Source organism: Podarcis pityusensis (genome assembly GCF_964106645.2).
Source record: "Podarcis pityusensis genome assembly, chromosome: 2".
NCBI lineage: Eukaryota > Metazoa > Chordata > Lepidosauria > Squamata > Lacertidae > Podarcis > Podarcis pityusensis.
In genome coordinates this window covers 118,843,736-118,972,206 of record NC_138029.1, presented here as the reverse complement: position 1 = coordinate 118,972,206, position 128,471 = coordinate 118,843,736, and the positions used below count along the sequence as shown (strand labels likewise).

At 48.1% G+C, this 128,471-nt stretch overlaps 5 protein-coding genes across 11 annotated transcripts; 2 read left to right on the top strand and 3 right to left on the bottom strand.

Moving 5' to 3' along the window:
• Window positions 1-70,486: 70,486 nt before the first annotated feature.
• On the bottom strand, window positions 70,487-79,812 carry LOC308470095 (zinc finger and SCAN domain-containing protein 21-like). 4 transcript variants are annotated; one of them, XM_080993368.1, is made up of 5 exons: window positions 79,667-79,811; window positions 78,501-78,906; window positions 77,154-77,289; window positions 76,208-76,299; window positions 70,637-70,721 (listed from the first exon to the last, which is right to left on the bottom strand). In XM_080993368.1, exons 1-4 carry the CDS (start codon window positions 79,702-79,704, stop codon window positions 76,253-76,255), a joined length of 627 nt encoding a protein of 208 aa, XP_080849494.1. In that variant the 5' UTR covers window positions 79,705-79,811; the 3' UTR covers window positions 70,637-70,721; window positions 76,208-76,252. The 4 variants fall into 4 exon arrangements, with proteins under 4 accessions (XP_080849496.1, XP_080849494.1, XP_080849495.1 ...); XM_080993369.1 differs by lacking the exon at window positions 70,637-70,721 and adding an exon at window positions 74,877-75,990; XM_080993370.1 differs by lacking the exon at window positions 76,208-76,299 and having other exon boundaries at window positions 70,487-70,721; window positions 79,667-79,810.
• LOC308469904 (uncharacterized protein) lies at window positions 79,267-99,172 on the bottom strand. 2 transcript variants are annotated; one of them, XR_013982153.1, is made up of 3 exons: window positions 98,649-99,172; window positions 93,500-95,178; window positions 79,267-79,428 (listed from the first exon to the last, which is right to left on the bottom strand). XR_013982153.1 is itself a non-coding variant. In XM_080992996.1 (2 exons), the coding sequence occupies exon 2, from the start codon at window positions 95,129-95,131 to the stop codon at window positions 93,911-93,913; it is 1,221 nt and encodes a 406-aa protein (XP_080849122.1). In that variant the 5' UTR covers window positions 95,132-95,178; window positions 98,649-99,172; the 3' UTR covers window positions 92,458-93,910. The 2 variants fall into 2 exon arrangements, 1 of the variants encoding a protein (XP_080849122.1); XM_080992996.1 differs by lacking the exon at window positions 79,267-79,428 and having other exon boundaries at window positions 92,458-95,178.
• On the top strand, window positions 80,062-89,532 carry LOC308469601 (uncharacterized protein). Its single transcript, XM_080992297.1, has 4 exons — window positions 80,062-80,184; window positions 83,053-83,880; window positions 85,666-85,795; window positions 87,722-89,532. The coding sequence occupies exons 2-4, from the start codon at window positions 83,302-83,304 to the stop codon at window positions 88,810-88,812; spliced, it is 1,800 nt and encodes a 599-aa protein (XP_080848423.1). The 5' UTR covers window positions 80,062-80,184; window positions 83,053-83,301; the 3' UTR covers window positions 88,813-89,532.
• A 3,409-nt stretch (window positions 99,173-102,581) lies between the features above and the next one.
• LOC308469476 (uncharacterized protein) lies at window positions 102,582-107,520 on the top strand. The gene is made up of 4 exons (XM_080991987.1): window positions 102,582-102,715; window positions 103,897-104,757; window positions 105,651-105,780; window positions 106,223-107,520. Exons 2-4 carry the CDS (start codon window positions 104,005-104,007, stop codon window positions 107,452-107,454), a joined length of 2,115 nt encoding a protein of 704 aa, XP_080848113.1. The 5' UTR covers window positions 102,582-102,715; window positions 103,897-104,004; the 3' UTR covers window positions 107,455-107,520.
• Window positions 107,521-108,680: 1,160 nt separating this feature from the next.
• On the bottom strand, window positions 108,681-126,230 carry LOC308469770 (zinc finger protein RFP-like). Of its 3 annotated transcripts, XM_080992696.1 has the most exons (8): window positions 125,738-126,230; window positions 125,153-125,248; window positions 118,433-118,663; window positions 117,377-117,399; window positions 116,291-116,409; window positions 114,407-114,439; window positions 111,583-111,612; window positions 108,681-109,854 (listed from the first exon to the last, which is right to left on the bottom strand). In XM_080992696.1, the coding sequence occupies exons 1-8, from the start codon at window positions 126,161-126,163 to the stop codon at window positions 109,337-109,339; spliced, it is 1,476 nt and encodes a 491-aa protein (XP_080848822.1). In that variant the 5' UTR covers window positions 126,164-126,230; the 3' UTR covers window positions 108,681-109,336. The 3 variants fall into 3 exon arrangements, with proteins under 3 accessions (XP_080848822.1, XP_080848823.1, XP_080848824.1); XM_080992697.1 differs by lacking the exon at window positions 111,583-111,612; XM_080992698.1 differs by lacking the exons at window positions 111,583-111,612; window positions 114,407-114,439.
• Window positions 126,231-128,471: the final 2,241 nt, after the last annotated feature.

Here is a 128,471-nt window from a genome sequence, read left to right as displayed (position 1 = left end):
GTGATGTATTGTCTAAGCGGAATATGTACGTGTCTTTATATTTTGTTTAGTTTTTTCTTTGCAAATATGCATGCGTAAAAAAAAATTTTTTTTTACTGTCCTTGTGGTTTAGGATGCTATGTTTATATGCCTGTATATAGTATATGCTTGTGCACTTATGTATGCCTTGACGGACTCCGTAGGTGTTAAATTGTCAACAATGCCATTCAGGTACCCATGATTTCTTCACCTGCGGCTATGCAACTCTGGAAAGTTCATTTGCAGCGCTCTCCATTCCACCACGCCCCTGACTTTGCCAAAGAACTCTTTGCCTTACTCTAGACTTTGCAACTTGTCTGCAAAAGTTACTTGTCCTCATCAGAGGAAGAAGGAATAAGCTGTCCAAGCAGGCTTGTGTTAGCCGCACAGTACCAATGGCCTAGATTGTGGGGGGTTTTTGGAGGGGAATCTCTTCTAATTTTACAAAAGCTTCCCAGTCTATTTGCCCCAGGCAAGTAGTTATTTCTTTATCCTTCCTTAGTTGACACCCTATTGAATTTTGCTCACGTACTTTGGACTATGAACTCTGTCTGGCTCGGAGGGGATTCTGCAGTCACTCCACCAGGAACCATTTTCTGGCGCCCAAAATATATTTATGTGCAATGCATGAATACCTCTGTAGATTTCCTGCATCTTTTGGCTGTGTGTGTGCTATTTTATTTTAGCAGCTGGTCCCGGTAAAGGATGCCCTTGTTTAATGGATATCCATCAACGCTTCTTTCCAGGAGAGAAAATTTGGACCTTTTCCTGTTCTTGCTTTGATATCAATGCTTTATTTTGCATTGCCTTCTTAACCAAACCGAAGCCATCGTGTTTGCACCAAGCGATTCCATTTTGAGGCCGCAAAGTTCTGTTTACAAAAGGAGGCCATCGATTTTAGAGAAGGGATCAGCTGTTGCTTCTCCAAGCCTTAAGTCATTTTCACTTTGATTTCCGGCGGGTCGAATCCTGGCAGAACAACGGCACAAGAGCTGCCACACACCTGTTGTCTGGCTGATCTTCCTTACCTTTATTTTTAATCCCACTTCCCCACCCCAAGAAAGAAAACTATATGCTTGATGTTATTCCAATTCTGCATGATTAATTAAGCCATTGAACTCACGGGAGGGGAGGGATTTTCTCGGGATTTTCTAAATGCCATGGGGGCTTTGATGCCACGTGGCCCCCAGCCACGGATGCTTTAGCTGAGAATCCTGCCTTGCAGCGGGTTGGACTAGATGTTCCTCGTGAGTCCCTTCCAACTCTACAATTCCGTGATTCTGTGATCGCAGGCACCTACCCAGCTGGAGTTTATTGACCTTAAGCGATGGTGTTTGGGATTCTTCATCTGGCTCTTACATGGCGGGACTTTGTCTGTGAAACGCATGCAATGTGGACAGCCCGTCTCTGCTTTCCGACTCGAGTGGTAAATTAGCACTCCAAAGATCCGATACCGTGCCATCTCTGGCTGGGAACAACCGAAGGCAGCGCTAGCTAGTGGTTTCAGTGTTGATGATTATCGTCTCGTCTGCCAGTTGTGTGTGCCTGATATGCTGTATTTCTTAAATAAATATTCTTTTGATTTAATAATGCTAGAGAGTTTTTGTCCCGGGTGTTCAGGGGCTCTGCCCCAGGTCTCTCTATAAGAAGAGTACTAGAGCCATCTGCTACATTACATTGATATCTCGCCTTTTCTCCAATGAGGTCCTCGCAGCAGCAGCAGCAACCCTGTGAGGTAGGTTAGGCTGAGAGTGAGTGAGAGGCCCAAGGTTACCCAGTGAGCTTCCTGACTGAGTGGGGATTCGAACCCTTATCTCCCAGGTCCTAGTCCTGCACTCTAACCACTGCACCACACTGGCTTTTTAATGCCGTATTTGTCCTAATTAACTTGCAAGCTTACGCAGTGGTGCTTTTTTCCTATAAGGTCATCGTTGCAGAAAAACAGTGCATTGGGGGTGGGTTTATACAGCACCATTTGCACATCGTTCCGTTTTATTGTGTTATTGGGCTATTGCCATCTGAAGGGGCCCTCTTGCGCCAGAAGCAACAGTGGAGTCTTATGGACCCTCCAAGTGTCCGTATTTTCCAGGGACAGACCTGGATTTACTGAAGCCGGCCCAGTTTTGGATTTGATCCCAGAATGTTCCGCTTTTCCTTGGGACGTCCCGCTTTTCGTCAGATAAATGTTGGAGGGTACGGAGCTTTGCAACCCCGGAGCCAAGGTGATAAGGTGATACAACCTTTAGAAGACATCTGAAGGCAGCCCTGTATAGGGAATTTTTTTAATGTTTAATGTTTTATTATGTTTTATATATGTTAGAAGCTGCTCAGAGTGGCTGGGGCATCCCAGTCAGATGAGCGGGGCATAAATATTATTATTATTATTATTATTATTATTATTATTATTATTATTATTAGAATAGGGCACCCCTATTTTCATCAGAGTAATGTTGGAGGGTATGCCACCCCCTCTGGCCCAGCCAGGTGTCCCTGTTTTATATCAGCCAAGGGGGCGAGGGTTCAGAGACATAAGCTGTTTAGGAAAGCTCAGTTGGTAGAGCATGAGATTCTTAAATCCCAGGGTCATGGGTTCTAATCCCGTTGCCTTGATGATCCTCGTGGTCCCTTCCAATTCTTATGCGTCTTTCTTTTCTTTTTTAACAAGTTCTGCTTCACAACGCAGAAAACCACTTTTAACAAGGGGCGCCTAGAATTCATGGGCCCTGAGCACCCGTTTAATATTAGCTGGGAATTAAAACAGTTAAAGACATTGTTCGGGTGCCTGATTATTGTCTTCCAAAGCAACTACTCTATTCCAAACTTTAAAATGGAAAGCGTAATGCTGGTGGTCAACAAAAGAGGTTTAAAGACTCACTCAAGGCAATTTTTAAAAAATGTAGTATAAACACCAACAATTGGGAAACACTGGTCTGCGAGCGCTCCAATTGGAGAACAGCCTTTACCAATGGTGTCACGGGCTTTGAAGACATTTGAACTCAGGACCCAAGGGAGAAACGCGCTAAGAGGAAGGCACATGATTAACTCCCGCCCGGAAACCAATGTCCCCATTGTGGAAGGACGTGTGGGTCCAGAAATGGCCTCCACAGTCACTTACAGCTTATTGTTAAAAACGTGTTTATGGAAGACAATCTTACTCAGCTACAAGTGATCGCCAAAGAAGGAGGAGGAGGAGGAAGGTCAGCACAGACTTAATAAAAATAATAATCATAATAATCATAATAATAATAATAAATATAATAATAATAATTTATTTATACCCCGCCACTCTGGGCAGCTTCCAACAAAGTATTAAAATACAATAATCCATCAAATATTAAAACTTCCCTAAACAGGGCTGCCTTCAGATGTCTCCTAAAAGTCTGGTACAGTGGTACCTCGGGTTAAGTACTTAATTCATTCTGGAGGTCCGTTCTTATCCTGAAGCACCACTTTAGCTAATGGGGCCTCCTGCTGCCGCCACACTGCCAGAGCACGATTTCTGTTCTTATCTTGAAGCAAAGTTCATAACCTGAGGTACTATTTCTGGGTTACCGGAGTCTGTAACCTGAAGCGTATGTAACCTGAAGCGAATGTAACCCGAGGTACCACTGTAGTTGTTTATTTTCTTGACTTCTGATGGGAGGGCGTTCCACAGGGTGGGCACCACTACCAAGAAGGCCCTCTGCCTGGTTCCCTGTAACCTCACTTCTCGCAGGGAGGGAGGCCCTCGGAGCTGGACCTCAGTGTCCGGGCAGAATGATGGGGGTGGAGATGCTCCTTCAGGTATAATGGACCGAAGCCGTTTAGGACTTAGACCTAGCCAATCTAGGTCTTTCAAGACGGGTGTTATGTGGTCTCGGTGGCCTTTCCCAGTCACCAGTCTAGCTGCCACTTTCTGACTTAGTTGTAGTTTCTGGGTCACCTTCACAGGTAGCCCCACATAGAGCACATTGCAGTAGTCCAAGCTGGAGATAACTAGAGCATACACCACTCTGCTGAGACAGTCCATGGGCAGGTAGAGTCTCAGCCTGCATACCAGATGGAGCTGGTAGACAGCTGCCCTGGACACAGAATTGACCTGTGCCTCCATGGACAGCTGTGAGTCCAGAATGACTCCCAGGCTGCACACCTTGTCCTTCAGGGGCACAGTTACCCCATTCAGGACCAGGGAGTCCCCCACACCCACCCACCCCCTGTCCCCCCAAAACAGTACTTCTGTCTTGTCAGGACTCAACCTCAATCTGTTATCCGCCATCCATCTTCCAACCTCCTCCAGGCACTCACACGCCTTCACTTTTTCTGATTTGAAAGAGAGGTAGAGCTGGGTGTCATCTGCATACTGATGAACACCCAGCCCAACCCCCCTGATGATCTCTCCCAGCGGCTTCATATAGATATTAAAAAGCATGGGGGAGAGGACGGAACTCTGAGGCACCCCACAAGTGAGGGCCCAGGGGTCTGAACACTCATCCCCCACCACCACTTTCTGAACACGGCCCAGGAGGAAGGAGCGGAACCACTGTATGACAGTGCCCCCAGCTCCCAGCCCCTCAAGACGGTCCAGAAGGATGTTATGGTCGATGGTATCAAACGCCGCTGAGAGATCCAGCAGAACTAGGAAACAGCTCTCACCTTTGTCCCTAGCCCGCCGGAGATCATCAACCAGTGCGACCAAGGCAGTTTCAGTCCCGTGATGAGACCTGAATCCCGACTGCAAGGGATCCAAATGGTCCGCTTCTTCCAAGCGTGCCTGGAGTTGTTCAGCAACCACTCGCTCAATCACCTTGCCCAAGAATGGAAGGTTTGAGACTGGGGTGAGTTGGCCCTATTGGCAGCATCTGAAGATATTTTTTTTCAAGAAGCGGTTTGATAACCGCCTCTTTCAGCAGGTCTGGGAAGGCTCCCTCACAGAGAGAAGCATTCACTGGTTTGAACATTTGACAGGTTTTCATTATTTTCTCCTTTTGCAAGACAGTGGGTACATTTTACACTTAAAAAGTTACATTTAGTTCAGAGATACAAAGTTACATTCAGTAGGGAGACAACATAAAAGTAACATTAAAGAAATAACATTAGTACAGAGACGGTGAACACAATTATAATATCTCACAGTGGCTGGAAAAGGAAGCAACACAGCAGACTATGCCGTGGTTTTGAGCATCACAGGGAGCAATGCAGGGGGGCAGACAAGGGGGGATCCTTTACTGATAGCAAATATTTATTCCCTTATTGATACAGAGGAAAAGAAACCTTGATTCAACTCAAAATTCTTATAACACAATCAAAAAGCATTCGCTGCTCCTTGAGAAAACATTCAGGAACTGCAAAGACCTGGAGACATTTTTTAAAAGGGGGGGGGGAGATCACGTGGTCACTGAGTCATTTCCAGGAAGGGAAACTCCCAGTGGCTGAAAACCGAGAAAACGAAACTTAACTCGGCTTTTGGCGGGAGGGAGCCATGGCTGCTTTTGAGGGTCACATCCAGCGTCTCCGTGATGAAGCCACTTGCTCCATCTGCCTGGATTACTTCAAGGATCCAGTGACCATCCCAGAGTGTGGGCACAACTTCTGCCGATCCTGCCTGATCCAGTGCTGGGGGGAATCGGAGGCAGAGGCTTCCTGCCCTCAGTGCAGAGAAAGAGTCCAGAGAAGGAGCCTCATCCCCAACCGGCAACTGGCAAACTTCGTAGAAATAGCCCAGAATCTCAGCCTTCAGGAGGGAAAGGAGGAAGGAGGGAAAGGAGGAGTCTGCGAGGATCACCAGGAGCCCCTGAAGCTCTTCTGCAAGGAGGATGAAGCCCCCATTTGTGTGGTTTGTGACAGATCCAAGGAGCACAAAAACCACGAGGTGATTCCTCTGAAGGAGGCTTTTGAGGAATACAAGGTAGGAGATCCCTGCATCTTGATGTAGAAAAATAGCTGTGGATTCTTCTTGGGAGGTTTTCTTTTTAATTCTCGGAAAAAGGTAAAAGGCGGATCTAGACGGATCCTCGTGAATTCATATGATTTTTTCATTCAAATTAAATAAAACCACCATGATACTGTAGACCATGTCTTACTCTGTAGACAGCATCAAAAAAATCATGCATCCACTATTTCGTGGGGCCGCAGGGGCGCAAAAACATGGTTAAAAAACACGGATCCTCATGGATCCTCATGATTTTTGCCCAAGACCAGCCCAAAGTCACCATCAGATCAAACATCATGGCCAGGGGCACAGCATCCACCACAAAAATCACGGATCCACGGCTTCCTGGACATACAGTGTCCCAAAAACGTGGTTTTGAAGCACGGATCCTCACGGATCCTCACGTTTTTTGCATTGGGCCACCCCAAATTAACTGTCAAATCACACATCATGTCCAGGGACACAGCCTACACCACAAAAAACTCGGATCCACGGCTTCCTGGCCATACCGTGGCCCAAAAACGTGGTTTTGAAGCACAGATCCTCATGGATCCTCATGCTTTTTGCATTGGGCCAACCCAAACTCACTGTCAAATCACATATCATGGCCAGGGGCACAGCATCCACCACAAAAATCACGGATCCACGGCTGCCTGGCCATACCGTGGCCCAAAAGCGTGGTTTTGAAGCACGGATCCTCATGGATCCTCACGCTTTTTGCATTGGGCCAACCCAAACTCACTGTCAAATCACATATCATGGCCAGGGGCACAGCATCCACCACAAAAATCATGGATCCACGGCTGCCTGGCCATACCGTGGCCCAAAAACGTGGTTTTGAAGCACGGATCCTCATGGATCCTCACGCTTTTTGCATTGGGCCAACCCAAACTCACTGTCAAATCACATATCATGGCCAGGGGCACAGCATCCACCACAAAAATCATGGATCCCCGGCTGCCTGGCCATACCGTGGCCCAAAAACGTGGTTTTGAAGCACGGATCCTCATGGATCCTCACGCTTTTTGCATTGGGCCAACCCAAACTCACTGTCAAATCACATATCATGGCCAGGGGCACAGCATCCAGCACAAAAATCATGGATCCACGGCTGCCTGGCCATACTGTGGCCCAAAAATGTGGTTTTGAAGCACGGATCCTCATGGATCCTCACGCTTTTTGCATTGGGCCAACCCAAACTCACTGTCAAATCACATATCATGGCCAGGGGCACAGCATCCAGCACAAAAATCATGGATCCCCGGCTGCCTGGCCATACCGTGGCCCAAAAACGTGGTTTTGAAGCACGGATCCTCATGGATCCTCACGCTTTTTGCATTGGGCCAACCCAAACTCACTGTCAAATCACACATCATGGCCAGGGGCACAGCATCCACCACAAAAATCATGGATCCCCGGCTGCCTGGCCATACCGTGGCCCAAAAATGTGGTTTTGAAGCACGGATCCTCATGGATCCTCACGCTTTTTGCACAAGATCAGCCCAAAGTAATCATCAGATCAAACATCATGGCCAGGGGCACAGCATGCAACACAAAAATCACGGATCCACGGCTTCCTGGTCATACCACAGCCCAATAACGTGGTTTTGAAGCACGGATCCTAACGGATCCTCACACTTTTTGCATTGGGCCACCCCAAACTCACTGTCAAATCACACATCATGTCCAGGGGCACAGCCTACACAACAAAAAACTCGGATCCACGGTTATCTGGCAACGCCATGGACCAAAAACGTGGTTTCGAAGCACGGATCCTCATGGATCCTCATGATTTTTGCACTAGATCAGCCCAAAGTCACCATCAGATCAAACATCATGGCCAGGGGCACAGCATCCACCACAAAAATCATGGATCCACGGCTTCCTGGCCATACCGTGGCCCAAAAACGTGGTTTTGAACCTTGGATCCTAACGAATCCTAATGCTTTTTACATTGGGCCAACCCAAATTCACTGTCAAATAACACATCATGTCCAGGGGCACAGCCTGCACCACAGAAAACTCAGATCCACGGTCATCTGGCAACGGCATGGCCCAAAAACGTGGTTTTCAAGGTCGGATCTGCACGGATCCTAATGCTTTTTGCATTAGGCCACCCCAAATTCACTGTCATATCAAACATCATGTCCAGGGGCACAGCCTGCAGCACAGAAAACTCAGGTCCACGTTTATCTGGCAACGGCATGGCCCAAAGACGTGGTTTTGAAGCACGGATCCTCATGGATCCTCACGCTTTTTGCACTAGATCAGCCCAAATTCACCATCAAATCACACATCATGGCCAGGGGCACAGCCCGGACCACAAAAAACAGAGATCCACGGCTTCCTGGCCATACCGTGGCCCAAAAACGTAGTTTTGAAGCACGGATCCTCATGGATCCTAACGCTTTTCGCATTGGGCCAGGCCAAACTCATCATAAAAGCTGTTTGACACCTAATCGTCTCCGCCTCTCATTGCGCGGGAGTCTCCTGCGCAGGGTGGGCGTGGGTAGCGGAGTGCCTGGGCTCTCTTCACTGACTTCCAGGGAAGAATCCCGGAGCCCTTCCACCTCCTCTTCCCATTGCTCTCCTGGACTCTTGGTGTAACGCGCATTTCCTTCCCCTTCCACCGAGCTGAGTCTCCCCCTTGTGCTAGGACCTTCACCTGCAGAATCTGAGACCCTCTCCTTCTCCCTTGTCTCTGATGTCAGTTCCCTGACAGCTGCCATTAGACCCTGGATTGCAAAAGAAATAATACAGTACTGTAGGAAAAACTATTTTGAAAGACAAGACAAATATTTTCAATTGATGCTGTTGATGGAAATTGATGCTGTTCCTCCCAAGAAGAGACAAATCTTGAACGAGAGTTATATTACTGTGTCTCGACCATGCCCAGAGGGATGGAAGGATACACTAACCTATTGCTCAGATATTTTACCTTCCTTGTTTGAAGGCTGCTGGCCACTATGTTTCTTGAAGGAAGGGTGCAGGAGGCCCAGCCCCATGATCCGTTGCCCAATGGGCTGAATTTCAGGGCTTTTGCATGCAAAGGGCAAGCTTGTTCTTTACTTGTTTAGATCTTTAAACTTGGGAACAGATATTTGGCTCCATGACCACAAGGACCAAAAGGGTCAGCTTCTAGAGGACTGGAAAGATCATGATTGTACTTCCCCTACCCTCAGCCCTAACTCCGTTGAGTATTTTTTGTTATGAGACTGAGTGTTTGGGGCTGATGCCGTGGCATTCTTGTCCGGCGGCTTGATGGAAAATCAGAAAAGTGACCCTCACCTAACTCTTCAATGCCCTTCAACAAGACTGCTGTAGGAAATATTGCTAAGCCCAAAGGGAGGCAATTTGCTTCAGCTCACCTTGTTAATGGCAGAGCAAAAGCTATGCGTGTGTCAGTCTCAACCAGTCTACTTTCAGGACTGATTTTAGAACCCTCTTATATCAGGCCACATGGTCACTGGGGTGGCTCCATCATGCAACCATGACTATCCACACAGGGACCATCTATTTTTGTTTTTTTCTGATACTGGATTTTAAGTTACAGTTACATCTTTTAAAACAGCTGTCAGTATATCACACTGTATTCCACTTCCCTTCCAAAGGAACACATGGCTCTCCCCACATAGCGGGTTAGGTTGAGACTGCTGATCCAAAGTGATCAGTAATTTTTACGGTAATTACAATCCTGCTTTCCCTTGTACCAGCTTACCTTGACTTTGGTAAGGCCTTTGAAAAGGTCCCCCATGATATTATTGCAAAACAACTAGTAAAATGTGGGCTAGACAAAGCTACCGTTAGGTAGATTTGTAATTGGTTGACGGGCTAAACCCAAAGAGTGCTCATCAGTGGCTCACCTTCATCCTGGAAAAAAATGACTATTGGGGTTCCACAAGGTTCTGTCCTGGGCCTGGTGCTATTCAATATTTTTATAAATGATTTGGATGATGGAATAGAGGGCGTGCTAATCAAATTTGCAAATGACTGCAAACTGGGAGGGGTTGTGTAGTGGTTTGGAGTTACTTGTGCGTAAACCGACCCCGTTTGGGTGCTTGGTTGCCTGGTTAAATCCTTCGGACTGCACAGCCCATCTCTGCTTGACTGCCTCAGTCACTGACAGAATCTGTCTGTGGGCATTTCTTAAACCTCTGCCAGCATAAAAGCTGTTTGACACCTTATTGTCTCCGCCTCTCATTGCGCGGGAGTCTCCTGCGCAGGGTTGGCGTGGGTAGCGGAGTGCCTGGGCTCTCTTCACTGACTTCCAGGGAAGAATCCCGGAGCCCTTCCGCCTCCTCTTCCCATTGCTCTCCTGGACTCTTGGTGTAACGCGTATTTTCTTCCCCTTCCACCAAGCTGAGTCTCCCCCTTGTGCTAGGACCTTCACCTGCAGAGTCTGAGACCCTCTCCTTCTCCCGTGTCTCTGATGTCAGTTCCCTGACAGGTTGCTAATACACCAGAGGGCAGGGTCAGAATTCAAAATGACCTGAATAGCCTAGAGAGCTGGGCCAAAACCAACAATATGGAGTTCAATAGGGAGAAATGTAAGGTACTACACCTGGATAGAAAAAATGAAATGCACAGGTGGGGGACACTTGGCTTGACAACAGTACCAGTGAAAGGGATCTGGGAGTCTTAGTTGACCACAAGCTGAATATGAGTCAACAGTGTGATGTGGCAGCTAAGAACGCCAATGCAATTCTGGGCTGCATCAATAGGAGTACAGTGTCTAGATCAAGTGAAGGAATGCTACCACACTATTCTGGTTGGTCAGACCACACCTGAAATACTGTGTCCAGTTGAAGAAGGATATTGTCAAGCTGGAACATGTCCAGAGGAGGGTGACCAAAATGTAAAAGGTCTGGAATCCAAGCCCTATGAGGAGAGACTTAGGGAGCTGGATTTGTTTAATCTAGAGAAGAGAAGATTAAGGAGTGACATGATAGCCATGTTTAAATATTTGAAGGGATGTCATGTTGAAGAGGGAGCAAGCTTGTTTTCTGCTGTTCTAGAGACTAGGATGCAGAATAATGGATTCAAACTATGGGAAAAGAGATTCCACCTGGGTGCGGTAATCCAGTCAGGGAAAAAGGGAGGCATACTATGTTTAGGGCACCATTTCCAGCCTCTTCTCCTTTTCGGGGTGAGCATAGTGGATCCTAAAAAGGGCTGCTCAGTCATGGATACAGCTGCTGAGCTGCTCAACTGCCTTATTCCTTGAGTCAGAACGACTGAACGCCCATGTGTCGGTTCATGACTAGGGGCTTCACATTCCTGCCCCTGTAGCCATTTAGTGATCGCCATGGGGGTTGGGTTTGGGGGGGTTGGGTTGGGTTTTTGGAAGATGCCTGTGCGTGAATTTGTTTTATGTGTGTAGATCAGTGCACAGCCTTCGCAGCAGGGCTCTGTTCTGATGGCATGAGTAGTCACGACGAACTGGTGGATCCTATCTCATGCAGCCTTCACCCGCCTTCACAGCCGTTGTAACACACTGCTTGTTATCACCCGCTTGTTCTGCCATTGAGGACTTCTTGGCTCATTCTTTGTCTAGCTCCTTCCCTGTTATGTACTAAGCTTGGATCCTAGAACAATAGGCAAGTAGGATCCTAGAATGCAAGAATTGATTGGCTTGCAGGAAAGACCAATCAGGCTCCAGGAGGGAAGCAGAATCAGCCATTCAGATGGGACTCATTGTGTAAATAATGTATATAAAAGCCTGAGGTTTTGGGGGAAATTCAGTCACTGTTTTACAAGCTGCAATAAAGAGCATGAAATCACTACAGGACTCTGAGCATATTTAATTTTCTTTGACCTTACCACCTTGGGTGACCCTGCTGGGAGTACGAGATTCCCAACGGCTTCACTCACAAGGGTCATAGGAATGTGCAAGCCCACTCACCATGACAAGTGAGAGAACTGAGATAGATTGCAGTGAGCCCTGGTCTCATTAGACAAAGTGTTCCACCAAAAAGGCTCTGGCTCTGGTTGAGGACAGCTGGATATGTTTTGGGCCAGGGACCACCAGTAGGTTGCTGTTAGATGAGCGTCACACTCATGGGGGTGTATTGGAAGATAATTCCCACAGATAAGAAAGGTCACAGACTGTTTAGGGCTTTAAAGATTAGCACCAAAACATTGAACCTGATTTGATACTCCACCTGGAGCCAATCCAGCTGATTAACAACCAACTGAATGTGGGCTCTCCACAAAGTCCAAGTAAGAACTCATGCATCTGCATTTTAGACCATTTGGAGTTTCTGGAGCAGTCTGAAGGGTAGCCCTGCATCTCTCTCTCTCTCTCTCTCTCTCTCTCTCTCTCTCTCTCTCACACACACACACACACACACACATTTAAACCCTGCACTCCCCGGCTCAGGTGTATAGCAACTTAAAGTAGTCTAGTACAGTGGTGCCTCGCAAGACAAAATTAATTCGTTCCACGAGTTTTGTCGTCTTGCAATTTTTTTCGTCTTGCGAAGCACGGTGTCGGAAAAGTTTTGGAAAAGCTTCAAAAATCACCAAAGTCTTCAAAAACCTCAAAAAAGGCTACCACACCACGTGCTATGAGTTGCTCCTCGAAGTCAAGTCGCAACTGTATTAACGGTGTTAAGAAAAAGGAAACAAACTTGCAAGACGTTTCTGTCTTGCGAAGCAAGCCCATAGGGAAAATCGTCTTGCGAAGCAGCTCAAAAAACCAAAAACCCTTTCGTCTTCCGAGTTTTCCGTCTTGCGAGGCATTCGTCTTGCGAGGTACCATTGTATGCAGGTGACTACTGCATGGATCACCATGGCTAGGTTGGAAAGGGACAGGTACAGTGCCGATTGCCTAACCTGACATAGATTCAAAAATTCCAGTTTGGCTACATTTGTGACCAATGCCTCCATAGAGACAGAAGCATCCAGGATCACACCAGGACTCCTGATGGCAGCTACAGGTGACTATTGCACCCCATGAAGAGCTGGGAGCTGGCAAACCAAACTGAAATTATTCTGGCCCAGCCATTGGATGCCCATCTTTAAAGGATAGAGATTCAGCTGGCACTGTTTCCTCCATCCCAGCACACCCACCTAAAATTGGCCAATATATCCAGGGTAGCATCTGGCCAGGGCCATGAAGCAGTAGATCCATGATGTTTGTGGTCAGATATGTGGTTATGTACAAGATATGTGAATAAAGGGTGAATTTGGGGTTCCCCAATGCAAAAAGTGTGATGATCCATGAGGATCCGTGCTTCAAAACCATGTTTTTGAGCCATGGAGTGGCCAGGAACCCCATAGATCCGTGATTTTTCTGGTGCGGGCTGTGCCCCTGGCCATGATGTGTGATTTGCCGTTGAGTTTTGGTTGGCTCAATGAAAAAAGCGTTAGGATCCATGAGGATCCGTGCTTCAAAACCACGTTTTTGGGCCATGGAGTGGCCAGGAAGCCGTGGATCCGTGATTTTTGTGGTGGATGCTTTGCCCCTGGCCATGATATGTGATTTGACAGTGAGTTTGGGTTGGCCCAATGCAAAAAGCGTGAGGATCCATGAGGATCCATGCTTCGAAACCACGTTTTTGGGCCATGCCCTTGCCAGATAACCGTGGATCTCAGTTTTTTGTGGTGGATGCTGTGCCCCTGGCCATGATGTGTGATTTGACAGTGAGTTTGGGTTTGCCCAATGCAAAAAGCGTGAGGATCCATGAGGATCCGTGCTTCAAAACCACGTTTTGGGGCCATGGAGTGGCCAGGAAGCCGTGGATCCGTGATTTTTGTGGTGGATGCTGTGCCCCTGGACATGATGTGTGATTTGACAGTGAGTTTGGGTTGGCCGAATGCAAAAATCGTGAGGACCCATGAGGATCCGTGCTTGTAAACCACGTTTTTGGGCCATGGAGTGGCCAGGAAGCCGTGGATCCGTGATTTTTGTGGTGGATGCTTTGCCCCTGGCCATGATATGTGATTTGACAGTGACTTTGGGTTGGCCCAATGCAAAAAGCGTGAGGATCCATGGGGATCCGTGCTTCAAAACCACGTTTTTGAGCCATGGAGTGGCCAGGAAGCCGTGGATCTGTAATTTTCGTGGTGCAGGTTGTGCCACTAGGAATGATGTGTGATTTGACGGTGAGTTTGGAGTGGCCCAATACAAAAAGTGTGAAGATCCATGAGGATCCGTGGTTTGGAACCAAGTTTTTGGGCCACGGTTTCGCCAGGAAGTTGTGGATCCGTGATTTTTGTGTTGCATGCTGTGCTGCTGGTCATGATGTTTGATCTGATGGTGACATTGGGCTGATCTAGTGCAAAAATCATGAGGATCCATGAGGATCCGTGCTTCGAAACCACGTTTTTGGTCCATGGCGTTGCCAGATAACCGTGGATCCGAGTTTTTTGTTGTGTAGGCTGTGCCCCGGGACATGATGTGTGATTTGACGGTGAATTTAGGGTAGCTCAATGCAAAAAGCATGAGGATCCATGAGGATCCGTCCTTCAAAACCACATTTTCGGGCCATGGATTTACCAGGAAGTCATGGATCCGTTATTTTTGTGGTGCAGGCTGTTCTCCTGTCTATGATGTGTGATTTGACAGTGAGTTTGGGGTGGTCCAATGAAAAAAGCGTGATGATCCATGAGGATCCATGGTCCGGAACCACGTTTTTGGGCCACGGTATGGCCAGGAAGCCGTGGATCCATGATTTTTGTGGTGGATGCTGTGCCCATGGCCATGATGTTTGATCTGATGATGACTTTGGGCTGATCTTGTGCAAAAATCATGAGGATCCATGAGGATCCATGCTTCGGAACCACGTTTTTGGGCCACGGTATGGCCAGGCAGGCGTGGATCCATGATTTTTGTGGTGGATGCTGTGCCCCTGGCCATGATATGTGATTTGACAGTGAGTTTGGGTTGGCCCAATGCAAAAAGCGTGAGGATCCATGAGGATCCGTGCTTCAAAACCACGTTTCTGGGCCATGGAGTGGGCAGGAGGCCGTGGATCCGAGTTTTTTGTGGTGTAAGCTGTGCCCCTGGACATGATGTGTGATTTGACAGTGAGTTTGGGTTGGCCCAATGCAAAAAGCGTGAGGATCCATGAGGATCCGTGCTTCGAAACCACGTTTTGGGGCCTTGGAGTGGCCAGGAAGCCGTGGATCTGAGTTTTTTGTGGTGCAGGCTGTGCCCCTGGCCATGATGTGTGATTTGACGGTGAGTTTGGATTGGCCCAATGCAAAAAGCGTGAGGATCCATGAGAATCCGTTCTTGAAAACCACGTTTTTGGGCCATGGTATGGCCAGGAAGCCATGGATCCGTGATTTCTGTGGTGGATGCTGTGCCCCTGGACATGATGTGTAATTTGACAGTGAGTTTGGGCTGATCTAGTGCAAAAATCATGAGGATTCATGAGGATCCGTGTTTTTTAACCATGTTTTTGCGCCATTGCGGCCACACGAAACAGTGGATGCGTGATTTTTTTGGTTCCTCCTACCGACTAAGATGTGGTCTACAGTAGCATGGTGTTTTTATTTTGTTTCAATATAAAAATCATATGAATTCATGAGGATCCGTGCCTCGGATCCATGTTTTTGTGGTGCTGCAGCGCGGCAAAGTGTTGGATCCACATTTTTTATAGTCCAGTTTGTAGGCGTGCCTTCTAGGTGTGATTTGACACTGCATTTGTTGGAATTATTTTTAAAAAAGTGGAGGATCCATGAGGATCCGTGTAGATCCGCCTTTTATGCAGACCCTTAATTCTCAGGTCCAAAGTAGGCATGGCATGAATTGGTGGTTGTTTATTATGTAAAAAGCAGCCCAGGGGGAGCCTGAGGGCTCCTGGCATGGCTGGGATGATGGAGTTGAAGTCTTTCTCTCTTCCAGGGGGACAAAGGGAGCTCCCTTGATATCCCTGAGTAGCATCTGCAAAGACTAGGTAGAAGTCTGTAAGCAAGGGGTGACCTAACTGGGTCCCTGAGCCCCACAGGGCTGGCACAGAAAAACGGTAGCTGGTCCAGGGAGCCAAGACCCAAAAAGGTTGAAAACCTCTGGACTTTTATTTCCTTCAGTAAACTACTTTGGTATTATAGCAAGGCCACTGGGCGCAAGAAGCCAGCATACTATTCACCTCCTCTCTGTGTGCCTCTTTCAAACCTGACTTTTTCCTTTTCTCTTTAGGAAGAGATCTGTCGCCGCCTGGAGATTCTGAGGAAAGAGAGAGAGGAAATTCTGGCCCATCAAGCAGACCTGGAGAAGGAAAGCAAAGACCTCCTTGTAAGTGCCACTCTTGTTACTAGGGAGGGAACAAGCACTTGAAGAGTCGAGTCAGGACTGAGGAGGGGTGGGGGAATCTGCCCATTTGAGCTTCTCCCCATTTCTCATTTATCCATATCAGTTTGTTTATTCATTTATTATTCTGAAAATGAATCAGATGTTAGGGTAGCTACTTCTTTGTATAAATATTTTTATATATACTTTACCCTCATAAATACATTTTTTGTGAACATTACCTTGAACAATTCAGAGGTGTTTATTTTCAAAGGATTGCTCAGTTTCGTTCTCCATACTTTTTCAGCAATAGTAAATTAGGCAAATTCACTTTTGAATGCAGCTAATTTGAGTTTATTTTCCATTGTTGTTTATTACATGAATAGCAGTGAAGGAGAAGCCTGAGAACTTGTGAGCTGAGAGGGTGGAAGCAGGTCAATCCAAATCCTGATTTGCCATAAATATTACTAAAGAATTCTCTTTCTAAATGTGCGCTATTGTTCATCTTTAGGAAATTCAGGGAGCTATGGGGATAAACTCTGCGCTTTCTCCTCATCCGCTTCTGTTTCTGTGGCCTTCCTACACCTCAATGGTCCCAGTCTAAACTGAGGGTGTTTTATGTCTGCGGATGTTCTCTGGACAGCTATGAACTCTGGTTATGCCATGCCCCAAAACATGCCGGGAATATCCTGTGGGGATATTTAGGGAGGCAGGAGAAGATATATTACTTTATTATATCCATAACTTTCGCCGGCAAGTTTTATAACTTAGCAGAGTTGTTAAACAATCCCCCTTTTAAATTACACAGCGGTTGGCTAGTTGCAGGCTCATCTGAGCCTCACTATTTAGGATTCCTGGTTTCCTTATTTTATATCCCTCCTAAAAGAATAGACACGACCATCTGATTAAAGTTAACATAAAACTAGTTTACCGTATTTTTTGCCCTATAGGACACACTTTTTCCCCTCCAAAAATGAAGGGGAAATGTGTGTGCGTCTTATGGGGCGAATGCAGGCTTTCGCTGAAGCCTGGAGAGCGAGAGGGGTCGGTGCGCGCTCTCCAGGCTTCGTGGACCTCTTCGCAAGCAGCGGGAGCGCTCCCGCTGCTTGCAGAGAGTTGCCGGCATGCCGAAGCCTGCGCACGCTGGGATCAGCGCGTCCAGGCTTCGCGGACCTCTCCGCAAGCAGCAGGAGCGCTCCCGCTGCTTGCAGAGAGTTGCCGGCATGCCGAAGCCTGCGTGCGCTGGGATCAGCGTGTCCAGGCTTCACAGACCTCTCCGCAAGTAGCGGGAGCGCTCCCGCTGCTTGCGGAGAATTACTGGCATGCCGAAGCCTGCGCGCACTGAGATCAGCGCGTCCAGGCTTCGCGGACCTCTCCGCAAGTAGCGGAAGCCAGCGCTGGGCTCTCACGGCTTGCAGAGAGCTGCCTGTTTGGGGGCTGGGGTCGGGGGAAGCTCGGGCCTCCCCAGCCCCGCACCTGGGGGGGGGGGAATAAATTTTTTCCTTTATTTCCCCCCCAAAAAACTAGGTGCGCCTTATGGGACGGTGCGTCCTATAGGGCGAAAAATACGGTACTTACAATCATCCAGTTCACAGTGAGATTCCTGAAGGCAGACTTAATTTACAGAACAACATATAACTATGTTTACTATCCCATAAGGGAAATAGTCTCAAGTGACTGCGACTGAGCAGTCACTTCTCCTAACTCTTAGGAACACACAATGGAGAAGACACAGAGCAGAACATGGAGGCCGTGTGCTCCTCTCCCAAGAACAGGCCACACTCACATTAAGTCACATGCAAAGGAAGTCTGTCCCAGCTCAGGAGGAACTAGCAAGTTTTCTCCTGAGTGATACAAAGCATTCCTCAGCATGTGCATTGTAGGACTGTTGTATTTGACTGCAATACGTTTTTACATCCCACATATCCATGGCTAGAAAACAAATGCTCCTTATTTTAGGCTGTAGCCCTCTCCAAATTAGAAATCAAAATAAAGGTTTACTTCTTTTGCCACTGGAGGTTTCATGTCTATGAAAAATCAGAAGTGTCCTCCCTGTGGAATTCTCACAAGTCTCTTCCTGATTTTTTGAAGGCTGAGCACCTTCCACACTCAAACCTCCTCTTTTCTTGCAGAAATTAACAGAAACGGAGAGGCTGAAGACTGTGGAGAAGTTCAGAGAACTGCGCCAGTTCCTGGAAGAACAAGAAAAACGCCTGCTGACTCATGTGGAAGAGGTGGAGAAGGAGATTGCAGGGAGAAGGGATGAGCAGCTGGCCAGACTCTCCAGGAAACTCTCCTCTCTTGAGAGGATCATCCAGGAGATGGAGGAGAAGCGTCAGCAGCCAGTGAGTGAACTCCTGCAGGTAAGATGGTGGCAGGAACAGTCCAGGGCTCTGCTCCAGGAAAAGGCTGCCCCTTTCATGTATGCAAGGAGTGCAGGGGCTGAGTTGATGGAGCCTCTAGACAGGTTTGTAATGGACAGGAAGACCCAAGAGACCTGGGATGCTTAACTCACCTGAATGGAGACTAGAGATTCGTCTGTGTTCTTGATGGAACGGGAGCTGATCTTCTGCTCTTTGCTGATGCTTTGTCTGCGAACGCCTCTCAGCTGTGGGGGGCTTTGTCTGGGATGCGTTCAGGCCTCCTTCCGACATGAGCCGGTCTCTTGACCAAGCTTCTCTTCCCGTTTCCTCCACAACTTCTGGGTTGATCCCCTTCCCCATGGATACAGATCGGCCCAAAATGGTGCTCAGTCACAGTGACCAAAGAGCAAGACAGAGGGACTCATCCAGACTGCTGCTTGTCCCACCCCTTTCCTCCAGGAAAACCCACTGTTTACTGCTGAATTAGAGCAAACCTCAGCCAGGTTTTCTCCGGATTGATGTTTGCTTTGATTTTGCACCAAGGAGCAGGTTTTTCCTGAGGGAAAGCGGCAGGGCAAAGGCAAAACCACTTGGACACGTGTTTTCTGGGCACAGGAAAGGGAGAAGTGTGGGTGAGCCCAAAGAAACACTGAGCTGTTTTATTACCCCTTGGGAGACATTTTATGCTGCAGGTGCTTTTTTTATTTCCAGATGGAAAATAGAATTTGAAATTTGGGGACTGGGACGGTGCCCTGGCAGGATTATCCTGTAGGCTTATGTTTGTCTGAATAGCACAATGCAAACTGGATTAAAGTTATTAAAATATGGAAACGTGGAGAACTTGAAATCGGAACAATTAATAATTTCAGACTGGAAAAATAAAACCTGTGAGAAACCCAAACTGGCTGATTCCGCCATCCCTGCCCAAAACCTTGGCATGTGCCAGGCAGACTGACTTCCGAGGGCCAGGGTCTGAGGGGGTCTTCCTAGTGTGGCCTGTGGTGTGCAGTGAATTCCCTTTTCCTTTTCCCTCTAGGATGTGAGAAGGACCTTGCAGAGGTAAGTGGATCTGGCTCATTTCCATTAGCATCACTCTTTGAAGCTGAGATGCAAGAACCTCAGACATAGCCCTCCAGTGGCTGCAGGGGGGAGACTGTGGGACTCACTCCCTGCAGCACCTCACAGGTAAAAGTAGAGCCCCCTCTTCTGAACTTGTGGCCCCCCAATTCTCCCTCCAAGGTTCATGGTCAACTGCCTCCTCCCTCCCTCCCCACATCACTTCACAAAGGGATGGGGGCTTTTTTCTTTCTCTTGCACTTTCTGTCCATGGACTTTTTGGTAATTTCAAACATCTAGAAGAGAAAGTGCCAAAGATGCTTCGGAAGAGTTTAGGACATATTTCAATGTCCAACTAGAAGCCCCCCAACTCTGGTAACTCAGCTCTTTTGTTTTTTTAAAAAAATGATGTTTATTAAGATTTCAAAGAAAAAATTACATAAATAAAAGGGGGGGGGAAAGAAAAAAAATGAAAGAAAAATACAAAATACAGAAAAAAGATTAAAAAGCACTTAAAAAAACACATCAATCTTTCCATACCTTACATTCATTTCCTTGCTTCCCTGACCTTCTCACACCTCCCTTTTTTGTATTCCAGTTCTATTGGTTAATTCAGCAATTCCTTTCCCTCTTTGTTTTAGTCTTAAACCTTTAACTTAAAATATCATAACTTTGGATTTTCACCTGTTAACAATCTATTTTTACATACACCTTTATAACATTGCTGCTTATAACACTTAACTTCATTCTGACATCATTCTAACATTCATTAATTTTGCAGTATTTCTGTAAATAGTCTTTAAATTTATTCCAATCTTCTTCCACCGACTCTTCTCCCTGGTCTCGGATTCTGCCAGTCATTTCCGCCAATTCCATGTACATCACCTTCATCTGCCATTCTTCCAGAGTGGGTAGATCTTGTGTCTTCCAATACTTTGAGGTAAGTATTCTTGCTGCTGTTGTGGCATACATAAAGAAAGTTCTGTCCTTCTTTGGCACCATTTGGCCGACCATGCCCAGGAGAAAGGCCTCTGGTTTCTTCAGAAAGGTATATTTAAATACCCTTTTCATTTCATTATAAATCATCTCCCAGAAATCCTTAATCCTTGGGCACGTCCACCAAAGGTGAAAAAATGTACCTTCAGTTTCTTTACATTTCCAACATTTATTATCGGGCAAATGATAGATTTTTGCCAGCTTGACTGGTGTCATGTACCACCTGTATATCATTTTCATAATATTCTCTCTTAAGGCATTACATGCCATAAACTTCATACCTGTGGTCCATAACTGTTCCCAGTCAGCCATCATTATGTTATGTCCAACATCCTGTGCCCATTTAATCATAACAGATTTCACCATTTCATCCTGAGTATTCCATTTCAACATCAAGTTATACATCTTTGACAAAATCTTAGTTTTGGGTTCTAACAATTCTGTTTCTAATTTTGATTTTTCCACCTGGAAGCCAATTTTCTTGTCCAAATTGTATGCCTCCATTCTCGCACTTTGTTTTTTAGTTTCTCAAAACTCTGCAATTTCAGTCTATCTCCCTCTTGTTCCAAAATTTCACAATATTTCGGCCATTTGACCTCCATATTGAGTTTTTTCTGGGCTTTTGCTTCCATCAGTAACAGCCACCTTGGGGTTTTGTTTTCCAGTAGGTCCTTATATCTTATCCAAACATTAAACAATGCTTTCCTGACAATATGGTTTTTAAATGCTTTATGTGCTTTGACCTTATCATACCACAAGTATGCATGCCATCCAAATACATTGTTAAAACCTTCTAAATCCAAAATGTCTGTGTTCTCAAGAAGCAGCCATTCTTTCAACCAGCAAAAAGCTGCTGATTCATAATAAAGTTTAAGGTCTGGCAGGGCAAATCCACCTCTTTCCTTTGCATCCGTTAGTATTTTAAATTTTATTCTAGGCTTCTTGCCCTGCCAGACAAATCTAGAGATATCGCTCTGCCACAGTCCATTTTGTCCAAAATTTGCAATGTTTGAAACAGAAACAACATTCTAGGCAATGCATTCATTTTTACCGCAGCAATACGGCCTAGCAGTGAAAGCTTCAAATTTGACCAAATTTCTAAATCTTTTTTCACTTCAGCCCAGCATTTTTCATAATTGTCTTTGAATAGATTCCCATTTTTTGCTGTCATGTTAATCCCCAGGTATTTCACTTTCTTAACCACTGTTAAACCTGTCTCGTTCTGAAACCTCTCTCTCTCAATCGGTGTTAAATTTTTCTCTAAGACCTTTGTTTTTAACTTATTCAGTTTAAATCCTGCAACCTGACCAAATTCTTGAATCAGTTCCAAAACCCTTTTAGTACTAGATTCTGGCTCCTGTAATGTCAATACTAAGTCATCTGCAAATGCTCTCAATTTGTACTGTTTAGCTCCGAATTGTACCCCTTTAACCAATTGGTCCCTTCTAATCATATTCAGCAGGACCTCCAGGACCGATATGAAAAGCAATGGGGAGATTGGGCAACCTTGTCGTGTCCCTTTTTCTATCTTAAATTCTTCAGTCACCACGTTATTTACAATTAATTTAGCCTTTTGTTCTGAATAAATTGCACTTATACCGTTTTCAAAGCCTTGGCCTACCCCCACCCCCTGTAACTCAGCTCCTTTGACACACTTAGGGGGGGAAGGTCTGTTGGTCTAGAATGGGTGGGTCCTTTTTCTTGGGAGCGTTTCCACCTTGAGAAGCTGAATGTGGTCTTGAGTTGGGGGTGAAAGTCTAGTTGTTTTATGCCTCTAGAGGGAGAGTCCCATGGGGCATGGGGTTGTGCCCTTCCTGGGTGAGAGAGGGGATGAAGGGAGGGTGGAGGTTGTTCTCTTTGACCACTTGGCAGCTTTGGACATCACTCACATCCTCTGGAGAAGCTCAGGGAGGGAGGGAGTGCAGGCATTCCACCTCAGGGGTTTGGTTCTTAAGTCCTGGCACCTTCCCAGAAAGTTGTTAGGGGGCAGCATAGTTTGAAGCCATGGGAGCCCTCCGGTGGTGTCGCTTGGGGTTACATCCTGTTCCTTGTGCTGTTTAGCATCCTTACGAAGCCACTGACCGGGGCTTGGAGGTGGGTGTCAAGAGATGAAGCTGAATCCTGAAATTACCTGTTGGGAGATGAACTACAACTTTGTTCATGTTACTGAGATCTCCTGCAATAATTAGGGAGATGGGGCCACAATGGGGCCATTCGTTGTTTTTCTTTTCACCAGGTATGAGGAAAGAGAGAGTCCAGAGAAGCCACTAGCTTTCCCTCCAGAGCTGAGGAACAGGATCTTGGAATCCGGTGAACTAAATCACCTTGTGGAGAATACAATGAAACAATGGAAAGGTAATGAAAACTGGCTGCCAGGATTTCACCCTGGGAATTCTATTACTTCTTCAGAAGTGAACATGCCTGGCTCTTATTGCATGGAATTGAGTAACCCCAGGATACCTTCCTTCTTCCTGCTCCAGCCTTCATTTCCTGTTCCCCTGAATGGCCCATGTATATTGTGACGCTGGATCCTGTAAAGAAAGCCTGAACCAGAGTGTAGAGCAAAGTCAGGATTCTTTCCTCCTAGTTATACGAAACCTCCTTTTCCTTGTGGTTCCCTGTCTGGACAATCTGAGTTTGTCCTTTTGGAGGTTCTCCTGCTCTGAATGGAGTCAAGGGGCATTAAGAAGCCCCCAGTTCCCCCTCTGCCTCCTGCTCAGGCTTATTTCTCAGCCGTGGAGCCAATGCCTGAGCCGCCTCCTCCTCAGACGTCCCCCTGCAGCTGCCATATCTAGGGCTTCAGCCTTCAAGATCTCCTGAGAGTTCCCCCATTGAGAGTGGAAGCAAGAGCACATGAGCCCCAGAGGGAACAATTATGCTTGTTAACAACCTTAAAGATTTGTAGAAGGTTTGTGAGGGAGGACTTTCTTTTGCCTGAGAGCTCTGCCAATCCTTCCACAGCAACCTTTGCTTCTACTTATGTTTCACAATTTTGGCTTTAATGATTCCCTCCACCACATTTATTTGGGGAAGATGTTAAGGCTGCCTCCATCTCCCCTCTGCCTCCTTTTACGGGATTCTTATTGCTCTGCCTCCCCTCCAGTCCTCCAATGTAGAGCCCAATTTCAGGGACAAAGTTCAGAGACCAGCAGGATTCATGCTGTACGGAGATTTATTTCTGGTGGAAGAGTGTTGCCCTTACACTTTATATCTTTTTGCTTCCTCAGATGCTCTGCTATTCAGTGATCAGATTCAGAAAGGTAAATTTCCAGGGGAGGAACAATTTCACAGGAGGGATGGGGACTGATATTTCATGGGTGTTAAACCATCTGCTCTGCAGACTTTGGGACCCCCATCAATGGTGTAACTCTGGGTAACAGTCCTCTAGTGGTGTTTGGGTTCTTTGTCTGTCCCATAAATGAACTGGGCAGGAGGTTGAAGGCTTGGCCTGGGGGCAGAGCTTGTCCCTGCCAAGAACCTGCACACCAGTCGTCTGTTCCTTTCCTGCCTATAGACTATTATCCTGGTTTTTTATTTTATAGATTTTGCTTTCTTTCATAAAATGTATATACTGCTTTGTGGTAGGAAAAAGCCTCAGAGCCTTACGATATATTACAAAAGCCCTTAAGGAGGATCCTGCAGAGTCAGTCCAATGTCCATCTTGTTGAGTTCTCATGTATAAGGAATCTCCCTTGCATTTTGTTATCCCTCCACACAATCTGAGGATGTTATTTTGGGGCTTCTCTTGATTTGCTTGGATTTCCCCCTCGTGAAGTGTGTTAAAAAGGGCACCCGCAAGCACCCAGTCCCTCCTCCACCTCCTGCCAGGCTGGTCTCCCAGAGCAGAGCAAGGCCTGAGCCGCCTCTTCCTCAGAGTTTCAACCTCACCAGCCATTTCTTGTGCTTCATTTCATTTGTGGATTTTGAATGATTGTATTCCCCCATTTTCTAGTATGGTTTACCATTTCTAATTTTCCCATGAAATCATGGAATGGCAGAGTTTGAAAGGATCCCAAGGATTATCTAGTCCAGTCCCCTGCAATGCGGGAATCACAGCTAAACACGATAGTTGTTTTAATTCCTTAGGCCTAGTGATATTACATTCTCAAGAATAATATTTTGGAGAGTAGTCCTACAGTTGTCGTCTTTGCATGATTTCATCTTTTGCTTGAAATAAGGAAACAACAGATGCTATGATTTGGTGATGTTTTGTAAAAAAAGATTTATTTTTTAGCTACTGCATTGTAGCCTGTTAAGCCTGTCTTTTTGCTTCCTCAGATGTTCAGTCATTCAGAAATCTTCAGAGAGGTAAATTTCACATGGAGACCCCAATTCACAGGAGGGGGGACTAGTGTTTCATGGGGGCCAAGAGTCTCTTCTGTACAGCCTGACTCTCACCCCTGCTGTTTGTACCACAAAGGCAGAGAGGGTGGACTTGAAGGTGCAGAAGGGGAGGGGGAGAAACTGCCCAGAAGGATCAGCTGGAGGAAGGAAGGGTTTCATTCCTGCCTAGAGAGAGTTGGGTTGCTTTTCCATGTGACCTTTTTCTCAGACAGGTCCTCTATTTTCATGATTAAAATTTCTCCCCTGGGCGGATTTTTTAAATTTGGCAAAATGTCTCAAGTTGTTTGGTTTGGTTTACAGTAACCCGTGAAAAAATTTCTAGTGCATTGGACTCAGATCTAAGGCACCCAGCTAAGCTAGCCTAGAGCAGAGAATCACAACAGAGCAGCATCTTCAGCTAGCCACGTCCTGTATAAAACCCTTCTCTTGTGGCTGAACTAAAAGGACGCTGGCTCAGCTACAAGATCTTGGAGAAGGAGTCCGGGAGGGCGAGAGTTAACAACCCCCTGCCCTTAAGGAAAGTCCATATGTACATGTTTAACAGTTTAATAAATTGTTCTGTGCACACTTGCATTCACAAAGATGGGAACATGAGCCCAAATATTTCCATGTGGCAAGCGAGGGAGCAATAGGTATTATTATTCTTTGGTTGTTGAAAGTTAAGAACATTGCTACTAGCAGTATATCACAGCTTCGAAAGCCTACATAGAGTAGGGGTATTTAAAATGAGAGTTGTCATAGCGATCCATGGTTAAGAGTAGAAGTTGGCAAATGTGTCCTCTTTTTTGCTCTTCAAAATATGGCAACCCAACACTTGCCTGTCATGACTGTCTAAGCTCCTAACTGGTAAATTTTTGAGTTATTCCCCCTTCCCTCCATGGAACTTGTTAAGTTGTGGGTTGACATAGCAGACGACACAGCGATTTCTCCAAAGCAGCTCTTTATTTTGTAAGCTGGAACAGAACTAAGCTGAGGAGCTCAGTCAGCCTGCTTATATAGCGCTCCAGAACAATGTAACTGTTGCCATTTTCTAAAACTATCCAATCACTGAACATCACTTTTCGATCCTTCATTTACATAACTATCTACAGTATCCCCCTGCTGGCCCAGGGTGAGAACTTCAGTACATAACAGAACTAGTCTTATGTTATATATTACATCCAAAAGAGAAGCATGGAATAAGCCGTCCTTTGTAAAATTGCCCTGCCACCTGCCTTTTCTTACCTGGCAGCAAGGCCTAAACTTCCAAGATGGTAGAGAGGAAGGCAAGGACAGGCCAAGTGGGTGAGAGAGATGGAGGAATAAACAGGCTCCCCACTTAGCACTATTTTCACTTGTAGGCACGAGGGCCAGAACGTGACCCCCACGAAAGTGAGGGGAGGCCTATATGTGGTTTAATGTTGTATTTTTATGCTGTGAACCACCCTGAGACCTATGAATGAAGGGCAGTATGCAAATATAAAATTATTATTGTTGTTGTTGTTGTTGTTGTTGTTGTTACAGGGGGTCCTCATATCCCATCCCAACCCAGAGCTCCCCAAAGGCCAATCCCCTCTCCTGTCTCCTCCAATTCTCCTCTCTTTCCCCTTAGATAACACAGAAGAGATGAGTAAAAGGTTTCCTGGGTGGTTTTTCCTCTTAGAAAATGCCTGGGATGAGAGAAGGGCAGGCACAATACATATTGGATATAAGAAAGTGAAGGAAACTAATTTAAAAACCATCAAGGAAGATATTTATTCTGATGAGAGTCTGCAAGGAGGAGTCTCAGTCTAGCATGCGATGCAAAGAAATCCCCTTGATCTGAAAGGGAATCTGGGGTTTTGGGGTGTTATTTATTTATTTATCAGGATGTCCGTTTCTGTCTCTCAGCTGACTCTGCATATTCTTCTCTTTCCCTCATCTTTTCCCCAACAGCAAATGTCACTCTGGATCCAGACACAGCCCATCCTGAACTCATCCTGTCCGAGGATCGGAAAAGTGTGAGAAGGGGAGACAAACCTCAAGCCCTGCCTGACAATCCTGAGAGATTCAGTGACTGGCCTTTTGTGTTGGGACGTGAGGGATTCACAGCAGGCAGACATTTCTGGGAAGTCACTGTGGAAAGTAGGGAATTGTGGGCTTTGGGGGTCGCCAGGAAGTCTGTGGAGAGAAAGGGCTATTTCAACTTCATTCCTGAGAGAGGGGTCTGGGCTGTGGGGAAGTGGAGAGAGAAGTACTGGGCCTTCACTTCCCCTGATTTCTCTCCTCTGTCCCTGTTTTGGGAGCCCAGGAGGATCCGGGTGACTCTGGACTATGAAGGGGGACGTGTGTCTTTTTCTGGCGCTGACTCAGGAGCCGAACTCTACACGTTCTCAGGAGCCTCCTTCTCTGGAGAGACCCTCCTCCCTTTCTTCCTTCTGTGGGAAAATTATGAAACCCACCTCATTATCTCCTGAGGAGACTAAATCTGCCTCTCAGGCCCAGCAGAAGTTTCTCTCCAGACCAGAGTGACTGACATAAAAACCATTTACCCGCCAAGAGCAGGTTGGGCAGTTTCCCAAGGGCCCTTTGAGAGGATTCATTCCACTCAAAATCAGCAGAAATAACAGAACAAAAATGGGTTGCTTTTGCTTTGCATTTTCCTTCCTTTCCCCAGAATTCCCTCTGCAGCTTACTTCTTAAAGAGACAGTCACACTTTTAGGAGTCCTAATAAATTTTCTCACCTTCAATCTTGTTTTCCATTTGAGGTGTCTGATTTGGCAGAGGATGAGACTCTTAATCCCAGGGTTGTGGGTCTGAGCCCCACGTTGGGCAAATGTTTCCTGCACTGCAGGGGTGGGAATAGATGACCCTCAGGGTCCCTCACAACTCTGTAATTCTAGGAAACCCTCCTCTCCCCACAAGACCTTATGCAGCTGTGAAAATGCATGCATCATCATTGGATTAATAGAGGACTCAAAAATAAACCCCTTCACCCACGTCAGGCAGAATTGCATTGAGTGGGGCTTCTGCTCAGTTAAATGTGTTTCGAGTGGATGCATTAATGTTCCTTATTTATCTATCGGGGGCATCAAATGGGGTGTCCTCTGGATAATGCTGGACTCCAACTCCCCTCTGACCCATCCAGCATGGCCAGGGGACAGAGAGGGTGGGAGCTGCAGTCTGGCAGCTTCCGGAAGGGGCCCCATGGCCTGTACTGCCCCATACATTACGCAGGACATCGTCCCTGTGTTCCTCAGCTCCACCCCAAATACACAGTGCTCCCCCCAAGGAGTGTCTTTTCAGCACCAGGTGCATCTGATTTCTATTCTGGGATACTAACAGCTGGCACAACACATGCCTGTGGAATTGACCCCTCTCAAAGATCAGGCAGGACTCACTCTGGCTCCACTATCAGGGCCACTGACTACTGACCGGTGCAGCCTGCTCACCTTTCCCTGCATTTCCCACAGGGTGGTGGCACATGATGGAATAAAGACACTTCCCTCCCCCACCTGCCTGAGCGCCACCTCCCCTTCCTCCATCCCCTACATGATGTTGGCCTCGTTTGTGTGTCATCATAGGTTCCCTGTGAGCCTCCACTCACCCCGTGGAAGGAAGGACACAAAAGTGGCCCATTTGGTCCAGCGCCCAAGAGGGGCCACCCAGACCCCTGTGGAAAACCTGCAAGGAGGACCAGAGAGCAAAAGCACCCTTGCCCCCCCTGCAGCCTCCAGCAAACCAATCTTTACAAGCATGGGTGTCAACTTGAATAAAAATATTTTTGGCAGGGGGAGCAGATAAGCCGTAATCCTCTCCACCTTCGGCTTGGTTTTATCCCTCGGTCCCCTCCAGCACCTTCCCCTGCTCCTTGGCGGTGGCACGCACCCCTTGCCCCGGGCACCCTGAGTTGGGGGTCTGGCCCGATGCCCACCCCCACTGCTGATAGGCAACACCACGCAGCCCCTTCCACACCATCCTTGGTCAAAAAAGCAGCCCTCATTACAAATGGGAGGGGCCAAAGGCCACGTTGGGAACCCCAGGGAGAAGCTGACTGGAGTGGCCACTTTGCCTAGAGTGGACAACACCCCTGAAATATACTCGGAGTTGAGAGTGGATTTCATGCTATGTATTCAGCTCATAGTTGGTGAGGAGGAATGGAAGTTCCCCCAGAATGTCTACTTTATATACATTATTTACACAATGGGCCACACGTGATTGGCTAATTCAGGGATTCTCCCGTAGGCCAATCAGGTTGCAGATTCACATCCACCTGGAGCTGGATTGGGTGGCTCCTGTGGACCAATCATTCTGTTGCATTCTGGACCCTATTGTTCTAGGACCAATCAGACTGCTTCATTCTGGACCCTCTTGTTTTAGGACCAATCAGACTGCTGCCTTTTGGATCCTATTCAACTCAGTACATAACATACCCACTCTGGGCAGCTCCCAACAGAATATTATTAATAATAATTACAGAGCAATAAAACTTCAACCATAAAAAACTTCCCCACATAGGGCTGCCTTCAGATGTCTTCTAAAAGTCAGATAGTTGCTTATTTCGTTGACATCTGATGGGAGGGCATTCCACGGGGTGGTGTCACATGTCAGAATAAAGACACTTTCCCCTCCACCTGTCAGAGGGCTGCCTCCCCTTGCTCCCTCCCCTATATGATGTTGGCGACGTTTGTGTGTCATCATAGGTTGAAGGACACAAAAGTGGTCCATTAGCTCCAGCGCCCAAGAAGGGCACAAAGACGCCTGTGGAAAACCTTCAAGCAGGACGAGACCTCGTGATTACTGTAGAAGATCCAAAGAATAGTTTACCAAAGGTTCTGGAGAGGATCCAAGAATTTGGACAAGTAGTAGGCTTTAAATTAAATAAAAATAAAACTAAGACCTTAGTGAAAAACCTGACAGAACAATATAAAAAGGAGCTACAACAGCTTATAGATATAGGTATACATAAGAAAATATTTGGGGGTATGGTTTAAAGCTAAAAATATTAACATACTCACAGACAATTATATAAATACTTGGAAAGAGATTCTAGAGAAATTTAGAAATATTGGGTAGGATGAAGTTATCTTTTGGGGGAAGAATATCAGTTATAAAAATGAATTTAATGCCAATAATGTTATTTTTATTTCAGTCCGTCCTGGTGATCAACAACACAGGATGCCTCAATGAATGGCAAAAAGATATTTCTGGCAAAGGAAGAGACCTAGAATAAAATATTAATTGCTAACAGATGCTAAAGAAAGAGGCTTCGCCCTGCCAGATTTAAAATTTTATTATGAGGTGTCCTGGCTTTGTTGGCTATCGGAATGGATAATATTGAAAAATGCAGATTTACTAGATTTGGAAGGACATGACAACAGATTTGGATGGCATGCATACTTATGGTATGAGAAGCTAAGGTGCATAAAGGTGTTCAGAATGATCTAAGAAAATCAATCTTTATGGTATGAGAAATATACAAGAACTTATTACAGCAAAAAACACCCTGTAGAACCCCCTGTAGAAGCAATATCTTAGAAAAAAAGTGAATACAGTGGTACCTCGGTTTAAGAACAGTCCTGTTTATGAATGATATATTTAAGATAGTTAAAAATAAAGGTTTTAGTTGTGAAATATCAAGATTTCAAAAAGATTTGTGAGAAAATAATGTTAAATTATTATCTAAAATGTATAGCTTGCTTTTAGAGTGGCATACAAAAGATCAATAGGTCAAGTTGGTAATGATACATTGGGCAAGGGATTTGGGACATAATATTCAGGTGGCAGATTGGGAAAGGTTATTTAAAATTTATGGAATGTTGCACATTTAAAGAAAATTATATGAAAATGATGTACCAGTGGTATCTGACCCCTACTAAACTAGCAAAGCTGTATAAGACATTACTGGCAAGCAGACTTCAAATCCTTCATGGCTTCTTCATTGCTGAGTGACATGTGACTGATCACCAGAGCTCTCCTTATCCAGACTCCACAGCGACAGTCGCTTCTTTTTTAATTAGGCATAGATTTAACATGCCCCAAACTTTTCTTCTTTTTTTGGAGAGAGAGGCAATACTAAGGATGACTGTCCTGCGAGCCCTAAACACCTTAGACTCCCAATTAATCTCACTTCTTCACAACCCCCTGATGACTCGGCCAAGTGAGCAAGCATGGCTGTTTGTTCCACAAATAATTTTTTTTTGGGGGGGGGGGTGAACTGCTGCATTATCAGGGAACTTAATCGTTCCACACTGAACAATGACAGTTATCAGGGGATCCTGATTATCACTGTCTACTCCCGCCACAGATTCCTGAAGGGAGTCTCTCTAACTTTGGGTTATAAGTATGGAAAGAGAGCTCTGCTGGAACAGGCCAAAGGCCCACGGAATCCAACATCCTCTTCTTCCAGGGGCCGACAACACCCTCCCCACTTGTGATTCTCAGCAATGGGCATTCAGAGGCATCTCCCCCCCCCCCCACTCAAGCGCACAGGTGAGAAACAGGGTCATCCTCCATTACCTTGTCCTAAGGCCAGCCAAATTCGTGGCCACAGTTATCTTTTGTGGCAGCAAATCCCACTGTTTAAGGATGCAGCCTGTGAAGAAGTCCTTTCTCATGTCAGTCCTGAATCTTTAAAGGTATTTTTTAGCCTGGGGGGGGAGCAGTCAGGGGGAGGTATCGGCTGTGGCCCCTGCCATAGCACAGTGGCCCCCGGCAGCTGCTGAAGAAGGTCAGGGGCCATCAGCACCCAGAGCTCTTCTCAAACTGCAAGCATCACCCAGCAGCCTCCTTTACCTGGCTCTGGTTCCTGCAAGAACATCTTCCCCCCCTTTTCCGTTTGGAAGGAAAGGTCCAGTTTGGGAATCAGAAGCCCCTCTGGGGTTGGGAAGAGAGAGAGAGAATGGTTATTATTTGCAGAATCTGGATCCAAATAATATTCCTGGAATTTAGTCTATTCTGGACACTGGACACATTCCTTTTTGACATTTTCATCCCCCTTCTTAAGACAAAACAAGCAAGAGATAAATATGAAAAGAACCACAGAAAAATTAACAGTTCTATGCTGCTGTGCTATAACTTTATTTCTCAGTTGACTGACATGCAGAACGGGACATGAAGTAGGGATACTTATTTTGGTTTGTGGTTTTCGATGAGTATAGACTTATGGACTAAGTTGTTGCATTTTTATCTCCTTATATAATATAATAATTAAAAAGAAAAATAAACAGATGGTTTTCATAAACAATATGCCAGCAGAATGCATTTAAATTGTTTAGTACACACAGATTTTTATTGTTTATGGGACAAAACCTAGCCAAAATGAAGCATCTTTTAAATCCCTCTAATATCAAATGGAAGAAACCTAAGCTGCACTCCCAAACCATGTTTATTGGGGGGTAAGACTCACTGAACACACAAGACTTGCCTCTGAGGAAACATGCTTGAATCGTAGCCAATGGGCCCTGGTAGAGTTGAGTATGAAAAGAAAGTGCTGCCGTCTCCCCAGTGGGGCCGACCCCTCGGAAACACGCTTAGCATTGCAGCCTGAACTGTTTGTGGGGTTTGCTGCAATCCTCACCCCACTTACCTGGGAGTAAGCACCCCTGGGACTTACTTCTGAGTAGACCTAGTTAGGGCTGAAACCCTAGGCCAGCTGTGGGGAACCTTGGACCCTCAGATGTTGCTGAACTACAAATCCCATCATCCTTGGCCACGCTTGCTGGGGCTGAGGGGAGATGTGGCTCAGCCCCACCTGGAGGACCATAGATTATCTCCTCGGAAACGCTATTCCTTACCCAGAGAGCCCACAATGCCGCAGTTCTCCTCTTTGACTTGCCAGAGCATCGTCCTCTGGCCTGGCTGTGTCAGGGATGCCTCCTCCTTGCAGAAAGGCTCCTCCTTCTCCTTGGCGCTCGCTGGGCCCTGAAACAGCCAAACATCCCCCACTCAGGTTCTGCTGTTCCAGAAAACGCCATTTAAAGATGGATGCCCAAGACCCCACACACACTCCCACTCCCGATTTCGCAATGCCACGCCTGGTAAAATCAGAGTCCCCAGTCCCATCCATAAGCACCTGCTGAGAGGCAGTGTGGTGTAGTGGTTAGAGTTAGAGTGTGGGACCAGGACCTGGGAGGCCAGGGTTCAAATCCCCACTCAGGCATGAAGCTCATTGGTGACCTTGAGCCAGTCACAGGCTCTGTCTAGCCCACCTCACAGGAATTTTTTTAATAATTTCCACTCTTTCTCATTGTACGGAATACTTTGTGCACTGCTTAGAGACAATGGCAATCAAGCGGTATAGAAACGGTTGAGACAAATTAAACTGGGCTGGGAAGTTGCTCAGTGATGTGGCATATGCACTCTGCACATGCTCAGGTGCTCTCTGATCCTTAGCTCGGTGTTACATTCGCCCTGCTCAAGGCCTGCCACTAACCTTGCCCTCCCTCAGGATAACCTTCACTTACCTCAGTCAGCCCAGCTTCGGCCACTTCCAGTCCCTCAGGAGGAAGCAAGGAACAGGGGTGAATTGGGAGCGTTGTTCCATTGGCTGTGAGGGACAGAAGAGAGGAAGACGACGGGCTCAGGGACAGGGCACAAGCATTGCATGAAGATCCCGCTCACCATCCCTGAGACCTACAATTAAAAAGCAGCCTGGTAGCAGATGATGCCAAAAGTCCTCTGCTGCAAGACCCCCTGAGAGATGCCACCAGTCAAGACTGGGAGCTGGCCAGGTCCTTTGTGGACTTATTTTCTGGGTTCTGGGGTGCTTCAAGCAGGAGCAGATACACATCTCGGGTGGCATTCAATGAAGCGTACGCCAACTCAAGGTTTAGGACTAGCACATAGGCGCCGACTCCATGGGGCCTGAGGGGGCCCGAGCCCCCTCAAAAAATTGTTTGGGGGGGCAGAGCCCCCCCAATAATCTCGGGCGCCCCTCCAGCAGAGCGCCGCCGCCGCGCTGGCTCTGCCTGTCGACGCTTGGCGCGTCTGCGGCTTTTATAGGGCGCCGGGCCGGGGGACGCCGGGCCGGGGGAGGGGGGCGGCCGGCCTGTCTCCTTGGCAACCCCATTGAGCAGCGCCCAGAGGGGCTGGGCACCGGCGCAGGGCCGCTCCGCAGCCGCGGAGGACAGCTGCGCGGCTAGCAAGGTGCGCCGCGTAGAGCGCGGCCCTTGTGTGGCCCGGTGGCCAGGCAAGCTCGGGCGGGGACCCCCATGCGAATCTAAGATGGGAGAAGAGGGCAGAGCAAAGGGGGTCCCTTCCCCAACCTCCAGCTCTGACACTTTCCTGCGCCCCAGAAAAGCGAAAGGATTTTCCCTTTTTTTATATATAAATATTTTATTAAGTTTTCAAATACAAAGTTAGAAACATACACTGAAGAAAAAAGTAAAAGAACAAGAAAAAGAAAAAAAGAAAAAGAAGAAAAGAAAACCAACCATTCAACACATTTTTTATATAACTAACTGGACTTCCTCGCATCTCCCTTACCCTGCATTCTTTATAATAAAGATATCAGCAAATTATTACCTTGTTTCGTACCTTATTTTGTACTTTTCAAATACTATACCTCTAAATTTAACATACTTTTCATCAGTTACTTATATCTTAAATTAAACATAGTATTACCTTAGATTTTGACCTTTTCTTACTTAAAATATAATTTCCTGTTTCCCAAATCTAATTGCTGAAGCTATAGTTTCCGAATCGTGTAAATTTTTAACATTCATACAACTTATATTGTTTTTGTAAATAGTCCTTAAATTTTTTCCAGTCCTCTTCCGTTGTTTCTTCTCCCAAATCTCGGATTCTGCCAGTCATTTCAGCCAGTTCCATGTAGTCCATCAATTGCGTCTGCCACTCTTCCAGTGTGGGCAAATCTTGTGTCTTCCAATATTTTGCGATAAGTATTCTTGCTGCTGTAGTTGCATACATAAAGAAAGTTCTATCCTTCTTTAACACTTTCTGGCCAACAATGCCCAAGAGGAAGGCCTCTGGTTTCTTGGGAAAGGTATACTTAAATACCTTTTTTAACTCATTATAGATCATTTCCCAGAAGGCCTTCACTTTTGGACAAGTCCACCAGAGGTGAAAGAATGTCCCTTCAGCCTCCTTACATTTCCAACATTTATTATCAGACAGGTGATATATTTTTGCAAGCTTGACTGGGGTCATGTACCACCTATAAATCATTTTCATAATATTTTCCTTCAAGGCATTACATGCCGTGAATTTCATTCCGGTGGTCCATAACCTTTCCCAGTCCTCAAACATGATGTTATACCCAATATCCTGAGCCCATTTTATCATGGCTGATTTGACTGTCTCATCCTGAGTGATTTTCTCTTCAAGCTGTCCTCCATCCTCTTGCGGAAAACTCTTTGCCTGCCCTGCCCGTATCTCGTTTTTGCTTTTTAATTCCACACACGCACCCTTCGGACTTCGTGGCAATCGGGCGCGCGGGTGCATTTCCTAAGAGAGTGAGGACCCCCGCCTCCTCCCCACCTGCTCCCTCGCCAGCCAGCCAGCCGCGCGCCCTAGCCGGAGAGCCCCGGCCGTCCCCGTCGCGCAATCGGCTGGATCTCCCTTCAGCAGGCCGTGCTCACAACTCGGCCCAGGGACCCCCAGCAGCGGATCTCCGGCCCAGCTGAAGAATCTGGCAACAAGCCCCCTCCTCCCCAATCGCTCCGCCGAAATACGCTCCAAAACCCCCCAGATAGGCCGCCGGCCGCCAAGTCTCGTGGCGCCCTGAGCGAGGGTCTCTCCCCAACACCGCCACCTTGAACTGCGTTCTCCCGGCTACCCGAGCGAACCAGCGGCAGGACCCCGGTATGGGCCCCCCCAATATTTTTTATAAGTCGGCGCCCCTGGACTAGCACAAGGAGACTTTGTCCCCTTCCTCCCCTTCCTGCCCACCCAGATCTGCTAGGGAAGGTCAGGGGGAAACCCAGAACAGATTCAGGCAGGGGGAGCCACAGATTCTTGTAGCCCAGATACTTCCAGCGGATCCCAAACTTTTTTGGGGGGGCATTGCTCCTGCGCCCCCTGCCCTACCCTATAAAAAACATTATTCAGAACACTACTGTGGACCTGCTGACCCTGGAGCAGTTCCTCGCCATCCTTCCTCACGAGCTGCAGGGCTGGGTCAGGGAAGAGGGGCCAGGGAGCTGCGCCCAAGCCGTGGCCCTGGCGGGATTTCCTGAAAGCTGAGACGAGGAAGTGGCAGGTCAGAGCGCTTGATCCAGTTTCTCCAGGGACTTCCAGATTGGGTTGTTGCCGTGTGCTGTGCCCTCGGAGACGACTATCAGCCAGATCCCTGGGTAGGGTTGCCGCTGGTACTCACAGAACCCCTAAAACAGCTGCCTTGGCTGCCGGGTTGTTTCTGGGGTTAATTTGAAGTGCTCATGCTAGTGTTGTAAGCAGTGCTTCTCAAAGTGGGCAGTGTTGCCCCCTGGGAAAGGGGAGGGGGCATGACATGGGGGGGGGGCGCTAAGAGGCAGCAGGGAGCTGGTGGTGGAAATGACTACCAGACTTGGAAAAGCTGGCATCACTGGAACAAGTTCATCTGTTTTGTTGCACTCATTAAACTAGGATCGTTTCAATTGGCTTTTGAATACCGTAAATGTGTAATTAAGGAAATAAGAATATTGAGAGGTGCCTTCAAGGGGTTCACCTTCTTAAGGAAGACTGGACCTTCGGAGAGAGCGTACCTTTAAGGCTCAAACTGGCTGGGAAATGAACAGAGACCAGACCAGGATATATGAAAGCAAAGCGGCTATAAGCCTGATCTTTATTAAAGCTGTTGCAACAGGGTGCTCCCCTCACACGCAGGAGGACGAAGGAGGACCTGGACAAAGGTGTGCCCGCCCTTATATAGACTTTGAAATTGCCCACCCTGTAGCCCTAGACCACCCCCCCCCCAGAAACATCAGAGAAGGGGCGGACTACACAATAAATCTGAGTGCATTGTTTTTACCCTGTCTGCCAGGTTGCCTGATTGGATTACCTGGGCATCCTGGCTGCTCTTTTGTTATAACTACTCTCCTGAATCCAGGTCACAGGCTCACCCTATTCACATCTTAAATGTGCCCTTGAGACAGGATTGGTGAGCAAAGAGACAATGGAGAGGTTCCCCATTTCTTTCGACCTTGCAGAGAAATATTTGAGGTCATTTGGGAGAGACAAAATGGTTTCAGGACTTTTTCTGTGGGGTTTCAGACATGTGGTTTATACATTTATGTATGTGTTTGCTTGGTACATTTATGAACATTTATTTTAGATATATAAGACCTTGAAATTCTTATAACAGAGTTATCTTCACAGAATCAAGTCCCACTTGCTAAATCAAAATTTGCCGTCCATTTAGGGCGGCAGCAGATGTTCTCCAATTCAAAAATGACAAGCAAGCCTTTGAATGAAAATGTTACAGTATGAATACCACAAATTACTAGGCACCTGCGTGTTTGTATGCGTAATCAAAAGCATGGGAAGAATAAACATTCAGCAACTGCCAAGACCTGGGGACAAAAAAAAAAAAAAAAAGATCACGTGGTCACTGAGTTTCTGAGTCATTTCCAGGAAGGGAAACTGCCAGTAGCTGAAAACTGAGAAAGTGAAACTTAACTCGGATCTTCTGTGCAAGGGAGCCATGGCTGCTTCTGGACTTCACGTCAAGAATCTTTGCGATGAAGCCACTTGCTCCATCTGCCTGGAATATTTTAAGGATCCAGTGATCATCCCAGAGTGTGGGCACAACTTCTGCCGATCCTGCTTGATCCAGTGCTGGGGGGAATCAGAGGCAGAGGCTTCCTGCCCTCAGTGCAGAGAAAGAGTCCAGAGAAGGAGCCTCATCCCCAACCGGCAACTGGCTAATGTGGCAGAAATAGCGAAGAATCTCAGCCTTCAAGAGGGAAAGGAGGAAGGAGGAAAAGGAGGAGTCTGCAAGGATCACCAGGAGCCCCTGAAGCTCTTCTGCAAAGAGGATGAAGCCCCCATCTGTGTGGTTTGTGACAGATCCAAGGAGCACAGACACCACGAGGTGATTCCTCTGGAGGAGGCTTCCGAGAAGTACAAGGTAGGAGATCCCTGGATCTTGAGGGGGAGAAATAGCTGTGGATTCTTCTTGGGAGGTTTTCTTTTTAATTCTCAGGTCCAAAGTAGGCATGGCATGAATTGGTGGTTGTTTATTATGTAAAAAGCAGCCCAGGGGGAGCCTGAGGGCTCCTGGCATGGCTGGGAGGAGGGAGTTGAAGTCTTTTTCTCTTCCAGGGGGACAAAGGGAGCTCCCTTGATATCCCTGAGTAGCATCTGCAAAGACTAGGTAGAAGTCTGTAAGCAAGGGGTGACCTAACTGGGTCCCTGAGCCCCACAGGGCTGGCACAGAAAAAAGGTAGCTGGTCCAGGGAGTCATGGACCCAAAAAGGTTGAAAACCTCTGGACTTTTGTTTCCTCAAAAAAAACTACTCTGCTATTATAGCAAGACCACTGGGCGCAAGAAGCCAGCACACTATTCACCTCCTCTCTGTGTGTCTCAATCAGACCTGACTTTTTCCTTTTCTCTTTAGGAAGAGATCTGTCGCCGCCTGGAGATTCTGAGGAAAGAGAGAGAGGAAATTCTGGCCCATCAAGCAGCCCTGGACAAGGAAAGCAAAGACCTCCTGGTAAGTGCCACTCTTGTTACTAGTGAGGGAACAATCACTTGAAGAGTCGAGTCAGGATGGAGGAGGGATGGGGAAATCTGCCCATTTCAGCTTCTCCCCATTTCTCCTTTTTCCATATCAGTTTGTTTATTCATTTATTATTCTGAAAATGAATCAGATGTTAGGGTGGCTACCTCCTTGTATAAATATTTTGAAATGTACTTTACCCTCATAAATACATTTTTTGTGAACATTACCTGGCTTGTTCAACCTTGAAAAATTCAGAGGTGTGAATTTCAAAAGATTGCTCTGTTTCATTCTCCATATTTTTTCAGCAATAGTAAATTAGGCAAATTCACTTTTGAATGCAGCTAATTTGAGTTTATTTTCCATTGTTGTTTATTATATGAATAGCACTGAAGGAGGAGCCTGAGGACTTGTGAGCTGAGAGGGTGGAAGTAGTTCAGTTCAAATCCTGATTTACCATCAATATTACTAAAGAATTGTCTTTCTAAATGTGCGCTCTTGTTCATCTTTAGGAAATTCAGGGACCTACGGGGATAAACTCTGCACTTTCTCTTCATCCTCCTCTGTTTCTGTTGCCTTCCTACACCTCCATGGTCCCAGTCTAAACTGAGGGTGTTTTATGTCCACAGACGTTCTCTGGACAGCTATGAACTCTGGTTATGCCATTCCCCAAAACATGCAGGGAATATCCTGTGGGGATGTTTAGGGAGGCAGGAGAAGATATATTATTTTATTATATCCATAACTTTCGCTGGCAAGTTTTATAACTTAGCAGAGTTGTTAAACTCTGGAAGAACTTCCTGACAGTAAGAGCTGTTCGACAGTGGAATTTGCTGCCAAGGAGTGTGGTGGAGTCTCCTCCTTTGGAGGTCTTTAAGCAGAGGCTTGACAACCATATGTCAGGAGTGCTCTGATGGTGTTTCCTGCTTGGCAGGGGGTTGGACTCGATGGCCCTTGTGGTCTCTTCCAACGCTATGATTCTATGATAAACAATCCCCCTTTTAAATTACACAGCGGTTAGCTAGTTGCAGGCTCATCTGAGCCTCACTATTTAGGATTCCTGGTTTCCCTATTTTATATCCCTCCTAAAAGAATAGACATGACCATCTGATTAAAGTTAACAGAAAACTAGTTTACTCACAATCATCCAGTTCACAATGAGATTCCTGAAGGCAGACTTAATTTACAGAACAACATATAACTTTGTGAATTATCCCATAATGGAAATAGTATCAAGTGACTGCGACTGAGCAGTCACTTCTCCTAACTCCTAGGAACACACAATGGAGAAGACACAGAGCAGAACATGGAGGCCGTGTGCTCCTCTCCCAAGAACAGGCCACACTCACATTCACTCACATGCAAAGGAAGTCTGTCTCAGCTCAGGAGGAACTAGCAAGTTTTCTCCTGAGTGATACAAAGCATTCCCCAGCATGTGCATTGTAGGACTGTTGTATCTGACTGCAATACGTTTTTACATCCCACATATCCATGGCTAGAAAACAAATGCTCCTTCCTTTAGGCTGTAGCCCTCTCCAAATTCGAAGTCAACAGAAACAGCAATGGAGAGGGCCTCCCCTCAAAATAAAGGCTTACTTCTTTAGCCACTGAAGATTTCATGTCTCTGAAAAATCAGAAGTGTCCTCCCTGTGGAATTCTCACAATTCTCTTCCTGGTGTTTTGAAGGCTGACCACCTTCCACACTCTGACCTCCTCTTTTCTTGCAGAAATTAACAGAAACGGAGAGGCTGAAGACTGTGGAGAAGTTCAGAGAACTGCGCCAGTTCCTGGAAGAACAAGAAAAACGTTTGCTGACTCGTGTGGAAGAGGTGGAGAAGGAGATTGCAGGGAGAAGGGATGAGCAGCTGGCCAGACTCTCCAGGAAACTCTCCTCTCTTGAGAGGATCATCCAGGAGATGGAGGAGAAGAGTCAGCAGCCAGCGAGTGAACTCCTGCAGGTAAGATGGTGGCAGGAACAGCCCAAGGTTGGGCTCTAGGAAAAGGCTGCCCCTTTCATGCATGCAAATAGTGTAGGGGCTGAGTTGATGGAGCCTCTAGTCAGGTTTGTAATGGACAGGAAAACCAAAGAGACCTGGGATGCTTAACTCACCTGAATGCAGACTAGAGATTCGTCTGTGTTCTTGATGGAACAGGAGCTGATCTTCTGCTCTTTGCTGATGCTTTGTCTCCGAATGCCTTTCAGCTGTGGGGGGCTTCGTCTGGGATGCGTTCAGGCCTCCTTCCGACATGAGCCAGTCTCTTGAACAAGCTTCTCTTCCCGTTTCCTCCACAACTTCTGGGTTGATCCCCTTCCCCATGGATACAGATGGGCCCAAAATGGTGCTCAGTCACAGTGACCAAAGAGCAAGACAGAGGGACTCATCCAGACTGCTGCTTGTCCCACCCCTTTCCTCCAGGAAAACCCGCTCTTTACTGCTGAATTAGAGCAAACCTCAGCCAGGTTTTATCCAGATTGACGTTTGCTTTGATGTTGCTCTAAGGAGCAGGTTTTTCCTGAGGGAAAGCGGCAGGGCAAAGATAAAACCACTTGGACTCGTGTTTTCTGGGCACAGGAAAGGGAGAAGTGTGGATGAGCCCAAAGAAACACGGAGTTGTTTTATTACCCCTTTGGAGACATTTTATGCTGCAGGTGTTTTTTATTTCCAGAAGGAAAATAGAATTTGACATTTGGGGACTGGGACGGTGCCCTGGCAGGATTATCCTGTAGGCTTACGTTTGTCTGAATAGCACAATGCAAACTGGATTAAAGTTTTTAAAATATGGAAATGTGGAGAACTTGAAATCTCAGAACAATTAATAATTTCAGACTGGGAAAATAAAAGCTGCGAGAAACCAAAACTGGCTGATTCAGCCATTCCTACCCAAAACCTTGGCATGTGCCAGGCAGACTGACATCTGAGGGCCAGGGTCTGAGGGGGTCTTCCTAGTGTGGCCTGTGGTGTGCAGTGAATTCCCTTCTCCTTTCCCCTCTAGGATGTGAGAAGGACCTTGCAGAGGTAAGTGGATCTGGCTCATTTCCATTAGCATCACTCTTTGAAGCTGAGATGCCAGAACCTCAGACATGGCCCTCCAGGGGCTGCAGGGGGGAGACTGTAGGACTCACTCCCTGCAGCACCTCACAGGTAAAAGTAGAGCCCCCTCTTCTGAACTTGTAGCCCCCCAATTCTCTCTCTAAGGTTCAAGGTCAACTGCCTCCTCCCTCCCTTCCCACATCACTTCACAAAGGGATAGGCGCTCTTTTCTTTCTCTTGCACTTTCTTGCACATTCATGGACTTTGTGGTAATTTCAAACATCTAGAAGAGAAAGTGCCAAAGATGCTTCAGAAGACCTTAGGATGTACCAACAGATTTCAATGTCCAACTAGAAGCCCCTCAACTCTGGTAACTCAGCCCCTTTGAGGCACAGAGAGAGGGAAGGTCTGTAGGGCTAGAATGGGTGGGTTCTTTTTTGGGGGAGCATTTCCACCGTGAGAGGCTGAAGGTGGTCTTGAGTGGGGGGGGTGAAAGTCCGGTTGTTTCCTGCCTCTGGAGGGAGAGTCCAATGGGGCATGGGGTTGTGCCCTTCCTGGGTGAGAGAGGGGGTGAAGGGAGGGTGGAGGTTGTTTTCCTTGACCACTTGGCAGCTTTGGACATCACTCACATCCTCTGGAGAAGCTCAGGGAGGGAGGGGTTGCAGGCATTCCACCTCAGGGGTTTGGTTCTTAAGTCCTGGGACCTTCCCAGAAAGTTGTTTGGGGCAGCATAGTTTGAAGCCATGGGAGTCCTCCGGTGGTGTCGCTTGGGGTTACATCTTGTCTCTCGTGCTGTTTTGCATCCTTATGAAGCCACTGACCAGGGCTTGGAGGTGGGTGTCAAGAGATGAAGCTGAACCCTGAAAATTACCTGTTGCAAAATGAACTTCAACTTTGTTCATGTTATTGAGATCTCCTGCAATAATCAGGGAGATGGGGCCAAAATGGGGCCATTAACTGTTTTTCTTTTCACCAGGTATGAGGAAAGAGAGAGTCCAGAGAAGCCACTGGCTTTCCCTCCAGAGCTGAGGAACAGGATCTTGGAATCCTGTGATTTTGTGGAGGATGCAATGAAACAATTTAAAGGTAATGAAAACTGGCTGCCAGGATTTCACCCTGGGAATTCTGTTCCTTCTTCAGAACTGAACATACCAGGCTCTTATTGCATGGAATTGAGCAATCCCAGGTTACCTTCCTTCTTGGTGCCCCAGCCTTCATTTCCTGTTCTCCAGAATGGCCCATGTATATTATGACGCTGGATCCTGTAAAGAAAGCCTGAACCAGAGTGTAGAGCAAAGTCAGGATTTTTTCCTCCCATGTGCATCTGTTTACAGTTATACGAAGCCTCCTTTTCCTTGTGGATCCCTGTCTGCACAATCTGAGTTTGTCCTTTTGGAGGTTCTCCTGCTCTGAATGGGGTCAAAGGGTATTAAGAAGCCCCCAGTTCCCCCTCTGCCTCCTGCTCAGGCTTCTTTCTCAGCCCTGGAGCCAAGGCCTGAACCGTCTCCTCCTCAGACGTCCCCCTGCAGCTGCCATATCTAGGGCTTCAGCCTTCAAGATCTCCTGAGAGTTCCCCCATTGAGAGTGGAAGCAAGAGCACATGAGCCCCAAAGGGCACAATTATGCTTGTTAACAAGCTTAAAGATTTGTAGAAGGTTTGTGAGGAAGGGTTTCCTTTTGCCTGAGAGCTCTGCCAATCCTCCCTCATCAAACTTTCCTTCTCCTTATGTTTCACAATTTTGGCTTTAATGATTCCCCCCACCACTTTACTTGGGGAAGATGTTAAGGCTGCCTCCATCTCCCCTCTGCCTCCTTTTACGGGATTCCTATTGCCCTGCCTCCCCTCCAGTCCTCCAACGTAGAGCCCAATTTAGGGACAAAGTTCAGAGACCAGCAAAATTCATGCTGAATTTTTTTATTCTCTTAATTGTAAGCTTGCTTTATGATTACTGAGTTTTAAAGCTTTAGTTATTTTCATAGATTCTTCCTATGATTTTCTTGTTTTTAACTATTTTTTTGCACAGTTTAATTAATATTTAATAATTGTACTTGAATTTAAGGATGCCACGTTATGAAGTGTTACTTTTGTATGGATATTTATTTCTGGTGGAAGAGTGTTGCCCTTACACTTTATATCTTTCTGCTTCCTCAGATGCTCTTTTATACAGAAAACCGATTCAGAAAGGTAAATTTCCAGGGGAGGAACAATTTCACAAGAGGGATGGGGACTGATATTTCATGAGTGTTGAACCGTCTGTTCTGCAGACTTTGGGACCCCCATCAATGGCGTCACTCTGGGAAACAGTCCTCTACTGGCGTTTGGGTACATTGTCTGTCCCATGAATGAACTGGGAGGGGTTTGAAGACTTGGCTTGGGGGCAGAGCTTGTCCCTGCGAAGAACCTGCACACCAGTCGCCAGTTCCTTTCCTGCCTATAGACTATTATCCTGGTTTCTCCCTTAATTTTATAGATTTTGCTTTCTTTCTTAAAATCTATATACTGCTTGTTTGTAGGGAAAAGCCTCAGAGCCTTACAATATCTTACAAAAGCCCTTAAGGAGCATCCTGCAGGGTCAGTTCAATGTCCATCTTGTTGAGTTCTCATGTATAAGGAATCTTCCTTGCATTTTGTTATCCCTCCACACAATCTGAGGATGTTCTTTGGGGCTTCTCTTGATTTGCTTGGATTTCCCCCTCGTGAAGTGTGTTAAAAGGGGCACCCGCAAGCACCCAGTCCCTCCTCCACCTCCTGCCAGGCTGGTCTCCCAGCAGCAGAGCAAGGCCTGAGCCGCCTCTTCCTCAGAGTTTCAACCTCACCAGCCATTTCTCGTGCTTCAGCCATCCCCATCTCCTCAGAGTTCCCCCAGTTCTTAGGAGATCAGCCCCATTCTATGAGAGAGGACTTCCCATTGCACAAGACCCTTGGAATTACAGTGAAAAGCTCTGCCAATTTTTCCTTTGCAATTTGGTTTGTCAGCATAATTGGAAATTCCAGTTTCAACAGCTTTTCCCCACCAGTTTACTTGGGGCAGATGTTAAACCTTTCTTCATCCATCCAGTTCAGATCCCCATTTCATTTGTGGATTTTGAATGATTGTATTCCCCCATTTTCTAGTATGGTTTACCATTTATGATTTTCCCATGAAATCATGGAATAGCAGAGTCTGAAAGGATCCCAAGGATTATTTAGTCCAGTCCCCTGCAATGCGGGAATCACAGCTAAACTCGTTAGTTGTTTTAATTCCTTAGGCCTAGTGATATTACATTCTCAAGAATTATATTTTGGAGAATAATTAACATCACTACTTAGTCCTACAGTTGTTGTCTTTGCATGATTTCATCTTTTGCTTGAAATAAGGAAACAACAGATGCTATGATTTGATGATGTTTTGTAAAAAAAGATTTCTTTTTAAGCTACTGCATTGTTGCCTGTTAAGCCTGTCTTTTTGCTTCCTCAGATGTTCAGTCATTCAGAAATCTTCAGAAAGGTAAATTTCACATGAAGACCCCAATTCACAGGAGGGGGACTAGTGTTTCATGGGGGTCAAGAGTCTCTTTTGTACAGCTTGACTCTCCCCCTGCTGTTTGTACCACAAAGGCAGAGAGGGTGGACTTGAAGGTGCAGAAGGGGGGGGGGGAGAGAAACTGCCCAGAAGGATCAGATAAAAGAGGGAAGAGTTTCATTCCTGCCTAGAGAGAGTTGGGTTGCTTTTCCATGTGACCTTTTTCTCAGACAGGTCCTCTATTTTCATGGTTAAAATTTCTCCCCTGGGCGGATTTTTAAAATTTGGCAAAATGTCTCAAGTTGCTTGGTTTGGTTTACAGTAACCCATGAAAAAAAATTCTAGTGCATTAGATTCAGATCTAAGGCACCCAGCTAAGCTAGCCTAGAGCAAAGAATCGCAACAGAGCAGCATCTTAAGCTAGCCACATCCTGTATAAAACCCTTCTCTTGTGGCTGAACTAAAAGGACACAGGCCCAGCTACAAGATCTTGGAGAAGGAGTCTGGGAGGGCAAGAGTTAACACCCCCCTGCCCTTAAGGAGAGTCCATATGTGCATGTTTAACAGTTTAATAAATTGTTCTGTGCACACTTGCATTCACAAAGATGTGAACACGAGCCCAAATACTTTAAAGTGGCAAGTGAGGGAGCAATTATTATTATTATTATTATTATTTGGTTGTTGAAAGTTAAGAACATTGCTACTAGCAGTATATCACAGCTTTGAAAGCCTACATAGAGTAGGGGTATTTAAAATGAGTGTTGTCATAGCGATCCATGGTTAAGAGTAGAAGTTGGCAAATGTGTCCTCTTTTTGCTCTTCGAAATACAGCAACTCTACACTTGCCTGCCATGAATGTCTAAGCCCCTAACTGGTAACTTTTTGAGTTATTCCTCCTCCTCCCAGGGAACTAGTCTTATGGTATATGTTACATCCAAAAGAGAAGCATGGAATAAGCAGTCCTTTGTAAAATTGCCCTGCCACCTGCCTCCTCTTCCCTGGCGGCAAGGCCTAAACTTCCAAGATGGTGGGGAGGAAGGCAAGGAGAGACCAAGTGGGTGAGAGAGATGGAGAGCTGGAATAAACAGGCTCCCCACTTAATGCGATTTTGACTTGTGGGCACGAGGGCCCAGAACGTGACCCCCGTGAAAGTGAGGGGAGGCCTATATGTGGTTTTATGTTGTATTTTTATGCTGTGAACCACCCTGAGACCTGTAGATGAAGGGCAGTAGGCAAATATAATTTGTTGTTGCTGTTGTTGTTAGAAGAGGGGGGTCCTCCTCCCCCAGCCCAACCAGAGGTCCCCAAAGGCCAATTCCCACAGAGATTGTCAGAGGAAAGCAGCTTCTCTCTCTCCTGCCTCCTCCAATTCTCCTCTCTTTCCCCTTAGATAACACAGAAGAGCTGAGTAAAAGGTTTAATGGGTGGTTTTTCCTCCTAGAAAATGCCTGGGATGAGAGAAGGGCAGGAATAATACACATCGGATATAAGAAAGTGAAGGGAACTGATTTAAAAAACAAGAAGGAAGATATTTATTCTGATGAGAGTCAGGGGTCTCAGTCTAGCATGCGATGCAAAGAAATCCCCTTGATCTGAAAGGGAACCTGGGGTTTTCGGGGGGTTTTATTATTATTATCAGGATGTCCATTTCTGTCTCTCAGCTGACTCTGCATATTCTTCTCTTTCCCTCATCTTCTTCCCAACAGCAAATGTCACTCTGGATCCAGACACAGCCCATCCTGAACTCATCCTGTCCAAGGATGGGAAAAGCGTGAGAAGGGGAGACAAACCTCAAGCCCTGCCTGACAATCCTGAGAGATTCGGTGACGGGCTTTGTGTGTTGGGACGTGAGGGATTCACAGCAGGCAGCCATTTCTGGGAAGTCACTGTGGAAAGTGGGGAATGGTGGGCTCTGGGGGTCGCCAGGAAGTCTGTGGAGAGAAAGGGCATCTTTGACTTAAGCCCTGAGTGGGGGATCTGGGCTGTGGGGAAGTGGGGAGGGGGCTACTTTGCCTGCACCTCCCCTGTTTCCTCTCCTCTGTCCCTGAGTGAGGAGCCCAGGAGGATCCGGGTGACTCTGGACTATGAAGGGGGACGTGTGTCTTTTTCTGACGCTGACTCAGGAGCCGAACTCTACACGTTCTCAGGAGCCTCCTTCTCTGGAGAGACCCTCCTCCCTTTCTTTTGTCTGGGGGGATATAAAACCCACTTCAGTATCTCCTGAGGAGACTAAATCTGCCTCTCAGGCCCAGCAGGAGTTTCTCTCCAGACCAGAGTGACTGACATAAAAACCATTTACCCGCCAAGAGCAGGTTGGGCAGTTTTCCAAGGGCCCTTTGAGAGGATTCATTCCAGTCAAAATCAGCAGAAATAACCAAACAAAAATAAGTTGCTCTTGCTTTGCATTTTCCTTCCTTTTCCCAGAATTCCCTCTGCAGCTCACTTCTTAAAGAGACAGTCACACTTTTAGGAGTCCTAATAAATTTTCTCACCTTCAATCTTGTTTTCTATTTAAGATGTCTGATTGGCAGAGGACGATACTCTTAATCCCAGGGTTGTGGGTCTGAGCCCCACGTTGGGCAAATGTTTCCTGCACTGCAGGGGGTGGGACTAGATGACCCTCAGGGTCCCTCACAACTCTGCAATTCTAGGAAACCTTCCTCTCCCCACAAGACCTTATGCAGTTGTGAAAATGCATGCATCGTTGGATTAATAGAGGAGTATAAAATAAACCCCTTGACCCATGTCACGCAGGATAGCTTCTTGCTCTAGAGGCCTCAGACAGGAAGAAAAATAAAAAGAAATTGAACAGGGCATCATCTTCAAATGCCCTCTGCAAATACAGCCTCACCATCTCCACCCGTTGTCAGAAGTAAACCTTATTGCGTTGAGTGGGGCTTCTGCTTAGTTAAATGTGTTTTGAGTGGATGCATTAACGTTCCTTATTTACAGGCTGGATTCTGTCTATCGGGGGCATCAAATGGGGTGTCCTCTGGATAATGCTGGACTCCAGCTCCTCTCCAACCCATCCAGCATTGCCGGGGTCAGAGAGGATGAGAGTTGCAGTCTGGCAGCTTCCGGAAGGGGCTCCATGGGCTGTGCTGCCCCATACATTATGCAGGGCACCTTCCCTGCGTTCCTGAGCCCCACCCTAAATACACAGTGCTCCCCCAAGGAGCGTCATTTCGGCAGTAGGTGCATCTGATTTCTCTCCTTAGATACTAACAGCTGGAACAACACATGCCTGTGGAATTGACCCCTCTCAAAGATCAGGCAGGACTCACTCTGGCTCCACTATCAGGGCTACTGACCGGTGCAGCCTGCTCTCCTTTCCCTGCGTTTTCCACGGGGTGGTGGCACATGATGGAATAAAGACACCTCCCCCCTCCCCCCCGCCTAAGGGCTGCCTCCCCTTCCTCCATCCCCTACATGATGTTGGTCTCCTTTGTGTGTCATCATAGGTTCACTGTGAGCCTCCACTCACCCCGTGGAAGGAAGGACACAAAAGTGTCCCATTTGGTCCAGCGCCCAAGAGGGGCCACCCAGACCCCTGTGGAAAACCTGCAAGGAGGACCAGAGAGCAAAAGCAGCCTTGCCCCCCCCCCCCGCAGCCTCCAGCAACCGATCTCTACAAGCATGGGAGCCAACTTGAATAAAAATATTATTGGCGAGGGGAGCAGATAAGCCCTAATCCCCTCCACCTTCGGCTTGGTTTTATCCCTCGGTCCCCTCCAGCACCTTCCCCTGCTCCTTGGCGGTGGCACGCACCCCTTGCCCCGGGCACCCTGAGTTGGGGGTCTGGCCCGATGCGCACCCCCACTGCTGACAGGCAACACCACGCAGCCCCTTCCACACCATCCTTGGTCCAAAAAGCAGCCCTCATTACAAATGGGAGGGGCCAAAGGCCACATTGGGAACCCCAGGTAGAAGCTGACTGGAGTGGCCACTTTGCCTAGAATGGACAACGCCCCTGAAATATACTCAGAGTTGAGAGTGGATTTCATGCTATGTATTCAGCTCATAGTTGGTGAGGAGGAATGGAAGTTCCCCCAGAATGTCTACTTTATATACATTATTTACACAATGGGCCACACGTGATTGGCTAATTCCGGGATTCTCCCGTAGGCCAATCAGGTTGCAGATTCACATCCACCTGGAGCTGGATTGGGTGGCTCCTGTGGACCAATCATTCTGTTGCATTCTGGACCCCATTGTTCTAGGACCAATCCGACTGCTTCATTCTGGACCCTCTTGTTTTAGGACCAATCAGACTGCTGCCCTTTGGATCCTATTCAACTCAGTACATAACATACCCACTCTGGGCAGCTCCCAACAGAATATTATTAATAATAATTACAGAGCAATAAAACTTCAACCATGAAAAACTTCCCCACATAGGGCTGCCTTCAGATGTCTTCTAAAAGTCAGATAGTTGTTTATTTCGTTGACATCTGATGGGAGGGCATTCCACGGGGTGGTGTCACATGTCGGAATAAAGACACTTTCCCCTCCACCTGTCAGAGGGCTGCCTCCCCTTGTTCCCTCCCCTATATGATGTTGGCGACGTTTGTGTGTCATCATAGGTTGAAGGACACAAAAGTGGTCCATTAGGTCCAGCGCCCAAGAAGGGCACAAAGACGCCTGTGGAAAACCTTCAAGCAGGACCAGACCTTGTGATTACTGTAGAAGATCCAAAGAATAGTTTACCAAAGGTTCTGGAGAGGATCCAAGAATTTGGACAAGTAGTAGGCTTTAAATTAAATAAAAATAAAACTAAGGCCTTAGTGAAAAACGTGACGGAACAATATAAAAAGGAGCTACAACAACTTACAGATCTAGGTATACATAAGAAAATTAAATATTTGGGGGTATGGTTTAAAGCTAAAAATACAGACATTTATATAAATACTTGGAAAGAGATTCTAGAGAAATTTAGAAATATCGGGTAGGATGAAGTTATCTTTTGGGGGAAGAATATCAGTTATAAAAATGAATTTAATGCCAATAATGTTATTTTTATTTCAGTCCGTCCTGGTGATCAGCAACACAGAATGCCTCAATGAATGGCAAAAAGATATTTCTGGCAAAGGAAGAGACCTAGAATAAAATATTAATTGCTAACAGATGCTAAAGAAAGAGGCTTCGCCCTGCCAGATTTAAAATTATATTAAGAGGTGTCCTGGCTTTGCTGGCTCTTGGAATGGATAATATTGAAAAATGCAGATTTACTAGATTTGGAAGGATATGACAACAGATTTGGATGGCATGCATACTTATGGTATGAGAAGCTAAGGTGCATAAAGGTGTTCAGAATGATCTAAGAAAATCAATCTTTATGGTATGAGAAATATACAAGAACTTAGTACAGCAAAAAAACACCCTGTAGAAGCAATATCTTAGAAAAAAGTGAATTCAGTGGTACCTCGGTTTAAGAACAGTCCTATTTATGAATGATATATTTAAGATAGTTAAAAATAAAGGTTTTAGTTGTGAAATATCAAGATTTCAAAAAGATTTGTGAGAAAATAATGTTAAATTATTATCTAAAATGTATAGCTTGCTTTTAGAGTGGCATACAAAAGATTAACAGGTCAAGTTGGGAATGATACATTGGGCAAAGGATTTGGGACATAATATTCAGGTGGCAGATTGGGAAAGGTTATTTAAAATTTATGGAATGTTGCACATTTAAAGAAAATGATATGAAAATGATGTACCAGTGGTATTTGACCCCTACTAAACTAGCAAAGATGTATAAGACATTACTGGCAAGCAGACTTCAAATCCTTCATGGCTTCTTCATTGGTAAGCGACATGTGACTGATCACTAGAGCTCTCCTTATCCAGACTCCACAGCGACAGTCGCTGCTCTTTTAATTAGACATGGATTTAACATGCCCCAAACTTTTCTTCTTTTTTTGCAGAGAGAGGCAATACTAAGGATGACTGTCCTGTGAGCCCTAAACACCTCCTAGCCTAAGGTCTCCCAATGAATCTCACCTCTTCACAACCCCCTGACTCGGCCAAGTGAGCAAACATGGCTGTTTGTTCCACAAATAATTTTGGGGATGAAGTTCTGCATTGTCAGGAAACTTAGGTGATCCACACTGAACAATGACAGTTATCAGGGGATCCTGATTATCACTGTCTACTCCCGCCACAGATTCCTGAAGGGAGTCTCTCTAACTTTGGGTTATAAGTATGGAAAAAGAGCTCTGCTGGAACAGGCCAAAGGCCCACGGAGTCCAACATGCTCTTCTTCCAGGGGCCGACAACACCCTCCCCACTTGTGATTCTCAGCAATGGGCATTCAGAGGCATCTCCCCCCCCACACTCAAGAGCACAGGTGAGAAACAGGGTCATCCTCCATGAACTTGTCCTAAGGCCAGCCAAATTTGTGGCTACAGTTATCTTTTGTGGCAGCAAATCCCACTGTTTAACGATGCAGCCTGTGAAGAAGTCCTTTCTCATGTCAGTAATGAATCTTTAAAGGTATTTTTTAGCCTGGGGGGGGAGCAGTCAGGGGGAGGTATCGGCTGTAGCCCTTGCCATAGCACAGTGGCCCCCGGCAGCTGCCGAAGAATGTCAGGGGCCAGCAGCACCCAGAGCTCTTCTCAAACTGCAAGCATCACCCAGCAGATTTCACCAGCCTCCTTTACCTGGCTCTGGTTCCTGCAAGAACATCTTCCCCCCCTTTTTCGTTTGGAAGGAAAGGTCCAGTTTGGGAATCAGAAGCCCCTCTGGGGTTGGGAAGAGAGAGAGAGAATGATTCTTATTTGCAGAATCAGGATCGAGATAATATTCCTGGAATTTAGTCTACTCTGGACACTGGACACATTCCTTTTCGAGATTTTCATCCCCCTTCTTAAGACAAAACAAGCAAGAGATAAATATGAAAAGAACCACAGAAAAATTAACAGTTATATGCTGCTGTGCTAGAACTTTATTTCTCAGTTGACTGACTTGCAGAACGGGACTTATAAAGTAGGGATACTTACCGTATTTTTCGCTCCATAGGACGCACTTTTTCCCCTCCAAAAATGAAGGGGAAATCTGGGTGCGTCCTATAGGGCGAATGCAGGCTTTCGCTGAAACTTGGAGAGCGAGAGGGGTCGGTGCGCACCGACCCCTCTCACTCTCCAGGCTTCAGGAAGACATCCACAGCCTAGGCAGCCCTGCGTGAGTTCCCGCAGGGCTGTCTAGGCTGCGGATAGCAGCCTGCTTCCCGGAGCGCCGGGCGCCCCGAAAGCAGAGCGCCCTGCGCTTCGGGAAGACATCCACAGCTTAGGCAGCCCTGCGGGAGTTCCCGCAGGGCTCCCCATGCAGCGGATAGCAGCCTGCCGCCCGGCGCGTGGGGCACCCTGAAGCAGAGCGCCCCTCGCGCCGGGCAGACATCGGCCAGCCCCACAAGCTCGGGGGACAGCGAGGAGGCGCAGCGCTGCCATCCCGCTGTTCCCCGACCTGGTTTTATGGAGAAATAAAGGAAAACATTTTTTCCTTTATTTCCCCCCCAAAAAACTAGGTGCGTCCTATGGGACAAAAAATACGGTATTTGGTTTGTGGTTTTCAATGAGTATAGACTTATGGACTAAGTTGTTGTGTTTTTATCTCCTTATATTATATAATAATTAAAAAGAAAAATAAACAGATTGTTTTCATAAACAATATGCTAGCAGAGTACATTTAAATTGTTTAGTACACACAGATTTTTATTGTTTATGGGACACAACCTAGCCAAAATGAAGCATCTTCTAAATCCCACTAATTTCAAATGGAAGGAACCTAAGCTGCACTCCCAAACCATGTTTATTGGGGGGGTAGGACTCACTGAACACACAAGACTTGCCTCTGAGGAAACAGGAGATTCCACTGTGCTTGAATCGTAGCCAATGGGCCCTGGTAGAGTTGAGTATGAAAAGAAAGTGCTGCCGTCTCCCCAGTGGGGCTGACCCCTTGGAAACAGGCTTAGCATTGCAGCCTGAACTGTTTGTGGGGTTTGCTGCAATCCTCACCCCACTTACCTGGGAGTAAGCCCCCCCATGGGACTTACTTCTGAGTAGACCTAATTAGGACTGAAGCCCTAGGCCAGCTGTGGGGAACCTTCGACCCTCAGATGTTGCTGAACTACAAATCCCATCATCCTTGGCCACGCTTGCTGGGGCTGAGGGGAGATGTGGCTCAGCCCCACCTGGAGGACCATAGATTATCTTCTCTAAAACGCTATTCCTTACCCTGAGAGCCCACAATGCCACAGTTCTCCTCTTTGACTTGCCAGAGCATCGTCCTCTCGCCTGGCTGTGTCAGGGATGCCTCCTCCTTGCCGAAAGGCTCCTCCTTCTCCTTGGCGCTCGCTGGGCCCTGAAACAGCCAAACATCCCCCACTCAGGTTCTGCTGTTCCGGAAAACGCCATTTAAAGATGGATGCCCAAGACCCCACACACACTCCCACTCCCGATTTCGCAATGCCAAGCCTGGTAAAATCAGAGTCCCCAGTCCCATCCCTAAGCAGCTACTGAGAGGCAGTGTGGTGTAGTGGTTAGAGTTAGAGTGTGGGACCAGGACCTGGGAGGCCAGGGTTCAAATCCCCACTTGGGCGTGAAGCTCATTGGTGACCTTGAGCCAGTCACGGGCTCTGCCTAGCCCACCTCACAGGAAAATATTTTATAATTTCCACTCTTTATCATTGTATGGAATACCTTGTGCACTGCTTAGAGACAATGGGAATCCAGCGGTACAGAAATGGTTGAGACAAATTCAACGGGGCTGGGAAGTTGCTCAGTGATGGGGCATATGCGCTCTGCACGTGCTCAGGTGCGCTCTGGTCCTTAGCTGGTCTGTTACATTCACCCTGCTCAAGGGAACACCCCAGGCCTGCCGCTAAGTGAGGTGTCCACTTACGTGAGTCCGCCCATCTCTGTCCATTTCCAGTCCCTGAGGAGGAAGCAAAGAACAGGGGTGACTTGGGAGCGTCATTCTGTTGTTGGTGTTATGTACTGAAGTTCTCACCCTGGGCCAGCAGGGGGATACTGTAGATAGTTTTCACTCAGGTCCACATATGCAAATAAGGGATTGAAAGTGACGTTCAGTGATTGGCTAGTTACAGAAAGTGGTTCCTGTTGCGCTGTAGTGGAGCTCTATATAAGTAGGCTGGCTGAACCCTTCAGCTCAGTTCTGTTCCGGCCGTCTGTGAGTCCCCATTTGGCGTCGTGAGGAATCGTGTCAGGGCCCGAGGGGAAAGGAAGTCTCTTTGGAAAGAGGAGAAATGAAGTTTCCAGGAATAAGAGCCATGCAAGCCTTGATTTCGTAGGCTTTTCCACAGTTGTGCGTCTTTTCCTTTCGGTTGTCAGTTTATGGGCAAGGGGCTTGGCGTTTGTGGTTCGAATGTAATGGTTTTTCCTGACTTGCGAAGATGGCAAGGTTTGTCCCGGCTGCGCGGCTTGTTGTGAGCTTGGGGGTGGTGGGGTTGGAAGCAGCCTCAGCCGCTAAAGGAGGAGCTGAGCTGTTTTGGGAGGGGAATAGCGGCCAAGCAAGGGGGCTGGGAGCGTAGCCTGGAAGTCCTAGTGTGGGTGTGCCATGTACCCCGTGCTGATTGGCTCAGGCGCAGCGGTATGCAAATATCGAGTTCCATTGTCTGGTCCACCCACCTAGGCTTGTCGGGTTTAAATAAGGAGGCAGCAAGGGTAGCTGCTGATTGTTGAGGTTTCTGTGCTGCTCGGTGCGACATTGAAGAGGAACAGGGGACCCACCCCTTGCCGGCGAGCTGATGGTCTCATGCCCGCGTGTGCGTGTGTCTGTGAGTGGGTGGGGGGGCAGCTGTGGTCTGTGGCTTATATGCCCCCCTCCGTTCCGTAATGGGCTGGTACTCCTAGAAGCCCTAACAGAGCTGCCTTGGCTGGCAGGTTGTTTCTGGGGTTAATTTCAGGTGCTCCTGCTCGTGTTTCAAGCGGTGCTTGCCAGAGTGGGCGGTGCTGCCCCCTGGGAAAGGGGCGGGGTGGGGGGTGGAAATGGCCAGCAGACTTGGGAAAGCTAGCCTCACTGGGACAAGTTCATCAATTCCGTTGCGCTCATTAAACTAGGATATTTGCAATTGGATTTTGAATAAATGTGCAATTAAAGGAGTTGTCTTGAAGGATTGAAGTCCCGCTTGCTCAATCAGAACTCGCCTCCATTTAGGGCAGCAGCAGATGTTCTCCAATTCAAAAAGGGCAAGGAAGCCTTTGAATGAAAATGTTACAGTATGGATACCACAAGTTGCTAGGTACCTGTGTGTTTGTGTGTGTGATCAAAACCATGGGAAGCAATGAAGAATAAAACATTCAGCAGCTGCCAAGATCTGGGAACATGCTTTATTTTTAGAAAATAAATAAATAAATCACGTGGTTCCTGAGTTCCTGAGTCATTTCCAGGAAAGGAAACACCCACTGACTAAACGCTGAGAAAGTGAAACTTAACTCGGGTCTTTGGCGTGAGGGAGCCATGGCTGCTTCTGGGCGTCCGGTCCAGAATCTTTGCGATGAAGCCACTTGCCCCATCTGCCTGGAATATTTTAAGGATCCAGTGATCATCGCAGAGTGTGGGCACAACTTCTGCCGATCCTGCTTGATCCAGTGCTGGGGGGAATCGGAGGCAGAGGCTTCCTGCCCTCAGTGCAGACAGAGAGTCCAGAGAAGGAGCCTCATCCGCAACAGGCAACTGGCAAACTTCGTAGAATTAATCAAGAATCTCAGCCTTCAAGAGGGAAAGGAGGAAGGAGGGAAAGGAGGAGTCTGCGAGAAGCACCAGGAGCCCCTGAAGCTCTTCTGCAAAGTCCATGAAGCCCCCATCTGCCTGGTGTGTGACAAATCAAAGGAACATGAAAATCACAAGGTGATTCCTCTGGAAGAGGCTTTGGAGGAATACAAGGTAGGAGATCCCTGGATCTTGAGGGGGAGAAATAGCTGTGGATTCAGGTCCGAAGTAGGCATGGCATTAATTGGTTGTTTCTCACATTAAAAGCAGCCAAGGGCAAACCTCAGGTCTGGGAGGAGGAAGTTGAAGTCTTTCTCTCTGCCAGGGGGACAAAGGGATCTTCCCTTGAAATACTCACAACAGCTTCAACTATTTGAACTGGGACTGTGGGAGGGAGAGAAAGGGTTAACCTCATTCACATCCCCCAGCAGGTTGCTTTGTACATATGAAGAACATTGCAAGTGTAAATTGCATGTACACAACTAACTACAAGTCTCTTTTGGCTAGCAGGATGCGTCCTCAATGCCCTGCAAAGCAGAGAGCAGCAAGGGATGAGCTGGGGGGGGGGGGACTGGTGGCCAGGAATTGACCACATAGTGCAGGATCCCTGCCCCGCAAGTATCTGTTGGACGCAGATTTAGGAGTGGGGGCGGAGTGGAAGTACCTACTGGTGAGGAGCAGGCTTATTCTGGGGGTGCTGTGGGGCCTGTGCAATGAGGTTTCAGTGGGGGAGGGGTGTCTGCTGAGGATCTCCTCCCATCCCAAATGGCAAAGGACTTGGTGATTCCAGAGTAGCATCTGCAAAGACAAGGGGGGAAGATGACTTTGCCATGACAACTCAGAATTGGACCTGTGCTATTATATAAAAAAAGATAAGATTCTCATTCTGCTTCAGAAGAAACTTTATAAAATGCCTTTTAATCCATTTTAAAATCATTCACTTCTTCTACTACAGTGGTGCAAAAATGCTCCTGTGCCATGCAATGCTAAAAATGCCACAAAATAGTAATGATAATGAAATGAAGCTGCCCCTTTGAACTGGTGGGATGACCAGACTGCAATCTTCTGACCGAAGGAGCTACTTAGGTGGATTCTCGCCCAGGAAGAACTTCTTTGGCCCAGAAATGGAAGAAGCTCTTAAATCTCCCCTGGTGGTCCAAGCACACGTGGGCTCTGGCTACTGCAGAGAAAAGAACTGACAAGTAGCAGAAAACCTGAATTGCCATCTGACCCAATTAAGTGGCAGAGCAGTGGGGTCACGAGGAAGGGTGGAAAAGCCCTAGACTTGCAGAAGAGGGGATTGGAATGGGTGAAGTTTTGAGAAGCGCTGCTCTATCCCTGTGTCTCTAGCCTCTTGGGCTGCCTTTGCTCTTCTCCAGACTAGTTTGTTGCGCTAGAAAACTTTCCCATCCCAGTTCCGCAGTGGTTTTCAGCCAGTGTGCTGTGGCACCTGGGGTGCCTTGAATGATGCTCAGGGGTGCTGCTGGCAACACTGGCCTCTGTCCCTCTTTCCTTCCCTCCCTCCTCGGATGCCATAGCTGCCTCCCAAAGGCTTGCGCAGCTCTTTGTTGCAGCAGCCCTGGCTACAAGCTCCGTTGGCGAATGGTGCCTCTGGGGCTGGCCAGGGGGTGTGGGCTGCCAGGAGCTGAGGCGGCCTCGGAGGAAGCAAGGAAACTGGCGAGGGGCCCTTGCTGTTGGGAAGGGACAGACAAGTCCCAGGCCCCTGTGGGGCAGCGTGAGGAGGCACCTCTCTTTGGGGCAGCTCAGAGACCCAGAGGAGGACTCCTAAGGAGAGGGGAGAGGAGGCTGAGAGAGCTCTCCGCAAGGGAGGGTGTTAGAGAAAGGGTGAGGGGCTGCAAGCAAGGGGGGACCCAACTGGGATCCTGAGCCCCACAGGGACACCACAGAAAGAAGGTAGTTGGACGAGGGAGTCATGCACCCAAAAAGGTTGAAAACCTCTAGACTCTTATTTCCTCCAGTAAACTACCTTGCTATTATAGCAAGGCCATCGGGCCCAAGAAGCCAGTGTAATATTCATCTGTCTCTGTGTCTCAATCAAACCTCTCTATCTCCACAAGGGAGGGTGTTTGAGAGGGTGAGGGGCTGCAAGCTCCGTAAGCAAGGGGGGACCTAACTCGGATCCTGACAGGGGTGCTGCAGAAAAAAGGTAGTTGGTCGAGGGAGTCATGCCCCCAAAAAGGTTGAAAACCGCTAGACTCCAGTAAACTACTTTGCTATTATAGCAAGGCCACCGAGCCCAAGAAGCCAGTGTAATATTCATCTCTCTGTGCGTCTCTTTCAAACATGAGTTTTTCCTTTTTCTTTTCAGGGAGAGATCTGTCGCCACCTGGAGATTCTGAGGAAAGAGAGAGAGGAAATTCTGGCCCATCAAGCAGCCCTGGACAAGGAAAGCAAAGACCTCCTGGTAAGAGCCACTCTTATCACTAGGGTGGGAACAAGCACTTGAAGAATTGAGTCAGGACTGAGGAGGGGTGGGGAAATCTGCCCATTTCAGCTTTTCCCCATTTCTCCTTTTTCCATATCAGTCTGTTTATTCATTTATTATTCTGAAAATGAATCAGATGTTCCTTGTATAAATATTTTTATATGTACTTTACCCTCATAAATCCATTTTTTGTGAACATTACCTGGCTGGGTCAACCTTGAACAATTCACAGGTGTGAATTTCAAAGGATTGCTCTGTTTTGGTCTCCATACTTTTTCAGCAATAGCAAATTAGGTAAATTCACTTTTGAATGCAGCTAATTTGAGTTTACTTTCCATTGTTGTTTATTACATGAATAGCAGTGAAGGAGAAGCTTGAGGACTTGTGAGCTGAGAGGGTGGAAGTCGTTCAATTCAAATCCTGATTTACCATCAATATTACTAAAGAGTTGTCTTTCTATATGTACATTTTTACATCCCACTTATCCATGGCTAGGGAAAAAATGCTCCTTCCTTTAGGCTGTAGCCCTCTGCAAAATAGAAATCAACAGAAACAGCAATGGAGAGGGCCTCCCCTCAAAATAAAGGTTTACTTCTTTAGTAACTGGTGGTTGGTTTCATGTCTATTAAAAATCAGAAGTGTCCTCCCTGTAGAATTCTCACAATTCTCTTCCTGATGTTTTGAAGGCTGATCACCTTCCACACTCAGACCTCCTCTTTTCTTGCAGAAATTAACAGAAACGGAGAGGCTGAAGACTGTGGAGAAGTTCAGAGAACTGCGCCAGTTCCTGGAAGCACAAGAAAAACATCTGCTGACTCGCGTGGAAGAGGTGGAGAAGGAGATTGCAGGGAGAAGGGATGAGCAGCTGGCCAGACTCTCCAGGAAACTCTCCTCTCTTGAGAGGATCATCCAGGAGATGGAGGAGAAGCGTCAGCAGCCAGCGAGTGAACTCCTGCAGGTAAGATGGTGGCAGGAACAGCCCAAGGCTCCAGGAAAAGGCTGCCCCTTTCATGTATGCAAGGAGTGCAGGGGCTGATATGATGGAGCCTCTAGTCAGGTTTGTAATGGACAGGAAGACCCAAGAGACCTGGGATGCTTAACTCACCTGAATGCAGAGTAGAGATTCGTCTGTATTCTTGATGGAACAGGAGCTGATCTTCTGCTCTTTGCTGATGCTTTGTCTCCGAACGCCTTTCAGCTGTGGGGGGCTTCGTCTAGGATGCGTTCAGGCCTCCTTCCGACATGAGCCAGTCTCTTGACCAAGCTTCTTCTCCCGTTCCCTCCATGATTTCTGGGTTGATCCCCTTCCCCATGGATACAGATTGGCCCAAAATGGTGCTCAGTCACAGTGAGCAAAGTGCAAGACAGAGGGACTCATCCAGACTGCTGCTTGTCCCACTCCTTTCCCCCAGGAAAACCCTCTTTTTACTGCTGAATTAGAGTAAACATCAGCCAGGTTTTCTCTGGGTTGATGTTTGCTTTGATGTTGCACTGAGCAGGTTTTTCCTGAGGGAAAGTGGCAGCACAAACTTTTCTGGGCACAGGAAAAACAGAAGTGTGGGTGACCCCAAAGAAACACTGAGCTGTTTTTTTACCCCTTTGGAGGCATTTTATGCTGCAGGTGCTTTTTTTTATTTCCAGGTGGAAAATAGAATTTGAAATTTGCGGACTGGGACAGTGCCGTGGCAGGATTATCCTTTAGGCTTACGTTTGTCTGAATAGCACAATGCAAATTGGATTAAAGTTATTAAAATATGGAAATGTGGAGATCTTGAAATCAGAACAGTTAATAATTTTACACTGGGAAAATAAAAGCTGTGAGAAACCAAAACGGGCTGATTCCGCCATCCCTCACAAAAACTTGGCATGTGCCAGGCAGACTGACATCCGAGGGCCAGGGTCTGAGGGGGTCTTCCTTGTGTGGCCTGTGTTGTGCAGTGAATTCTCTTCTCCTTTTCCCTCTAGGATGTGAGAAGGACCTTGCAGAGGTAAGTGGATCTGGCTCATTTCCATTAGCATCACTCTTTGGAGCTGAGATGCAGGAACTCAGACATGGCCCTCCAGGGGCTGCAGGGGGGGGACTGTGGGACTCACTCCCTGCAGCACCTCACAGGTAAAAGTAGAGCCCCCTCTTCTGAACTTGTAGCCCCCAATTCTCCCTCCAAGGATCAAGGTCAACTGCCTCCTCCCTCTCTCCCCACATCCCTTCACAAAGGGATGGGGGCTCTTTTCTTTCTCTTGCACTTTCTGTCCATGGACTTTCTGGTAATTTCAAACATCTAGAAGAGAAGGTGCCAAAGATGCTTGGGAAGAGCTTAGGACATATTTCAACGTCCAACTAGAAGCCCCTCAACTCTGGTAACTCAGCCCCTTTGAGGCACTGAGGGAGGGACGGTCTGTTGGTCTACAATAGGTGGGTTCTTTTTCTTTTTCTTGGGAGCGTTTCCAGTGTGAGAGGCTGAAGCTGGTCTTGAGTGGGTGGTGAAAGTCAGGTTGTTTGATGCCTCTGGAGGGAGAGTCCAATGGGACATGGGGTTGTGCCCTTCCTGGGTGAGAGAGGGGGTGAAGGGAGGGTGGAGGTTGCTCTCCTTGACCACTGGGCAGTTTTGGACATCACTCACATCCTCTGGGGAGGCTCAGGGAGGGAGGGGTTGCAGGCATTCCACCTCAGGGGTTTGGTTCTTAAGTCCTGGGAACTTCCCAGAAAGTTGTTATGGAACAGCATAGTTTGAAGCCATGGGAGCCCTCCGGTGGTGTCACTTGGGGTTACAGCTTGTCCCTTGTTCTGTTTAGCATCCTTACGAAGCCACTGACAGCTGTCCTCAGGGGTTTTGGACTGAGGTCTCATCTGTGGTAGAAATAAACCTGTTGGGAAATAAACTTCCACTTTGTTCATGTTATTGAAATCTCCTGCAATAATTAGGGAGATGGGGCCACAATGGGGCCATTCACTGTTTTTCTTTTCACCAGGTATGAGAAAAGAGAGAGTCCAGAGAAGCCACTGGCTTTCCCTCCAGAACTGAGGAACAGGATCTTGGAATCCTGTGATTTTGTGGAGAATGCAATTAAACAATTTAAAGGTATTGAAAACTGGCTGCCAGGATTTCACCCTGGGAATTCTGCTACTTCTTCAGAACTGAACATGCCAGGCTCTTATTGCATGGAATTGAGCAATCCCAGGATACCTTCCTTCTTGGTGCTCCAGCCTTCATTTCCTGTTCTCCAGAATGGCCCATGTATATTGTGACGCTGGGAAAGAAAGCCTGAACCAGAGTGTAGAGCAAAGTCAGGATTTTTTCCTCCCATGTGCATCTGTTTACAGTTATACGAAACCTCCTTTTCCTTGTGGTTCCCTGTCTATACAATCTGAGTTTGTCCTTTTGGAGGTTCTCCTGCTCTGAATGGGGTCAAAGGGCATTAAGAAGCCCCCAGTTCCCCCTCTGCCTCCTGCTCAGGCTTGTTTCTCAGCCGTGGAGCCAAGGCCTGAGCCGTCTCCTCCTCAGACGTCCCCCTGCAGCTGCCATATCCAGGGCTTCAGCCTTCAAGATCTCCTGAGAGTTCCCCCATTGAGAGTGGAAGCAAGAGCACATGAGCCCCAAAGGGCACAATTATGCTTGTTAACAAGCTTAAAGATTTGTAGAAGGTTTGTGTCAGGGAACTGACATCAGAGCAGAGGGGAGAGGCGAGGCTCCCAGATTCTGCAGGAGAGGGAACGAGTAAGGGAAGAGAGAGAACGTCATCTGGGGAAGGAAGTCCAGGTGACACCAGGAAGAAGGGAGAGGGAGAGAGCATCTCGGAGGAGAGGCTCCGAGACTCTTCCAGTGAAGTCAGTGAGGAGGGTGGAGGACCACCACTCGGCACGCCCACTCTGCGCAGAAGGCTTCCGTGCAGAGAGGCGAGGCGAAGGTTGTCCGTTAAGGAATTCTTATGCTGGAGGAAATTTAGGAGACGCCCACTCACGGATTCTGCTAGCGACTGAGCAGCAGCGCCAAGGGCTGCTCAGTCAGGGGAAGACACAACCACCCCTAAGCAGTTTGGAACAGCTGGAGGTTTACACACAAGCAACCCCAATTCTCTTGACATCAATCCGTCAGTCCTTTACGTTGCTTGTGTGCAAGAGAACCGGGGTACAGCCATGAGTCAAACCAGAGGAGCCGGCGCAGGAGAAGGGGCCAAAGGCGGACAGAGTCTGGAGGAGAGAAACCGAGACTTGGAGCAGCAACTGGCTCTACTAGCGGCGCGGCTGGATGAAAGGAGGACACATGATGCCCAGGGGAAGATTACCCCCATCGCAAGAAAGGTACCGGGACTTGTGCAGAAGTTTGGGGGCAACCCCAGAGATTATAACGCTTTTAAGACAGAAGTGCAGTATGCGCTGGATCTGCAGTACGATGACTTTGCCGACGATGGGGGAAGAGTCGCTTTCGTGGTAGGGCACCTGGAGGGGCGGGCCAGAGACTGGGTTCGACCCTTAATGGCGGCGGAGAACGCGGCTTTGAAGGACCTGAGAAAGTTTTTTAGCGCAATGGATCACATGTTCTCGAGCGATGTTGAACAGAGTGTGACTCTCAAAGAACTGATGGGGTGCAAACAAGGAAACCAGTCAGTGAGAGAGTACTGGTCGAGATTTGCTATGCTGATCCATAAACTTGGGTGGGATCTGTGTTTGGAACCAGTACAAATGTTATTTGAGGAGGGCTTATCCTCTTGGGTGAGAGACGAACTTTCCCGCTCACCCCGCCCGGAATCGATGGACCAGCTGACCAAGTTGGCGCTCGCTGTAGGAGTCCGACAAGAGACGCGCGCTCTGGAAAGGCAGGAAGGGAGAGCAGAGCGTTGGCATGACAACCGCATTCCAGACATGCCAGCGTCTACTGTGCCACCCGAGGAGCCAATGGAGATTGGAGGAGCGCGCGTGGGTTTTCAAACTCCAGCGAGGTGCGTAAGAAGGAGGGGAGAACCAGTAAGAGGTGTTTCCTATGCCAGCAGCCGGGACATTTTGCCAGAGCATGCCCTCAGAAGAAGGCGTGGCAAGGAATGGTGGGGGCAGTGGGGAGTGAGGAGGAAAAGAAAGAGGCGCCGGGAAACGGCAGTGCTTGGCTGCAGGAAGGCGGGCACAGCAGCCAGGCGAGCAACCAGTAGAAGTGCCCAAACCAGACCCTCCCCGAGCAGCCATCGCCATAGAGGTGGTGCTAGAACTCCCAAACGGACACCCCATCAAAGTGAAGGCGCTGCTGGATTCAGGCAGCTCTTGCAACTTCTTTAGCAAGGATTTTGCGCTAGAACACCAGCTACAGGTGGTGCCTCTAGAACATCCCCTGCAAGTAACCACTATTGATGGGAGAGAACTTTTGGGAGGGGAAGTAACCCACCAGACCCCGCCCATGAAAATGACAGTTTCTAGACACACTGAGACAATTGCCTTTCACGTAGCCACCTTAGCAGTACCACCTATCATACTGGGAATGAGTTGGCTGGCACTGCACGACCCAGTAGTAGGGTGGCACCAGCGGACAGTCACCTTTGGGTCAGCTCACTGCGTAGAGCACTGCCACGAAGGGGAAACCCCGAGGATGGCAGTAGCCAGGGTGCCAGGGATGGTGGTGGGAGAAAAGGTGAGAGTACCACCTCAGTATGCAGACCTGGAAGAAGTCTTCAGCGAGAGAGAGGCGGATAGACTACCCCCTCACCGGCCCTTTGACTGTCAGATCAACCTACTCCCAGGGGCTCAGTTACCAGTGGGTAAGCTGTACGCCATGTCAGACAGGGAGATGCAGGAGTTGCGGAAGTTCATTGACAAGAACCTGAAGAGGGGCTTTATACGTGAATCAAGGGCGGTGGGGGGCAGTCCAGTGTTCTTTGTGGACAAAAGAGACTCCAAAGAACCCCGCTTAGTCGTAGATTACAGGTCCGTCAACCGGGTGTCGGAACCGGTGACCTTCCCAATGCCCAGGATTGATGACATTTTGGCCAGGGTAAGGAAAGGGAAGGTTTTTACCAAGTTGGACCTTCGAGGGGCGTACAATTTGATAAGGATGAGGGAGGGGGATGAATGGAAAACCACGATGTTCACCCCTCTGGGGGCCTTTGAGTATCTCGTTATGCCCTTCGGATTACAATCGGGATCCAGCACATTTCAAGCATTCATGCACCACGTGCTGGGGTCCCTGCTGTACAAGAATTGTGTGGCCTTCCTGGACGACGTGCTTATCTACTCAGAGAACGAGGAGCAGCATGTGAAAGATGTCAGGGAAGTGCTGAAAAGGCTGCAGGAGCACCAGCTGTGGGTCAAACTGGAGAAATGCCAATTCCATGCCCGAGAGGTGGAGTTCCTGGGCTACAGGTTGTCAGACAAAGGTCTGGCAATGGACCCAGGCAAGGTGCAGGCCGTGCTAGAATGGAAGCCTCCCAAGAACAGGAAGGACGTGCAGAGGTTCTTGGGGTTTGCAAATTTCTACAGGAAGTTCATCAAGAACTTCGCCCATCTAACGGCACCCATAACGGATTGTCTCAGCAGTAAGAAGAAGTTCGAATGGACGGAAGAGGCCCAGCGTTCCTTTGAAAAGCTTAAGAGGGCTTTCGCGTCGGAAGAGCAGCTCCTACATGTGGATCTGCAGAAGCCGATGAGGCTAGAGACGGACGCGTCAGACAGAGCTGTAGGAGGCATATTGCTCCAGCAGGGAAAGGGGGAGTGGAAGCCGTGTGCCTTCTTTTCCAGGAAGCTGAACAAGTCAGAGCAAAACTATACAGTGTACAATCGGGAACTGCTGGCAATTCACGAGGCCTTTCGACGATGGAGACATTTTCTCATAGGCGCACAGCACAAAGTCCAGGTGTGTACTGACCACAAGAACCTGGAATATTGGAGAACGGCGAGAGTGCTGAACCAACGACAGGTGCGGTGGGCTCAGGAGTTTTCCAAGTTTAATTTTGAGATTAGGTACGTGCCTGGGAAGGAAAATGTCAGAGCAGACGCCCTCTCCCGCAAGCCCGAATAAGATGAAGGGGAGGGAGGGCCAGAAGCGCGTTATGTCATACCCGAGGACAAATGGGTGTGTGGGGGAGTGTTCGTAGGGAGGCAAGAGCTGGCCGGTTTGACGAGGGATGATCAGTATGCACAAACCAAGATCAGGGAAATTGGTATTACTGGGGAAACTCGGGGGGGTTGAAGTAAAGGACGGGGCATTGTACTATAAGGGTGCATTGTACATACCTGAGGGGGATTTGAGGAGCAGAATACTCAAACAACTGCATGACAACCCCACGGCAGGACATTTTGGCCAACATAAGACAGTGCTACTGGTCACCAGGCAGTTTTGGTGGCCACAGGTGAGGGAAGATGTGAAAGAATATGTACGCGGGTGCCAGTGCTGCCAGAGAGCGAAGGGGGAGAGGACAGCACCTACGGGGTTACTGGAGCCCTTACCGACACCAGAGAGGCCATGGGAGGTGGTATCCATTGATTTTATGACGGATTTACCCAAGGCCAGGGGGAAAACGGCAGTAATGGTGGTAGTTGACTTGATGACCAAAATGTGCCATTTTATTGCGTGCTCGCATGCGGTGACTGCAGAAGAAACAGCAAAGCTGTTTGTAGAGCATGTTTTCAGGTTGCATGGCGCCCCCTTGAGGATTTTATCCGACAGAGGCCGGCAATTCACGTCCAGATTCTGGAGGAAGCTTATGAGTCTGCTGGACGTTGAGGTTAGTTTCTCAACGGCCAGACATCCAGAAACCAACGGACAAGCAGAGAGAGCTAACAGCATACTTCAACAATATCTACGCTGCTACGTCAACGAGAGGGAGAATGATAGGGTGGACAAATTAGCGCTGGCTGAGTTTGCATACAATAACGCAGAACATGTGTCCACAGGGATGAGTCCGTTTATGGCGAATTACGGGTGTCACCCCAGGGCTTTCCCAGGGGAAGGGGAGGGAAGTTGGAGTGTTCCCGCAGCTGAAAAATTTGTGGAAGAGATGGAGGCTTTACACCAACAGCTTAAGTTAAACCTAGAAAGGGCCAAGGAAGAGTACAAGAGGCAGGCAGACAAGCACCGCAGAGAGGGAGAAACCATAAGAGTGGGGGACCAGGTGTGGTTGTCTACCAAAGGGTTACCGTTCAAAGGAGGGTGCAAGAAGCTACGGCCGAAGAGACTGGGACCGTTCGAAGTAGCCCAGCAAGTTAATCCGGTGGCCTTTAGGCTCAAATTGCCATCTCACATGAAACTGCACCCCGTGTTCCACAGGTCCTTACTCTCACTGTTCAGGGAGGGGAGGGAATTTCTGGGTCAGCAAAGTGAAACACCCTTGCATCCACAGATGGAGGAAAGGGAACTCAGTGGCCATGCAGCTGAAATTCTCGATTCCAGGTGGAGAGGGGGCGAGTGGAATATTTGGTGGCGTGGGAGGGGGAGCCAGAAGAGGAAAACGCATGGGTCCCAGCAGAAGAGATTAGGGATGAGAATCTGCAGGAGGAGTTTCATAGCAGGTATCCTAGAAAGCCCAAACCACCAGAGAGGTTCTGGGGGGAGCAATTTGGCACCACCGATGACGAGGAAGAGTTTGCGGGTTTTCCCGCCTCCGAAGAGGAGGAAGGGGAATTGTCCGAAAAAGAATCCGACTGGGGAGATTGGGGAGAGAGAAGAGACAGCAGCAAATGGAGAGGGGTGTTTGAATCATCAGATGGAGGGGAGAGTTCCTTCCGGGGGTTTCCTGCATCACCGTCCGAGGAAAGGACGGGGGGGGGGGTGGAGGGCCCTGGGAGGGAGGTGGATGTCAGGGAACTGACATCAGAGCAGAGGGGAGAGGCAAGGCTCCCAGATTCTGCAGGAGAGGGAACGAGTAAGGGAAGAGAGAGAACGTCATCTGTGGAAGGAAGTCCAGGTGACACCAGGAAGAAGGGAGAGGGAGAGAGCATCTCGGAGGTGAGGCTCCGAGACTCTTCCAGTGAAGTCAATGAGGAGGGTGGAGGACCACCACTCGGCACGCCCACTCTGCGCAGAAGGCTTCCGCGCAGAGAGGCGAGGCGAAGGTTGTCCGTTAAGGAATTCTTATGCTGGAGGAAATTTAGGAGATGCCCACTCACGGATTCTGCTAGCGACTGAGCAGCAGCGCCAAGGGCTGCTCAGTCAGGGGAAGACACAACCACCCCTAAGCAGTTTGGAACAGCTGGAGGTTTACACACAAGCAACCCCAATTCCCTTGACAGTTTGTGAGGGAGGACTTTCTTTTGCCTGAGATCTCTGCCAATCCTTCCTCATCGGCTTTTGCTTCTCCTTATGTTTCAGAATTTTAGTTTTAATGATCCCCCCCCCCACTTTACTTGGGGAAGATGTTAAGGCTGCCTCCATCTCCCCTCTGCCTCCTTTTACGGGATTCCTATTGCTCTGCCTCCCCTCCAGTCCTCCAATGTAGAGCCCAATTTAGGGACAAAGTTCAGAGACCAGCAGGATTCATGCTGAATGTTTTTATTCTCTTATTTGTAAGCTTGCTTTGTGATTGCTGAGTTTTAAAGCTTTAGTTATTTTCATAGATTCTTCCTATGATTTTCTTGTTTTTAATTATTTTTTGTACAATTTAATTAATATTTAATAATTGTGCTTGAATTTAAGGATGCCACGTTATGAAGTGTTACTTTTGCATGGAGATTTATTTCTGGTGGAAGAGTGTTGCCCTTACACTTTATATCTTTTTGCTTCCTCAGATGCTCTGCTATTCAGTGAACAGATTCAGAAAGGTAAATTTCCAGGGGTGGAACAATTTCACAGGAGGGATGGGGACTGATATTTCATGGGTGTTGAACCGTCTGTTGTGCTGATTTTCGGACCCCCATCAATGGCGTAGCTCTGGGAAACAGTCCTCTAGTGGTGTTTGGGTTCTTTGTCTGTCCCATGAATGAACTGGGAGGGAGGTTGAAGGCTTGGATTGGGGGCAGAGCTTGGCCCTGCGAAGAACCTGCACACCAGTCTGAGTTCCATTCCTGCCTATAGACAATTATCCTGGTTTTTTGTTTAATTTTATAAATTTTGCTTTCTTTCATAAAATGTATATACTGCTTTGTGGTAGGGAAAAAGCCTCAGAGCCTTACAATATCTTACAAAAGCCCTTAAGGAGAATCCTGCAGGGTCAGTTAAATAGCCATCTTGTCCAGTTCTCATGTATAAGGAATCTCCCTTGCATTTTTTTATCCCTCAAAAAATTCTGGAGAGGTTCTTTTGGGGCTTCTCTTGATTTGCTTCGATTTCTCCCTCGTGAAGTGTGTTAAAAAGGGCACCCGCAAGCACCCAGTCCCTCCTCCACCTCCTGCCAGGCTGGTCTCCCAGCAGCAGAGCCAAGGCCAGAGCCGCCTCTTCCTCAGTTTCAACCTCACCAGCCGTTTCTCGTGCTTCAGCCATCCCCATCTCCTCAGAGTTCCCCCAGTTCTTAGGAGATCAGCCCCATTCCATGAGGGAGGACTTCCCATTGCACGAGACCCTTGGAAGTACAGTGCAAAGCTCTGCCGATTTTTCCTGTGCAATTTGGTTTGTCAGCATACTTGGAAATTCCAGTTTCAACAGCTTTTCCCCACCAGTTTACTTGGGGCAGATGTTAAACCTTTCTTCATCCATCCAGTTCAGACCCCCATTTCATTTGTGGATTTTGAATGATTGTATTCCACCATTTTCTAGTATGGTTTACCATTTATGATTTTCCCATGAAATCATGGAATGGCAGAGTCTGAAAGGATCCCAAGGATTATCTAGTCCAGCCCCCTGCAATGCAGGAATTGCAACTAAACTCGTTAGTTGTTTTAATTCCTTAGGCCTAGTGATATTACATTCTCAAGAATTATATTTTGGAGAATAATTAACATCACTACTTAGTCCTGCAGTTGTCTTCTTTGCATGATTTCACCTTTTGCTTGAAATAAGGAAACAACAGAGGCTATGTTATGGTGATGATTTGTAAAAAAAGATTTATTTTTTAGCTACTGCATTGTAGCCTGTTAAGCCTGTCTTTTTGCTTCCTCAGATGTTCAGTCATTCAGAAATCTTCTGAGAGGTAAATTTCACATGGAGACCCCAATTCACAGGAGGGGGCTAGTGTTTCATGGGGGTCAAGAGTCTCTTTTGTACAGCTTGACTCTGGCCCTGCTGTTTGTACCACAAAGGCAGAGAGGGTGGACTTGAAGGTGCAGAAGGCAGGGAGAGAAACTGCCCAGAAGGATCAGAAAAAAGAGGGAAGAGTTTCATTCCTGCCTAGAGAGAGTTGGGTTGCTTTTCCATGTGAGCTTTTTCTCAGACAGGTCCTCTATTTTCATGATTAAAATTTCTCCCCTGGGCGGATTTTTAAAATTTGGCAAAATGTCTCAAGTTGCTTGGTTTGGTTTACAGTAACCCGTGAAAAAATTTCTAGTGCATTAGACTCAGATCTAAGGCACCCAGCTAAGCTAGCCTAGAGCAGAGAATCGCAACAGAGCAGCATCTTAAGCTAGCCACATCCTGTATAAAACGCTTTTGTTGTGGCTGAACTAAAAGGACACTGGCTCAGCTACAAGATCTTGGAGGAGGAATCTGGGAGGGCAAGAGTTAACACCCCCCTGCCCTTAAGGAAAGTCCATATGTACGGCAACCCCACACTTGCCTGTCATGACTGTCTAAGCTCCTAACTGGTAACTTTTTGAGTTATTCCCTCTTCCCTCCATGGAACTAGTCTTATGTTATATATTACATCCAAAAGAGAAGCATGGAATAAGCTGTCCTTTGTAAAATTGCTGTGCTACCTGCCTTTTATTTTCCCCAGACTTCCAAGATGGTGGGGAGGAAGGCAAAGACAGGCCAAGTGGGTGAGAGCGATGGAGAGCAGGAATAAACAGGCTCCCCATTTAACACAATTTTCACTTGTAGGCACGAGGCCCAGAACATGACCCCCGCGAAAGTGAGGGGAGGCTTATATGTGGTTTTATGTTGTATTTTTATGCTGTGAACCACCCTGAGACCTATGGATGAAGGGCAGTATGCAAATATAAAATTATTATTATTATTAGGGGGGGTGTCCTCATATCCCAGCCCAACCCAGAGCTCCCCAAAGGCCAATCCCCTCTCCTGCCTCCTCCAATTCTCCTCTCTTTCTCCTTAGATAACACAGAAGAGATGAGTAAAAGGTTTCCTGGGTGGTTTTTCCCCTTAGAAAATGCCTGGTTTGAGAGGAGGGCAGGCACAATACACATCGGATATAAGAAAGTGAGGGAAACTGATTTAAAAACCATCAAGGAAGATATTTATTCTGATGAGAATCTGCAAGGAGGAGTCTCAGTCTAGCATGCGATGCAAAGAAATCTGAAAGGGAATCTGGTGTTTGGGGGTGTTTTTTATTATCAGGATGTCCGTTTCTGTCTCTCAGCTGACTCTGCCTATTCTTCTCTTTCCCTCATCTTCTCCCCAACAGCAAATGTCACTCTGGATCCAGACACAGCCCATCCTGAACTCATCCTGTCCGAGGATAGGAAAAGTGTGAGAAGGGGAGACAAACCTCAAGCCCTGCCCAACAATCCTGAGAGATTCAGTTACCGGCCTTGTGTGTTGGGACGTGAGGGATTCACAGAAGGCAGACATTTCTGGGAAGTCACTGTGGAAAGTGGGGAATATTGGACTCTGGGGGTTGCCAGGAAGTCTGTGGAGAGAAAGGGCTATTTCGACTTCAGTCCTGAGGAAGGGATCTGGGCTGTGGGGAAGTGGGGAGGGGAGTACTTGGCCTGGACATCCCCTGATTACTCTCTTCTGTCCCTGAGTGAGGAGCCCAGGAGGATCCGGGTGACTCTGGACTATGAAGGGGGACGTGTGTCTTTTTCTGACGCTGACTCAGGAGCCGAACTCTACACGTTCTCAGGAGCCTCGTTCTCTGGAGAGACCCTCCTCCCTTTCTTTGATCTGGGAGGATATGAAACCCACCTCAGTATCTCCTGAAGGGACTAAATCTGCCTCTCAGGCCCAGCAGGAGTTTCTCTCCAGACCAGAGTGACTGACATAAAAACCATTTACCCGCCAAGAGCAGGTTGGGCAGTTTCCCAAGGGCCCTTTGAGAGGATTCATTCCAGTCAAAATCAGCAGAAATAACAGAATAAAAATGGGTTGCTCTTGCTTTGCATTTTCCTTCCTTTCCCCAGAATTCCCTCTGCAGCTTCTTAGAGACACAGTCACACTTTTAGGAGTCCTAATAAATTTTCTCACCTTCAGTCTTGTTTTCTATTTGAGGTGTCTGATTTGGCAGAGGACGAGACTCTTAATCCCAGGGTTGTGGGTCTGAGCCCCACGTTGGGCAAAAGTTTCCTGCACTGCAGGGGGTGGGACTAGAGGACCCTCAACTCTGTAATTCTAGGAAACCTTCCTCTCCCCACAAGACCTTATGCAGCTGTGAAAATGCATGCATTGTTGGATTAATAGAGGAGTATAAAACGAACCCCTTCACCCATGTCACGCAGGATAGCTTCTTGCTCTAGAGGCCTCAGACGGGAAGAAAAATAAAAAAAATTGAACAGGGCATCATCTTCAAATGCCCTCTGCAAATACAGCCTCACCATCTCCACACATTGCCAGAAGTAAACCTCATTGCATTGAGTGGGGCTTCTGCTCAGTTAAATGTGTTTTGAGTGGATGCATTAACGTTCCTTATTTACAGGCTGGATTCTGTCTATCGGGGGCATCAAATGGGGTGTCCTCTGGATAATGCTGGACTCCAACTCCCCTCCGACTCATCCAGCATGGCCAGGGGTCAGAGAGGGTGGGAGCTGCAGTCTGGCAGCTTCCAGAAGGGGCCCCATGGCCTGTGCTGCCCCATACATTATGCAGGGCACCTTCCCTGTGTTTCTCAGCCCCACACCAAATACACAGTGCTCCCCCAAGGAGCGTCATTTCGGCAGCAGGTGCATCTGATTTCTCTCCTGGGATACTAACAGCTGGAACAACACATGCCTGTGGAATTGACCCCTCTCAAAGATCAGGCAGGACTCACTCTGGCTCCACTATCAGGGCCACTGACTACTGACCGGTGCAGCCTGCTCTCCTTTCCCTGCATTTCCCACAGGGTGGTGGCACATGATGAAATAAATACACCTTCCCCCCCCCACCTGCCTGAGCGCCACCTCCCCTTCCTCCATCCCCTACATGATGTTGGCCTCATTTGTGTGTCATCATAAGTTCCCTGGGAGCCTCCATTCACCACATGGAAAGACACAAAAGTGTCCCATTTGGTCCAGCGCCCAAGAGGGGCCACCCAGACGCCTGTGGAAAACCTGCAAGGAGGACCAGAGAGCAAAAGCACCCTTGCCCCACCTGCAGCCTTCAGCAAACCGATCTTTACAAGCATGGGAGCCAACTTGAATAAAAATATTATTGGCGGGGGGAGCAGATAAGCCCTAATCCTCTCACCTTCGGCTTGGTTTTATCACTCGCCCTCGGTCCCCTCCAGCACCTTCCCCTGCTCCTTGGCGGTGGCACGCACCCCTTGCCCCGGGCGCCCTGAGTTGGGGGTCTGGCCCGATGCCCACCCCCACTGCTGACAGGCAACACCACGCAGCCCCTTCCACACCATCCTTGGTCCAAAAAGCAGCCCTCATTACAAATGGGAGGGGCCAAAGGCCACGTTGGGAACCCCAGGGAGAAGCTGACTTGAATGGCCACTTTGCCTAGAATGGACAATGCCCCCCAAAAACACACTCACACACACACAAATGTTGGCTGTGTCCCTAACACATTTCTCTTGCATTGGCAGTCAGAATGCAGAAAAACAATGTGAGCAATAAACATGTTCAAGAATGCTGTTTGAAGGCGCACAACACAGTGTGACTTAAAAAGACACAACGGATGAAACATCAGGGCTTAGACTGAACCCTTTTTAAAGTAGGCCATGCTGGGAATAGGCATACATAGAACTGAGCAAGTGCCAATATTGCATGAAGTTGCAGAGCAGAGAGAGAGAGAGAGAGAGAAACAAATAAGGGTTATTCTATCGCTGCGGCTCAGAGCTGCCTTGGGCTCTTCTGCAACTGTCACCTAGTAACAGTCACTCCATCACTATTTCTACCCCAAATGGTCATTATAACTTGAAGAACTAGTACCTGAGCTTGTTCCTTTCCTCCTCGCTCCCTATTCCCCTTTCCTTTTATGTCACCTATTTTAGCTTGTTTTTCATTGATCTGTGAAACTGCATTCTTATTTCACCACAAACAGATCCTTATGTTCAAAGAAAGTGGTTTGAGAAGCACATTCACACTAAATCAAGCATTGCTGCAACCAGCAAGTTTTCAAACCGTAGTGATGGGTGGAGAAGAGAAACAAACTGCTATGACTGTCGGAAATGCAGCTTAAATTGTGGCAAGGTGTTGTGAGCAGGTGCCAGCAACATGGGGACCTAGTGCTTGTGAAATGGCTTATTCCCCCCTCACCCCAAAACAGCTCTGTGAGGTTGACTAGTATCAGGATGAGCAACTGGTCCAGGGGACTCTAAATTCCTAAAGCTAAAAAGGGACTTGAATCCAACTCTCCCCAAGCCCAAGTTTCTAGGCATCTGGTTGTCTCCCCCCTCTTTGCCGCCCAAAGTCAACGAAGGACGGCTGAAATGTTATGCATTTACCTGCTTGCGCATATTGTTGTTGTTGTTTAGTCGTTTAGTCGTGTCTGACTCTTCGTGACCCCATGGACCAGAGCATGCCAGGCACTCCTGTCTTCCACTGCCTCCCGCAGTTTGGTCAAACTCATGCTGGTAGCTTCAAGAACACTGTCCAACCATCCCGTCCTCTGTCGTCCCCTTCTCCTTGTGCCCTCCATCTTTCCCAACATCGGGGTCTTTTCCAGGGAGTCTTCTCTTCTCCTGAGGTGGCCAAAGTATTGGAGCCTCAGCTTCAGGATCTGTCCTTCCAGTGAGCACTCAGGGCTGATTTCCTTCAGAATGGATCGGTTTGATCTTCTTGCAGTCCATGGGACCCACCTTATTTTGGTGACAGTTGTTTTAAATTGCTTTTAATTACTGTCTTTAATGGTTGTAACCGGGGGGTAAAGGGCTAATTCATTGCAAGAATAAGAATAAGTGGGGAGCTTTATCCTCCAAGTCACACTCCAAATTTAATTTATTAACATGCTAAGCAACTGGGAGCTGCTTCTCTTGTCCAGTGGAGCAAGCAGTTTGCATTCTTTTCTCCATTTTCTCTCTGCTCAAATCACAAAGGCTTCGTTTTCTGGTGTTCTCTTAAGTTGCACAGATGGTCGGAGATTCTCCCACCATTGGGGCTTTAGCATGGCTCTAACACCAATCAGATGTTTGGAAGCTGTGGCTGGATGGTTACGTGGGAGCCGGTTGAAGTTAAATCCTTCGAAGACAGAGGTCCTCTGGCTGGGACGGGACGATATGGGATTGAGGGGGCAACTCCCATCTCTTGTGGGGGTGCAATTAGTGCCAGCACCATCCATTATGAGTTTGGGTGTAATCTTCGATAGCTCCCTCTCCATGGAGGCGCAGATTACAGCTATAACAAAGGCGGCATTTTTTCATCTCCGCCAAGCTAAGCAGTTGGGTCCTTACCTTTCTCGCCCTGACCTAGCCACTGTGATTCACGCGACAGTCACCTCCAGACTGGATTATTATAACTCGCTCTACGTGGGGCTGCCCTTGAGACTGACCCAGAAACTCCAGCGGGTGCAGAATGCCGCGGCGCGACTCCTTACGGGGTCCTCGCTGCGAGATCACATTCACCCGGTGCTATACCAGCTGCACTGGCTCCCAGTGGAGTACAGGATCAGGTTTAAGGTGCTGGTTTTAACCTTTAAAGCCCTATACGGCTTAGGACCCTTGTACCTACGGGACCGCCTCTCCTGGTATGTCCCACAGAGGAACTTACGGTCTTCAAATAAAAACATCCTGAAGGTCGCAGGCCACAAAGAGGTTAGGCTGGCCTCAACTAGAGCCAGGGCTTTTTCGGCTGCGGCTCCAATCTGGTGGAATGCTCTGTCACAAGAGACTAGGGCCCTGCGGGATTTGACATCTTTCCACAGGGCCTGCAAGACAGAGCTGTTCCACCAGGCCTTTGGTCAGGGCGTAGCCTGACTCCCTCCTTTGGCAATCTTTACAGAACTTAAGCTTATGGTTGCCATCAATTTGATTTTAATTAATTTGTATAATGGAATGTTTTTAGAATGTTGCACTATTTTATTGTTGTTAGCCGCCCTGAGCCTGGCTTCAGCTGGGGAGGGCGGGATATAAATAAAATTTATTATTATGATGATGTTATTGCTCTATTGCCATCTGAAGGGGCCCTCTTGTGCAAGAAGCAACAGTGGAGTCTTATGGATCCTCCCAGTGTCCATTTTTTCCAGGGACAGACCTGGATTTACTGAAGCCGTCCCAGTTTTGGATTTGATCCCAGAATGTTCCGCTTTTCCCTGGGATGTCCCTCTTTTTGTTAGAGAAATGTTGGAGGGTACGCTGGTGCTGTGTGTCCTTTGTCTCTTAACAGGGTGGGTTCTCTGGTGGGCAGCAGTTTTCCTTAGGTGCTTCTCACCACCTGCCCCAGAAACGGATCCATCCTCTCTCTCCTCTGAGCAGCTTTGCTGTGGATGCTCCAGTCTGTGCTGACCCTACAGAGCATTTCGCACTCGGAACTCCAGGAAACATTGTCCTTTTCTTCTCATCCTCTCATCGAGGAGCTCTCATAAGGATCTTAAAGGGAGCGTTTCCCTTCGATGTCAACACTCGTCCATCCTTCACCTGCTGGAGAGACGAGAACATCCCCCCAAAACCAACTAATTTTCTGGTCTAGAAAAACACAAAACTAAAAAGAGAGGAAATGAATACTCCCCTTCCACCCGTTAAAAGACCTTGTAGGAAATCTCTCAAAGGGACAGAGAACACCACAGAACAGTCTGAGCTCTGGACATCTCCTTTTGCCTGCTTGTTGAATCAGAGAATCTGTGACTCCAATACTCACCTGCCCTCCCAGCAGTGGGCAAGCTGAGAAGCAGAGCTCACTCCCTCAGCTCTGCTGTAACAGACCAGAGCCATCAGGCCTCTTGCTCTCACCTGCAGGCAGAAATTCCTTCAGTGGGAGAGATAGGAAGTCTGGCGAATTTCACCAGTTTCACTGCCCCTGAATTCCCTGAACAGATACATAGCAATGTTCAAAACCCTGCTTCCTACCACAGTGCTGCGAGGCGCCGGGGTGAAATCACTGAGACAGTTTCACCCCAGCGCTGCAAGCAAGCCGGAGAAGCATCAGGGCTCCCTCAGCTGGGGGGCGGGAGCACTTTAAGGGAGTCCCCAGCTCACCGTCAGCTTGCAGAGTGGGATGGTGGATTCACTCAGTGATATATCGCTGGTGAAACACCACTCCTAAGCTGGAGGGTGTCAAGAGCGGCTATGATTTCATCTGCGATATATTGCTGAGTGAAGCCGCCATTGCGGTCTGCCCCTTCTGCCGGGCCTGGGCGATGTATCGATACATCGTCCAGGCCTACTGCTGAGGAGGATTAGACCTGAGGTACAGAGAGTTGGTGGCGCTGTGGGTTAAACCACAGAGCCTAGGACTTGCTGATCAGAAGGTCGACGGTTCAAATCCCCGTGACGGGATGAGCTCCCGTTGCTCGGTCCCTGCTCCTGCCAACCTAGCAGTTTGAAAGCATGTCAAAGTGCAAGTAGATAAATAGGTACCGCTCCGGCGGGAAGGTAAACAGCGTTTCCATGCACTGCTCTGGTTCGCCAGAAGCGGCTAAATCATGCCGCCCACATGACCTGGAAGCTGTATACCGGCTCCCTGGGCCAATAAAGCGAGATGAACGCCGCAACCCCAGAGTCAGCCACAACCTAATGGTCAGGGGTCCCTCTACCTTTTTACAGAGAGTTGGTTAGGAAATGTAGAATCCAGACACAAGACTTACCCAGCAAACCGGCTTCTTCTTCATCTCTTTCCTGCTTGATCTCCGTGGCCAGCAGCCTCTGGTCAGTGTCTGATGCGGCCTGCCAATCCGCCGTGGAGAAGTTCACTGCTGCCTGGTCCTGAAATGGTGCTGACACCTGAAATAGCAACATGGAGTCACTTTTGAGATGGCAGGGACAGGCCTTAGGAGGGTTGAGCTCTAGCGGCAACATTATGATCCTACACCAGTCTACTGAGAAGTAGACTCCTGAGTCTGTGGAAGCAGACATACCCCAAGTCAACCCTGCAGGTACCACACAGACCCATCTTATCCCAGTCAGCATCTGTATTGGATCAAATCCGCACTTTGGACTATGCTGAAATGGCAAAACTCACCGGAAAGCTAAGGAACCAAGAAGACAAAAACTTCAAGAAATAATGGGGTGTGGGGGGGAATATAATTTATTTAGGAGACCACTGTAAGCAGATGAAAACATTAGCAGGATTTTAATATCGTTTGTAACGTAACAAACACTTTGGACAATATGGACAGATACAAAAATTAGATTATGGAATAATATGCAATTGAAAATGTTGACAATAAGACCCATGGAAGGGATGGTGGGAAGTCTTGAGATTCAGAGAAATCTCTATATACGGATGTGCATTTGTTATAAATTTATATTTGCAAAACCAAATAAAAACGATTTCGGATCAAATCTGCACTTTCCTTTTAAAGCCCTCTTATGCCACTTTAAAGGGACGCGGGTGGCGCTGTGGGTTAAACCACAGAACCTAGGGCTTGCCGATCAGAAGGTCGGCAGTTCAAATCCCCGCGATGAGGTGAGCTCCCATTGCTCGGTCCCTGCTCCTGCCAACCTAGCACTTCGAAAGCACCTCAAAGTGCAAGTAGATAAATAGGTACTGCACCGGCGGGAAGGTAAACAGTGTTTCCGTGCGCTGCTCTGGTTCGCCAGAAGCGGCTTAGTCATGCTGGCCACATGACCCAGAAGCTGTACGCCGGCTCCCTCGGCCAGTAAAGCCAGATGAGCGCTGCAACCCCAGAGTCGGCCACGACTAGACCTAATTGTCAGGGGTCCCTTTACCTTTACGCCACTTTAAACTTTTCCCCTCCTAAAGCTACAACTCTCAGAGAGGATTAATAATCAAACCCTCTTTCCAGGGAACTCTGGGAATTGTAGCTCTGCGAGGGGGATAAAGGCTGTTTCTTAACTACTCTCAGCACCTTTAACAAACTACAGCTCCCAGGATTCCTTGGGGAAAAGCCATGACTGTTTGAAGTGGGATAAGGATGCTTTAAATGTATAATGCAGATGGGAGTTTCACACATACCGACCGACAACCTCACCTCTTTCCCTTGCCTCTGGGTCTCCTGCTGCACCCGAAGGAACCCCTCGGCCAGAGTCACCGCCTGGGAGCAGGTCTCCGGCCCACACTCCCTCACCCAGCTCTGGATCTCTGGCGGCAGGACGGTCAGGAACTGCTCCAGGATCAGCAGCTCCAGGATCTGCTCCTTGGTGTGCCGCTCCACTTTCAGCCACTGGGAGCAAAGCTCCTGGAGTTGGCTGTAGGCCCCTCTGGGCCCCTCGGCCTCCTGGTAGCAGAAGCGCCTGAAGCGCTGGCGCTGCATTTCCCTCCTCAAGGCGTCCCTGCGCAAGATGGCTGCCTTCACTTTCCCATAATCCTCTCTGTCTCCGGTCTCCAGCCTCTGAAAGGCCTGCTCATTTGTAAAGACATCTATTATGGATCTGAACCTATATGTACAGTACTGTATTAATTCAGAATTTAAATAACAAAAACACGCAGGGATGAAAAATTTGTATGAGTCACCCCATAACAGAGGCCTGTTTTATCTTTTTCCTTACACAGTGGTACAATCAGTCCTCTTGAACAAGTTGCACAACTGCAGGATGTATTTATACTGACTGACTTGGATGAATAAATGTTTTAAAAATATTTTTTTTCTTAATCATTATTCAGGGATTATTTAACAGCTTCATTCACAGATTGTGGCATCACATGGGGGAGAGCCTGGCAAACGCACCGGTGGCACACTCTGGGTGCTACGACAACCCATGGGTGCCACCCTGGAGAAGCCAGAGGGAGGCGATAATACAGTGGTACCTCGGGGTTAAGAACTTAATTCGTTCTGGAGGTCTGTTCTTAACCTGAAACTGTTCTTAACCTGAAGCACCACTTTAGCTAATGGGGCCTCCTGCTGCTGCTGTGCCACCAGAGCACGATTTCTGTTCTCATCCTGAAGCAAAGTTCTTAACCTGAAGCACTATTTCTGGGTTAGTGGAGTCTGTAACCTGAAGCGTATGTAACCTGAAGCGTATGTAACCCGAGGTACCGCTGTACTGAGCTAGGGAGAGCAATGGCCTTATGGGGTTCAAGGCAGCACCCAGCAATTGTTGCACAAGATTTAATCTGGTTTAATCTTCAGAAATGACAGCTGAAAGGATCCCAGGCCAAAGCTATGTAGATGCAGCAGACAAAGGAGCCCTGACTAACCTGGATTTCCTTTGGTGAAGCTGGTGAGGTTTTCTCATGACACCCCCTGAAAGAAGCAATGAGGAGAACTACAGGGCTCAAGTGCCAACCAGCTTTAAACCTATGTGAAAGCATTTATAAACCACTTAATTTCTTATTCTTTTAAAAAAAAAATCTCTTAAACGGTGCACAATATAAAATCAATAAACCACAGCATTAATAACACAACACAAATGGTGTAAAAGCATATGAAAACAAGGGAAAATTCAGGGAAATCCTCTCTTTTTTTAAGAATCTATGCCTAGCCACCTTCCCTGGAAGGAGTTAAAACCAATAAGAAGCTCTGGTTGCCAGAGAGGACTGAAAAAGGGGACTGTAAATAGTGCAAAGTCCCTTCCTGTTCTCCTTCCTTCACCCCCCCCCCTCCCCACCCCCTACTCTATTCCCGGGATCATCTACCTTTTGAATTTTTGTACCTTCAGCTCTTGAGTTAATGTGATGCTGCCTTAAGAAGTCTTTGCAGCAGATCTCAAGTGCAGGTAATTTTTCAAAAAATAATATTATTTTTTCTAAAGGCTTGGGTGGGGGTCGGAGTGCCCTGTTCATTTTTGAGGATGGGGAGGAGGAGAAGGAAAAGAAATGCGGACCCCACCCTCAACTCAGGCGGTTCCCCTCTGGCGGATTTCTGAAAGGCGTTTTGGTGTTAAAAACTTAGCAAGGCGAGAGAAAGCACAACTGGAATGACTGCAATGGGTCCTAGTAAGGAAGCATAAGGGGGAAAATATAGATACACCCACGGGGAGGGGGGCTTTTGTTGCACTAAGGGGGTGGGAGACCCCATATCTTCCTAGATCAAGAGTGATGAGGAGAAATTTAAAAGCAGTTTATGGCAAGGGTATAACCACAGACTTCAAGATCCCTAGCTGCATTCAAACCGTACATCTAAAGCACATTTTCTCCACCCCCATCCCTGAAACCTTGGAATAGTAGTTTGTTAAGGGTGTTGAGAAATGTAATTCTGTGGGGGGGGGGGTGTTAAACTACAGTTCCCAGGATTATTTGTGGTTGTGTGTGTGTGTGTGTGTGCTTTAAATGTTCCAGAGGTCTGTTCTTAACCTGAAACTGTTCTTAACCTGAAGCACCACTTTAGCTAATGGGGTCTCCTGCTGCTGCCGTGCCGCTGGAGCCTGATTTCTGTTCTCATCCTGAAGCAAAGTTCTTAACCCGAGGTACTATTTCTGGGTTAGCGGAGTCTGTAACCTGAAGCGTATGTAACCTGAAGCATATGTAACCCGAGGTACCACGGTACACAGCTTGGGTGTCTCCAGACAAGGCACTTTATTGAGCATTCATCCCAATTCGTTGGCAATTTAAAGAGCATTCATTTGGAGGTTTAGATGATGTTGCATCGAAGCGGGAAGCGGGTTCAGCTGTAATTTTGCAACCTGAATTTACCAGTACAGTGGTACCTTGGGTAACATACACTTCAGGTTACAGACTCCGCCAACCCAGAAATAGTACCTCGGGTTAAGAACTTTGCTTCAGGATGAGAACAGAAATCGTGCTCTGGCAGCACAACAGCAGCAGGAGGCCCCATTAGCTAAAGTGGTGCTTCAGGTTAAGAACAGTTTCAGGTTAAGAACGGACCTCCGGAACGAATTAAGTACTTAACCCGAGGTACCACTGTATGTGATTAGAAGCCACCTGCAAAGTAGCAAAGACCTGCAAGCACCCGCCCCCGCTGTTTTGCAGGCTGCTGCCACACGACTGACGGGGAGTCGTATTGAATTCCTGTGGAAAGGGAGCTGCCAGGTAATCCTGGTTCTGATTTCCGAGGATTGCCCCCCTTTCCCATGGATTTCCACTGTGCGGCTTAAGTTTTATCACCTTTTTTGCCAGCGAAACCGATGCTGGGTTGCCAGGTCACGTGACCAAGCTGAACAAGTTTAGTATCAGAGTACCGTATTTATTGCCCTATAGGGCGCACTGGCCCATAGGGCGCACCTCGGGGTTTTTTTTGGGGGGGAATAAATAAATAAATAAAAATTTATTGCCCCCCCCCAGCCGCAGGGCTGGGGCGGGGGAAGCCCGAGCTTCCCCCGCCCCCAGCCCCCAGAACAGGCTGCTATCTGCAAGCCTTGCGAGCCCGGCGGGAACTCCCGCCGGGCTCGCAACGCTTGTGGACATCTGCGCGAAGCACGGGGCGCCCTCCGGAGGGCGCCCCATGCTTCGGGCTGCAGGCTGCTGCCCGCAAGCCTTGCGAGCCCGCGGGAACTCCCGCCGGGCTCGCAACACTTGCGGATAGCTTCCTGAAGCCTGAAGAGCGAGAGGGGTCGGTGCGCACCGATGCCTCTCGCTCTCCAGGCTTCAGCGAAAGCCTGCATTCGCCCCATGGGACGCACCCAGATTTCCCCTTCATTTTTGGAGGGGGAAAAGTGCGTCCTATAGGGCGAAAAATACGGTAAGTCCCCCAGCACCACTCCCTCGGATTGCCCTGTTTCTTCAGGGCCTATGCTGGCATGAGCCCCGACTAAGATGGGATGGGAGGCTTATGCCTGGCTGAGCCGGGAACCAACTGGCTGAGCCAGAGATCCGCTGGAGCCTCAACTGCTCAGCTCAGCAGATCTGAGCACAGGATTGTGTCCTGATTCAATAAAATTCTGTTCACAAGATCAAAAGCACTAGAATGAAAGTTGAAAGCTTAGGTAATAAATGTTGGAAATGTAAAGAAAAAGAAGGAACATTTTATCACATGTGGTGGGAATGTAAAAAAGTGAAAAACTTCTGGGAAATGATTTATAATGAGATGAAAAAAATGTTGAAATATACATTTATTAAGAAACCAGAAGCATTTTTACTTGGCATTGTAGGAGATTATATAAATCAAAAGGATTGTAAATTGTTTTTATATGCAATGACGGCAGCAAGAATACTATTGGAACAAAACTGAAAGCAAGAAGAATTACCGATGAAAAAAGAATGGAGGATGAAACTGATGGACTATGCAGAATTAGATAAACTAACAGGAAGGATTTGAAACCTGCGGCACCAGAGATTCTCAGAGGACTGGAGTAAATTGACGGACTATTTGAAAAGTAATTGTGATGAACAGATTAAGCTAGTAGGTTTGCAAGAAGTTTTGTAAGGTGAATTATTAGAAATATTGCCCCCCCAAAAAGATAATAAGGAGAATTATTAGTTAAAGATATCTAATGGTAATACGAAATTAAGAAATGCATAATAAGTGATAAGTACGGAAAATCATCAGAGGTGTTGACGGAAGTCCAAAAAAAATTGTATAAGATGAGAAGTTCTGTTGTATGAATGTTAATTAATATGTTAAAAATTAATAAAAATGTATAAATAAAAAGAAAGTTGAAAGCTTAGCTTCTTTCCCTTTCCAACAGGAATAGGGGGAAATCCTTTGAATTTCCGGAAGAAGACGTGGAGTCCAAAGAGCCCTGCAGTCTGTTTGGCGTAGTCCTTTGGCGACATCCCCTACGCACTGAAAACGCGTGGCAGAATATATTTCTGCGGCATTTGCAGAAAACAGTTGGCATGCACTGAAATCCTGCAGGAGGCGGAATTATTTGCTCTCTCCTTGCCCTTCGTTCCGAGGCTGCGCTGGAGCAAAGGGGCCGGATCCCGAGGTGAAAATGGAGGAGCCGGAATCGGCAAGCCCGGAGCTGGAGACGGGATCGGGGAGAGCAGGAGAACCCCCTGGCATCCTTCAAGCGGGGACCCTCACGCAGAGTCCCAGAGAGGTGGCACCTCCGCAGCGCATGAAAGAGGAGCCGGAAGAGGGCCTGTCGTCTCAGCGCTGGGAAGCCCAGTGGCAAGAGTTCCTCAAGGCCGTGCAATGCCCTCAGCCTGGATGGGGGAGCCCTCTTCTTCTTCCTCATCCTGCGCCAGCAGGCCGCACAACAGCTCCTCTGCTCCCTGGCAGCTTGGAAGGACGGCTTCAGAGCTTCAGGCATTTCTCCTACCAGGAAGCCGCAGGCCCACGGGAGACATACAGTCGGCTGCGGGAGCTTTGCTACCAGTGGCTGAAGCCGGAGAGGCACACCAAGGAGCAGATCCTGGAGCTGGTGATTCTGGAGCAGTTCCTGGCCATCCTGCCCCAGGAAATCCGGAGCCGGGTGACGGAACAAGGCCCAGAGACCTGTATCCAGGCTGTGACCCTGGCAGAGAGCTTACTGCCCAGACGGGAAGAAGGAGAGCAGCGGAGAGAGCAGGTGAGCCTCTTCTAGAGATGGGATGTCCCGTTAGTGTCCCCCTTCTGCATGAAAAGCAGGTGTTCTAGTGCCAAGCTATGGCCCTTCTTTCGTTTGTTTTAATTTATTTAATCAATTTTTTTATACAAACATCAACCGCAAAAGACACATACCGCATTTTTGCGCTATAAGACACACCCGACCATAAGACGCACCTAGTTTTTAGAGGAGGAAAACAAGAGTAAAAAAAAATTCTGAATCAAATGTTGTACTAAACTACAGTGGTACCTCTGGTTACGTACTTAATTCGTTCTGGAGGTCCGTTCTTAACCTGAAACTGTTCTTAAGCTGAACCACCACTTTAGCTAATGGGGCCTCCTGCTGCCGCCACACCGCTGGAGCACGATTTCTGTTCTCATCCTGAAGCAAAGTTCTTAACTACCTGACTTTTAGAAGACATCGGAAGGCAGCCCTATTTAGGGAAGTTTTTAATGTTTGATGTTTTATCATGTTTTTAATATTCTGTAGGGAGCCACCCAGAGTGGCTGGGAAAACCCAGACAGAGAGAATAATAATAATAATAATAATAATAATTGTCAGGGGTTCAGGAGCAGAGGCACAGGAAAGGGAGGAAATAGAGAGCGAGGGGGAGGAGTCCGAAGGAAATGTTAGCGATGACAGCGGTCCGAGGTCTCTGAGTCTTTCCAGCGAATCGGAAGATTCACAGAAAGGGGCTCCCATGGTCAGAGCAAGGGGGGGTGCCTAGGGGGACACCCCAGGAAGAAGGGGCCAGAGGGGACTCAGAGAGCAGCAGTTGGAAATCAGGACCAGCGTCCACACCAGAGTGCAGTAGGGGGGAGGAGTCCCAGGCATCGGGATCAGGCGGCGCACTGCCAGTGGGAGGACATGAGTCAGGATTGGCCACGCCTCCATCGGGGAGCGAGGAAACGGTCGAGAGGAAGGTTGAAGGCTGGGCGCGCGCGCCAAGTTCAAATGTACAGGAGGGCGGCGCAGTTGGCAGCCCGGATAGGGAGCCAGGTCCCAAAGCCCGCCGAAAAGAGGGGGAGGAGTCAGGGGGGTCAACGTCAGCGTCAGAAGAATCCAGGAAGGAAGGGACCCCGGGGGGTAGCAGGACCCAGAGGAGAAAGGAGAGACGGAAGAGGTGGAGTAAGGCTAGAATCTTAAACTGGTGTACAGGGGGCGGAGACTCAGATGGAGCTTCGCCGATCTAACCCCTAGACGTAGAGCTGGGGCGCTGCGGCTTGAAAATGGAGACTGTACTTCAATAAAGACTTTTGTACATTACTGCCGGCTAGCGTTGGTCCTCTGTGAGCTGGGACCTGGAGCCAGCTCTGACAATAATAATAATAATAATAATAATAATAATAATAATAATAATAATAAATTATTATTATTTGTACCCCGCCCATCTGGCTGGGTTTCCCCAGCCACTCTGGGCGGCTTCCAACAAAGATTAAAAGATTTAAAATAAATTAAAATGTCACACATTAAAAACTTCCCTAAACAGGGCTGCCTTCAGATGTCTTCTAAATGTCAGGTAGTTGTTTATCTCTTTGATGTCAGCTGGGAAGGCATTCCACAGGGTGGGCACCACTTCCGAGAAGGCCCTCTGCCTGGTTCCCTGTAGCTTTGCTTCTCGCAATGAGGGAACCACCAGAAGGCCCTTGGCGCTGGACCTCAGCGTCCGGGCAGAATGATGGTAATATAATATAAGTAATAAATAATAATATAAGTAATAAATTGTTGTTGTGCTACCTCAACTAAAACTTTCACTATTGTTTCCAGGGGACAGAGAGGCTGAACCAGGAAGTGTCTGCAAATATCCCAGTGGAAGATGACGCAGGGCTGGAAATCACCCAGAGGCCGCTGTGCAGAGAGGTCAAGCAAGAGGTCAAGGAGGATGTCAGCTTGCTTGGTAAGTGTAAGCAGTCCATGGATTTTAGTTGCGGCTGTGGGGTGCTCAGTGGTGCTCTGTCTCCTGCTTGTGGGTTTCCCGTGGGGGCATCTGGGTGGCCACTGTGAAAACAGGATGCTGGACTAGAGGGGTCATTGGCCTGATCCAGCAGGCTCTTTTTAAGCTCTTAAAAGTAAAGGGACCCCTGACCATTAGGTCCAGTCGTGGCCGACTCTGGGGTTGCGGTGCTCATCTCGCTCTATAGGCCGAGGGGCTTGGCAGGGGTCACTCACACACTGCTATCCCATGTTTCTTGGTGATGTCAACTGCCAGGTCCAGGATTGTTTATAAGGCCCGGTGCCTCTGCAAGGAAAGAGAATCAGTGGGATCTGCAGCAAAAAGTTGCATCGTGGAACACTCCTGTTCAGGGTACATTCCATTCTCTGCCCCCATGTTTTCCATCCCACCAATCAGCAGCCAGTATTCTGTGCACACTGAGCATGCTCAGTCCTCAGAGAACTGTAGCTCTGAGGGGCATAGGGGGTCTCCTCTCAGCACTCTTAACAAACTACAGTTCCCAGGATTCTTTGGGGGAAGCCATGACAGTTTAAAGTGGAAATAAAGGTAAAGGGACCCCTGACCATTAGGTCCAGTCATGGCTGACTCTGGGGTTGCAGTGCTCATCTCGCTTTATTTGCCGAGGGACCCGGCGTCCAGCTTCCGGGTCATATGGCCAGCATGACTATGCCGCTTCTGGAGAACCAGAGCAGCGCACAGAAACGCTGTTTACCTTCCCGCCAGAGCGGTACCTATTTATCTACTTGCACTTTGATGTGCTTTTAAACTGCTAGGTTGGCTGGGGCTGGGTCCAAGCCACGGGAGCTCACCCAGTTGTGGGGATTCAAACCGCCGACCTTCTGATCGGCAAGTCCTAGGCTCTGTGGTTTAACCCACAGCGCCACCCGCATCCCCAGCGCCGCTCTTAACAACTAATAAATCAGGACAATGTTTGGACAGTCCATTATAAATCCACTACTAAGGCACTAACCTACCACACAGAATTGTTGTAAAGATAAAATAGGGAGGAAGAGAACCATATACAGTGGTACCTCCGGATTAAGAACTTAATTCGTTCTGGAGGGTCGTTCTTAACCTGAAACTGTTCTTAACCTGAGGTACCACTTTAGCTAATGGGGCCTCCCGCTGCTGCCACGCAATTTCTGTTCTCATCCTGAAGCAAAGTTCTTAACCCAAGGTACTATTTCGGGGTTAGCGGAGTCTGTAACCTGAAGCATCTGTAACCCGAGGTACCACTGTATGCCACCTTGAGCTTCTTGGAGGAAAAGATGGAATATGAGTGCAATCAATCAATCAATCAATCAATAATATTATTTATTGAATTTATACACCACCCTATACCCAGAGGTCTCAGGGCGGTTCATGAAAAAGATCATAATATATAAAACAAAAATAAAAGCAATAACCCAATAATACATACACCCCCCCTAAAAGAGCCGCTTTTTAAAAGGGTATAGGATGTTGATCAGGTCAACCAAAGGCTTGGTTAAAAAGGAATGTTTTTGCCTGCTGCCTAAAGCTGTATAATGAACTCTCCCCTGGGGGAGAGCATTCCACAGACACAGACCCACTGCAGAGAAGGCCCTGTTCTCGTGTTGCCATCTTCCGGACCTCTCAAGAAGGAGGCACACGAAGGAGGGCCTCAGATCTCAGTGTCTGGGTAGGTTCATATGGAAAGATGCGGTCCTTGAGGTATTGCAGTTCTGATCCATTTAAGGCTTTATAGGTCAAAAGCAGCACTTTGCATTGGGCCCGGAAACTAATTGGTAGCCAGTGTCGTCGGACCAGGATCAGTGTAATATGCTCAAAGCGTCTTGCTCCGGTGAGCAACCTGGCCGTAAACTAATCCGCCTTGTCTCTTGATTTCAGGAGCTGACGAATGGCCTGGTAAGGATGAGAGGGAGCCACAAGGAGTGTTGATGGAAGTTGCTGATCATCAGGCAGTGGAAGAAGATGATGGGGACGTGGATGGGCCAGAGTGGGAGCAAGGGAGCAAAGTGGAGGAATGGCCAAACAAATCCATTGCTTATGAAGGCGGCCACTTCCACGAAATCACAGTGCATCAGAGAATCCACAGCAGGAAAAGGAGGAACAAGTGCAACGTGTGTGGGAAGGTGTTCAGAGACGAAGCTTATCTTAATAAGCACCAGAGAACCCACACTGGGGAGAAACCCTACGAATGCTCAGACTGTGGAAAGAGCTTCCGTTGGAGTTCAGACTTCCACAGGCACCAGAGAACCCACACGGGAGAAAAACCATACAAATGCTCCGACTGTGGGAAAAGTTTTCGCCGGAGCTCGAACCTACATAGGCACCGGAGAACCCACACGGGGGAGAAATCGTACGAATGTTCGGAGTGCGGGAAAAGTTTCCGATGCAGCTCAAGCCTGATTAGCCACAGGCGAACCCACACCGGGGAGAAACCCTACGAATGTTCAGACTGTGGGAAAAGCTTCCGGCTGAGCTCAAACCTTATCAGCCACAAGAGAACCCACACCGGAGAGAAACCCTACGAATGCCCTGATTGCGAGAAATGCTTCCGTCGGAGTTCGCACCTTAATACCCACAAGAGAATCCACACAGGGCAGAAACCCTATAAATGCTCAGATTGTTCCAAAACCTTTTCGGACCGATCCAACCTTCTCAGCCACCTGAGAATCCACACCGGGCAAAAGCCGTACACGTGCTCGGATTGTACCAAGATGTTTTCCAATAAATCTAACCTTCTCAGCCATCAGAGAATCCACTCAGGAGAGAAGCCGTATGAATGCTTAGACTGTGGGAAAAGTTTCAGCGTGTGCCAGTACCTAACCAGGCACCAGAGGAGACATACGACAGAGAAGCTGCACGAGTGTGTGGATTGTGGGAAGAGGTTCAGTCAGAGCCAGTATCTTATCCGCCATCAAAAGCATTCACACAGGAGGAAAATGGGAGTTTGCACCGTAATAGACATACAGTGAACTTTACAGGAGATGGGAACATTATCAATACTTGAATTGTCGGAAGAGATTGAACCTCAACACAAATCTTAATAAACACCAGAGATTCTACACAGAACTGGAAATCCTACAAATCTGTGTCACAGGGTAGTCTTCTTTTCATGCAACTCATATTCCTAATAGAGAATTCCCCGCCTTCCAGATCTTTACATACAGGTAGTTAGAGAGAAATATAGGCTTCTAAACACACAGCGCAGGGCTGTTGTCCACATGGTTAGTGTTTCATGTAGCCCATTTGCCTCACTGGATACTGGAAAATCAGCCCTAGAAAGAACAGGTAGCTAGGTTCACCTTTTAGCAGTTGAAGTCTTAAAGCAGGGATAAGGAACCTGTGGTCCTTCATCTGCCGCTGGGCTCCCATCTCCCATCATGGTCCACCGGCCAGGAGTTGCAGTCCGGCAACATCTGGAGGGCTTCTGGATCCCATCCTTGCCTTACGGCAGGCATGTCCAACTCCCAAGAGACTGCGATCTACTCCCACTATTAAAAAGTTGTTGAGCTTTTTGGGGCGGGGTGGGATCACATGATCCACCGTGATCGACCAGGGACGCCCCGCAATCGACCAGTAGATCGCGATCGACTGGTTGGATGTATATTTTTCTTTGTTTGTGGTTGTTGCTGTTTGTTTGTTTTGTGTGTTGTTGTTTTTTGAAAATTTAATAAAATATTATTTTTAAGAAAGGGATGTCAGTAATTACGTCCCATCTGCCATTTCCCTCACAGAGCTGCAGGGCCGGCCCACCCATGAGGCAAGGTGAGCTGATTGCTTCAGACAGCAGGATCCACAGGGGCAGCTGATCCAACCTCCATCATGTGCTGCTACCTCGGTGACAGTGATGGCTGAGGCACACTCCTTTGGAGGCCGAATCTTCTGCCTCCCTGGCAGCCGCCCCACAATGCATCCTCTGCTGTGGCCTCTTGGTGAATAGGAGGCACTGCTAGACTCCTCCCAAGGGCGGAAATGGCGGGGGACGGGACCTCCTGGAATCTACACCCACCTGGCGTGATTCAGAGTGGGCCCCTTCCCCCCCCCCAACGGCCTTTGATTCTTATTTCAACCATAAGGAAAGGTTGATGGAGATCGCCACTCACCCCTTCTTCCCTGGCAGGGAGGGGAGACACCATTTTGTGGTTCGCCTCAGTCGCCAAAATGTCTTTGGCCTGCCCTGCAGAGCTGCAATTTGCAGAGTGGTTTAAGAGTCAGTTGCCCTCCCCAGGCAACTCTGAGAACTGGAGCTCAGTGAGGGGAGTAGGGGTTCTCCAACAAACTCTCTGCCTCCTTCACTGCAGCTCCCAGGAGTTTTCCAGGGGAAGCCGTGGATGTTTAAAGTGGTATCGGAGTGCTCTGAATCTAAGCACAGATTGGGGTCGCACACAGAGACATTTGAAGGCTCCATTCAAGGTTAGAGATGAAATCTGCCTGAGATGGGCCATCTGTGGTCCTTGCTCTCATTCGGCCCACAGAAATAGGGTGGCAGAGAGAGCATGAGATAGTTCGTGCAGGAGCTTCAAAGAACTCTGCCCCAAAACCATCTGATTTATAGCTAACTAGCCTGTTCGCTTACGTGCCTTGCCCAGCGAGCTATGTGCAGATTATTCATCAGCTAGCCACCTCTTCCCATGCCACACGTTCTCCAAACAATGTCTAACATCAAAAAAGGTCATTATCACTTCCTTCCAACAGATTAAAGGCTGTTCTCAGCCATCAAAGAGCTGAACAAGAGATAGAAAGGGGAAGCAAACAGAGACAGGAAGGAATGACCATGCTAGATCAACTTAACTCCTCGAAATATAATTGTCTTCCAGATAGATCGCCCATTAACCAAATGCATCAGGTCTATGAGCATTTTGTCTTTCATCCAGGCTGGTGCACATTTTGTGATATGGAAACTCTCTCTCCCAGGCTGCACTATCCTTGGAAGGCTGGGGTTGGGTGAACCTGTGGCCTACCAAATGGTGCTGGACTCCAACTCCCATCATCCCTGGCCATTGGCCATGCTGGCTGGGGCTGATGGGAGTTGGAGTCCAACCGAACCAGTGGAAAGCCACAGGTTCCCCATCCCTGTATGGCCTGGAATGTTTAATTTTGTGTCAACCATGTACAACCACGATCCCTTACTTGAATAATTACGCTCTTGTGTAGTGCTGGGGAAAATTCTGGGTGGAAAGGCCTGCATCTTTAAAGAAATCTGCCTCATAATTCCTATCCAATACTTAAAAGGAGTTTATTTTGCAGTAACCTAGAACTATCTGGAGTCAGTCTTTTGGCTACCACACTTTTAAGGAGGATGGAGACAAATTGGAAGAAGCTCAGAAGACAACGAGGATGCTTGAGGGATTTGGAAACAAGCTCTGTGAGGAAAAGACAGGGATAGCATCTCCCCTATGTATGTGAAGAGGGCAAAAACTTGTGCCACATCTGCAACATACATTCAAAGCACTATCATATCACACTATCATGGCTTCCCCCAAAGAATCCTGGCAAGTGTCGTTTCTTAATTGTTAGGAAAACCCTCATTTCTGTGAGGGAAATAGGGATTTCTCTCACACACAAGATGGCTCCCAAATGGCCACCTACTCTCCCAGTGACCAGAGCGAGCAAGATGGTAGCCTCATGCGCCACCTCAGACTATACTACTAGTCATTGCCTTTTCATTCATAGCCATCCACAATTTGGTGGCCATCACCACATCTTGTGTCAGCAAATGCCATTTTTTAAATTGTGCAAGTCTTCCTTTCGCCTGCTCTGAATCTCCTGCTGTTGAGCTTCAGCCTTGGGGTCCAAGCTGATGAGGGAGAAAAACCTTTCCCTAGCCATTTTCTCTCTGCCAGTAGTGGCGGCTGGTGCTCATTAGGGCTACATTTGCACCATATATTTAAAATACTACATTACCCAATGCTTTCTTTCTGGGGCGGGGGGGGGGGCGCAGGGGTATGCATACCCCTAAACATTTTGTGAATCTAACGGAAGAAGAAACTAAAATAATAAAAATTAGTTTCTTCCCCAGCGCGGTGAATCGTCAGTTCTGTTGCTACCCCTGATGGCAGCCTCACTTCCTGTCACGAGGGAAGTGAGCGTTTAATGTGTGAAGTAGGAGTTGGAATCTAGCATGGTGATTGGTCAGTTTCATTGTTACCACCTCTGACATGGCTTCCTTTCCTTTCCTGGTGATTTTCTTGAGTCAAAATGAGAGTACCCCAAAACATTTTAAGGGAAAAAAAAGCACCGATAATAGCCCCTGAAAAAAAATTAAACGTAAAGAGTGAATGGGCAGCTTATGAAGAGCTGTTAACAGAAGAATAATCGGAGGCCTCGGAAGCAGTGTCAGACGTTCAGGTTCCAAAGAACGTTCGCAAACCAAGGCATTCACTTCTGGGTTTGCAGCGTTCGGGAGCCAAAATGTTCCAACTCACAAAGTGTTCAAGAACCAAGGTTCGACTGTAAGAGTGGTCCTCAAATTGGGGAATCAAGCAGTTTGGGTCTGGGTCAGAATCCTGCAAAACCCACATGACCCAAGGTACTGATGCACAGGTTAGGGCTCTTGATAAAGAAGGCCTGCACACAAAACAACCATCTATTTATTACCATGAAATAACATACAGTAATGCATGAAAAACCCATTTCTTTATTTTTTGCACCGACGGTTCGATTCTGTAGCTGTTTCCCTGCCTGCAGTTGCTCTTGCAGCTGCGTCTCTCCTCCGCACCCAAAATCCCGTGACCCAGAGTGCCTTAGCACAATATATGCTCTGATCCCTTGCACGAATGTGTCGTTGGGTTCCATTGATATCGGTAGGGCGGAAGGCAGGGAGGCCGACAGCAGGTGGCGCCAAAGAGCCAGCGACAGGCACAGCCAACTGACACCAGCCTTGATCCCCTGTTACGGAGTTCTACAAGGGCCACACTGAGACCAAGGAGGAAGAAGCCGACAGACAGCGCCATCCCTTGGACTGGATGCAAGTGGGAACGCATGTCAAGGATGGAGGTTGGTGGGATGGAGCCCCATTTGCCCTAAAAACAGGCCGGGGGTCCACCGACTGCGACGAGAAACCTGGTCAGGTTCACTTTGGCGTTACCGCCTGCGTTACTCAGGGAAGTACAGGAACAGGCCTGTGTGGAAATGTTATGGCTTCTTTCCTAGCTCGGCAGGATTCCCCCCCCCCCATGCATAATACGATTAAATTGGTTACAGTGGTACCTCTGGTTATGTACTTAATTCGTTCCGGAGGTCCGTTCTTAACCTGAAACTGTTCTTAACCTGAGGTACCACTTTAGCTAATGGGGCCTCCCACTGTTTCCACATGATTTCTGTTCTCATCCTGAAGCAAAGTTCTTAACCCAAGGTCCTATTTCTGGGTTAGCGGAGTCTGTAACCTGAACCCTCTGTAACCCGAGGTAAAGGGACCCCAGACCATTAGGTCCAGTCGTGGCCGACTCTGGGGTTGCAGCGCTCATCTCGCTTTACTGGCCGAGGGAGCTGGCATACAGCTTCCAGGTCATGTGGCCAGCATGACTAAGTCACTTCTGGCGAACCAGAACAGCGCATGGAAACGCTGTTTACCTTCCCGCCGAAGCACCACTTCAGCTAATGGGGCCTCGCGCCGCCGCTGCGCGATTTCTGTTCTCATCCTGAAGCAAAGTTCTTAACCCAAGGTACTATTTCTGGGTTAGCGGAGTCTGTAACCTGAAGCGTATGTAACCCGAGGTACCACTGTACTAAATTTTTCTGCTTCACACACTCCTCTAAAAACAGGCTCCACATTGTTTTTATAAAAGTCTGGTTTAAGCAACTGCATAGTACGCTCCTAAGCATAGCTGTCAACGTTTCCCCTTTTGAAAGGGAAATTCTCTTATTCCGAATAGGATTCCTCGCAAGAAAAGGGAAAAGTTGACAGCTGTGCTCCTAAGATTTCCTCTCTTTTTTTTTGCATGGGATCTTTGCTGCTCAACTATGTCAGACCGGGGAGTAAAACCGTTTCCATTCCCCATCCCACAGGAAGCACTCCCCACACCCCACACCCCACACCCCTCAAAAAAGCCCCCTAAAGGCCAAAGCAGTTTAGGCTTGCAAAGCCTCCCGGTCTTTATGGGTTCTTTTATGGACCACGAGGTGCGCGCTGCAGGTGAAGCACCTCCCACAGACGAGGCACATGTACGGCTTCTCCCCCGTGTGGATCCTCTGGTGCTGCATGAGGTGTGCGCTCTGGCTGAAGCTCTTCCCGCAGGTGCCGCACTTGTAGGGCTTCTCGCCCGTGTGGGTCCGCTCGTGCTTCACCACGTCCGAGCTGGTGGTGAAGCTTTTCCCGCACAGCGAGCACTTGTAGGGCTTCTCGCCCGTGTGGGTCCTCTTGTGCTTGACGAGGTCGGAGCTGGAGCGGAAGCTCTTTCCGCAGACGAGGCACTTGCAGGGCTTCTCGCCCGTGTGGGTCCTCTCGTGCTGCGTGAGGATCATGCTCTGGCTGAAGCTCTTGCCACAGTAGGAGCATTTGTAGGGCCTCTCGCCCGTGTGGCTCCTCTGGTGCTTCACCAGGCCCGAGTTGGACGCAAAGCTCTCCCCGCACGTCAAGCAGGTGTAGGGCCTCTCGCCCGTGTGCGTCCGCTCGTGCTGGATGAGGTTCGAGCTGCGCTTGAAGCTCTTCTCGCAGAGGGAGCAGCTGAACGGCTTCTCCTCCGTGTGGGTCTTCTTGTGGTTGACGAAGTTCGAGCTGGTGCTGAAGCGCTTCCCGCAGTCGGGGCACTGGTAAGGCCTCTCGCCCGTGTGGGTCCTCTGGTGCGTCATGAGGTGGGCGTTGGAGCAGAAGCTCTTGCCGCACAGGAAGCACTTGTAGGGCTTCTCCTTCGTGTGGAAGCGCTCGTGGACGATCAGGTAGGAGCGCTGGTTGAAGCGCTTCTCGCACACCGAGCACTGGTACGGCTTCTCGCCCGTGTGGATCCGCTCGTGCTTCACCAGGTCCGAGCTCTGGTGGAAGCTGCGCCCGCAGTCGGAGCACTTGTAGGGCTTCTCCCCCGAGTGGTTCCTCTTCTGGTGGCTGATGAGGCTCGAGATGCTGCAGAAGCTCTTCCCGCATTCGGTGCAGATGTAGGACGTCCCTTCGACTGAGCCGCCTTCGTCCAAGACGGGGAGGAGGCCCGGCGGGCCTTCCGGGAGATGGCTGATCTCGCAGATGCCTTCCATGTCGTGAAAGCCGGAAAGGCCGTCGGGCGCCTCCAGCAAGGGCCCACACGCTTCCATGAGGTCGGGGGTTTTCGTCTCGGTGGCCTCCTCTTTGCTGTCACTCATTTGTTCTCCGGCGGCAGGAATTGTCTTTGAAAAATACGTTTCTCAGGCTAAAAAAGGGAAACGAGAGTGAGAAGTGACCTAAACAGTACTCAATCTCTGTGCCGCAGGTGAGTTTGACCATGGGTCCTTCAATAATAATAATAATAATAATAATAATAATAATAATAATAATTTATTATTTATACCCCGCCCATATGGCTGGGCTTCCCCAGCCACTCTGGGCGGCTTCCAACCAAACACTAAAATACAATAACCTATTAAACATTAAAAGCTTCCCTAAACATGGCTGCCTTTAGATGTCTTCTAAAAGTTTGGTAGCTATTTTTCTCTTTGACATCTGGTGGGAGGGCGTTCCACAGGACGGGTGCCACTACCGAGAAGGCCCTCTGCCTGGTTCCCTGTAACTTGGCTTCTCGCAGTGAGGGAACCGCCAGAAGGAGCTCGGCGCTGGACCTTAGTGTCCGGGCAGAACAATGGGGGTGGAGACGCTCCTTCAGGTATACTGGACCGAGGCCTCTAACTCAGTATTTCCCACACTATTGGCAGTGGCTCTCCTGCAGGGTCAGATTAAGACCTTTAGAGGCCCCTGAGCACTTAAATGATTTTGGTGCCCCCAAAGAGATCTAATTCAAAATAGAAACAATAGAATAAACAATAATACAGTGGTACCCCGGGTTACAAATGCTTCAGGTTACAGACTCCGCTAACCCAGAAATAGTACCTCGGGTTAAGAACTTTGCTTCAGGATGAGAACAGAAATCGCGTGGAGGCAGCAGCAGGAGGCCCCATTAGCTAAAGAGGTGCTTCAGGTTAAGAACAGTTCCAGGTTAAGAATGGACCTCCAGAACGAATTAAGTTCTTAACCAGAGGGACCACTGTAAACCGCAAAGTAAAATTTTATTTTTCGAAATGAAACAAAACAATGGGAAAGATGGAAAACAATGTTTATTTTCATATACCTCCACTTCATTTATATATTTATTTTAAATCCCCTACTTTTCTAGTTGCAAAGTCACGACTGGACCTAATGGTCAGGGGTCCCTTTACCTTTAAAGGGACCCCAGACCATTAGGTCCAGTCTTGGCCAACTCTGGGGTTGCAGCGCTCATCTTGCTTTATTGGCCGATGAGCCGGCGTACAGCTTCCGGGTCATGTGGCCAGCATGACTAAGCCGCTTCTGCCGAACCAGAGCAGCGTACGGAAACGCCGTTTACCTTCCCGCCTGAGCGGTACCTATTTATCTACTTGCACTTTGATGTGCTTTCGAACTGCTCGGTTGGCAGGAGCAGGGACCGAGCAACGGGAGCTCACCCCGTCGTGGGGATTCAAACCGCCAACCTTCTGATCGGCAAGTCCTAGGCTCTGTGGTTTAACCCACAGTGCCACCTGCGTCCTGACGGAATGACCGTTAGCCCACATTAATTCACCCAGACACAAAAGATGCTCTTTTGAATATGCAACACTTGACATTGCAATGACCTCCGGAGCAAAGGATAAGTTATGAAAGGGCCACAGGAACTCGCTCCCCAAAAACTTTCCACAAGGCTGCCCCTTATACCTCATACACACTAATCTGCAAGCTTCTCCCAAGGGGCCCTTTAAAACCAGGGCTGATTCAAGTTTGTGGGGGGAAATTATTATTATTATTATTATTATTATTATTATTATTATTATTATTTCTTTATTTATACCCTGCCCATCTAACTGGGCTTCCCCAGCCACTCTGGGCAGCTCCCCTAAAAATATTTAAAACACGATAAAACATCAAACGTTAAAAACTTCCCTAAACAAGGCTGCCTTCAGATGTCTTCTAAAAGTCAGAGAGTTCCTTATTTCCTTGACATCTGATGGGAGGGCATTCCACAGGGCAGGCGCCACCACCGAGAAGGCCCTCTGCCTGGTTCCTGGAAGCACCGTAGCTCAGGGCCGGAGCGTCTACCTTATCCCAGGTGCGATTTCCGGTGCCCCGGGCAAGAACGGGAAAAGCTGCTGCCCCAAACCCTGGAGAGCCTCTGCCAGTCAGTGTTGATTTTCCGACGTGGAATAAGGCAGCTTCCGGTTTTGTTCCCGTGTCAGTGCTGTGCCGCCTTGTAACAGAGTTCTGGACCATTGGCCCATCCGACTGAGAACTGCGCTGATTGGCAGAAGCTCTCCGGGGGTTTCAGGCAGAGCAGTATTATTGCTATTATTTAATTAATTAAATCCACATCTTGCCCTTTGTCTGAGGACCACGCGGTAACTGGAGAGGCCACTGAGGCTCGAACCTAGGAGCTTCTGCTTGCCTTGTACAGAGAAACAGGAAGCTGTCATGTACCGAAGCTTGACCGCGGACTGTCTTGCCAGAGTGGTGCCTGCTCTGGTTATCTCCTGCTTGGACTACTGCAATGCGCTCTACGTGGGGCTACTTTTGAAGGTGACCCAGAAACTGCAACTAATCCAGAATGCAGCAGCTAGACTTGAAAGAACTACATTGGCTCCCAGTACGTTTCCGAGCACAATTCAAAATGTTGGTGCTGACCTTTAAAGCCCTAAACGGCCTCGGCCCAGTAGACCTGAAGGAGCATCTCCACCTCCATCGTTCTGCCCGGACACTGAGGTCCAGCGCTGAGGGCCTTCTGGCGGTTCCCTCATTGCGAGAAGCAAAGCTACAGGGAACCAGGCAGAGGGCCTTCTCGGTAGTGGCGCCCGCCCTGTGGAACACTCTCCCATCAGATGTCAAAGCGATAAACAACTACCTGACATTCAGAAGACATCTTAAGGCAGCAGCCCTCTTCAGGGAAGTTTTTCATGTGTGACATTTTTGTGTATTTTTGCTCTCTGTGGAAGCCGCCCAGAGTGGATGGGGAAACCCAGCCAGATGGGCAGGGTACAAATAATAAATTATTATTATTATTCACTGAGCTCAATATTGTCTACACTGACTGGCAGCCGCTCTCTGGGATTTCATTGCCAGTGGAGATGCCGGGGATTTTGGACCTTTTGCATGCAGGACAGCTACTCTGGCACTGAACTCTGGCCGTTCCTTGGGGCATTTCTCAGATCGACCTGCATTTAAGAGGAGGAGGAAGAGGGTAGGTAGGAGGGGTTGCTAACTTTTCCAACACAGCCTGCAGCTGTGCCTTTGGAGAGCATGCCGATCTGCAGGCGTCTTTGTCCCTGTGTGGCAAAAAAGCTCCACACCTGCTTTTTTCTTGCACATTTCTGCACATCCAGCCGCCGTCCAAGAGCCAAATCAGGCTTTCGCACACTGCCCAGTCCATTGGCAACCTTAAAAAGGCCCCCTTTGCCATAATCCTGGATTATGAAGGTTTCTCTTCTCCCACCTCCTCCCCTGTTCCAGACAGAGATCTAAATATTTGCGATCCAGCTTTTCCAGCCACCCAGGAAGGGAAGGGGAGTTTCCTATTGTCCCCCCTCGCTGCACTACCTCGCCTTTTGTCTCTCCTCCTCCCCCACTGGAAAAAAGAGGAAAGAGAAGGAAGACTAAGCATGATTTTAAGGGAAGCAACTTTCCTACCTCCGCAAGCCCTCCGGACGCACCGCCGCCTGCAAGAGCGCAGCGCGCAGCAACACGCGCACAAAAGAAGCGGCTCTGCTGAGCAGCTCCTGCAACTGCCGATTTGCAAATGGGTTTTGCTGGAGCGATTGAAAAGGAGGCAGAGAGAGAGGAAGGAACAGGAAGTGGCCGTCGCCGTTTATCGTCCCCCTTTGCAAAAAAAAAGAGACACGAAAACAGAGTCTCTCTAGCAATCGTGGATTTTGGGCGACTCCTTCCAAACGCGCAAGGGCGGGGAGGGAGAGAAAATAAATAAATTCCAAATTATCCGTGAAACTGCAAGGAAGTTTCTGGTGAAGAATTCTGGACAGCTCCCAAGCTTGCTGGCTTTTGGGGGCGGAGGGGGGTGATGTTTGGGGTGAGCCTAACAAAGGAAGATGCCATATGCAGAGTCAGAAAATTGGTCCATTTAGCGCAGTGTTGTCTACACTGACTGGCAGCGGCTGTCCAGGGTTCCAGGCAAGGCGCCTCTCCCAAACCTCTTTTTTAAAAAAAAATATTTATACTATTCAGATATATACATTTCACTGATTTTACAATCATTTTGACATTTTAAATCTTGACTTCCTTCCCCCGCTTTCTGTGGTTCCTTAAATTTATTTTTATTTTAAATATCTTCTGCATAATCAAATTAACTTAACTTATTTGTTTATCTCCTTTAAATATATACAGTGGTACCTCGGGTTACATACGCTTCAGGTTACATACGCTTCAGGTTACAGATGCTTCAGGTTACAGACTCTGCTAACCCAGAAATAGTACCTCGGGTTAAGAACTTTGCTTCAGGATGAGAACAGAAATTGCACGGCGGCGGCGCAGCAGCAGCAGCAGCGGGAGGCCCCATTAGCTAAAGTGGTGCTTCAGGTTAAGAACAGTTTCAGGTTAAGAACGGACCTCCAGAACGAATTAAGTACATAACCAGAGGTACCACTGTACAATACTCTTAATGTAGCTGCAGGTTATTACAATAATCCTGCCAGTGTTTTTATCTGTTTACAATTTATCTGTAAATATTCAATAAACTATTTCCATTCTTTTATAAAAGTTTGTTTTCTTGATTTCTTATTCTTCCGGTAAGTTTCGCCGTTTCCATAAGTTTTTGTATTCCTTTTTCCTTTGCTGGGATTTCTTTCCATTTTGCGGAAAGTAATATTCTTGCCGCTGTAGTCACATAAATGAATAAATTGCTATACAGTGGTATCTCAGGTTAAGTACTTAATTTGTTCCGGAGGTCCGTTCTTAACCTGAAACTGTTCTTAACCTGAAGCACCACTTTAGCTAATGGGGCCTCCTGCTGCCACCGCGCCACCAGAGCACGATTTCTGTTCTCATCCTGAAGCAAAGGTCTTAACCTGAAGCACGATTTCTGGGTTAGCGGAGTCTGTAACCTGAAGCGTATGTAACCCGAGGTACCACTGTACAATTTAGGTAGTTCTGTTCCTATGATTCCCAAGAGCGCCTCTCTCATCCTACCAAGAGAATGTTACTGGGGACTCAAAGGGGAAGGCGAAGGGGCGACTTGGGAAACGTTTGTGATAGAACATAGGGTGGCATTCACCTACTATATGCATTTAAAACACGATGCTTACTATTATAAACAGTAATGCCTCCCCTGCAAAAAAAAAAAAAAATCTAGGAGTTGTAGTTTGTTAATGGTGCTGACAGTTGCTAGGAGACCACTGTTCCCCCTGAAATAAAAAATTTAAGGTCATATATATATATATATATATACACACAGTGGTACCTCGGGTTAAGTACTTAATTTGTTCCACAGGTCTGTTCTTAACCTGAAACTGTTCTTCACCTGAAGCACCACTTTAGCTAATGCTTCCCACTGCCGCTGCGCCACTGGAGCACGATTTTTGTTCTTATCCTGAAGCAAAGTTCTTAACCTGAAGCACGATTTCTGGGTTAGCGGAGTCTGTAACCTGAAGTGTATGTAACTGGAGGTAGCACTGTGTGTGTGTGTGTGTGTGTGTGTGTGTGTGTGTGTATATATATATATATATATATATATATATATAATGTTCATAACTGCATATATAAACCACATGTCTGAAACCCCACAGAAAAAGTCCTGAAACCATTTTGTCCCTCCCAAATTGACCTCAAATATTTCTCTGCAAGGTCGAAGGAAAATGGAAAAGCCTCCCCATTGTCTTTTCGTTCACAAATCCTGTCTTAAGGGTATGTCTGTGTATGAATAGGATGAGCCCGTGACCTGGCTCAGGAACTAAGTATTTATCATTACAAAAGACTGGCCAGGCTCCCCAGGTAATCCAATCAAGTGACCATTAACAGGTAACCTGCCAGACAGGAGATAAACAACGCACTCAGATTTCTGTTGTGGACTGCCCTTTCTGTGATGTAGGTATGATATATCTGGGGGGTGGTCTTGAGCTACACCCCTTCTGTGATGTATGATATTTCTGGGGGGGCGTGTCTTGGACTCCAGGGCGGGCAATTTAAAATGTCTATATAAGGGCGGGCACACCTTTGTTCAGGGTCCTCCTCCTTCTCCTGCGTGTGAAGGGGGCACCCTGTTGCAACAATTCAATAAAGACCAGGCTTACTAGCTGCTTTGCTTCTCAATATTCTCTGGTTGGCCTCTGTTATTTTCTCCGACCAATGGAGAACCTACAAAGGACTCTATAAGGGCTCTTGTGTCCCCTATGAGGGAATAAGGGCAGATTTTTGTTTATTACACCCTCATGGAGCTACAGTTCCCAAAATTCCCTGTGAAGCCGGATTTATTGTTAAACGGCTCTGAGGACTGTAGCTCTGTGAACGGAATAGGCATTTGTGAACAACTCACAGCACCCTTAACGAACTATAGATCCCAATACAGTGGTGCCTCGCAAGACGAAATTAATTCGTTCCGCGAGTTTTGTCGTCTTGCAATTTTTTTCGTCTTGCGAAGCACGGTGTCGGGAAAGTTTTGGAAAAGCTTCAAAAATCACCAAAGTCTTTAAAAACCTCAAAAAAGGCTACCACACCGCGTTCTATGAGTTGCTCCTCGAAGTCAAGTCGCAACTGTATTAACGGTGTTAAGAAAAAGGAAACAAACTTGCAAGACGTTTCCGTCTTGCGAAGCAAGCCCATAGGGAAAATCGTCTTGCGAAGCAGCTCAAAAAACAAAAAACCCTTTCGTCTAGCGAGTTTTTTGTCTTGCGAGGTACCACTGTATTATTGTTATTTTGTAGGGGTGTGTGTGTAGCCATGACTGTTTAGAGTAGTGTGCTCATTTGAAAACAGCTGTGGGTGGTCTCAGCAATGTGGGGTTTATCCACACCTGCCAGATGACTGCAGTTGGGTGAAGCATCCCAAGACTGTTTCTTTCTCCTTTCACCTGGGCATGAGCAGAGAGGGAAAGGTGTGAGCATAATCAAGGGGAGGGTTTCAATTCACATACACTTCCAGACAGAGGCAAACATTTTTTTCTACAGATGGGTTAGTGTGTAATCTGTCTATATCTGCCCAGATTTGTAAGGTTGGCAGGCCTTTGGTTGATCTGACTTACATCCTATGACCTTTTAAAATGTGTGTGTGTGTGTGTGTTTTTGAGGGGGCTATTGGGTTGTTGTTTTTATTTTGTATTAGGTATTTTGTAGTTTTATATCTTGATTTTATTCTGTGAACCGCCCTGGGACCCCTGGGTATAGGGTGGTATATAAATTCAATAAACTATAATTATAATTAGCATTTGCGGGAAATATACTTTTAACTGCTGGTTTTATTTAGAATTATTCCATATCAATTTATTTTTAACGTTTGGCTTTTCCTCTCTCATGACACAGAAATTATAGAAAAGAAAGGGGGAATCGCTTTACTCTACTCTGTGCTCTGGTTGTCACAAAGGGTTAAGCTGAGAGAGTCGGGATTTCCAGAGCGGCACTTCGGACGAAATTGTTATGACTATTGAAGGCCCTGCTTTTCCTTTTCTCCCCCTTAGCGACTCTATGGTGCTTTTCTTTGCTGCAAAGTAGAGGCTGGAAAAAGAGATTTTTCAGCTCCGGGGAGGGAATCCGGTAAGTGTGAAGCGCCTTGAGGCAGGAGCAGAGAGCTCGCCTGGAATAGGAAGCTTTGCTTTAGGGATCTGCTGGATCAGACAGACCCCTCCCAGACCAGCCTCCTGCTCCCAACAGTGGGCAGCCAGACCTCTCTGGGATGCTCAGAGGCAGCAAGGCAGCAGCAAACCTCTTGCTGCTCTCTGCCTCCAGCATCTTGTGATCACAGGTAAACTGCTCCTGAACATGCAGGTTCCACGGAGCTCTGATGAGTTTTATAACATCCTCTGTGGATTTCTCTGTCCCACCCCTTTTAAACATAAAGTCTATCAAAGACTATTCTTCATCATGGCTATGTCTTCAGGGACATTATGTCAGGGGTGGTCAGAAGTCAGACGGGGTGATTTGCAGTAGATCACTAAGAGTCTCTAAGGCTCCTTGATTGCCAGTTGGTTAGAAATAGCAGCAACAACTCCTTCTCCCACCCTGCAAAAATGAAAGGACCATTCTGAATGTGAGAAAGCGCAGTGGGAAACCAGGACTGGACTCTCATGTGAAAGGGCTGTAATCAGGGGGCCAACTGCACTATGCATTTAGCGCAATGACGTGGGTGGTGCTGTGGGTTAAACCACAGAGCCTAGGACTTGCCGATCAGAAGGTCGGCGGTTCGAATCCCCGCGACCGGGTGAGCTCCCATTGCTCAGTCCCTGCTCCTGCCAACCTAGCAGTTCAAAAGCACGTCAAAGTGCAAGTAAATAAATAGGTACCACTCCAGCGGGAAGGTAAACGGCGTTTCTGTGCATTGCTCTGGTTCGCCAGAAGCAGCATAGTCATGCTGGCCACATGACCTGGAAGCTGTACGCCGGCTCCCTCAGCCAATAAAGCGAGATGAGCGCTGCAACCCCAGAGTCAGCCACGACCGGACCTAATGGTCAGGGGTCCTTTACCTTTAAACTGTCATGGCTTCCCCCAAAGAATCCTGGGAACTGTAGTTTGTTAAGAGTGCTGAGAGGAGACCCCCTATGCCCCTCACAGAGCTACAGTTCTCTGAGGACTGAGCATGCTCAGTGTGCACAGAATGCTGGCTGCTGATTGGTGGGATGGAAAACATGGGAGCAGAGAATGGAATGGAGTATCCTGGACAGGAGTGTTCCACAATGCAACTTTTCGCTGCAGCTCCCACTGATTCTCTTTCCTTGCAGAGGCACCGGGCCTTATAAACAATCTGGACCTGGCAGTTGACATCACCGAGAAACATGGGATAGCAGTGTGTGAGTGACCCCTGCCAAGCCCCGGAGTTAAGAGAGGTGATGGCGTCCAAACGCAGGAATGCAGCTGTCTGGGCTGTCCCCCGAGATGTCCTGCTGGAGGACACAGTGAAGACGGAGGCCCAGGAGGAGGCATCGGAGTCTGAACCAGAGGAGGCTGCAGGAACAGGCCCCTTGGCCCTCCGCTCAGAGAGCCTCAAGGAATTGTGGGAAGGGACCATAACAGAGCACATTAAGCAGGAACCCGAGGAAGTGGCTCAGGAGGAGTGCTGGGAAGCTCAGTGTCAGGGACTCCTGAAGGCTGTGTGGTCTCCGCAGCCTGAGCCGGGAAACCTGCAGCTGGCCAGCAATGGCCCAAGGGACGCTCAGGCTTCCTTTGAGGGGCGATCAGACACTGGGCGAGGCAGGGTGATCCGCAACCTGCCCGGCCCTGGAGGAGACGTCTCCCAGCCCACCCACAGCATATTGGCCCTGGATCGTGGGGAAATGAAGAAGGAGGCTCCCAGCCAGGAGGTGGAGCGCCTGTGCTTCAGGCAGTTCCTCTACCAGGAGGCCGAGGGGCCGCGAGATCTCTGTGGGATGCTGTGGATGCTCTGCCATCGGTGGCTGCAGCCGGAGAGGCGCACCAAGGAGCAGATCCTGGAGCTGGTGATCCTGGAGCAGTTCCTGGCCATCCTGCCCCCGGAGATGCAGAACTGGGTCAGGGAAGGCGGGCCAGAGACTTGCGGTCAGGCAGTCGGCCTGGCGGAGGATTTCCTGGAGAGGCAGCAAGAGAACGAGCACGAAATACAACAGGTGAGAGGGCAGGAGATCAGTCCTGGGAAGAACAAAAGGAACAGTGGCAAGGAGCCCAGAGGACTAGCCATTGGGGCAGTTTTTGCTGACTGTAAATGTGCATTGGACTGACTGTTCCCTGAGATCGGGCATAGGCAAACTCGGCCCTCCAGATGTTTAGGGACTACAATTCCCATCATCCCTGCCCACTGGCCCTGCCAGCTGGGGATCATGGGAGTTGAAGGCCAAAAACATCTGGAGGGCCGAGTTTGCCTATGCCTGCCCTAGATGGTTCAAAAATAGGATCTGGCTGAATCAGCAGGGGTTGGCTGTATTGGCAAAGTAGAACCTCCAGGTTCTGAGGCAGTGTACCTTAGAACGCCACTTGCTGGGGGAAGACTAAGGATGGTGGGCAACGCACTCTCTGCCCTAATGGACCAGCTTTCACTGCTGTGAACAGGCAGTCTGTGTTGGTTTCTGGCCCTTCAGGGCTCTGTATCTGCCATTTTGAGAGAGAAGCTATGTGGACACAGGAGTGATGGATTCCTGTGCTCCAGTCCCTGTCTTGAGATGGGCTGCCACATTCTGCCCCAGCTGGTTTAATGCATCCCCCTTCAGTGGTAGCCTTTGCCTGAAGAAGGTCTCCTTGAGATTCTGGAGAGCTGCTGCCAGTCAGTGTAGGCAATACTGTGAAAGATGGGCCAATGGCCTGACTCAGTCAAAGGCAGGGAGTCTTTGGCCCTCCAGATGTTGCTGGACTCCCACTCCCCTCACCCCTGACCCGTGGCAATGCTGGCTGGGGGCTGATGGGAATTAGAGTCCTGTAGCATCTGGAGAAGCTCCAGAGGTTCCCCACCCCTGAATCTCAGGCGATTCGCACCCATTTCTTTGTCTCGTTCTTTCTGCTGTTTCAGGTCCTCTGGCCCTTCAAGGAGAAAGCAGATGATTCCCCTGAGGCTGACGGGGCTCTGTCAGACTCCAGCAAGTGGCCGCTCATCAGAGTGGTCAAGCAGGAAGATACAGCTGCTGATGCCCCTTGGCTGGGTAAGGAGTCTTTGGCTGGGGGGGGGGAGCTCTCTTGCAGAGTGAGTTATGCAAGTGAGGGGCCACCACAATAAAGGCTCTGGCTGGAGGTCTAGTGCCCACCAATCTAACTGACCTTACAGGTGCACTAGCAATCAGGATCTCTGAGGCCACACTTAGGGCCTGTGTGAGTTCCTGTAGGTCAGCCTTTCTCAACCTGTGGGTCCCCAGATGTTGTTGAACTACAACTCCCATCACCCCTAGCTAGCAAGGCCAGAGCTCAGGGATGATGGGAGTTGTAGTCCAACAACATCTGGGGACCCACAGGTTGAGAACTGCTGCTGTAGGTGGTTCTTCAAATAACTGGGCTCCAAACCCCTTATTTGATTATTATCCAGGCCCTCCTTTTTCCTTGGGGAAGGAAAATCTCTCTTTCTAAGGATCCCTTTCCCCCCTCTAACAGATGGTGAGGAGAAGAAGATTGTGCCAGTCAATTCTGAAGAAGCTGAACCACGTTGGATGCTGCCAGAGAGAGCAGAACGGACTGTATCCCGATATGCCGACTGGGGAGAAGCATCCGAAAACCAGCAGGAAACTCACCCCCATAATGAAGAAGGCAAATCCATTCCTTTCCAGCTCCCTGCCATGCCAGTCCAGCAAAGGTTCCTCAAGGGTGAGACATGCGCTGAGTGCAGAAAATCTTTTCGCTGCAAGGCGGAACTCACAGAACACCAGAGAATGCACTCAGGAGAGAAACCCTACATCTGCTCCGACTGTGGGAAGAGCTTCTGCAGGAGGAATGTCCTAGTTGCACATCAGAGAATCCACACCGGGGAAAAACCCTTCAACTGTCCGGACTGCGGGAAAAACTTCAACCAGCGATCACATCTTATGGCACATGAGAGAACCCACACGCAAGAGAAGCCCTTTGCTTGCCTGGACTGCGGACAGAGCTTTAGTAGGCGCACTGGGCTTGTGGCTCACCAGAGGATCCACACAGGAGAGAAGCCCTATCACTGCCAAGACTGCGGGAAAAGTTTCAGGCAGAGATTCGATCTTATTCGACATCAGAGAATCCACACGGGCGAGAAGCCACACCAGTGCCCCGACTGCGCCAAAAGCTTCAGGAACAAATCCGCTTTCCTCGTGCACAGAAGGATCCACACTGAGGAGAAACCGTACCCGTGCTCTGGGTGTGGGAAGAACTTCCGGCATCGCACCAACCTCCTCGCGCACGAAAGGATCCACACGGGAGAGAAGCCCTACAAGTGCGGAGAGTGTGGGAAGAGTTTTGGTGACGGGTCGTCCCTCATGAAACACAAGCGAGCCCACACGGGCGAGAAGCCCTACAAGTGCGCCGAGTGTGGGAAATGCTTCTCTCAGAACGCCGGCCTGGTTCAGCACGAGAAGATCCACACGGGAGAAAAACCCTTCCAGTGCCCAGACTGTCCCAAAAGCTTCCGGGACAAGTCGGCCTTTGTCGTTCACCACAGAACACACACGAGGGAGAAACCGTTTCATTGCTCGATCTGCGAGAAGAGCTTCAGCCATCGCTCCAACCTTCTCAAACACGAAAGAACCCACACTGGGGTGAAGCCATACAAGTGCCTGGAGTGCGGAAAGGGCTTCACTCAGAGGCCAAATCTCCTCGTACACGCGAGAAGCCATTTGAAAGAGGAAGGGGAGATTGGCTAAGAGGGTGGGGAGAACTACCTCAATGGGCATCCCCGGTTGGAAAATAAAATAAGGTCCTGAGTTTTAGAGATCTCTATTTTGTTGCCATTTGCCACTGTTATTGAGTGGCAAAGAGGAAGGTCAGGAGAAGTATGTGCTTTTTATCTGTGGCATAAAAGGAAGGGGAGGGTGTCAGGCTGCGGTCAAATCTCATAGCAGATGGAGAGACCCCCTTGAAAAGGTCCTTTCCGTATCATTCACTAATTAAATCCTATAGGAATGAAAGAGCCACTTAAGAATACAGTCGTACCTTGGATCTCAAACGCCTTGGCTCCCGAACTATCAAAACCTAGAGGTGAGTGTTCCGGCTTTCAAGCGAATTTTGGAAGCTGAATGTCTGGCGTGGCTTCTGCAGCTTCCGATTGGCTGCAGGACGGTCCTGCGGCCAATCGGAAGCCGCACCTTGGTTTTTTAACAGTTCCGAGGAGTCGAATGGACTCCCGGAACGTATTATGTTCGAGAACCAAGGTACGACTTTATCAGGAAAGCCAAAGGTCTATTTAGTCCAACATCAAGTTTTGCACAGCTGAGTTTAGTTTCTTCTTCAAATGTCGCCGTCCCAGGAAGCTTTGCCCCACAGCCACTCACAATGAACATTAACGTCTTCAGAGTATACATTACAGTTAATTTATTTTAAAACAAAAACAGAAACCTGCGCATCTGCTGCAACAAATGTCAATGGTGTGGGGGAGGTGTCTTTATTCCATCATGTGCCACCACCCTGTGGGAAACGCAGGGAAAGGAGAGCAGGCTGCACTGGTCAGTAGTCAGTGGTGCCGATAGTGGAGCCAGAGTGAGTCCTGCCTGATCTTTGAGAGGGGTCAATTCCACAGGCATGTGTTATTCCAGCTGTTAGTATCTAAGGAGAGAAATCAGATGCACCTGCTACCGAAATGATGCTCCTTGGGGGAGCACTGTGTATTTGGGGTGGGGCTGAGGAACACAAGGAAGGTGCCCTGCGAAACGTATAGGGCAGCACAGCCCATGGGGCCCCTTCTGGAAGCTGCCGGACTGCAGCTCCCACCCTCTCTGACCCCTGGCCATGCTGGATGGGTCAGAGGGGAGTTGGAGTCCAGCATTATCCAGAGGACACCTCATTTGATGCCCCCGATAGACAGAATCCAGCCTGTAAATAAGGAACGTTAATGCATCCACTCAAAACACATGTAACTGGGCAGAAGCCCCACTCAATGCAATAAGGTTTACTTCTGACAACATGTGGAGATGGCGAGGCTGTATTTGCAGAGGGCATTTGAAGCTGATGCCCTGTTCAATGTCTTTTTCTTTTTCTTCCTGTCTTAGGTCTCCATGCTATCCTGCATGATGTGGGTGAAGGGGCTTATTTTTCAGTTCTCTATTAATGCAATGATGCATGCATTTTCACAGCTGCATAAGGTCTTGTGGGGAGAGGAAGGTTTCCTAGAATTGCTGAGTTGCGAGGGACTCTGAAGGTCATCTAGTCCCACCCCCCGCAGTGCAGGAAACTTTTGCCCAACGTGGGGCTCAGACCCACAACCCTGAGATTAAGAGTCTCATCCTCTGCCAAATCAGACATCTCAAAATGAAAACAAGATTGAAGGTGAGAAAATTTATTAGGACTCCTAAAAATGTGACTGTCTCTTTAAGAAGCAGCAGAGGGAATTCTGGGAAAAGGAAAGAAAATGCAAAGCAAGAGCAACCCATTTTTGTTTGGTTATTTCTGCTGGTTTTGACTGGAATGAATCCTCTCAAAGGGCCCTTGGAAAACTGCCCAACCTGCTCTTGGCGGGTAAATGGTTTTTATGTCAGTCACTCTGGTCTGGAGAGAAACTCCTGCTGGGCCTGAGAGGCAGATTTAGTCTCCTCAGGAGATACTGAAGTGGGTTTTGTTATCCAATAGACGAAAGAAAGGGAGGAGGGTCTCTCCAGAGAAGGAGGCTCCTGAGAACGTGTAGAGTTCGGCTCCTGAGTCAGCGTCAGAAAAAGACACACGTCCCCCTTCATAGTCCAGAGTCACCCGGATCCTCCTGGGCTTCTCCCTCAGGGACAGAGGAGAGGAATCAGGGGAGGTGCAGGCAAAGTAGCCCCCTCCCCACTTCCCCACAGCCCAGATCCCTCCCTCAGGCCTTAAGGGGAAGATGCCCTTTCTCTCCACAGACTTCCTGGCGACCCCCAAAACCCACAATTCCCCACTTTCCACAGTGACTTCCCAGAAATGTCTGCCTTCTGTGAATCCCTCACGTCCCAACACACAAGAGTAGCGTCTGAATCTCTCAGGATTATCAGGCAGGGCTTGAGGTTTGTCTCCCCATCTCACACTTTTCCTATCCTCGGACAAGATGAGTTCAGGATGGGCTGTGTCTGGATCCAGAGTGACATTTGCTGTTGGGGAGAAGATGAGGGAAAAAGAAGATTAGGCAGAGTCAGCTGAGAGACAGAAACGGACATCCTGATAAATAAAAAACACCCAAAAAACCCAGATTCCCTTTCAGATCAAGGGGATTTCTTTGCATCGCATGCAAGACTGAGACGACTCCTTGCAGACTCTGATCAGAATAAATAAATATCTTCCTTGATGGTTTTTAAATCAGTTTTCTTCACTTTCTTATATCCGATGTGTATTGTGCCTGCCCTCCTCTCATCCCAGGCATTTTCTAAGAGGAAAAACCACCCAGGAACCCTTTTACTCATCTCTTCTGTGTTATCTAAGGGGAAAGAGAGGAGAATTGGAGGAGGCAGGAGAGGATTGGCCTTTGGGGAGCTCTGGGTTGGGATATGAGGACCCCCCTGTAATAATAATAATAATAATAATAATAATAATAATAATAATATTTGCCTACTGCCCTTCATCCATAGGTCTCAGGGTGGTTCACAGCATAAAAATACAACATAAAACCACATATAGGCCTCTCCTCACTTTCACTGGGGTCATGTTCTGGGCCCTCGTGCCCACAAGTCAAAATCGCATTAAGTGGGGAGCCTGTTTATTCCTGCTCTCCATCTCTCTCACCCGCTTGATCTCTCCTTGCCTTCCTCCCTACCATGTTGGAAGTTTAGGGCTTGCCGCCAGGGAAGAGAGAGCAGTTGGCAGGGGAATTTTACAAAGGACTTCTTAATCCATGCTTCTCTTTTGGATTTAATATAAACCTTAAGACTAGATCCCTGAGGGAAAGTGGGAATAACTCAGAAAGTTACCAGTCAGGGGCTAAGACAGTCATGATAGGCAAGTGTAGGGTTGTCGTATTTTGAAGAACAAAAAAGAGGACACATTTGCCAACTTCTACTCTTAACCATGGATCGCTATGACAACTCTCATTTTAAATACCCCTACTCTATGTAGGCTTTCGAAGCTGTGATATACTGCTAGTAGCAATGTTCTTAACTTTCAACAACCAAAGAAGAATAATAATAATACATATTGCTCCCTCACTTGCCACATGAAAGTATTTGGGCTCGTGTTCACATCTTTGTGACCGCAAGTGTGCACAGAACAATTTATTAAACTGTTAAACATGTACATATGGATTTTCCTTAAGGGCAGGGGGGTGTTAACTCTTGCCCTCCCAGATTCCTTCTCCAAGATCTTGTAGCTGAGCCAGTGTCCTTTTAGTTCAGCCACAAGAGAAGGGTTTTATACAGGATGTGGCTAGCTGAAGATGCTGCTCTGTTGCGATTCTCTGCTCTAGGCTAGCTTAGCTGGGTGCCTTAGATCTGAGTCTAATGCACTAGAATTTTTTTCATGGGTTACTGTAAACCAAACCAAACAACTTGAGACATTTTGCCAAATTTTAAAAATCCGCCCGGGGAGAAATTTTAATCATGAAAATAGAAGGCCTGTCTGAGAAAAAGAGGACACGTGGCAACCAGTCCTGAAAAAGGTCACATGGAAAAGCAACCCAACTCTCTCTAGGCAGGAATTAAACTCTTCCCTCTTTTATATGATCCTTCTGGGCAGTTTTTCTCTCCCCCCCCTTCTGCACCTTCAAGTCCACCCTCTCTGCCTTTGTGGTACAAACAGCAGGGCCAGAGTCAAGCTGTACAGAAGAGACTCTTGACCCCCATGAAACACTAGCCCCCTCCTGTGAATTGGGGTCTCCATGTGAAATTTACCTCTCTGGAGATTTCTGAATGGCTGAACATCTGAGGAAGCAAAAAGACAGGCTTAACAGGCTACAATGCAATAGCTAAAACAATTAAATCTTTTTTACAAAACATCACCATAACATAGCATCTATTGTTTCCTTATTTCAAGCAAAAGATGAAATCATAGAACACATAATTGCAAAGACGACAGCTGTAGGCCTAAGTAGTGATGTTAACTGTTAATTACATTCCTGAGAATGTAATATCACTAGGCCTAAGGAATTAAAACAACTACCGTATTTTTCGCTCTATAGGATGCACTTTTTCCCCTCCAAAAATTAAGGGGAATGTGTGTGCGTCCTATGGAGCGAATGCAGGCTCCTTGGCTTCAGCGATAGCAATGCGAAGCCTCCGAAGTGCAGAGGGAGTGCTCCCTCCGCGCTCCAGAGGCTTCGCATTGCTTTTGAAGCCTGCAGACCAAGACTCTCCTGGCTTCAGCAGAGAGGGAGAGCTGCGCAGCGCCCCTTCAGCCAAGTGGGAGGAGAAATGGAAGGGGCTCTGTTTCTCCTGCGTCTTCGCTGAAGGGGCGCTGAGCAGAGAGGGGGAGAATTTTTTTCTTGTTCTCCCCCTCTAAAACAAGGTGCTTCGCTAGGGACACCATGGAAGATGGCCGACAGTACCATCTCTCCAGCTCACACGAGGTAATTTAGAGGCTGAGATGGGAGTAATCAGCCTCCCAAATTCTTCCTGGTGGAAGGGAAGATGCAGTCTCATCCGCCTCCCCACAAACCACCCCCGAGTTCGTAAAGGAGGGGGTGGGGGCACTGGATGGAAAGCCCTCGAGAGAGCTCGTATCTCCTCGACACTGTCTTCGTGAGCACTCCCAGTTCCATTTCTTAAGGTTAAAAATTGGATTTAAGATTGTACATGCTTTGGGCGAAGAAAGGGTATTTAATCTGCCAACTACAGCCACTGAGGTGCTAAGAGTGACGGAAGGAAGAAGATAACATCAAAGAATAACATCTGAGCCGGTATGTTGGAACGGAACGGAGGGGATAAAACTTTTTCTTTTTCTACTACAATAATACCTAACGCCCCCCCAGAAGAACCGTCTACACTACCTATAGCAAGTGAGATCGGAAAATATAAACTGTGTGGAAATAATAATACTAACTGAAGCCTTTGTTATTTTAAATACTTGGAAGAAGATAAATGACTTTCCTGTGACGCACTATTTAATCGGGATCTGCCATTATGAGACAGACTGAGTTGCAGAGATTAATAGTCATAGGGGGAGGCAAGCTCTTACTTTGTTATCATATCTGTACTTCAAGTCTGACTTGGCAAACCTCCTCTGGAAAGACTAATGTTTGGTGCAACCTGTCTGAGAAAATTAATGAGCAAATGCTTAGTTTTTTTTATGGGAACTGGGAAAAGATGGTGTCTGCCACCAGAGAAGGACTTTGGGATGGATTCGGCATAAACACCAGCGTGTGAGGACATACTGCAAGTAAAAGACTTACCAGCTGCAAAAAAAAAAAAAGGAGAGTCACACAAAGTTCACACAGAAGCATATTATTGCACGACTCAGAGGCTATGAAAGAAAGAAGGATAACAACAGGAAGATTTAAAGAAGGGACTATTGGAAACTTAAGGCAGTAGAAATATAAGATGATTGGACCCCACTGAACTTGAAGCACGGGAACCCCCAACAAAAATTTATAATTTGGCAAAATATTTGGACTTTATGATATGTATTTGTACAATTTGGAATATTTAATGTGATTTGATTGGATTGTTAAAATGGAAAACTTAATAAAAAACTATTATTTTAAAAAAACCAACAAGGTGCGTCCTATGGTTGGGTGCATCCAATAGAGCGAAAAATATGGTAACGTGTTTAGCTGTAATTCCTGCATTGCAGGGGGTTGGACTACATGATCCTTGGGATCCTTTCAAACTTCGCTATTCCATGATTATATGGAAAAATCAGCAATGGTAAACCATACTATAAAATGGAGGAATACAATCATTCAAAATCCACAAATGAAATGGGGGTCTGAACTGGATGGATGAAGAAAGGTTTAACATCTGCCCCAAGTAAACCGGTGGGGAAAAGCTGTTGAAACTGGAATTTCCAAGCATGCTGACAAACCAACTTGCAGAGGAAGAATCGGCAGAGCTTTACCCTGTAATTCCAAGAGTCTTGTGCAATGGGAACTCCTACCTCATGGAATGGGGCTGATCTCAAAAGAATTGTGGGAACTCTGAACAGATTGGGATGGCTGAAGCACGAGAAATGGCTGGTGAGGTTGAAACTGAGGAAGAGGCAGCTCAGGCCTTGCTCTGCTACTGGGAGACCAGCCTGGCAGGAGGTGGAGGAGGGACTGGGTGCTTGCGGGTGCCCTTTTTAACACGCTTATTCCTTATACATGAGAACTCGACAAGATGGACATTGGACTGACCCTGCAGGATCCTCCCTAAGGGGTTTCGTAATATATTGTATGGCTCTGAGGCTTTTCCCTACAAACAAGCAGTATATATTTTATGAAAGAAAGCAAAATTGATAAAATTAAGGGGGAAATCAGGATAATAGTTTATAGGCAGGAAAGGAACAGACGACTGGTGTGCCGGTTCTTCTCAGAGACAAGCTCTGCCCCCAATCCAAGCCTTCAACCTCCCTCCCAGTTCATTCATGGGACAGACAAAGAACCCAAACACCAGTAGAGGACTGTTACCCAGAGTTACGCCATTGATGGGGGTCCCAAAGTCTGCAGAACAGACGGTTCAACACCCATGAAATATCAGTCCCCACCCCTCCTGTCAAATTGTTCCTCCCCTGGAAATTTACCTTTCTGAATCGGTTTTCTGTATAACAGAGCATCTGAGGAAGCAAAAAGATATAAAGTGTAAGGGCAACACTCTTCCACCAGAAATAAATTTCCATACAAAAGTAACATCCTTAAATTCAAGTACAATTATTAAGTATTAATTAAATTGTACAAAAAATAATTATAAACATGAAAATCATAGGAAGAATCTATGAAAATAACTAAAACTTTAAAACTCAGCAATCATAGTACGAAGATTGGGAAAGATTGTGGAAAACAGATTTAAAATTTACAGGTTGTTCCCATTTAAAAGAAAACTACATGAAAATGATGTATAGATGGTACATTACACCAGTACAGATTGCAAAAATGTACAAAACTGGGTCAAATATATGCTAGAAATGCAAGGAAAAAGAAGGGACTTTTTATCACATGTGGTGGGATTGTAGAGAAATTTTAAAAATTTGGGAAATGATGTATAATGAGTTGAAGAAAATGTTCAAATTAACATTTGTAAAAAAGCCAGAAGCATTTTTGTTAGGGATTGTAGGTAGAGACCTGCCAAGGAAAATGAAGAAAATACTTATGTATGCGACAACGGTGGCAAGCGTCTTAATAGCACAAGGATGGAAGAATGAAGAAACCCCGACAAAAGGGAAACTGATGGAATATGCGGAATTGGCAAACTAACATACAAATTGTGTGATAAGGACAACTGTGACTTTAAAGAAGAATGGGAACCTTTTACAAAGTATTTAAAGAAACAACAAAATGAACTGGACTCCTTGGCAGGTTTTGAATAAACATACACATTTTTTTTATTGTTAACATAATAGATAGATAGCTTAAGGATCTTTACCATTTTATAAAATGCAGAGAATAATATGTGTTGGGAAACCAGAGAGAGGAGCTGAGGGAAGTCCGGGTGTGAGGGAGGGGGGAAATGGGGGGGGGGAATGAGGATGATATGTTTTTGATAATTTGTTATGTTGAAACTTTTAATAAAAATCTTTTAAGAAAACAAACCAAAAAAACCCTCAGCAATCATAAAGCAAGCTTACAAATAAGAGAATAAAAATATTCAGCATGAATTTTGCTGGTCTCTGAACTTTGCCCCTAAATTGGGCTCTACACTGGAGGACTGGAGGAGAGGCAGGGCAATAGGAATCCCGTAAAAGGAGGCAGAGGGGAGATGGAGGCAGCCTTAACATCTTCCCCAAGTAAAGTGGTGGGGGGAATCATTAAAGCCAAAATTGTGAAACATAATGAGGAGTGAAGGTTGATGAGGAAGGATTGGCAAAGCTCTCATGAAGAAGGAAGCCCTTCCTCACAAACCTTCTACAAATCTTTCAGGTTGTTAACAAGCATAATTGTGCCCTTTGGGGCTCATGTGCTCTTGCTTCCTCTCTCAATGGGGGAACTCTCAGGAGATCTTGAAGGCCAAAGCCCTAGATATGGCAGCTGCAGGGGGACGTCTGAGGAGGAGACGGTTCAGGCCTTGGCTCCAGGGCTGAGAAAGAAGCCTGAGCAGGAGGCATAGGGGGAACTGGGGGCTTCTTAATGCCCTTTGACTCCATTCAGAGCAGGAGAACCTCCAAAAGGACAAACTCAGATTGTGCAGACAGGGAACCACAAGGAAAAGGTGGTTCCATATAATTATAAACAGATGCACATTGGATGAAAAAAACCTGACTTTGCTCTACACTCTGGTTCAGGCTTTCTTTACAGGATCCAGCGTCACAATATACATGGGCCATTCTGGGGGACAGGAAATGAAGGCTGGAGCACCAAGAAGGAAGGTATCCTGGGGTTACTCAATTCCATGCAATAAGAGCCTGGCATGTCCAGTTCTGAAGAAGTAACAGAATTCCCAGTGTGAAATCCTGGCAGCCAGTTTTCATTACCTTTCCATTGTTTCATTGTATTCTTCACAAGGTGATTTAGATCACAGGATTCCAAGATCCTGCTCCTCAGTTTTGAAGGGAAAGCCAGTGGCTTCTCCGGACTCTCTCTTTCCTCATACCTGGTGAAAAGAAAAACACTGAATGGCCCTATTGTGGCCCCATCTCCCTAATTATTGCAGGTGATTTCAATAAGACGAACAAAGTGGAAGTTTATTTCCCACCAGGTTTATTTCCACCACAGATGAGACCTCAGTCCAAAACCCCTGAGGACAGCTGTCAGTGGCTTCATAAGGATGCTAAACAGCACAAGGGACAAGATGTAACCCCAAGCGACACCACCGGAGAGCTTCCAATGATGCTATCCCGTAACAACTTTCTGGGAAGGTGCCAGGACTTAAGAACCAAACCCCTGAGGTGGAATGCCTGCACTCCCTCCCTCCCTCCCTGAGCTTCTCCAGAGGATGTGAGTGATGTCCAAAGCTGCCAAGTGGTCAAGGAGAACAACCTCCACCCTCCCTTCACCCCCTCTCTCACCCAGGAAGGGCACAACCCCATGCCCCATTGGACTCTCCCTCCAGAGGCAGGAAACAACTAGACCCCCCACTCAAGACCACCTTCAGCTTCTCACAGTGGAAACGCTCCCAAGAAAAAGAACCCACCTATTGTAGACCAACAGACCGTCCCTCCCTTAGTGCCTCAAAGGGGCTGAGTTACCAGAGTTGAGGGGCTTCTAGTTGGACACTGAAATATGTCCTAAGCTCTTCCAAAGCATCTTTGGGACTTTCTCTTCTAGATGTTTGCAATTATCAAAAAGTCCATGAACAGAAAGTGCAAGAGAAAGAAAAGAGCCCCCATCCCTTTGTGAAGTGATGTGGGGAGGGAGGAAGGAGGCAGCTGACCTTGAACCTTGGAGGGAGAATTGGGGGGCCACAAGTTCAGAAGAGGGGGCTCTACTTTTACCTGTGAGGTGCTGCAGGGAGTGAGTCCCACAGTCTCCCCCCTGCAGCCCCTGGAGGGCCATGTCTGAGGTTCTGGCATCTCAGCTTCAAAGAGTGATGCTAATGGAAATGAGCCAGATCCACTTACCTCTGCAAGGTCCTTCTCACATCCTAGAGGGAAAAGAGAAGGGAATTCACTGCACACCACAGGCCACACTAGGAAGACCCCCTCAGACCCTGGCCCTCAGATGTCAGTCTGCCTGGCACATGCCAAGGTTTTGGGGAGGGATGGCGGAATCAGCCAGTTTTGGTTTCTCACAGCTTTTATTTTTCCAGTCTGAAATTATTAACTGTTCTGATTTCAAGTTCTCCCCATTTCCATATTTTAATAACTTTAATCCAGTTTGCATTGTGCTATTCAGACAAACATAAGCCTACAGGATAATCCTGCCAGGGCACTGTCCTAGTCCCCAAATTTCAAATTCTATTTTCCATCTGGAAATTAAAAAAACTGCACCTGCAGCATAAAATGCCTCCAAAGGGGTAATAAAACAATTCCGTGTTTCTTTAGGGTCATCCACACTTCTGCTTTTCCTGTGCCCAGAAAACACAGGTCCAAGTGGTTTTGCCTTTGCCCTGCTGCTTTACCTCAGGAAAAACCTGCTCCTTAGTTCAACATTGAAGCAAACATCAATCCAGAGAAAACCTGGCTGAGGTTTGCTCTAATTCAGCAGTAAAGAGCGGGTTTTCCTGGAGGAAAGGGGTGGGACAAGCAGCAGTCTGGATGAGTCCCTCTGTCTTGCTCTTTGGTCACTGTGACTAAGCAACATTCTGGGTCGATCTGTATCCATGGAGAAGGGGATCAACCCAGAAGTTGTGGAGGGAAAGGGAAGAGAAGCTTGGCCAAGAGACTGGCTCATGTCGGAAGGAGGCCTGAACGCATCCCAGACGAAGCCCCCCACAACTGAAAGGCGTTCGGAGACAAAGCATCAGCAAAGAGCAGAAGATCAGCTCCCGTTCCATCAAGAACACAGACGAATCTCTAGTCTGCATTCAGGTGAGTTAAGCATCCCAGGTCTCTTGGGTCTTCCTGTCCATTACAAACCTGACTAGAGGCTCCATCAACTGAGTCCCTGCACTCCTTGCATACATGAAAGGGGCTGCCTTTTCCTGGAGCCTTGGGCTGTTCCTGCCACCATCTTACCTGCAGGAGTTCACTCGCTGGCTGCTGACTCTTCTCCTCCATCTCCTGGATGATCCTCTCAAGAGAGGAGAGTTTCCTGGAGAGTCTGGCCAGCTGCTCATCCCTTCTCCCTGCAATCTCCTTCTCCACCTCTTTCACATGAGTCAGCAGACGTTTTTCTTGTTCTTCCAGGAACTGGCGCAGTTCTCTGAACTTCTCCACAGTCTTCAGCCTCTCCGTTTCTGTTAATTTCTGCAAGAAAAGAGGACGTCTGAGTGTGGAAGGTGATCAGCCTTCAAAACATCAGGAAGAGAATAGTGAGAATTCCACAGGGAGGACACTTCTGATTTTTCAGAGACATGAAACCTCCAGTGGCTAAAGAAGTAAACCTTTATTTTGAGGGGTGGCCCTCTCCTTTGCTGTTTCTGTTGACTTCTATTTTTCAGAGGTCTAAAGCTTAAAGGAAGGAGCATTTGTTTTCTAGCCATGGATATGTGGGATGTAAAAACGTATTGCAGTCAGATACAACAGTCCTACAATGCACATGCTGGGGAATGCTTTGTATCACTCAGGAGAAAACTTGCTAGTTCCTCCTGAGCTGAGACAGACTTCCTTTGCATGTGAGTGAATGTGAGTGTGGCCTGTTCTTGGGAGAGGAGCACACGGCCTCCATGTTCTGCTCTGTGTCTTCTCCATTGTGTGTTCCTAGGAGTTAGAAGTGACTGCTCAGTCACAGTCACTTGAGACTATTTTTCTTACGGGATAATTCACAAAGTTATATGTTGTTCTGTAAATTAAGCCTGCCTTCAGGAATCTCATTGTGAACTGGATGATTGTAAGTAAACTAGTTTTATGATAACTTTAATCAGATGGTCGTGTCTATCCTTTTAGGAGGGATATAAAATAAGGAAACCAGGAATCATAATAGTGAGGCTCAGATGAGCCTGCAACTAGCTAACCGCTGTGTTATTTAAAAGGGGGATTATTTAACAACTCTGCTAAGTTATAGAACTTGCTGGCTGTTATGTACTGAGTTGAATAGGATCCAAACTGTAGCAGTCTGATTGGTCCTAGAACAATAGGATCCAAAAGGCAGCAGTCGGATTGGTCCTAGAACAATAGGATTCAGAATGCAGCAGTCTGATTGGTCCTAGAACAATGCAGCAGTATGATTGGTTGGCAGGAACCACCCAATCCTGCTCCAGATAGAAGTGAATCCACAACCTGATTGGCTTACAGTAGAATTCCAGAATTAGCCAATCATGTGCAGCCCATTGTGTAAATAATGTATATAAAGCAGATACTGTGAGGGGACATTTATTCATTCCTCCTCACCACTATGAGCTGAATAAAGAGCATGAAATCACTTTGCGACTCTGAGTATATTTCACTGGCGACGAAGGTGGGATCCCGCTGAGCTGACTGCCACACACAGCACCGCAGCACCGCCAACTGCCGCACCGCTGCCTCGCACCGTGTATCCAGGCTTCAGCTCCGGGGCACAAGGAACTCAGAATGGCAGCCAACAGCAGCTTCTCGCCATTCAAACCAGCATCTGGAGACTGGGAAGCGTACGCCTCCCGTTTCACCTTCCTCCTAGAAGCCAAAGGGGTCACCGACGAAGAAGACGCCAAGAAGAGGGCGATATTCTTCAGCGTCTGCGGAGAGGAGACGTTTGAAATCGCCCGGGCTCTCCTTGCGCCTGAAGACGTCGCTACTGTTCCATACAAAACAATAATGGAACAGCTGAAGGGGCACTTTTCGCCGCAGCCCTCAGTGGTGGCTCGTCGAAATGCCTTCTACGCAAAGCGGCAAGCCCCTGGGGAAACCATAACTGGGTTTGTGACCTCTCTCCGCCAAGCCGCCCGGTTCTGCAACTTCTCAGAGCTGGAGAACATGCTTCGTGACCGCCTCGTCGGTGGCCTAAAGGATGAGAAGCTGCAACGGCGCCTCTACGCTAAGAAGGACCTAACGTTCCAGGTCGCTCTGGAGGAGGCCCTGGCAACAGAAGCTGCCGAGAGGTCGACCCAAGAGGCACGGCCGAGCCTGCCATCCCAACCGAGGGTCCACCATGAAGACCTCACCGACGACTCAGGATCCGACAGGGAGGAGGTGCACCGAGTACAGCAGCGCACTCAAGCAGCGCACAGACCACAGCTGCCTCGACGAGAAGGAGGGAACTGCGCAAGCTGCGGGGAGAGTCACGAGAGGAGGACCTGCCGTTTCCGCAACGCAGAGTGCAGGCAGTGCAGAAAATCGGGACACATCGCCCGGGTGTGTCGGGCTCGGCCCACCCGACACCAGGCATCAGATGACCAATCCAAGAGCCCCAGGTCCCGGGGCCCAACGCACCAAGGCAACTCGACGGAGCTCACGGACTTCCAGGTATACCAGTTGCCCCACCCCAACGTAGAGAAAATTTATGTAGAGGTACAGATAGAGGGGGCCCCATGCCGCATGGAGCTTGACACGGGTTCAACTCTATCCATAATCTCGGCAAGGACCTTAAGGAAACTGTGTCCCACTGGGGGTCCCAAACTCAGGCCGGCCCCATTCACCCTCCGGGACTTCCAGAAACGTAAGGTCCCCACAATGGGGGTGGGGACCTTCAGGGTGCAATACCGAGGGCGGACGCGGCAACTGGACTTGCTTGTGGTCAAGGGCCCCTACATTAGCTTACTGGGATTGGCATGGTTTGGACCACTGGGGCTAGCTGTCACCGGGGTGAACCACACTAGCTTACAAGTGGACGTGGACGCCATATGCAAGGAATTTCCAGGGGTTTTCGATGGGAAATTGGGACAGTATACGGGCCCCCCCATTGCGCTACAGCTTGACCCCGCAGTACGACCGGTCAGGCTCAAGGCCCGCCGGGTCCCGTTCGCCTTGAAACCCCGTATAGACGAGGAATTGGACCGACTCGTAGAGCAAGGAGTGCTGGAGCCGGTGCCTAATGCTCCCTGGGAAACCCCAATCGTCACACCCGTCAAGCCTAATGGTTCGGTCCGCATCTGCGCAGACTACAAATGTACCATAAACAAGGCCCTCACGGCCCACGCATACCCAGTGCCAGTGGTCAGCCATGTCCTGGCCACCCTGGCTGGGTCGAAAATTTTTGGCAAGCTGGACTTGGCCCAAGCATATCAACAGCTGCCAGTAGATGAGGCCACAGCAGAGGCACAGACGATTGTGACGCACAGAGGAGCGTTCAGGGTAAAGCGGCTGCAATTCGGTGTCAGCGTGGCACCAGGCATATTCCAGAATATAATGGACTCTCTCCTTAAAGGGATTCCTGGCGTCACCCCCTTCTTCGATGATGTGTTGATTGCCGGCCCCACACCAGAGGAGTTTGAGGACCGCCTCCGCACCGTTCTGCACCGTTTCCAGACGGCGGGTCTCAAGGTGAAGCGGGAAAAATGTCTACTAGGAGTGCCTCAGGTGGACTTTCTGGGATTTATGGTGGACGCAGAAGGGGTCCACCCGACTGGGGACAAGGTACGGGCCATTTGTGATGCCCCAGCGCCCAAGAGCAAGACTGAACTTCAGGCCTTCTTGGGACTATTGAACTTTTACCATTCCTTCCTTCCCCACAAGGCGGCGGTAGCGGAGCCCCTACACAGACTCCTGGACAAGCGGGCCCCTTGGGTGTGGGGCCAGCGCCAGGAGGCCGCATTCCAGGCAGTCAAGGACTTGCTTGTCTCAAACTCGGTCTTGGCACACTTCGACGAGAGGCTGCCGGTGGTGCTAGCATGCGACGCCTCACCCTATGGCATTGGAGCTGTCCTGGGGCACCAACTCCCGGATGGAAGAGAGGTACCGGTGGCGTACTTTTCCCAGACACTCAACACAACCGAGCGGAACTACTCGCAAATCGACAAGGAGGGTCTGGCAATCGTAAAGGGAGTAAAAAAATTCCATGATTTCTTGTACGGGCGGCCCTTCACCGTGGTGACTGACCACAAGCCGTTGCTTGGCTTGTTTGCCCCCGAAAAGCAGACCCCCCAAGTGCTGTCTCCTCACGTCCTCAGGTGGTCAATTTTCCTTGCCAGCTACCAGTATGCACTGATTCACAGACCTGGGAAGGCGATGGGCCATGCGGACGCCCTCAGCAGGCTACCACTACTGGAAACAGGCCCTGACCCAGCACCTGCACAAGAGGTTATGAGCCTGGAGCTGCTTCCCGACCGCCCCATTCAGGCACAAGAAGTTGCACACCATTCCAAGAAAGATAGGGTCATCTCCCGGGTCCTGGACTGGGTGTGGAGGGGATGGCCCAGCAGCAGCCCCGGGCCAGAATTCGCCGGCTACACAACCCGCAAACATGAACTGTCGGCCCACAAGGGGTGCCTGTTATGGGGAAGCAGAGTCGTTGTTCCCCAGCCCCTCTGCAAAAGGGTCCTCACAGCCCTACACGAGACACATCCAGGGGTAGTAAGAATGAAGGCCCTTGCCAGGAGTTATGTGTGGTGGCCGGGGATCGATGGAGAGATAGAGGCCTGGGTCAAACACTGCCAGGCCTGCCAAGAATCCCGCCCAGATCCCCCAAGGGCCCCAGTCCAGTCCTGGGAGTCCGCCCGAGCACCATGGTCACGCCTGCATGTGGATTTCGCTGGCCCCTTTCAGGGGAAAACATTCTTCATAGTGGTGGACTCCTACACCAAATGGCTGGAAGTCGCACTGGTACCGTCCACTTCCACGTCCGCAGCCATCCGGGTACTACGCAGGCTGTTTGCAACCCACGGGCTCCCTGACACTCTCGTCTCAGACAACGGGACTGCATTTACGTCAGGAGAATTCCAAACCTTCACAGCGCAGAACGCCATCCGCCACATCCGTTCGGCGCCGTTCCACCCTGCCACCAATGGCCAAGCAGAACGCATGGTGCGGACCACCAAGGACACCCTTCGCCGCATGACGCAAGGGGACTGGGAGTACCGCCTTGCCACATTCCTTCTAGCACAGCACAGCACCCCCAGCTCAACGACTGGCCGGAGCCCCGCTGAACTACTAATGGGTCGGCGCCTTGCAATCAGATTGGACCGCCTTCACCCCGATAGAGCTCAGGATGAGGTAGTGGTGGGGGAAGGCAGGAACCCCCGGACCTTCGAGGCCCAGGACCCAGTGTACGCAAAGAATTTTGGGGCAGGCCCAGCATGGGTACCCGCCACAATCACCAGGGTCACTGGCCCCGTGTCGTACGAGGTGCTAACGGATGGGGGGCAATGCTGGCGCCGCCACTGCGACCAGATACGGCGACGATTCCCGGGAGAAAACCAGGAGGAGGACAGGTCAGAGGAGTCCCAAGGGAACAGCGGGGCAGTGAGGCCCATAGAGCAGGAGGGGCCAGCAGGAGAGGCAGAATCAGTAAATACAGAGAGGACCCGTGAGGCCGAAAGGACACCGGAACCAGAACCACGACTGAGCGAGCCGGTTGCACCAGACCAAACAGCCGCATCACAGCCAGCATCCTTGGAACACGAGCCAGAACCCGGAGCCCGGACCAGGGAACACCCCAGGCCACAACGCACACGTAGGCCGCCGGCATACCTTGAGGACTATGAATGCGACCTCCCGGGCACGACTGGAACTTAGAGGGGAGGGGTGTTATGTACTGAGTTGAATAGGATCCAAACTGTAGCAGTCTGATTGGTCCTAGAACAATAGGATCCAAAAGGCAGCAGTCGGATTGGTCCTAGAACAATAGGATTCAGAATGCAGCAGTCTGATTGGTCCTAGAACAATGCAGCAGTATGATTGGTTGGCAGGAACCACCCAATCCTGCTCCAGATAGAAGTGAATCCACAACCTGATTGGCTTACAGTAGAATTCCAGAATTAGCCAATCATGTGCAGCCCATTGTGTAAATAATGTATATAAAGCAGATACTGTGAGGGGACATTTATTCATTCCTCCTCACCACTATGAGCTGAATAAAGAGCATGAAATCACTTTGCGACTCTGAGTATATTTCACTGGCGAAAGTTATGAAGGATATAATAAAATAATATATCTTCTCCTGCCTCCCTAAACATCCCCACAGGATATTCCCTGCATGATTTGGGGAATGGCATAACCAGAGTTCAGAGTTGTTCAGAGAACGTCCATGGACATAAAACACCCTCAGTTTAGACTGGGACCATTGAGGTGTAGGAAGGCAACAGAAACAGAGGAGGATGAAGAGAAAGTGCAGAGTTTATCCCCGTAGCTCCCTGAATTTCCTAAAGATGAACAAGAGCGCACATTTAGAAAGACAGTTCTTTAGTAATATTGATGGTAAATCAGGATTTGAACTGAACTGCTTCCACCCTCTCAGCTCACAAGTCCTCAGGCTTCTCCTTCACTGCTATTCATATAATAAACAACAATGGAAAATAAACTCAAATTAGCTGCATTCAAAAGTGAATTTACCTCCCGTAATTTACTATTGCTGAAAAAATATGGAGAATGAAACAGATCAATCTTTTGAAATTCACACCTCTTAATTTTTCAAGGTTGAACAAGCCAGGTAATGTTCACAAAAAATGTATTTATGAGGGTAAAGTACATTTCAACATATTTATACAAGGAGGTAGCCACCCTAACATCTGATTCATTTTCAGAATAAAAAATTAAAAAACAAACTGATATGGAAAAAGGAGAAATGGGGAGAAGTTGAAATGGGCAGATTTCCCCATCCCTCCTCAGTCCTGACTTGACTCTTCAAGTGCTTGTTCCCTCCCTAGTAATAAGAGTGGCACTTACAAGGAGGTCTTTGCTTTCCTTGTCCAGGGTTGCTTGATGGGCCAGAATTTCCTCTCTCTCTTTCCTCAGAATCTCCAGGCGGCGACAGATCTCTCCCTAAAGAGAAAAGGGAAAACTCAGGTCTGATTGAGACACACAGAGAGGAGGTGAATAGTGTGCTGGCTTCTTGCGCCCAGTGGTCTTGCTATAATAGCAGAGTAGTTTTTTCGAGGAAATAAAAGTCGAGAGGTTTTCAACCTTTTTGGGTCCAAGGCTCCCTGGACCAGCTACCTTTTTTCTGTGCCAGCCCTGTGGGGCTCAGGGACCCAGTTAGGTCACCCCTTGGTTACAGACTTCTACCTAGTCTTTGCAGATGCTACTCAGGGATATCAAGGGAGATCCCTTTGTCCCCCTGGAAGAGAGAAGGACTTCAACTCCCTCCTCCCTGTCATCCCACGAGCCCTCAGGCTTCCCCTGGGCTGCTTTTTATATAATAAACAACCACCAATTCATGCCGTGCCTACTTTGGAGCTGAGAATTAAAAAGAAAACCTCCCAAGAAAAATCCACAGCTATTTCTCCCCCTCAAGATCCAGGGATCTCCTACCTTGTATTCCTCAAAAGCCTCCTTCAGAGGAATCACCTCGTGGTGTTTGTGCTCCTTGGATCTGTCACACACCACACAAATGGGGGCTTCATCCTCCTTGCAAAAGAGTTTCAGGGGCTCCTGGTGATCCTCGCAGACTCCTCCTTTCCCTCCTTCCTCCTTTCCCTCTTGAAGGCTGAGATTCTGGGCTATTTCTACAAAGTTTGCCAGTTGCCGGTTGGGGATGAGGCTCCTTCTCTGGACTCTTTCTCTGCACTGAGGGCAGGAAGCCTCTGCCTCCGATTCCCCCCAGCACTGGATCAAGCAGGATCGGCAGAAGTTGTGCCCACACTCTGGGATGGTCACTGGATCCTTGAAGTAATCCAGGCAGATGGAGCAAGTGGCTTCATCACGGAGACGCTGGATGTGACCCTCAAAAGCAGCCATGGCTCCCTCCCTCGCACCAAAGATCCGAGTTAAGTTTCACTTTCTCCGTTTTCAGCTACTGGGAGTTTCCCTTCCTGGAAATGACTCAGTGATCACGTGCTCCTTATTTTATTTTTTAAAACTAATATGTCTCCAGTGCTTTGCAGTTCCTGAATGTTTTCTCAAGGAGCAGCGAATGCTTTTTGATTGTGTTATAAGAATTTTGAGTTGAATAAAGGTTTCTTTTCCTCTGTATCAATAAGGGAATAAATATTTGCTATCAGTAAAGTCTCCCCACTTGTCTGCCCCCCTGCACTGCACCCTCAAAACCACGGTATAGTCTGCTGTATTGCTTCCTTTTCCAGCCACTGTGAGATATTATAATTGTGTTCACCGTCTCTGTACTAATGTTATTTCTTTAATGTTAGTTTTATGTTGTCTCCCTACTGAATGTAACTTTGTATCTCTGAACTAAATGTAACTTTTTAAGTGTAAAATGTACCTACTGTCTTGCAAAAAGAAAAAATAATGAAAACCTGTCAAATGTTCAAACCAGTGAATGCTTCTTTCTGTGAGGGAGCCTTCCCAAACCCGCTGAAAGAGGTGGTTATCAAACCGCTTCTTAAAAAAAATATCTTTAGATGCTGCCAATAGGGCCAACTCAACCCAGTCTCAAACCTTCCATTCTTGGGCAAGGTGATTGAGCGAGTGGTTGCTGAACAACTCCAGGCACGCTTGGAAGAAGCGGACCATTTGGATCCCTTCCAGTCGGGATTCAGGTCTCATCATGGGACTGAAACTGTCTTGGTCGCGCTGGTCGATGATCTCCGGCGGGCTAGGGACAAAGGTGAGAGCTGTTTCCTAGTTCTGCTGGATCTCTCAGCGGCCTTTGATACCATCAACCATAACATCCTTCTGGACCGTCTGGTGGGGCTAGGAGCTGGGGGCACTGTCATACAGTGGTTCCGCTCCTTCCTCCTGGGCTGTGCCCAGAAAAGTGGTGTTTGATTTCTGTGACCCAACTTTCCAGTCACACCTTGTGGCATCCTGTTCTCACTGCAGCCAAGCAGATGCCCAACGGGAAGTCTGCAGGCAGGATCCAAGCGCAAGAGCCCTCTCCCCTCCTGCAGATCCCAGCAACCTGGATTCAGGGTACAGTGGTGCCTCGCAAGACGAAAATAATCCGTTCCGCGAGTCTCTTCGTCTAGCGTTTTTTTGGTCTTGCGAAGCAACCCTATTAGCGGATTAGCGGATTAGCGCTATTAGCGGTTTAGCGGCTATTAAAGGCTTAAAGGCTTAGCGGCTAAAAGGCTATTAGCGGCTTAGCGGCTTAGAAAAAGGGGGGGGAGCGAAAAAAATCGCAAGACTCGCATGACGTTTTCGTCTTGCGAAGCAAGCCCATAGGGAAATTCGTCTTGCGAAGTGCATCGAAAAACGGAAAACCTTTTCGTCTAGCGGGTTTTTCGTCTTGCGAGGCATTCGTCTTGCGGGGCACCACTGTATTCAGAAGCAGGGGCAGAGCACAGCCATCATGGCCAGTAGCCATTGGTAGCCCCCATGAATTTGCCTAATCCACTTTTAAAGCCATCCAGGTTGCAGTTTTGCAACATGAGGAGGGGGTGGCAGCAAGAGGGTCCTTTGTGGCAAAGCAGAAGTCCCACTCTTTCTCCCCGGGACCCTGGGAACTGTAGTTCTGCGGGTGAAGGTTAATGGAGTTCTGGGGTTGCTCATAGAATTGTAGACTTGGAAGGGACCCCAAGGGTCAACCCCCTGCAATGCTGGAATCTTCTTGCCCAACACGGGACTCGAACCCATGACCCTGTGATTAAGAGTCTCATGCTCTATCACCTGAGCTACTCATTCAGTTCAGTAAACTTTAGTTGAACTTCCTGCATTTCAGGGGGTTGGACTAGATGACCCTCGGGGGTCTCTTCTGTTAACGGAGAAATCTGAGGGCTCCCTTTTGACAAAAAACAAGGACACCAGCCAGGAATACCAGAGCCAAACAGCAGCCAGTAGTGTCTTTATTGAAGACTGTTGCAAGGGGACTCCCACCTGCCACAAGGTGAAACTAGATGGAAGCCCTGAACAAAAGAGCTCCCAAACTTTTATTAGCTGCTAATCCCCATGTTTCATCCCCCCCAAACTACATCACTAATACATCACTAATACATCACGGTTACATCATGAACAAAAGAGCTCCCAAACTTTTATTAGCTGCTAATCCCCATGTTTCATCCCCCCAGACTACATCACTAATACATCACGGTTACATCATGAAAGGGGAGGTCTGGTGGCAGTAATCTGAGCATCCTGGACCCTGCCCCAT

Coding starts and splice junctions, on each gene's coding strand:
- LOC308470095 (XM_080993367.1), bottom strand. CDS start 79,704: ATGAGAAAACCTCACCAGCTTCACCAAAGGAAATCCAG. Junction 78,907..79,666: donor CTTCACCAAAGGAAATCCAG/GTTAGTCAGGGC, acceptor CTGTACATATAG/GTTCAGATCCATAATAGATG. Junction 77,290..78,500: donor CCCAGAGGCAAGGGAAAGAG/GTGAGGTTGTCG, acceptor TTGCTATTTCAG/GTGTCAGCACCATTTCAGGA.
- LOC308469601 (XM_080992297.1), top strand. CDS start 83,302: ATGGAGGAGCCGGAATCGGCAAGCCCGGAGCTGGAGACGGGATCGGGG. Junction 83,881..85,665: donor GAGAGCAGCGGAGAGAGCAG/GTGAGCCTCTTC, acceptor TATTGTTTCCAG/GGGACAGAGAGGCTGAACCA. Junction 85,796..87,721: donor GGAGGATGTCAGCTTGCTTG/GTAAGTGTAAGC, acceptor TCTTGATTTCAG/GAGCTGACGAATGGCCTGGT.
- LOC308469904 (XM_080992996.1), bottom strand. CDS start 95,131: ATGAGTGACAGCAAAGAGGAGGCCACCGAGACGAAAACCCCCGACCTC.
- LOC308469476 (XM_080991987.1), top strand. CDS start 104,005: ATGGCGTCCAAACGCAGGAATGCAGCTGTCTGGGCTGTCCCCCGAGAT. Junction 104,758..105,650: donor ACGAGCACGAAATACAACAG/GTGAGAGGGCAG, acceptor CTGCTGTTTCAG/GTCCTCTGGCCCTTCAAGGA. Junction 105,781..106,222: donor TGCTGATGCCCCTTGGCTGG/GTAAGGAGTCTT, acceptor CCCCTCTAACAG/ATGGTGAGGAGAAGAAGATT.
- LOC308469770 (XM_080992696.1), bottom strand. CDS start 126,163: ATGGCTGCTTTTGAGGGTCACATCCAGCGTCTCCGTGATGAAGCCACT. Junction 117,400..118,432: donor CAGCGAGTGAACTCCTGCAG/GTAAGATGGTGG, acceptor TTTTCCCTCTAG/GATGTGAGAAGGACCTTGCA. Junction 116,410..117,376: donor GTGAGAAGGACCTTGCAGAG/GTAAGTGGATCT, acceptor TCTTTTCACCAG/GTATGAGGAAAGAGAGAGTC.